The 127328-nt window shown below is 40.3% G+C and overlaps 2 protein-coding genes and 1 pseudogene across 8 annotated transcripts in view; 1 reads left to right on the top strand and 2 right to left on the bottom strand.

Moving 5' to 3' along the window:
- The window catches only part of TOR3A (torsin family 3 member A), a 13504-nt gene extending 7712 nt beyond the window's left edge, over positions 1–5792 (top strand). Inside the window, exons 5-6 of the mRNA XM_047841335.1 lie at positions 4395–4519; positions 4977–5792. Coding sequence (XP_047697291.1) covers positions 4395–4519; positions 4977–5227 — 376 coding nt within the window. The 3' untranslated portion in view covers positions 5228–5792. The remainder of the gene's footprint in view (positions 1–4394; positions 4520–4976) is intronic.
- Positions 5793–15707: 9915 nt separating this feature from the next.
- Positions 15708–120421, bottom strand: ABL2 (ABL proto-oncogene 2, non-receptor tyrosine kinase). 7 transcript variants are annotated; one of them, XM_047841320.1, is made up of 13 exons: positions 120021–120421; positions 38018–38080; positions 36628–36798; positions 31801–32096; positions 28896–29168; positions 27713–27797; positions 25112–25289; positions 24302–24486; positions 22863–23015; positions 21038–21127; positions 18087–18260; positions 17302–17535; positions 15708–16992 (listed from the first exon to the last, which is right to left on the bottom strand). In XM_047841320.1, exons 1-13 carry the CDS (start codon positions 120175–120177, stop codon positions 15812–15814), a joined length of 3240 nt encoding a protein of 1079 aa, XP_047697276.1. In that variant the 5' UTR covers positions 120178–120421; the 3' UTR covers positions 15708–15811. The 7 variants fall into 7 exon arrangements, with proteins under 7 accessions (XP_047697276.1, XP_047697277.1, XP_047697278.1 ...); XM_047841321.1 differs by lacking the exon at positions 120021–120421 and adding an exon at positions 43039–43155; XM_047841322.1 differs by lacking the exon at positions 38018–38080.
- LOC125155595 (40S ribosomal protein S2-like) lies at positions 79795–88215 on the bottom strand (annotated as a pseudogene).
- Positions 120422–127328: the final 6907 nt, after the last annotated feature.

Genomic DNA, 127328 nt, shown 5'->3' on the forward strand with positions numbered 1-127328 from the left:
AGCCAATACAAGGCACAAGGTACTTCTCACCCTCAGCAGGCCAGTACATGCTTGCTAGGGGATTTTCTTCAGTTTTGGGTGCACCCTGTGAAGGTGGAGAAATAGGGAGTCTGATTTTTCATCCTGCTTGGAGCATGTCAGGGAGCAAGGCGTGGAAGGCAGCTCTTGTTTCATTGTGGACCCGCAAGGCAAGATGGAACCAGTTGCAACTGCCGCCAGGTTGGGATTTCGGTGGTTGATGGCAAGTCCTTCCTTCCTGGTCTATAATTCAGGCTTATGGGACACTGCAGTGCCCTGGGAAGAAACGCAGCCGGGGGTGGGTGCTCCCAAGGTGATTTTAAAAGAAAAGCAGAGAGAAAAGCGGACGTTTTTCTGACCTGAGCCGCAGTGCCAGGGCATTGACTTTCCCACTCAGTTCTCTGCCTGGACAACCCTCCCCAGTGCTAGGATTTCCTCATACGACCCAAGTGACCTTGCAGTCTCTAGGCAAACATTTGTCTTCATAGTATTTTGGTCATTGACCTACCAGCGGTGCCCCAGTCCCCTCTAGCCCTGCCCTTTCCCTAGTGACCTGGCCTTTACGCACCATCTGAGGCCATGCGGTCACCAGTCAATGGATGTAATGCTGGGGTGGCAGCGGGGCCTGGGGAGAGAGCCACCGGGGGAAAAGCCCCATGTGGGCCCCCACTTGCTGGGGGACGGAGAGGCCATGCCGGCCATCAAGGAACCCTCTGGGGAGGAGGGCGCACACCTGGGACAAGGGTCTCCAGCTCTAGCGGTTCTGGTGCCGGCCTGTGTCCCGCCTGGGAGAGTCATTGGTCCTTGACAGGCCTGGGCGTTCACCACCCGGAGCCCTCAGGTCAGCCAGGCTGGCAGCGCAGCTCAGTGCCGTCCCCACTCCTGCCCCTGGGGGTCCAGAAAGCAGCCCTTCTACACCCTGAAGGCTTTCGGGCACAGATCTTCCTCAGCCTGCGATGGGACTATGTCCCAATAAGCTCGTGGTAAATTGAAAACACGTTTGACACACCTGACCCGCCGGACACGGTGGCTTAGCCCAGCCTACACCAATTGTGCTCGCAACACGCGCATTAGCCTACAGTGGGGAAAACCGTCGAAGGTGAAGCCCATGTGGCAATGAATCGTTGACCAGCTCGTGTCTTTGATGAATACTGTACTGACAGAAACAGCGTGGTTGTGTGGGTGCAGAATGGCAGTGAGGGTATCGGTCGTTGGCCCTCGTGATCACGTGGCTGGCTGGGAGCTGTGGCTGCTGCCCAGCATCCCAGCTAAGGATCGTACCGTGTGTCGCTAGCCCAGGGAAAGAGCAAAACTCAAAGTAAGATTTCTGAATGCTTACTGCATCTGCACCATTGTAAAGTCGAAAAGTTGGAAGTCAGGGACCCTCTGTGTTCCAGGGATGGGTCGGGACAGCATGGGAGTCTCTGGAGTTGCCTTCTATAGTGGCCTCACCGGTGTGCTGAGGGCTCTTGGGTTTGGCAGAAAGGCACAGCTGATTCAAACTGCTGGTGGGGACTAGTTACACTGTTTGAGGCCAGCAGCTGAATCCTGAAAAAACTCCTCAGCCTGCTGTTTGAAGCAAGGCGCCAGTGGCTTTGCAGGCTGCCCTATGGTGGCATCGGACGGCAGCAGGGAGGCGGCGGGAGCGGTGGCGGGGTGTCCTGGGTGGTAGGCTGGAGTCGGGCTGATGATTCTCCCTCGCTTCTACCAAGTGGAGCTCGCGCCTCGAGTGGGGTCATGGCGCTCTAATGGGAGCTCTTGGCCTCTTCTCGGTGATGCTGTGAGGTGAAAGGGGAGTGAACGTCTGTTCTGTTCTCTTTGGGCCGTTGTCAGGGAAAGAACAGAAAGGGCTTTTTGAAGAATTAAAAGAATGTGAATTTTTCACGGAATCAAGGGCCTTGTACCCCAGTGCAAAGATGCTTGTAGAAATGTGTATTTGTTGACTGTTGAATCTAGGGTGACCTAAGGAGGCAATCTTAAATTGGTCCAATTCTCTTATTTCACAAGTGTGGAAACTAAGGCTCTGAGAGATTAATAATTGTTTATATCTATTTTTTTAGTATAAAAATTTTTCTTTAATGTTTATTTTTGAGAGAGAGTGCAAGTAGGGGAAGGGCAGAGAGAGAGAAGGAGACACAAAATCTGAAGCAGGGTCCAGGCTTCGAGGTGTCCGCACAGAACCCGACGCAGGGCTTGAACCCATGAACCACAGGATCATGACCTGAGCTGAAGTCGGCCGCTCAACTGACTAAGCCACCCAGGTGCCCCTATCTCTCGTCTTTAAGAAAGACCTATTAGCAATTAGGTTTGGTGGAATGGTCTGGAGGGGCCTTAGAGCTGAGAGCTGGTACGAGGGCCTGTTGTCCTGCCCCTGAGCCAGCTGAGAGGACTGGCCCACTGGTGGCCTGGGAGGAGGTGGAAGAGACCTGGAGCGAGCCAGGAAGGCAGCATCTCTCTAATGGTGCAATCCTGGTGCCAGAGTGGGGCCTGAGGAGCTGAAGCCCAGAGGAGAACATGGTGCATAGGGAAGGGGCCCATGTCACATCTTGGTGGGTGACAGAAAAGCCTGTTACACAGAGGAAGACAACACTGGCTATGGGACAAAACAAGAGAAATTCAGAAGGTAGATGGGAACAGTGTAGACAGATGTGCACAGACGTCCATGTATTTAATACACCTTTATTGAGCACCTGGTATTTCCATGCTCCAGGGGCTCCATGAGTAAATCCCACTCCTGTCCCCAGTACCTGCCCTCCAGCCTGTGCACGTGTAAACCTGCCTTCGCCTCACATGGGGAGTGCAGGATGGGGCAATCCCTTGGCAGGGAACTTGCCTTGGCTGATGCAGTCGTGATCACTTGCCTGTGTAGACGACCTGCCTGGCAGGCCTTCCTCCAGCTGGAGGGTGTGGGGCGGCAGCTTCCCTACATGAAGGGGTCAGGGGAAGTCTGGCTGTGTCTGACCTTGAGCAAGGGGTGGGGACCACCCTTGTCCCTGCCGGACCCTCCACTGCTGGGAAAAGCTGGCTGTGGGGGCACGCTGAGCCCTCTGAGGAAGGAGGCACTGGGTCACTGGGCTGTCCTGGCCTACCCATGGGTGGAGGCAGGCAGGGAGAGAAGCACGCAGCTCCTCCTCTGTCGCAGAGCCTCACATGGAGCCTGGCACAGGAGCCACACTCAAATGCAAAACAAAGGGGTTAATATGGCTGCGAGCGAGAGGGGCAGAGCCACTCCCTCCCTCTGCTGGGCCTGAGCAATAAGCAGGGGCAGAGCTTGGGTTAAGGAGCTGTTGGAAGGCCTGGGAAGCTGCGGCCTAGCAAAGGGAGAGTGTGTGGGGAGGGAAGTAGGCACGGGGCTGGGGGGATCGGAGAAAGTGCTCCCAGCTCCCCTGGCAGTGGTGCTCATATCCTCTCCTCTTCCTCATCTCTCTAACCCAGTCTGCTTCAGACCCATAATTCAGTTGCCTGGTGATATCCCAACCCCTGGAGAGATCAAGGGTGAATATAAAACACTCGTGGGTGTAGAACCAGGCTTTTGTCGCCACCCTTCTCCCACGTTCACTCCACTTGTCAGCAGCTGGGGGGGTTGCAGATAGGAAGCAGCTCTTGGCAAATGCTCGTGTTCTTCGATGGCCTCCTTTCCCTCACATCCGTCAGTCACAGGGTCTTGACAGCTGGGTCTCCTAAACTAATTCTTAAACCCTTCTACCGCAAACTGCTCCCTGACCTTTCTGCGACCATCCCGTGTGTCTTCAATCTGACCTCCGTGGCCCTAGAATGATCTTATTAGGAAGGAAAGCAAATCAGGTCACCGCACCACCCTACACTCCCAAGCGCAAACCCCTTAGTGGTTCTCCTCCGCCGATGAGCGCGGTTCCGTGTGTGTGGCAGACGCCTCCTCACGCGAGCCTCCACCTACCCTCATGCCTCTGCTCCTCTGGAACCTGAAGCCCGCAAGCCGTCTGGTCCACACCTGGACACACACCTTCCCGTCTGGTCTGCTTGGGCTCAGAAGCCTCATGCTCCCTCTTAAGTGTTAGGTGCACCTCCCTCAGCACTTGCGCCGCAGTCCCGGCATCATACACGCCTCTCCTGCCTCACAGAGGTCAAGGGAAGGACCACATCACACAATCGCTTTGCTCCCTGCGCCTAGCACAGCCTCAGGGAGCGTGTGTCAAAGGGAGCAAGACAGGGAGGGTGGTTGGCAAAGCAGGACAAGGTCCTCTGTTTAGACTTGGGGTTGTGACAAGATCCCTTGGAGGGGGAGACACTCCTTGACCTCCAGTCACCAGTCCCGTAGGTTTCAGTGATCAAGTTCTCCATTTGGAAGATAAATATAAAAATATTAGTATTTGTTAACAAGTCCTTGTTTCTTCCAGTAACCTTGGAGGCAGTGTCATTAATGAGGCTGTCCTGAATCTGCTTATGGCCGGGTGGTCCCGGGAAGACATTAAGCTGGACCACTTGGTGCCCCAGCTCGAGGCCGAGATTGCCAAGTCCACAGGTAACGGGCCCCCAGCCTCACACAAGCTGTATGTGTGGGAATGTGGGCTTCTGAGGTTGACAAGGCACAGAGGACACACTGTAATCATCTCATTGTCAACTCCAAGTAGGCACGAGAGGGCCTAAGAAAGCCCAGCTCCTTTTCTGAAAATGCCGTGAGGGAGAGTAATTGCCCCCCAGCCCTGGGAATCCAGGCGGTGGTAGAAGCCTGTGGACCCTGAGCAAGAGTCTGTGAGCTCAGTGGTTCATGCTTCCAGCCACCTTCTGCTTTCTGCTGTCAGATGAAACTATAAACCTGCAGTCCTAGCCCCAGGGCCCCCTTCACCTGGGACACACTTTCCCTAAAAGAAGACGCAGCTGTGTAGATCTGGACACAGGCTTTAGGGTTGGGGACACCTTAAAACTCCAGTTGGGGTCACCCCCAGGTAGACACCATGTAACTCTGGTCTTGATTTCAGACAGTGGCTTTGGCCAGAGCCGTCTTGTCAAAGAAAACCTGATTGACTTCTTCGTCCCCTTCCTGCCGCTGGAGTATCGCCACGTGAGGCTGTGTGCACGCGACGCCTTCCTGAGCCAGGAGCTCCCGTACACAGAAGAGACACTGGACCAAATTGCCAAGATGATGGTGTACGTCCCCAAGGAGGAGCAACTCTTCTCTTCTCAGGGCTGCAAATCTATTTCCCAGAGAATTAACTATTTCCTGCCTTGACTGCAAGAGGAAGACTTCCTGAAGCCGCCTGCCCTCCTCTAACAGGGCCCATCGGGGCAGGCTGGCCTCCCGCGGTCACTCACCCACACAAGGTGTGGGAAGAAGGCGGGCCTCAAATCAGAAGCGGAGCCAGTTCTTTCAGTCACTTGGTGCCTTAAAAAGCCACATTCTGAAACGTGGGCCAGGTGGTCGGAGAAAGCCACATGGAAGATACATCTCAGCTCTTGCTTGCAGACGCCTGTGACTGTGGGACCCTTGGTGACAGGGAATGGAACAATGGAGCTGCTCAGGTTTATGGGACGGGTGGCTTAGTTTTCAAGTTGTTCCCCAAGGGAAGCTGGGTAGCTTCTGTGAGCAGATGAGCAAAAAGCCTCAGGCTAAAGGAAAAAGTACACAGAAGAATTATATACATATATATAGATATATATATATATATATATATGTATATATAAATCATGTCAGCATAGTTTATGACTAATTCTCTTGTAAATCTAAAAGAAAAGTTAGGGGCTTTGACATGCCTGTGTCATATATATAAAAATTAAAATTCTGTATTTTTCTAGAACCCTCAGCCTGCTTTCTTACTGAGACCTAGTAATCATGCTCACCCAGCAACATTCCCAAAGCCGGGTCCTACTGATAGAGACGTGCTGGTGCTCACGGAGCTGACAGGGCGACTGCCTGGTCAGCTGAACCGGGTTACCTCAGCCTCTTACTGAAGACGCTTTCACAGCGTCTTGCTCTTGTGTATGAAAACGTCACTCCCAGGCTCCCAGCTGTAAAAAGAAAAAGTCTTTTTTGAGGTTTGGCCACGTATAAACGCATACACTGTGCCTCTAGACACCCAGGGGCTGTGAGTTATGGGTCTCTTCCCTTCTCTTGGTTCCTTTGCTTTTCTGGAATTGCACACGGGTCTTTGCTCTTACATTTGTCATCACCTCAAGTAGCCCCTTATTTAAAGCCCTCCGCAACCGTCTTACCTTTAGCCCTGGAAAAACAGAAGGCTTCTGTCTCTCTCCCCTTTAACACTTTACTGCACTCATTTGCTCAAGGCTCGGGAGTACCCAGCCTGAGCCACATCACAATCTCAGTACTCAAATACGCGACTAAAGCCACTTTTTTTCACCACCTATGGGCCCGCAGTGATCTGGACCTCACTGCACAATAAAATGGGGCGGGGGGGGGGGGTCAGTTTTCGCTCCTGGCTCACTGGCTCAGTCTGGAACCGGGAGGAAGATGCAGGCGACCTGATGACTTGGCAGCTCAGCTCTACACTTTACAAGCCATACTCTCCAGGTTCTGGAGCCACAGAACGGATCACACTAGCCACACGTGGTGTCGTAGATACAGGCTCTGACCCTCTTCTACCTCCGGGACCACGACAGGTGGCAGAACGTGGTGGTTCTGAGCACTTCTCTGGAGCCACTGGCCGGGCCAGAGTGCGGCAGCTCAGCCACTCACCACCTTGAGACCACACAAAGCTGAGAACTGCAGTCAGACTTTGGCTTCTACTTGTGTAAAAACGAGCATAACCGGACTTACCTCACAGGGTTGCTGTCAGGATAAAACGAGTTAATCTTTATAAAGTGCTCAGGACACAGTGCTTTGCTGTTTAAGAATGATAAAGTAAAATCTAATAAACCACCATCAGCCGGCATCACACTCCAAGCCACGGCGGGGCCTTTCCCTGGTCCTAGTCCTAGTTTTAGGAAACTAACGTCTGAGAACAGCCCACGATGCCCTATGCTAAGCACTTCGGAGCCGTTCCCTCTCGTAATCTTTAATACCACGACTTAAGTGACCGCTGTCCTCGTTTACTAAACGGGGACCGCGGGCCCTGAGAGGGCACAGAGGTGCGCCGGAGGGGCTCGGCCCAGGCGGTCCCGCTCCAGCTCCTATGCTTTCGTGACTCATCCCTAAAGCGGCTTTCCTTGGCCAATGCCACATCTTCGGCTGTGCAAAATGTGACAACTTCCACAAGAGGGAAGAATCCCAATGGAAGGTTCTCCTTGGGATTCTCAAACAAGATTTCCCAACTTGACCAAAACCGGGCAGGAGAAAAGGACTGAAGACAGAGCGTGAGGGCGCGTAAGCGGAGGCTCAGCAGCTGCGGTACCCGGACCCCACATGTGCACCCCTTGAACCGAGCCTGCTCCTACCTGATCCAAACAAGGACTCGCGTTTTTAAAAACCTGAAGACCTGTGACATTCCACACGACCTGTGAAAGACGTTTTCGAATTTATTTGGAGTTGTCCTCAAAATGGACTTTGACAGAATGAGGGCTCAACTCACTTTATGGTCACCTCATGTTAGATACACGCCCGCACGGACACACGTTACCCACCTTAGGAACCTGCTGGGCTCCAGATGATGCCTCTGGCCATTTCCAAAGAGTGTAATCCATCAAAGAATGAGTATTCACTCCCAGAGAGGACATGCTGAAGAATGTGCCAGAGGGAGGTTACTAAAATCGGCTTCTTTACCTTACAGACATCTATTTTATCGTAGAGAAGGATAAACTCTGTGCAGATCCGCTCAGGTAAAATTGTGGGAGAAACACTCCAATCACAAGCCTACTTTGCCAATAAAATATTGCAACCTTTATTTAATAAAACACAAGTTGGCAAGCCTTGTGAGACAACAGGCAGACAGCATTCCCCTTTCAAGGGCCTCATTTATTTACATCAAGTTTAACACTGTTAGCAGTTCACAGTCAGACAACAGGGTGAGATAATTAAATTAGAAAAACAAAACACCTGAAAATATATTACAAGAACAAATACCTGACAACACTGGTAGTGTGACCCATGATTGATGTGTTTTCAATTAAATCCCATATTGTCTCACTGTGTCCCCTCAGCAACGCACACAGCGCTAGGCCCTCTGGACCTCTCTGTGCACCCACCACGCATACACCTGTAGGGCATGACCTTTGGTATAAATGTTAAACAAGTTTTAAAGACTCTGAATCATATTTTGTAGGACAAAGTTCTGTCAACCACCGTGAAAGGTTCAAACTTATCTTTGCCAAGCGAGCATAGCACTGGGTTCCTCCACTGATAGTCATTACAGAATCAGATTGCAAAAAGGAAGTGTGGGGTCCGCCCAGGAGATGGGGGCAGGGGGGAGTTCTGAGTATGCATGAACAGTTCGGTTGGCCTGTTCACGGCAAACACACCAAACCAGGGCACTGCTTCTAGTCACCACAGGGAAAGATCTGAGTAACTCCTCTTTCACCTACTCCCCTCCTTTGTCAGCACGGCAACGGGGTCTGTACATAATGTGGGCGTAACACATACCCTCTATATAGATCCGAGATACGAGGGTTTTCAAACATAGGCCCTAATGAACTCTGAGATGAGTACCTCATTGTCCTTTCTAGTGTCTGAATCCTAATTTCTCTGAAAGAGAATCACCCTAATCAAGGTGATTTCTCCAGACCTCAGAAAACTTCTCATAACGGAATCCCAAGAACAGTGGCCACAGTGAAAAACGGCTTGTCAAAGTGGAGGAAGGCTGGCTTACCTGGCCTTCATTCAACCACCAGAAACATCTCAGTCTCTTGGCATCCTTGCCACTCTCAACGCATGGAATGGTACTTGTGAACTGTGCAGAGCAGTATCTGGGACTCACCAGGGACGGCACTAAAGCACCGCAGGATCCTACAGTATCTTCTTAATCGAGAATAAACTTATCTGGCACACCTGTGTTACTGCTGTTACAGCTGATGAAAACCATCCTTATAGGTGAAAATTTTATCAGTCAGAAGTCCCGTTCTCCAACTGAAGTTCATGGTTGAACTTAATGGCTTAATTTCACGTTTAAAACTTGTATCCGGAGGCTCAGAAACAAAGCTAATCAAGCTCCAACGACACCATCCATTTCCTTTCTTAAAACCTGCTAGCTTTGGACAGTCACCTCCACCATGTCCTGAAGAGTTAACTGGAATGCTCCCAAGACCTCAAGGCCTGTGTGTACAGCTCAGTAGCCTGGAGTAACGGGCAGGACCCAGAAATTTGATCCTATGAGTAACATGATGAACAGAGAATTTCACAAAACAAACACAGAAGGATATATGGGGTGTGGTCTGAGGACAAAGTGGAGCCTGAACTTGTGACTTAAAGCAGACACCCTCTTTCCCTTAAATGGTCTGCAGGTTAGATCTGTTCGCACACCATCTGTGACCTTGGGCTGTTAACCAGGGCCTTGCTACTGTAGATTACTCGGCAATGGGAAAATTAAAGGATGTAATTTTTCTGAGAGAGGTAAACGATTTCAAATTTATAATTGTACACAGGAGCAAAGAAGTGCGCTTGGGGGCAGGAAGGGTCCAGTTACAGCAACCTTCCCCCAGCTCACCAAGCGGAACAGAGAAAGTGCAGTCCGCCACATCAGCGCCCGGTACAGAGAGAACATCTCAGGCAGGGACTCTGGCTGCTGGTGGGGCTTTCAGCCACCACCACCCACCTACCAGTTCTAGCTCACTAATCGTGCAACATCAACCCAGCTTATGAGTCTTTCCTCCGCAAAACACACAAAACCCATCTCTGAAAGCACAATCCTCAGAGTGACCTCTCCCACTCCAAGCCAGCCTAGAGTCAAGATGACCTGCCTGGGCCTCCTCACCCAGGGAGGAGCATGCAACCTTCCCACCCTGGTTATCCCAGGGTGGAGCCCTCCCTAACTTCCTCTCCTTTGGATCTAGGACACGGAGTCAGAAATGAAGGCAGTATCATCTTACGCGTGTCATCTCACCATGAAACACACACCTCAGGTATGGCATGAAAAACAGCAGCCCCAGAGCAGAAACTCCTCTTTTTGTACATTGCATAAACTTCACATAAACTGGAGCTAAGAGAGTCACCTGGGCAGATGCTCTGCACAGTGGCCGGGTCCACAGCCCTGAAATCCACCCACACCTCCCGGTACTACTCGGCAGGGAATGGCAGTGACCTTCTGGCTTCAACAGAGCAGGTGTAACAATAATGGTTACTCCAGGCACTCACCAAAAGCAAGCCTTGCATGTGTTTTTTTCAATTCTGGTAGTTGGAAAACTGGAACTCTAGCCAAAAGATTTAAATATCCTGACTGTTAAGAGCGGGACAGGTTTTAGAACCAGCCCACGGCCTCTCCCCTGTCTAGTGAGGCTATGGCAGGCAGCAATTTCCTGGGTGGTCATGCGGAAGGTACAGATGCCACCCCTGCCTGCCTTTGTCAGAAGGGTGTATCAGCTCCCTTGGAGGTGCCTTGCCCTATTTCTTTCCTGCTCCCACACATTCCAAACCGAAGCAGACATTTACAAAAGAACTGAGCTTCTGGCTTGACAGAAGCTGAGCCCGAGATACAGACAGCTGGGGTCTATTAATTCATAAGAAACTTACATCCAGAGACTCATCTACTTAAGAAAACAAATGCTTAGGACACAGAGATGGACCCCAAATCCAGGTAGAACAAGTTAAGCCAAACAAGATGATGAAACCCCAAAATCATTATGAATAAAAATGCAGACAACCCTGTCAACCCAATGTGAACTCTCGTGGGGGCTTATCCTGATAGTAACAATGATGTCAGTAGCAAAAATTGGAAGGGAACAGGAGAGGTCAGAATGCAGTGTGCCTATAACTCAAAAGTGGCCACCAATGGAGTTTCCTCTTGGGTATTTTATGATTTAACAGGAGAGTAGTGTTTACTCATTTTAGACAAAAAAAAAAAAAAAAAAGAAAAAAAAAGAAAAAAAAGAAAACGAAAAACCACACACAGATGAATATCAAGCTCATTTCTAACTGGCAGGAAATCCTAGAAAACTAATTCCCAAAGTGCACTGGTTCTACGGCCATCTGATCCCCACCCTTCCCCCACCCACCCGACCCCCACCCAGCCCCCCAAAACAACAAAACCACACTGGACGTGGGTTAAAAAAGACACTGTCAACATCAACAGGTAACGAGTCTGCTCCCACCACACTTAGGATGCTAAATGGCTGAACATGTAGTGGAGAAATGTTCAAAGATAAGAGGGCCTCAATTCTTCCTGAGTCAAGGTCCCCGGAAGAGCTGCTTTGTTCTGGAGTATACATTACTACTTTTTAATGAATATAATTAAACCAGAAAGTTGGTCCGTAGTTTTCTGAAATTATTCGGCACTGAGCTACAATTTTAGCAAAACACTCACTATACCTGCACATAATTCATTTAGCAGTTTCATATTTACAAATGCGATAAGTTATAGGGGTGATTATTTATATATTTGCATTTTCAGGTCCCCCACAGGTAAAAGCCTATTAAGTCAATCAGCATCTAACCGACTGTTTGATCGTCTAAACAGACAATACAACCTTACAGTTAAATTACATTTGATACTTTTCTCAAAGTGCTTTCATATACATTATCTCATAGTCATTAAAATGATATGGAATAAAGTTGTTTTGTTTTGAAGAAAAAGGAATGTAGGACTAGGTTTTTTGAAACTTAAGTTGGTATTTATTACAAAGTGCAGACTACTGCTGTGTTGCTGAGGTCTGTCCAAAAGAACGACCCCATATAATTTTTTAAATTACTGAGCTCTACTGAATGCCTGCTTTGCTAGTGTTGCCATTACTAAACATTCAAGCCCCTTAAGGTCAGAGAGTGCCAGGAGCGTGTGCTTTAGAACGTGTGCAGCACTGTGCAAGCTGATTGTCTATCTGAGCCACTTTTTCTGCAGTGTCTCACAAGGCAGCAGGAATGGTGGAAAGACCCCACAACCAGAAAGTCAAGAGACCTGAACCCTAGCCTAGGCTCTGTCACTAATTAATTGAGAAAATGGGCAAAGAACTTAACCATCCTCTCTTCCAATTTCTTAAGCTATGAAGAAAAGGGTTGGGGTACTGATCGTGTTCAGGCAATGCTGAGACACACGGAGGGATTCTTGGAAAGCACATTTGCTGAGACCTCGCCCCACTGGGAATTCTGATCTGGGGTGAGCCAATGCATCTTTTTTAAATCCCAGGGATTTTGCCACACATCCCTGGCTAAGACTCGACTGGACTAAATGTTTGTTAATAGTAGTAGCAGTTAGCATTTATGGAGTGCTCATTATGTGCCAGGCACTCAAGCTAAGTATCTTACACACATTATCTCATTTAATCCTTACAAACAACCCTGAGGTAGTTACTATTATTATCCCTGTTTTCCAATGTGGAAACTAAGGCTCAGGAAGGTTAAATGACTTGCCTTCTAGACTGGCTTAGAGTCTCAACTCTTAATCACTATCTATACTGTATCCTTTAAAACTCAAAAGCTCCATTACTTTAGTTAAATAAACACAGACTGTGCCTTAGCAGTCAGCATGTTTTATTAACTGGGCACTATTTACTAGCCAATTTTCAATTGAATTGTAAGAAAAAATCTAATTTAACCCCCATAATTAGAGCTGGGAAAGGGTCTTACTATAATGACGTCAACATATAGCAGTCATCTGGAAAAACACTGGATGAATTTCGTAGGGCCAATCTTTTTTAAGGCTAGATCTCTGAAATTCACAATGCAAGTCTGTAGGAAAATATACACACTTTAATATTACACAAAGCCTTTTAAGAAAATACTTCATGTAAAGCACAATCAAGATGTATTCTACACAAAACACTGCATTTTAACGTAAGAAATCTAAGCTGAAATCATATCATCTGTACATGAAAGGATCCAAGCTGTGACAGCCCAAAAGTATGCATATATATAACCACTTTAGAAAGTTTTCAACACCTTGAAGAAGGGCTCTCGCTCCCCTGCTTTGCTTTTAAACTTGATAATGTTTTTTAGTTTCTAGAAGCAGTTTTCTCTGCTGTGAACTGAAACTTTTAAATTTATGTAAGGTTATTTTTAAAACCTGGTCCTTTTCAATTAGAAAGAGGAACAAAATCTAAATTATACTTTCATAGTAAGTTGACAGTGCCTCTTTAACCTGAGCCCTGAGCCCACAACTCCTGAAGTCACACAGTTCAAGCACCGTGTGGATGGGGTGTGCTACAATAGTTAATGCTACTCCTGACAGTGTTGGGAAAAAGCAATCCATTTCATGAACTTGTCGAGCACCGACCGTAGGCAAGACAGAGCCAGGTGCTGCCCCTGAGTAAGACACAGTCCCCACCCTCAAGACTGTTCTGCGGTGAGGAAACCGGGGAGCTTACATACACTCAGTAGTGTTCCTCCAAGGCTTATCTTCAGAGCTCTCAAGGAAAGACACCCTGCTTTAAAAAAAATAAAATAAAATAAAAATCCCCTGAAAAAACAACTACATAATTAATCCCTCAACTTGCATCCCACAATGACGGATAAACTTAAAAAGCAGCATAATATTCTAAAGTTTTAGCTTTCCCTGCCCCACCCTTAAAAGGCTAATTGCTAAAACAATTTCAAGTTTGTGGAAATGACCGATGAAGGGGAGTGGCGACGAAAAAGGTGGGGGGACCGTGGGCCTCCATCCCGGCCACAGGGAACCCTGTCTTCACATCCAGCCACTACAAGAAGATGAGCCAGATCACCAGTTGCCTGCGCTGCACCTGCAGGTAACACACAGAAGGGGCTCACGCAAGCCAGCCAGGGAGGCCCAGGACTGTCTCCTCCCTCCTTACCCTTCTCGTGGCCTGGGCCTCCTTTGGAGCAGCCATAGTAAAAATCAAAGTTTTCTTTCTTTCTAATGAAAACTAAACTTCCTCCTCGGTCAAAGATGACAAACTCTGTCCAAAACATGGTTTTTCCTCCTTAGTATTCTAGCCCAGTTAGCATACTCTCAGCAGTTCTAAATTTCCATTATCTGCCACTGAGCAAAGAGAATCAAAGACCATTCACCGTAACGACCCTGCACTGAAGCGGCTCTCAGGGGATAGCTATATACTTATTTGCAAAACACCCTTGAGAAGATGTATCATTACCTTCACTTAGCAGATTAAGAGATGGGGCTGTGGCCTGACAGTGGACAGATCGCATAGCTAGGAAGAGAATTCACAGTTCATCAGTGTTCAATTCCTATCTTCCTAGGTTAATAACTCCTTTAGGAGGAAAAAAATTTATTCTCCGTGGGCGGGTGGGGGGGGGTGGTCATAAAGCTCTAAAACAAGAATGAAATGTTAATTAAAATTAGACCTGATATCAAGAATATTAACCTCTAATCAATTAGGTTCGGTACCATATGATCCTATTAGCTTCCATGATTATAACTGAATAGGGAAGGAACAGGCCTATTTTTCAAGGGCAAAACATATTGGAGGGTTAAGTCACTAGATTTTTAGGATTTGATCAGTGTTTCCTGGGAATGACCTGCCCCTTCAATTATGCATTCTTCAAATAGAGGTGAAATGACAAAATAAATATCAAAGAATAGTCCCAATATGATATTTATAAACAAGCACAACAATGAGGGGGAGGGGGCATGTGAAAGGAGAAAAGCACGTGAGAGCGATCTGGGGTAATTCACCAGAAATCCACAGAGAGTGAGAGACTGTTTCTTCCTGCTCTCTACCTAGCCTGGCTCTAAGGTGATAAGGAAGGAGAAAGGTACAGAGAAACGGCCACTGGGACCAAGCCAACCTCTCCGTTCAGTCACACACCTCTGGCCCTGGTGGTTGAATTCCAAGAAGAGACCTCTCTCCTGGCATTTTAGCCGGAGAAGGAATACACAGCTGCTCAATCCCGTGGCGGGGGTGTCGGTGTGCAGGGACACTGTATCAGAAAAGGGTTCCCAAGAGAACCTGGTGACCGCTGTTTTCAAAACCAACTCTGGTTAATGCCCTGAATGCTGCCAGAGATGAAGGAAGACGGCCCACCCAGCAGAGAGCAGAGAAGAAACCACTGAGGAGCCCCCTATGCCTGCTGTTGATAGACAGACGCCAACAAGCAGAAAGCCACTCGTGGTCCATGAGGAAGTGACATACTGGACTGGGAGAAGTGACTTCTCATTGGTGTGAAGCCACGAGGAGGAGGTCTCACTCTGACCACTTCCTAGCATCTGTTACTTCCTGCCCTGACTAATGCACCAATGGAAAACAGGACCGGAGCAGGCTCCAGCACCCGGGTCTGCAGCTCTTACTCCAGCAGTGACCTTGTGGAAAGAGTGGCTTCCAACAGCCTCGGCGAAACTTCTCTTGGTACATTCCCAACTTTCTCTTCTGTCCCACCCGATTCATTAGGTGAGCTGGAGCAGAATCGCCATTAGTACCTCCAGAGGCCCCAAGTCCATTCCCCTCTGTGTGGTGCAGAGCGAGAGCCAGAGCCAATCCACCGTGTTGGCGCCGTCCCGCGGCCTTGCCGGGAACAGCCCGTCACTCGCTTCTTCGTGGTGGGACCTGCACGCGTCCCCTGACGCACCAGCGCAGCTTCCACTCCCGTCTGCCGCTGCTCCGCCCCCGCCCGACTTCCCTGTCCTATGTGTCTGCTTTTTGTTATTTTTGAGATGAACCTGTAAACGTGAGAACTCAGAGATCTGAGGTACTTCACATAAACACACTCAAGTATCAGTCTTTCATTCTCTGAAAACAAGAACACAGGAAAACAAGCCCCTCTCCCTCTCCCCTCAGAAATGTGAGCACCTTCCCACTAGGCTAACAGTGGCTACCTCTGCACCACATCACTGATCTCCTGTACACATGACAATAAGTTATTAAGGACAGGGTTTGCCCCGGGCACGCCAGCAGCTGCTGAAGACACCTGCAGCTCCTGCAGGCTGAGTTCCAGTTTGCTCACAGCCTCTCGGAAGGCGAATTTGTTGCGAGTCTGGGGGATGCAGTCCACATAGCCTGAGCAGTAGTCGAGCAGCTGGTGTCCGGTGTCCACCAGCTGGCTGTTGGGCACGGGTTCCGTGATTGCACTGGACAGTAGGTCGGCACATTCCAGCAGGGCCTCCTTGCTGATTTTGTCTGCTGAGATTTTCTCAGCCGCCTGTTTGGTTTTTCTCAGAGCCACTTTAGTACCTGCTGTGCCATTAGCCATTTTGGCCGGCGAGATGGAAGAGGTGGGCAGAGGCACTTGAGGCGGAGGCATCGCTGGCCTCCCAGCTTTCCCACTGACGGGCACTGCCCCTGGAGCTGCCTTCTTCCCTCCTTCCGGTGTCTCTGACGTGGGCTGTCCTGCAGCGGGGGCGGTCGGCTCTTCCGTGGGGTCTGAGCACACGGACGGATGCTGCAGTAGTCTCATCACGGGTGGTGGGGGTGGGGCACACTTTGGTTTTACCCGTCGGGGTCGGTCCTTGTCTCCAGAGGATGTGACCTGATGCTCAGATAAGAGTTTGAATTTATTGCCCTGAGAGTCTGTGCCAATGAGCTGCACGTCAGCTGGAGTGTGCTTCAGAGTGGGTGATATGAGGACTGGCACTTTGTGGTTGTGAGTGGTCGGGAGGGCTGCTGCAGCCTTGGCCGGGGAAGACCAGCCTGTCTGCTCGCCATCCTCTGGGACTCCAGCCATGCCAAGTCGTGCTCCGCCATTCCTCTCCTTGCTCTTTGGGGCAGCTGCCACTCCAGCCACCCCCACCCCCGGAGAGTCCTTCTCTGTAATGGCTGGATCCCCAGAGGGGGTTCTGAGAGGAAGAGCTGTGGCTCCTCTAGGCAAAAGTTTGGCTTTTGGTCTCTCCCTGCTTGGAGCAGCACCTTCCTCTGATTTTTTTGGAAGCATGTCATTGGCCCTGTCCACATTCTCTTCTGGCTGAGAAGAGGTGGACACTGTCCTTTCCAGCTGGAGTTTGGACCTCTGGCAGTTCCTGGGAAGGGTCATTGCCATCCTATCCTGCTCTGGAAGCCCTGAGGACATGGAAGATGTAGAGTTTGACCTTGGAAAAGGCTTGGAAGTGTCATCACTGGCTGTGGGTTTACCCGCTCGTAAGCCCAGTGTCTTTTTGATTAAGCGTGGTGTAAAGAAGCCTGTGATGCCAGACCACCCACCCCCAGCAGTGCTGCTGCCCCCGCCCCCACCGCCATCGTCATTACACAGGTTCCTCTGTGCAAAGCTCCCCCCATAGCACTTGGGTGGCACCAGATTCGCCTCTTGCTGGGCAGGAGTGAAAGAGAACCCATCAGCATGCTGTAGAGAAGCAACAGATGAGAAGTTACCCGTGAGTTCATATTTCTTGTGGGGTTGATTCTCCATTTCTCGGAAGGAGCTGCTGCGTTTAGGGGGTGTGGGAGCATTTCTCTTTTTCATGAAGGAGCTGAAGAAGCCTCCCTTCCTATCCCTGGTGAAGCATGTCTCTTTGGCATCTTCCAAGAGGCTGCTGGGTGACTTGTCTCTTTGTTTTCGAGGCAGTGCTGGGGACCCACTGGGGGCCTGTGCACCTCTAACGAACCCTGAAGAGAAATGGCCAATCACTAACGTGAAAGACAAAAAGTGACTCCATTACACTTGAAATACTAAAGTTTAATTTAATTGCAAGAGTTCTGTCGGCATCTATTAGAAATCAGGTATTAGCAGGACTCAGAGGAAACTAATAAATACGTTACCGTTTCACATTGCTGAGTGTTCCCAATACAACATGGGAAATAAATAGGAAGCAATAACCTACTTTCTACCTCGGCATTCGTCTTTTCTCTAAATGCTATAGCACACCCTGGCCTCAACTATCAGGCTCAGGGAAGCAGTTTTTGCCAGAACTACACAGATGGTAATGGTCCGGAATTTGAGAGCTGAGAAAACGGAGGGGGAGGCAGAGCTGTATGGCGGACGGAAAGATGAGGACTAACAACGCTGGCACTGCAGAGCCCCAGACCAGGGCAGGAGCTAAAGCAGACGCCAGCCATTCTCTCCTCAGGGAACATGGACAGGAAAACGGAAATAAGGTATCACACCCCAAGGTTCTTGAAACAAGGCAGTTTAATTCTACCTGCCTAGGGATCCATACCTGGTGCTGAACTAGAGGCAGAATTTTCTGTGGCATCCTGTGTCCCTTCGATATTCTCCTTATTCTCCACCTGTTTCTTCAGCGTTCGGGTCTTAGAAGGAAGTATAGGCAGTCGGGGCAGGTATGGAACAACAGACGAGGAGGAGGCCGCCCTCCCAAGCTCCTCAGCTACCTCTGTGAGGAAGACAAGGGGACTGATCAAAAACAATTTCATGACACAGAAAAGGAGGTTTTTGTTTCAGAAAAGGTATACAACGGAGAAAGAAGCTGGAGAAAAGAGCACTAAAATATACAAATGGAATCACAGAGCATGTACTTTTACGTCTGCCTTCTTTTGCTCAACATTGTGACGGCCGATTCCTCCATGCTGTTGCATGTAGCAGAGGCTCCCTCTCCCAAGTGTGAGCATACCAAATTAACCCATCCTTCTTCTGGTGGATATCTAGGTTGTTTCCAGTCTGGGGCTGGAAACGAATATGCTGCTACCGACACCCTGCTACATGTCTTTTGCTTCAGAATTGTATGTACATCTGCTGGGTGTATACCTAAGAGCAGGACCGGTGGGTTACAGGGCGCACATCAATTCAGCTTTGCTGGGTCCTCTCAAACTCTCTCCCAAAATGGCTGTAGCAATCTATACTCCCACTAGCCTTGTATCAAAGTTCTGATTACTCTGCATGCTTGCCAAAGTTTGATATTATCAGGCTTTTTGTTTTTGATTTTAGCCATTCTGGTGTAGGTATGTAGTGGCATCTTACTGTTCTATTATGGACTTCCCTGATGATGAGTAATGATGGTAAGCATGGATTCATATGCTTTCATATTTTGGATATCCTTGTTTACTGAGTGCTTGTTCAGAGGCTTAATAAAGCACATTTCTGCACTTAGTTTTTACATTGCACCTTGCACCAAGAAGGAGGGTGGACACATTTCATGTCATGCTGCATTTCATTCATAAAACAAATGAGGCTCCTGAAAAAGCATTCACTGTATCAGTAAGCCTCGGCTCATTCAACGTGGCTATGCGTTTTTGGGGCTTCTGCTGGGGCAAAGACATACTTTACTATTCACCCCTTAACAAAAATGAAGCAAGAAGGACTGATTAAACTGTGAAATATTGTGATTTTTTTTTTTTATAACATTTTGGTGTAACTATTTAAAAAATCAACTCCCCCACAAGAAGGGGCACATGGCATATAACCCAAGTCATGCCAGTGAGACTTTTCTTACGCTGCTGCCTACAGCTGGGAGACAGACGTTAGCTGTGAAGATATGACCTCGAGGAGGCTAGCAACTGTGTCCCATACCTATTGGAAGATTCTGAGGATGAGATCAACCTAGAAGCAAAAGTAAAGTGATACTGGGTGGGAGAGGCTGTGAGAAGGAGGAAGTCCTGAAGCTACTTGATTCTGTGGCTTCTACTGACTCTGAGTGCTACCTCCTTTCCCATGGTTTGAGCCAATAAATCCTCCCTTTACTGCTTAAGAAAGTTTGAGTTAGGTTTCCTCCACTCACAACTAACTAATGAATACAACTTTTTAAGGTAGGAACTGTGTCTTAGCTCTGTGTCTTCAGTATATGCTAGCCACAGATTAAATGCTATGATTAATAAAATGTGGATTAAAAGAATCTTAAATTTCTGGTTTAGCAACTCTCAACTGCAGTTAGCTTCAAAAATTGATAATGGTTGATTTTCCATAAGGATATAACATTTTCAAAGGAAACAGAACTATTTAACTAAGGATGCAACAGAAATTAGAAGGCGACACAAAAGCACCAAAGAAATAGAGCCTATGACTTCTACCACTTCAACTCCACACGAAGGAAAGCACACAGAGGAAGAAGAGAGCTGGCCAAGGAGCTGCTCAGTGTGGCCCAAAGGGCTGTCTGTATGCTCTGTGATGTATGTGCACAAGCTTCAGCTTACAAAGGAGTAGGATGAAAATACTTTGCTTTCAACCTCAGTATTTACTTTTCCCTTTGATTTTATCTGAAATGATAACTCACTAATGGAAGAAGACAAAATTCAACTTGCCTGATTTCCTCTTCTAATATTTTGAAACCTGAACTTCAGTAGTGAGCTCTATGTTCAATTATGAAGGAAAGGAAAAATCTGAAAAACGTACGAAATTCTGGAGCTATACTGAAAAAGCTAGTAAGAACACATAACTAAGAATTCTATGTTTTTAGCTCTCTAGGAATAGCTTCACTATATAACAAGTGTTTACTGTTTGACTCTTGCATGTAATTTTAGAAGCACTGTAATACCAAAGCAGGAAACTGCCTGTATGTATGTATGTATGTACCCATACACTTGTTTTTCAGATAAGAAAAGGGCTCTGTTCATAGCTTAACATGCTCATTTTAAAGTATTCTCCATGTCAACATATTTAAAAATGTCATTTTAAACATTCAATTATAAGCATATAGTAATTAACAGCCCACTGGATTTTTAAATTGTTCTTAATTTTTCAATATTATAAACTATACATCCTTGTAGCTAAATCTTTATTAATACTCTTATTTATTTCCTTAAGATCTACTCCCAGAAAATAACTTTCTGGATATTGGCAGGGTTTTTTTGTTTGTTTATTTATTTTGAGAGAGACAGAGAGAGAGGGAGAGCACAAGCAGAGACAGAGAGAGGCAGAGAGAGAGAATGTAGAGCTTGAACTCAAGAGCCACAAGACCATAACCTACCTGAGACGAAATCAAGACTCGGACACTTAACCAAGTGAGCTACCCAGATGCCCCCAAATTTCAATATTAAAAATGAGCTAGAGACATAAAGACACATTTAAAGAAAGCAAAACAAGAATAACAGAGGCCACGAATTAATTCAGTATCCTGAAATGGAGTCCCAAACTACAGGAGTCTATAATTTTTAATGTTATTACCACCCCTACCACCACCCATGACTGGCCACCAACAGTGAATCACCAGATTCTCACCTTCAGAAATGCTGGAGTCATGGAACATGGTTTCAAAAGCCTGATGTGTTTCAGCAAAAGACGGCCTGTCGGCAGGGCTCCACTTCCAGCCTGTGTAACAAAAGAAGGCACTAGTGAAAGCTCTTTATAAATTAACCATCCAGTGGCACACCTGAGAGGGAGTGCTGTGCATCATGGAAACAGCAGAGGCATAGCATGTTCACAGGTGTAGTGAGCCGACATCCTAGGGCTGGTCCTTCCATGTAGCCTTAGCTTCTGTCCTTTCTACTACAGGGATAAAGAGGAGTGGGGAGATGGTTTCTAAAATGGTAAGTTTTCTTCTACTGGAAAAATGAAAAAAGTAAAACCTGTCTTCAAACTCATTCTAACCTTAAAATCAGCTATCCATATTCAGAAATATAACAGGCCATCAGAAAGGAGGAACTTAGAGTCCACTTTGACAAAAACAGGACAGTAAGGAAAATAACAAGACTTATGCTTAAACACAAATGCAATTTAATTCATTACTCACTTTCCAGCTCTCTCATCTGTAGGAAGTCAGAGGCTTCTGTTTACTCATCAGAGGTTACTTTCAGGTATTCTCCAGAGTCTTTAGGAATCGTTTTTATCTAGTTGAAAGCAGCCTTCCTCTATCTAATCTCCAAACCCAAGTGCTTATTATCCTATTAAATATGCAAGTGGGCCATGGAAAACTATTCTCAGGATTCCAATTAAGACACAATGATTGGTGGAAATGCAAACTGGTGCAGCCACTCTGGGAAAACAGTATGGAGCTCCTCAAAAAATTAAAAATAGAACTACCCTACGACTCAGCAATTGCACTACTAGGTGTTTATCCGAGGGATACAGGTGTGCTGTTTTGAAGGGGCACATGCACCCCAATGTTTATAGCAGCACTATCGACAATAGTCAAAGTATGGAAAGAGCCCAAAAGTCCAATGACGGATGAATGGATGTGGTATATATATACACAATGGAGTATTACTCGGCAATCAAAAAGAATGGAATCTTGCCATTTGCGACTATGCGGATGGAACTGGACGGTAGTATGCTAAGTGAAATTAGTCAGAGAAAGACAAAAATCATAGGACTTCACTCATATGAGGACTTTAAGAGACAAAACAGATGAACATAAGGGAAAGGAAACAAAAATAATGTAAAAACAGGGAGGGGACAAAAACCTAAGAGACTCTCAAATAGGGAGAACAAACAGGGTTACTGGAGGGGTTGTGGGAAGGGGGATGGGCTAAATGGGAAAGGGGCATTAAGGAATCTATTCCTGAAATCATTGTTGCACTATATACTAACTAACCTGGATGTTAATTTAAAAAATAAATTAAATAAAAATTAAAAAAAAAAAAGACACAATGGTTGGGCCTTCTGGGTGGCTGAGTTGGTTAAGCATCTGACTCTTGATTTCGGATCAGGTCACGATCTCAGGGTTGTGATATCGAGCCCCACATTGATTGGGCTCTGCACTGAGCACAGAGCCTGCTTGGTATTCTATCTCTCTTCTCTGCCCCTCCTCCCACACTCCCTCCCTCCCTCCCTCCCTCCAAGATAGATAGATAGATAGATAGATAGATAGATAGATAGATAGATAGATAAATTCTCTTAAAAAAAAAAAAACCTCAATGGTTTGTCATATATGTCAACTAGCTGATAAATGACCAACTCTTTATATGCCATGAGGTTGGTCACTTTAACAATACTGAGAGGAAAACTATTTCTTAGTATCACTAAGAATCACTGCCTTAACCTTTAAAATCACTGCCTTAACCTTTAAAAATTAAAAAAAAAAAAAAAAAAAAAGAAAACCACTCACATGCTCTCATAAGTTCATAAACCTTAGGGGGGCATCCTTCAGGTTGTTCCATTCGATATCCTTTTTCCAGTAGATCATAGACCTGAGACAGGTCAATACCTGGATATGGTGACATTCCATACGTAGCAATTTCCCACAGCAGTACCCCAAAAGCTGCATAAGGGATAAAAGAAATAAAAAGCTGCATGTTTCTTCTCTGATTTGTTATTTATTATGTACCATCAGGTAACTTCTCTTTCAAATTCTGCATGACATTTACACTGTTACATTAGTATACTCTTCTAATTCTTCTAGCATTCTGATTCTTACAGCTGAATTTGTCCTTCTAAGATATTTGCCACAAGAATGCTTCAGGTATAACCTCAAGACTTTTATTTAGATCTCCTTTACTGCAGTGACGGAGAATAAATTATGATCATAAAAAGCCTAGGTCATAACTGGATTAGTCTTAGAACAATTTATGATCTATTTAATGAGTTTCAGTTTTTAGATCAGCTAATATTAGGGCAGTAAAATAAAAATGGATTCATTTACAATCAGAAAAAAAATTACGCTAGAAAAAAAAAAACTGCTGGACTTGGTCACAGGTTATTTCTGAGTTTGAGATTCCTGATAAAAAGTCACTTCGTCTCGGTTGCAGATAAAAAGTGACAACTATTTCTGCTGGCCTACAACCCAAATTTCTAGACTTGTTCAGTCCACTGAGCATCCACTAAATCAGAATTCTTTTCAGTGGAACAGAAACAAGATGAGTTACAAGAGCAAATTCTAGACGCAATTCCATCACGCTTCCTTGAAAAGAGAAGGCGACTCTGCGGCACGATACTCTGGAAATAAGCAATAAAATCTAATAAGGAAAACAGGAAACTTTACAGAGAAAGGATCAGTAAAATCCAATGCAGTCCAAGATCTAGACTGTGAGCTCTTTGAAAGGACTTTTTTTTTCACTTTCTTCTTTACACTTTTTAAAAATGTATTTAATTTAAGTAGGCTCCACACCCAATGTGGGGCTCGAACCCCTTTCTCTACACTTCTTTCTATGCTAAGTACCTAGCACAATGCCTGGCAGACAGTAGAGATTTAATAAATGCTTGCTGAATGACTGATAAAGGATGGGGCTAAGGCAGAGTTTACTGGTCACATAAAAGAGAAATTCTGAAGAATTAAAGAACATTTATAAAAAAATAAAATGACAGGGGAGCCTGGTAGGCTCAGTCGTTTAAGCTTCTGGCTCTTGATTTCGGCTGAGGTCATACATGATCTCCCGGTTTGGGAGTTCAAGTCCTGTGTCAGCCTCTGTGCTGTCAGTGTGGAGTCTGCTTAGTATTCTGTCTCTCCCTCTCTTTCCGCCCCACCCCTGCATGCAACGTCTCTCAAAATAAACCTTAAAAAAAAAAAAAAAAAAAGAAGACACAGAAAAAGTCCCTTCCAAACCTTACCCCAAACGTCAGATTTAATTGAGAAGGTATTGTAGGCAAGACTCTCTGGTGCTGTCCATTTAATAGGAAATTTGGCTCCCGCATGAGCAGTATAGGTGTCTCCAGTCATCAGTCTACTCAAGCCAAAGTCAGCCACTTTTACCACATGGTTTTCTCCCACTAGGCAGTTACGGGCTGCAAGATCTCTGTGGGAAAGAGAACCCTAATGTGATTCCACTCAGACAGTGAGGAAAATGGTCACGAACACATGCTCTATTCGTAGTTCTTTGTGCTACAAGCAGAGTTGATAAGTCTGTGCTGACAGATATGGTAGTATTTTATGATAGCTGCTAACATGGTAGAAAGCCACTAATTATCCACCACTTGGAGAGTAGTCATCAAGAGGCAGTTATGTGATACTAGAAGAAAGCAGACTTCAGAAAATGGGTTCCTATTTGTAAGTACACTGGGCTAGGTTTCAGAGGTGAGCAAAGATGCTTTTCTACAAGGCTTTAAGTTCTTAACTGAGACGGAAAGCTTTTTTTAAAATTAAGCCATTAGATGGAGCAAAATGCTCTCGGATATAATCCTGGGCAAAATAAAGATCATTCTGTTTTAAAAACGGCAAAGGCTCCTCATTAATACTTTAGCCAGAATACAGTAGGTTTATAAGATGGAAATGATATTATAGTGGGTGGGTCCTGTGAAAGAGAAAATTGCTTTCTTGGGTCATCTGGAAATTCCAGGAAGGTCCTCACATTCTTCTCTTCATTTGCACATCAAGCAAGGTAGCTTCACGGTTAGAAATAGCAATGATTGGGCTTTACACACCTATGGATGAAATTCTTCTTCTCTAAATACTCCATTGCAGAAGAGATCTGAGTGGCCATATAGAGCAGTACGACTGCAGTCACTTCGTCTCGGTTGCACTCTCGGAGATAATCAAGCAAGTTGCCGTAGGGCATGTACTCCGTCACGATGTAAAATGGTGGCTCCAAAGTACACACACCTGATAGTTCAAGAACAGAGCCTGTTTTATTAGTATAGATTCAAAAATTCCACACCACTTCGTCAAGAACAGTTGACAAATTTTAAAGTCTAGTTCGGCAGTAATCTTTTCCCTTCTTGCCATCACATTCTCTGAAAGTAACACAGCAAAGGTAAGTTGCTGGTTGAGAAGGGAGTCTCACCTTCCATTACATCATTCTCTGGAAATCCACATGCATTTGAGCATTTGCCTGTTTGGGCAAAAGCAGAGTTACTTACACTAATTCCATAAGGGGTCTGGAAGACCAAAATTTCTGGAGTTCTGTATGTGCCCCAGATTCTGAGCCTCACCTGCACACTAACAATGTTTATCTGAAAGTAACAGCAATTGTGTATATGTTGAAAACTGTGTGAGCTCAGCCTGTATAAAGCTTTGTAAAAAGACTGCTTGGGGCGCCTGGGTGGCTCAGTCAGTTGGGCGGCTGACTTCGGCTCAGGTCATGATCTTGCGGTCCGTGAGTTCGAGCCCCGCGTTGGGCTCTGTGCTGACAGCTCAGAGCCTGGAGCCTGTTTCAGATTCTGTGTCTCCCTCTCTCTGACCCTCCCCCATTCATGCTCTGTCTCTCTCTCTATCTCAAAAATAAATAAACGTTAAAAAAAAAAAAAATTAAAAAAAAAAAAAAAAAAAGACTGCTTCCATAGTCAAGGATTTCACTGACCCAGGGTAGATTCCTTACAAAGAATCAACAAGAAGCTGAGGCACCTGCATGGCTCAGTTGGTTAAGCGTCTGACTGTCGGTTTTGGCTCAGGTCATGATCCCACGGTTTCATGAGTTCGAGTGTCACATCAGGCTCTGTGCTAACAGCACGGAGCCTGCCTGGGATTCTCTCTCTCTCCCCACTCTCCCTCTAAATAAATAAATAAATGAATGAATGAATGAATGAATGAATGAATGAATGAATGAATGAATGAATGAATAAATAAATAAATAAATAAATAAATAAATAATAAAATATATTAATAAATATAAATATAATAAAGTAAAATAAATAAAATACATATATTTTTTTTTTATTTAAAAAAAATTTTTTTTAACGTTTATTTTTGAGACAGAGAGAGAGCATGAACAGGGGAGGGGCAGAGAGAGTGGGAGACACAGAATCGGAAGCAGGCTCCAGGCTCTGAGCCATCAGCCCAGAGCCCGATGTGGGGCTCGAACTCACGGACCGCGAGATCGTGATCTGAGCTGAAATCGGACGCCCGACCGACTGAGCCACCCAGGCGCCCCCATATATATATATTTAAGAAAAAAAAAAAAGAATCAACAAGAAGCTATTTCCTTTGCGACGGTTTGTCTTAACGTGAACACCCAAAGAAACTGGCCCTCCTTCAAAATGGGCAAAGAGTTCAGGCAACAGTTTCTTTGTGACCTGAATGGCCATTCTATCACAGCATAGCACATTCTGCTTAGCAAGGTAAACTGATGAGTATGGTCACAATTTTTAATTTGCTTCTTTTCAACAGCTTTTCATTTAATGTCTCTACCTTGTAAAAATATTTTGTGACAATGTTTGGTTTGGCATCATTTTGAGTGGTTCTGAACTTGAATCTGGGGCAATTACCACAAGCTGGGCAGTTTTATATATTGTAATCAATCTAGGCCACTCTCTCCTGGGCAATTAAAAAAATTTTTAAAAAAAAAAAATCTTTTTTTAAAAAAAAATTTTTTTTCAACGTTTATTTATTTTTGGGACAGAGAGAGACAGAGCATGAACGGGGGAGGGGCAGAGAGAGAGGGAGACACAGAATCGGAAACAGGCTCCAGGCTCTGAGCCATCAGCCCAGAGCCTGACGCGGGGCTCGAACTCACGGACCGCGAGATCGTGACCTGGCTGAAGTCGGATGCTCAACCGACTGCGCCACCCAGGCGCCCCTAAAAAATTTTTTTTAATTAATGTATGTATGTATGTAATCTCTACACCAAACATGGACCTCAAACTCACAACCCCAAGATCAAGAGTCAGATGCTCTACTGAGTTGGCCAGCACCCTGTTCCAGGGAAAATTTTTGTTTTTTAATGTTTATTTTTGAGAGACAGAAGGACAGAGTGTGAGTGGGCAAGGGTCAGTGAGAGAGGGAGATACTGAATCCAAAGCAGGCTGCTCCAGGCTCTGAGCTGTCAGCACAGAGCCCGACATGGGGCTCAAACCCATGAACCGTGGGATCATGACCCAAGCCAAAGTTGTACGCTTAACCAACTGAGCCACCCAGGCACCCCGCTGGGCAATTTTTAAACACAGTCTGTTGAGTAAAATGACAACTATTTACTGAAGTAGATTTGCACTTGGAGCTTCTGCCATGGTGATTCAAAAGGAGTATGTGGAGACAATGGGGTTGGGAGACGAGCATCACTAAGGAAACCCATGGCTCAGAAGCTCCCTCACCTAATAGCTGTACCAGATTAGGGTGCTTGATCTCCTTCATCACTGCAGCTTCTTTCAGGAACTCTTCCACCTCCATGGTATCTTCCTGGAAAAGGGCGGGGGGGGGGGGGGGGGGGGGGAAGAAAACAAAACAAAAAAACAGAAGAGGGACAAACCCCCATTTTAATCATTTGAGTCAACTCACAATCCTAAACCTACAGCTTTAAAAAACTTCTTTCAAAAATACTTTTGAATATTTTAGCATATTAAAGAAATTTTATCAGAACCTAAGAATAGGCTCCAGACACATCCAATTAAGAAACAAAAATGCCCCTAAAATGTATCCAGTATTTGAAACAAAAGTGAAAATTAGCAGGGCAAGCAACGGAATATCATATCCCATATCCCATCACAAGGGAAACATGGCAGACCTGGATGGTAACTCAGTTCTCAGTTTACTTCCTTACACATCTCAGCCTTTGAAACAGGAGACAGAAGGGTTAGCTGTTTACACATTTGTCTTCCTGACACATTCCTTAAGGAGCAATGCACATGTGCAAAGCCATGCATATTGTCTCACACTCACAGTAGGCTTAATAAATGCTTGCTAACCAGAATGGATTACTACTCATAGCCAGAGCAGCCCTTATAAGTGATATGCCAGAGCTATGGAGGCAAACAGGAGAACCGTCAGAGAACGGAATGAGTGACGACTGTGCAACTGGTTACTAGGATGCTTAAAGAAGACAGCAGCATGAGGAAGATTTCTGGGACTATTAGGAACAAGAAAAAAGGATTTAATCTCATAGATGGGAGGAGCATGAGGCAGAAAGCTGAAGGACAGACGAGAGCCCATGATTCTTGTACACTGCACCAACAATTCCGTCCAGCAGGGGTCCTTCTCAGGAAGCAAAACAGCTTGTCTTGCCTTTATAACTTATAATTTGCTCCTAACCTTTCACTAAGACTTACATCAACAGCCTCCAGAGACAAACCTTCCCCACATGTGGGTTTCGCTGTGTTGCAGTGAATAATCTGCCCGTGCGTTGTCAGCAATGGCACTAAAGTTAATCATCAATTTGCTGATGTGCTTGGCATCAGTGGGTGGAAAGTGCTCCAAAGCTGAAGAAGGGCATGCTCATATTTCCAAGTGATTCAGCACAAATGTAAAAATGCCTGGAAACTGTAATTCTTAGCAACCCACCTTCAATGTTTTCACAGCAACCGTAAGGCTATATTTCTTCCAGACGCCGACATAAACTTCTCCATACTGCCCACCCCCAAGTTTGTGCTTCATAGTAATATCTGTTCGTTCCATTTCCCATTTGTCATGGATGGGGGACACGCCATAGACTGTTGGCTTATTGCACTTGGGCGCTGGGTAATGTAATGTTGTCACCAGCCCATCCGCCACTGTGGAGTGATGATGAACCAGCTCCGCCAGGGTGCTAAAGCGGCTCTCGGCAGTTACATACACCTGAGGAGAAAGGCAGGAGAAAAGCTCTATCAACTTGAAAAGGGTCAGAAAAATTGTTTTCAAAGCCCATTATTTCACTGGTCTGAAGATATAAAGACAGGAGGCTATCTTATTGAAATAAATTAAATGATGATGGTAAGGAGAAACAGAACTTCAATTTAATCCTCCTTAAACCATTCTTCCTAGGCTTCCTAAATAAGCTCTAGTTTTGGGGGAAAAGCTTCCAACGTATCTTTCTGAATCATCAAGATCATTGGTCTTCAAGTAGTTTTAAGCAACAAGACTGTGAAACCCAAATATGTTAGCAGCAGAGATGCTCTGATTAAAGGAGGCAAGAGGAAACTTGGCCTCCTGTAAAAGGTTATGAAATACCACATCAGAATCTTGCACAGCACCTAACTTGAGAACCACAGAGTTCAATTTTTTTGGTAGGGAGAGAGTATTTAAGTATCTTATAATTTTTACTTAATAAGGATACGTTTTTGAGTATCTAGGCCACTAAAAAAGGGCCACAATAGGGGCAACTGCGTGGCTCAGTTGGTTAAGTGACCAACTTCAGCTCAGGTCATGATCTCACAGTTCCTGAGTTCGAGCCCCACGCTGGGCTCTGTGCTGACAGCTCAGAGCCTGGAACCTGCTTCGGATTCTGTGTCTCCCTCTCTTTCTGCCCCTCCCCCACTTGCGCTCCGTGTCTGTCTCTCTCTCCCTCTCAAAAAAAAAAATAAAATAAAATAAAAAAAAAATAAGTTAAAAAAAAAAGGGCCACAATTTTATTTCAGAGTGGTTAACAAAACAGTAGTTAATTTGTAATAATAAAAGTATAAAAGATGAGTAGTCTTCAAGCCCTATCTTCCAAAGGAGCTTGTTTATAGTTTTTTTTTTAAATGAAACTTTTGGTGTATATAGAATAATACACAGTATACGCAGAATTGATGATTTTTACAAGGTGAACTCACCCATGTAAACCTCTCCCACACCAAGAATTGTAACACTACCAGCACCCTCCCAAATAAGCTATTCACCCCTTCGAAGATAACCATTCTGCTGACTTCTAGAACACCTTAGATTAGCTCTGTCTGCTTCTGAACTTACACAAACGGAATCATACAACAGGTATTATTGTGTCTGCTTTCTTTCACTCAACTTTTCTTTATTGTGATATAATTTGCATACCATAAAATCCACCGTTTTCAAGGATACAATTCAGTGGTTTTAATATATTCCCAAAGTTGTCCAACCATCACCACTATCTGACTCCATAACACTCCCACCCCCTCACGCCCATCCCTGACAGTCACTAATCCCTTTCACTCAGTTTTCTATGTGTGGCACTCAGCTACGACATAGGTCAACAAACTTTTCTGCAGAGGGCCAGAGAGTAAATATTTCAGGCTTATGGCCATAATGCCTCTGTCACAACTATTAAAAGCTGCCATAACAAGGAGAAAGCAGCCACAGACAACATATAAACAAATGGGTGTGTCTGTATTTCAATACAATTTTATTTACAAAAATAGGCAACTGGTGGGCCCACAGATTTTCTTGACAGTGTGCACAGCAGTACAATTTTTGTTGTATAAATTCTATTTTATGAATATGCCACAATTTACTAATTCATTCTGTTGTTAGACAATGAAGTGTTTCTAGCTTGGGGCTATTATAAATAATGCAACTGTGAACATTCTTGTACATGTCTATGTCTTCTGTGTCTCCTATGTCTACAACACATGCACTCATTTCTGTAAACCAGAAGCAAAGCTGCTAGGTCTCTCCCACATTACCACTCATCTGGTTCCATTTGGTTTCATCAAGAGACAGTAGGTCTGTGCGGTGATATAAAAGAGAATTAATCATTATTTCCTACTTTGTAACAGCCATTATGTTTTAAGGAAATTATTTCATTTAATCCTCACGATGACCCAATAAAGTGCAATGAGAAACAGGCTTACGTAAGGTCACAAAGTCAGTAAATAGACATGCTGGAGTTACGCACCAAACCAGGTCTGCCTGCTCCAAAGCCTGGGCTTTCCCCTACTCTGCATATCACACAGAGGGAAAGAGCAGAACAAATGACTCCATATAAATTTACTGTTCAGCAGAACTGATACAAAGGCAGGCCTCACAGTTTATGAAGTAAAACAGTTCCACTCCTAAGACAGCCACCCTGAAACGACTGGTCTTCCCAACGTGCACTCTGCTCAATGACTGACCTATTTCTATCAACACACATTCATACTCAGTCTCCGTCTCAGAAGCCCAGATTCTTACTTTGTGAACTTTGTGGCAGAGATTATTACAATTTTCAAAGACAGAAGGCTTAATCTAGCAATTCTGTACAACACACTGGACGTATATGTATATATCCGTACACTGGTGGTGATTAGAACAGCTAACTTAAATAGCAGTTTCTTCCATTCACCTTCAAATCTCTCATTAAACTATTAATACAATAGTGTTTTTCATTTCCATTACCATATTCTTATGTGTAAGCTCTAATGTGCCAAACAGCCCAAATTCACATCAGCGATTATTTTATTTCATATGAGTCATAAAAACTTATTTTTTAGTCATTCTGAGTGTTTTTTCTAAAGAACAGCCCATCCACGCCCAAGGTGGTACCGGCCAGTCTTACCTTGCCGTCTGTTGTGGTGTTGATCCTGTAGTGATACACACGGCCCTCGTACCTGAGCGAGATGGACAGCTGCCCAGGGCTGCTCTCACTCTCCCGCACCAGGAAGCTGCCATTGATCAGACTGCTGAGCAGGTACTCCGCAGCGCTGCGCGACACGGGCCCATGGTACCAGGAGTGTTTTTCCAAGCTGTTCACTGGGGTGATGTAGTTGCTTGGCACCCAACCTTGGCCATTCTTAGAGCGAACTTCACTCCACTCACCATTCTGGTTGTAACCAAGGACTCGTAGCTTTTCACCTGGCCATGACATCATCAGAGAAGAGAAGAGAAGAGAAGAGAAGAGAAGAGAAGAGAAGAGAAGAGAAGAGAAGAGAACTTAACTTCAAATATCAGCAGCCTATTATCAAACTCTGAACTCTGTGAAAAATCAATCAGGAAATTTTACGCCAACATTTAAAAAAAATAATGAAAACAAACTTGGCTGCTCATCATATCCTGATTGATCTCTTTAGCTTGTGGCTTAAAGACAAGCAGCACAGTTAGAAATAACCTTCTGGTATTTACTAAAGGTTTTTACACCAACTAAAAAAATGCCATTAGGAAACTCCACGTGTGGTATAGTATGGTGGCATACAAACACAGAAAGGTTCCCAATCCATAAACACAGAGAATACACCGCTGATTGCCAGAGGGGAGAGGGTGGGGCATTGTGCAAAATGGGTGAAGGGGAGTGGGAGGCACAGGCTTCTCTACAGAGAATAAACAAGTCACAGGGATAGATGGTACAGCACAGAGAATACAGTCAGTGGCATCGTAATAGAGTTGTGTGGTGACAGATGGTAGCTACACTTGTGGTGAGCACAGCACAACAAATAGAGCAAATCACAGTGTTGCACACCTGGAAGTAATGCAGTATCGTGTGTCAACTATACTTGAATTTAAAAAAGACAGGTTATTCTGGAAAATGACACAGTCTCACCCTTCAAAGAAAAGTTCATTTTTCTCAAAACAATTTGTCAAGGAATGTATCTTATATATGGTTCAATGTTAACAACAATCAAGGATTAGGGATGAGAAATGTGAAATACAAAGTCACTCTGAAATTTCAGTTGGCACCAAAGCAGCAAGACCATCTACGTAAGAAACAAAAAACAACAAAACAAAATAGAAGCACAAACCACAGAGCTTTCTGTTTTCAGAAAAAAAAACTGCTTGGGGGGCAGGCGGGCGGTTAGGACTCCCAAAGCACAATCTTTTCTAGGACTCAAGTTTTACCAGTTATAGTTTCCCAACTTCCCTCCCATTCCTTATGAAGATGAGTCAGTCCTACTCATTCCTCTAAAATTAGTGTGTGGGAAGGGAAGCCGCCACTGAAGCCAGAACCCAAGACAAGTTATTCAGAATGTCTTTGCTGTCAACGTCAATGTCCTTAATTTCTCTATTAAAGTTGTGAACCTCAGCTTTAAACTCCCTAATATACATTTTGCCCCTAAACTTACAGCTCAGACAAAACAGGAAAGGTGAAAGAGAGATCATGCACATGGCCCACTAGTTATCAGGCAAAGGCCACTGAGGAAACACTCAAAATCATTATTCTGGCAGTCACTGAACATTTTCAGCAGCCCACAGAAACGTCTACCATAGGATAACTTTATTAGCTCCTATGATCTCATCTTTGACCTGGATGTGACATTCAATGACAAAAACAGGAGTATGTACTCATAAAATATACATATGTACACATGAGTAGATAGGAGCATGTGGTGTGGTGGTGGCAATGCACAGATAAATACTCACCAACCATATCTGCAGGTAAAAAACCTCAGTGCTCCTAGAAAAGCTAAATAGAACTTGTTCCTCTATAGCTGTTCTCTATTGTACCACAAGACTAGAAACGTAAAGAATTAGTATATTACTGTTGCTTCCTTACAAATAACTGCTAACGGTGGGTCATCATTAGCAGGATACAGTCAAAAACCCTGTTTTTGTCTATTTTCCTCTCTTTTAGAAGTTAGGAGGGGAATTTTCTACTCTGGAAGTTTTGAGCACCAGGGAAATTGACGATAGGACTAGTGGGGATGTAAACATGAGCTCTACTGACAGAGGAATGCTGGGAGAACTGTTTTTTTATTTGAAGCAAAAAACAATATTCAAAGGAGGAACTATAATAAATTGTCATTTTTTTTAAATGTATTTTCTTCTCCTTTAAAATATAAAATAGCTTTAGCATGACATCATTTTATATTAATAAGAACCTGATAGAAAAATCTGGCTTCTCATGGGTTTCATGAGAAATCCCTGTTTGCCATGAGATAACAAGAATCCCACCCCCTGAGCTGCACTCTAGCGATTGCCATAACTGGTAACTGAGGAGTCAACAGACTTTCTTTATCGATGTTTCCTTGGTGACTGAACTATCTTAGAAAAACCTCACATGAAAAGTCTATCTAGAAAGAATGTTCTGAGTCACTGCTTCACCAACTTCTCCACTGAAGTATCCATAAAGGTAAAAAAAAAAAAAAGTGTGTTGTAGCCCGAAGAGACTACTGCACAGTATAAAATTCTTTGAAATCCTTTGTTTTATCCTAAAAGTTCATGTAAAAGTTTCCCCCCATGCATAAACCTCATACACACAGAAATATTATCACCATCCCTTCCCCAAAAACTACCTAAAGTCTTCAAGTAACTTGACACTAGATCACCCGCTTTACTTTTTCTATGCCTCTAAAGCCTCCTGGCACAGATAAATGTGCCCTCACACCCACTCAGGGACACATCTATACCCCAGGTTTGAGTTAAGGGTTTCTTTTGCTTTTGGTTAATCTGGCTGGATTTAAAAAACTGATGCATGTAAAAGTTTTATAAAAGGGTAACATTCCCTGAGTGGAGGTCTGCCTTAACCTGGTTTATTCACTCCCATTTAAAATTTTATTATCAACCTTACAAATAAAAACTGTATGTCTGGCAAATTATCGTTTAAATTAGTTTCATTTAAGTTAAAAATTATCCTTGGGGCATCTGGGTAGCTCAATTAAGTGTCTGACTTTGGCTCTGGTCATGATCTCGTGGTTCGTGGGTTTGAGCCTGTGCTGACATCTCAGAGCCTGGAGCCTGCTTCAGATTCTGTGTTTCCCTCTCTCTCTGCCCCTCCCTTGCTCATGCTCTCTCTCAATAATAAATACACATTAAAAAAAAATTATCCTGAAATATATTTTTTCCCAGTAGGAGGCTTTCATAAATTCAGAAGAACAAGCTTAGGTAGATTAGTAATCTAATTCATGTACACAATAAGAACGTCCCATGCTTCTTTTTTTTACTTTTTTGTTATTTTTTTGTATTTTTATTATTTTTTATTTTTTAAAGTAATCTCTACACCCAACGTGGGGCTCACTCACAACTCCAAAATTAAAAGTCACATGCTCTACCCACTGAGTCCCAGGCACCTCTCTTTCTCATAGAAGGTCCATATTTTCTGTCCTTATTCAAAAAACTAATAATGAATGATTTTACTTAGTCATGTTCTTAGCGCTCCCTTTTATAAACTTTCTACTAAAATAAATGACTATTCTCTTGAGAGTATTACTGTAATAGAAATCCTTCCTACTATTCCTTTCACTAGCCCATATAAACACAAATGAGAGATTTGTCTAGGCCAGTGCTACTCAAAGCAGGTCCACAATAAGATATGACACTTGTGCTGGAATGTGAATCACTGGACTACTTCCTTCTTGTTCAAAGTCTTGCTTTGCACCTAGGTGGCTCAGTAGGTTAAGCATCCGAATTCGGCTCAGGTCATGATCTCACAGTTCGTGGGTTCGATCTCAGGTCGGGCTCTGTGCTGACAGCTCGGAGCCTGGAGCCTGCTTCAGATTCTGTGTCTTCCTCTCTCTATGCCCCTCCCTTGCTTGCACTCTGTCTCTCTTTCAAAAATAAAATAAACATGGAAAGGAAAGGGGAAGGGGAAGGGGAAAGGAAGGAAAGTCTTGCTCCAAAACCAGAAAATGTCAGCTGAACTAAATACTACATATTATTTAGTTCACTAAATATTTTACTAAATATTACTAAATTACTAATTACTAAATATTTTAGTTCACTATGTCACTAGTGACATAGTTGGCTTACATATCGGGACCAAGTTCTTAATCTTAACAATGTGGACTGGTAATGAACTATTCTCAGGTAAGCAGTCAGCCCACGGACAACACCTTGAGTAGCACCAGGCTCTGGCAACATGACTCATCTTAGCCACAGTTCAAACAGAAGAGATGTATAGTAAACCTAGTGCCACCTAAGACGAATGCTGCATACTACATATAGAACTGAATTCTGAGAATGAGATAAGTTTATGTATATACCACATGGTGCTTTTTCTTTCTTTCTTTCTTTTTTAATGTTTATTTATTTTAGAGACAGAGAGACAGAGCACAAGTGGAGGAGGGGCAGAGAGAGCCAGAGACAAAATCTGAGGCAGGCTGCAGGCTCTGACCTGTCAGCACAGAGCCCGACGTGGGGCTCGAACCCACAAACCGTGAGATCATGACCTGAGCCGAAGTCGGATGCTTAACCGACTGAGCCACCCAGGCGCCCCTACATGGTGCTTTTTCTAAAGTACCTTATCTCCGCTTCTCCTTAATAAACCCTATAAAGTAGACAAAGTGACATTATCCCATATACAGGCTTAAACAAATAAACAAACAAGCCAGTGAACCAAAAATATCTGGGCCTAAATCACCTAATTTTAGTCAGAGGCAGAATCTAGAACAGACCCCTTTATTTCTTAAGCACTAATGAAAACTGAAGAGTGAGGAGATGTTACACAGAAGCTCACCTTTAGTGATGCTGAGTGTATTATCACCACTCGCCACAAAATCATAAAGTGCAACAAAGAGATTAGGGTCACTCTCAGTGGCTCCAAGTAAGTTCTCCTTGGAGCTCCACCTGATGGCTTCATTCAGTGCCTGGGGTTCAACATCACAACCATAGGGGCGGTGCAAGGCTTCTGAAAGACATAAAAAGAGAAAGGAATTGACACTAAGTTCAACCATTAAAAATTCATTTGAATTCAGTACATACATAGTATTTTAGCTGCTGGCATATATGTATACTGAAAGTTCCAAGGTGGAAAAGAACTGTATAATATGGAGTCATGAAGAATGAGCAAATGGCATGGTCTCCTAAGTATGAGAAAAGTCTATTTGTTGAAAATATAACAAGACAAAAGATCACAAAATGAGCATTTAGCTGTAATTTATACATATTCACCAAAATCAGAAATAAAAAGAAAAAGCGGTTTTCTCAAAATGGAAAAAGGAAATCTCAAAAAGAAACGGCAATTCATTTCATAAAACATATCAGATATTTGGTGGTGGTGGTGGTTTTAAGAAAGTACAGTTATGTTTTATAAGTCTTCCCAAACTACCCTTCTTCTTCCCTTGCTCTCTACACATAAAACAAATTCTGGAAAAGATAACAGAGACTTTAAGAAATATGTACATATGGCATAAACCCAGATCTCCATTTACATATAGAAAAATTATAGAAACAGTGCTTCCAGAAAGAAAAAAATACTAACAATATCTGTTAAACAATAGAAAAATGTTTTGGTTTAATACAAAATACTCTTGGCATTCCAAAATACCTTTGTATTACTACGCACTGTCTATAATATAATAGCAAACAATTGTTCGTTGTTTTAATGAAAAAGTTTTTATCTTATTTTCTTTTCTTAGATGGTACATTTCTGTAAGTATCTTAATCGAGAACTTAATTGAAGGCTCTAGAAAATATCACCAACAAAGGACATTTGAGTTTCTACCACGTGTAATGGTTGAAGCCTTGTAAGACCTGGTTTCTTCCTCAGGCTTTATGGTTCCTAAATTTAGTCACACTACACAAACAGGTGATCCCTACAAAGATCACCTGCTTCTCACAACCCAGGTCATTTACACAAAAAATACACTATGCCTTCAAAGGTGATTTTCTCGATCACAGAAATTATTTTTAGTGGCTGTCTGCCACTATCCAACTACCTATTGTGACATAACAACACTTTTCTATTATGTCTCTCTCTCCTTCTACTCATTTTTCATTTAAACTTGACTTTCTTATATTTGAAGAAGAAAAATCCTGAAATCTGTGGTTTTATTTCTTTTCAAATACATTCCCTCCTCTCCATCTCTACTGCCAATGCCTCAGATCAGATCCCCATCATCTCTCACCTGGACTACTGCCTCCAGTCTTGTCTCCCTCAAAGCCATCCTCCACACAGCTGGCAAAGTGATCTATTTAAAACAAAAATTTGACCATGTCACTCTTCTTAAGATTCTTTAATAGTTCACCATCAAGCTAAAATCTTCTCAATGGCCTCCGAGGTCTTTTATGATTAGGTCTCTACCTACTTCTCCAGCTTTACCTCTCCCCACTCCATACCTCAAATTCTAAACATGAACACACACACAGATGCTTCCTGCTTCTTTGTGCCTTTATTCACAGAGTCCTGGTTACCTGGACTGTGATCTCCTCCCACCCTTCCTTTGCCTGCCTGCCTTCTACTCATTTTATAGCATTCAGTTGCAGTGTATAACCTCCCCTAGGAAGCCTCACGTGCTCCCCCTCCCCGTACTCTCAAAAGCATTACACTTGCTATATTTGTACCCTTTATCTTTATGATATCCTCAATTGATTTTTATATCCCAAACTTTACAATGTATTCCTTGATATTAAAACTCTTTTTCTAGCAAGAGTTACATAGGATGTGTTCAATAACTGTTAACTGAATGAATGACCAAATTATACAAAATTATAAGTGACGGGAAATAGTGAGATGTATTTTAATCTTAGAATAGCATTAACCAATGTTTAAAAAATGGCTTCCTAACTGTCTACAGAAATTCCTGTAGTAGGTTGGATCTGTAATTTTCCTGATAGCTTTAGAGTTTACTTCACTTCTTCACATTCCTTCCTCCTAAGAGGAATGTATCCTTAAAATTTCAGAGCTAATTAAATTTTGTCCCACATTAAGATTATGACAAATCTGAAGTTATGTCCAGATGTCCTGAAAAGTTAACGTGAATCGGATGTATTATTGCTCCTTGTTTACATGCAGTTACAAGGAATGGAAACAGCTGTACTAAAGTAACCAATTAGGATTACCAAACAAATAAAACACCATATTCTATGAAACATCCTTCAAACTGATCACATGTACTAGGGTTTCCTTTATTCTAATAAGAAATCATCCACTCTAGCAGAATTTCCATTGGGCTACAAAATGCCAATCCTTTATTAAAATGAAAAGAACTGCCGAAAAGTATAGAGAATATTTGTAATATTTATTAGGTTCTATAGCGAGTACCACCATGATCCACACTGATAAACGTTTCTTGCCAGTAATGGTGGTAACAAGATTAGAATGCTTTGTGATTATTACTCTATTATTCTGTTTAATTATTATCAAACAGTTCAAGTTCATTTTCTTCTTGTTGTATAGAAGTCCCCTTGCTTGAGATAAAGGGTAGAGGAACAAAATCAAGGGTAACAAGAACTTGTGTACTCTCAATGACCAACTTAGAAATAATAATTAAGCAGATATTGAAGCCAACTCTTAAATCCTAGCGAGCCAAAACCAGCAAAAACCATACAATTATACCTTACTTTGTAAAACCCAATATATGAACACTTAAGGTTTACAAAATTAATCATTTCAGTGAACATCTACCATACACCATGCTGAGCTTCAGAATATCAAGATTATAAATCACTAATAACACCATTTGGACTTACTATAAAAGACTACTCTCCGTTCTTTCCCCCAAATCTGCCTCTCCCAAAGAATTCCCTGTCTCAGTCAACAGTAATTCCTTCTTTTCAGCTGCTCAGGCCAAAAGCCTTCAAGTTTGAGTACAAACTTCCAGCTATAACATGAATAAGTTCTGGGCATCTAACATATGATTATAGTTAATAATACTGTATTATATACTTGAAAGTTGCTAAGCCAGCAGACAGTAAATGTTCTCACCACAACATAAGAAATGATAATTACATGTGATGCAGGTACAGCTAATGCTATGGCGGTAATCACTATGCCATATGTAAGTGTATTAAATCAACACACTGTACACCTTAAACTTACACAATGTTAAATGTCAATTATATCAATAAAGCTGGGGGAAGAGAACCTTGGAATCCCCATGGACTCCTTTTTGCTCTCACATACTACAACCAAACCATAAGGAAATCCTATTGGCACTGCCTTCAAAAATATACCCAGAATCTATCCACTTCTCACCCCCTCCACTATTTCCTTGTTACCACCATCATCTCTCAGCTAGATTTCCCCACACTCCTGATTTCCATGCCTCTATCCTTATTCTCTCCTGTCTATTCTCAATACACCAGCCAGTGTTTAAAGCGTAAGTCAGATTACGTGACTCCTCTGCTCCAAACTCTGTGATAGCTCCCTACCTTCGAGTGAAATGTGAAAGTCCTTACATGAGCCTGCGAGGTCCCTTGCAACTTGTCTTGCCCAATTCATCTGCCTACACCCCTCCCTAGTTAACCTCGTTTTGCATACTGGCCTCCCTGCTATTACTCGAACAAGGCAGGCACACTCCTGCCTCCGGACGTTTGTCCTGGCTGTTTCTTCTGTCTAAAACATTCCTCCCCAGACATTCACATGACACTTAACTCAAATGTGACCCTCCTGGTACAGCATTCTCTGACTATTCTATTTTAAAATGCAGCTATTCCTGACAGCACTCCCACATACCCCCCTCCCCATGTCTCCTTCCCTATTTCTCTCCAGAGCTCCTCTTACTACAAACTATATACTTATTACATTCATATATATTACTTAACTGCCCCCAACTAGAGTATCAATTTTATGAGGACAAGGATTTTTGTATGCTTTGTCCACTGATAAATTCCAAGCACCCAGAACAGTGCAGGTATGTAAGAGTCTCTCAAAAAACATTTGTTGAATAAATGAATCACGGGTACTGTTATGCTCACATACTGTACCACTATGAGAGGACAGAACAGAAAACCAAACTCTGGATCAGAAAAGGTTTCAGAGAAGAGAAAGCACTTAAATTAGGTGAACAGGAACTGTGCACTCACAGTGCACAGGCTGTCAGTGTGCAAGGACAGGTCTATGACATGTGATTCATCTGAACTGAAGAGAAGCTCCATCAAGCTTGAAAGGTTTGTTAAAGGCATGAAGTTCAGTTTCTTCAAAACCACACTATTTGAAAAATGGCAAAGAGCACAATTTGATGCAAACTTAATAAGATGTATAGAGGCCAAACAATACTGTACCTTTCTCAAATATACAAAATAACAAACACAGGATAAAAGTTATTTTTGAGGCCAAAGTACTAAAAGAACCATGACTTGGAAAACAATCCTTTTCACTCCCCACTCCGGTTCTTCCCATCTCTACTTGTATGACTTTTTTGGTCAAGTCAAAGATCTTATTTCCTTCCCTTCTTCTTTCTTCCCCCTCACTCTTTTGTTCTCATAGAACTAATAAGGGTCAATTTCCTGTACAATCCGTCTGCACAGGATATCCATTTAAACGCCATCCTATCCGCTAAGCATCAAACAAAAGGAAAAATGTTTCAAAGACAGAAAACATCCTAACATTTTCCTGAGGCCAAGAATGAACACGTATTAAATCATAAAGAACTAAATGCAGGAGAACAAGCTAAGGAATAGTGGGGGGGGGGGGGGGGGCGGGGAAGCCTATAGGAAGAGCAAGTAAATAACAGTGTTATCCAGTGGGTGGTAGTCTATGTCACTTTCCTCATCAGCTTAAAAAAGACACATCTGGATGATTCAGATGTACTGAGCCTATACAAATGCAAGTGTGAAGGCTGGAAATATTTTTGAAAAATGTGAAATCACTACTATATATTAGGTATGCATTATATTACATAACGGGTTAATTTTTCGTTAATCACGGTTTTTGAGGTAGATTATGGAGCTAAGATGAGAGAACGATATAGGACCCAGGGAGCAGAAATAGGGTTGTTAAGTAAAGGTTGATTTTATTACTTTTTTCTACTGACAGACTTGCAGAAGACAATAAAAATAAGGCAAAACATAGAAATGGCAGTTTTTAAAAAGTAAATTATCAGGATTAAACTAGTTAAAATCTAGAATAAAACTCAGACTCAAATTCAGAGAAAATTCCTAAATTTAATGTTTAATTTTATTAAAAAACACTTTTCACCAATCAGTCGTTCAATAACTTTTATCAGTTTAATTAGAAATTGTCAGATAGTGGGGCACCTGGGTGGCTCAGCTGGTTAAGCGTCCAACTTCGGCTCAGGTCATGATCTCACGGTTCATGCGTTCAAGCCCCATGTCTGGCTCTGTGCTGACAGCTGGGAGCTTGGAGCCTGCTTTGGATTCTGTGTTTCCCTCTCTCTCTGCCCCTCCCCTGCTCACACTCTGTCTCTCTCTCACTCAAAAATAAATAAAACGGTAAAAAAAAATTTTAAGAAACTTGTCAGATAGTAACTGGAGAAATAAATATACAAAATTTTCAGTTGAGGCATTTCTAAGCATTTTACAAACCCTTATCTTGCCAGAATTCTACTTTACCTGACTGCATATTCTCTGAGAAGCTAATACTTTTTTTTTTTTTTTTTTTGAGAGAGCATGCGACTAGGGGAGAGGGACAGAGGGGGAGAGGGAGAGAGACAGAGAGAATGAGAATCTTAAGGGATCCTGAGCCGAAATCAAGAGTTAGATGATCAACAAACTGAGCCACCCAGGTGCCCCCAAAGCTAACACTTTTTAATACTGTTTATGTAAGGTGGTTGGAAAAATCATTCAACAGTTCTCAAGGTAACTTAAGTACTTCATCTCAAGCCATATGTATCTTAACACCACAAAATACTACATATCACTCATTTATTCTTTCCTTCAGTAAGTACTTACTGAGATCCTACCATGAAATACCAGAAAAAAAGCAAATCATTCCTAAATGGATGATGAAGTATAAACCTGCAGAGAAAAGTTTCCTTGGAGAAAACCTGTTTACAATAAACCACCACATACGCTTTTAAAAGAGGGAAACACCCTAAGGAGACTCATCTTTTGCATCACTTAAATTAACTTCACTGGTCGAAACTGACGACAGTAACAGGAGTAGAGAAAATTTTTTGAAATCTCCATTCATGTTTGATTATTGTGAGTATCAACCCTCCCCCAAACTATCACCTTGGAACCATACCTGTCACGTTGGGTAGAGCAGTTTCTGAGGCCTCACTACTGCACAGGCAGCAAAGCGATGAGTCCTGATCTCTGCCATAACTATTGGGTGGAAGCAGGACTGTTCCAAGGACCATTCCTCTGCCCAGAAGCACAGAAGTTAAACTGTTCTATGTAGAGGAAGTCTTAGAATTCCACTCCCTGACAAGCAATACCACATGCATGTGACATTTACTCATATACTCAGTGGCCGGAGGAAACCAATAGAAGGGTAAGCATTTACAAGTCCCAAAGTGGGCGGAGAGTAACCCAAAGGAAAGTGTCTAGTAATCAGCAAAGACTGAGTCAGATCAAAGTTACTTCAGAAGAACCTTTGGAAATGTTTTGAAAAAATAAGTAAAAACCAACATACACATGAGTAACAAATACAAAAATATGTAGGGATTAGTATATATAGACGGGATTTCTTTCCTAAATGGATGATGCAGTAAGCCTGTAGAGAAACGTTTCCTCGGAAGAAACCTGTTTACAATAAAACACCACATACACTTTTAAAAGAGGAAACGCCCTAAGGAGACTCATCTTTTGCATCACTTAAATTAGCTCAAGTAACCACAAATCCAAAGTGAAAGAAATAGTTACAATCTGATTCATGAACAAAGAAACCAGGAAATGACTGCCTTCACTGACATTTCGGCTCTACAGCTTAATACGGTTAAAAATACAGCATGAAAAAAATATATGGCATGATTGCAACACGGATGGACCTAGAGGGTATTGTGGTAAGTGAAAATAGACTGAGAAAGACAAATAAATACCATGATTTTATTTATATGTGGAATCTAAAAAACAAATGAGTACACAAAAAGCAGAAACAGACCCATAAATACAGAGAACCAATGGTTGTCAGGGAGAAGGGGGTGGACAGATGGGCATTTGGATGAAGGGGAGTAGGAGACACAGGCTTCCAGTGGTGGAAGAAATAAGTCATGGGGATGGAAGACACAGCATAAGGAGAGAACACTCAATGGTATTGTGACAGCACTGTGTCAGCTGGTGACTACATTTAATGGTGAGCACAGTCAAATCACTATGTCTGTACACCTGAAACTAATACAACATTGTGCTAAGTATACTTCAATTTAAAAATAACATTTTAGGGTACCTGGGGGGCTCAGTTTAAGCGTCTGACTTCGGCTCAGGTCATGATCTCACTGTTTGTGAGTTTGAGCCCCATACTGGTCTCTGTGCTGACAGCTCAGAGCCTGGAGCCTGCTTCAGATTCTGTGTGTCCCTCTCTCTCTGCCCCTCCCCAACTAGCGCTCTGTCTCTCAAAAAATAAAATAAAAACGTTAAAAATAAAAAAATAAAAATAACATTAAAAAAAAAAAACTGACACGATAATGTTGAAAACCTCTGAGTGTTAACACTTATAAGTTTTTTTTTCCTTAATTGTTTTAAATGTTTACTTTTGAGAGTGAGCAGGGAAGGGTCAGAGAGAGAGGGAGACACAGAATATGAAGCAGGCTCCAAGCTGTCAGCACAGAGCCTGATGCAGGGCTCGAACTCGCAAACGACCTGAGCTGAGGTCAGACGCTCAACCGACTGAGCCACCCAGGCCCCCCCAAACTTTTAAAAGTTGTAAAAGTAAAAAGCTAGTCTTTATTAATATAAGGAACAAAGTTAAGTAAAATGTAAAAATCTGAAAATAAGGGTAACTTGTTGAGAATTAAGCTAGGAAAATCTGCAAATAATACACTAAATTATTTAGTGGTGTCATCTACAAAAATAACACAAGAATTTTTGTAACTATACAGTTAAGAACACTCATTGATCAACATTTACTAAGTACCTACTATGTACCAGCCACTGTGCTAGGTTTCAGGTCAACAAAAGAAACAGGGTAAAACTGTAAGATACCAGGACTGAAATAGCCTTCCATGAAGTTGAAACAAATTATAATGTCACCTCAGAGAAAGAATGTCTCTGACATAGGTAATTATTAATAGCTTAAAAAAACAAAGCTTATACTTTCAATAAAATGACCCTTTATAAAACCAGTATTGTTAACATCACAGAAAAAGCAAGAGTTAAATGACTAATGGTTACCTCAATTAATGACTCAGTGTTTCAAACACCAGGTTGAATTTCTCCTTCCCTAGATTATAAAAAATATAAGAGAAAGGAGCTCCATAATCCATATTCTAAACATATCTATATTCCATACCACGTAATTGACTATTCAGTTAGTAAATCTGCTCTTCAATTTACCAATAATTAATAGTTACAACTTAGGAAACTAGAAAAATTAAGAAACTACAAAAGCATAATGTAAAGAAAACGAATATTTTTGTGCTGCTATGCTGCTTCCATCTAACCCACGTAATAGCTTTTAAACGTTTTAAAGAATAAAATGAAGACTGCATACAAAACTAATCACCAAAAAATGATACATGAAAGCCTAAGAAAATTAAACTCAACCAAAGTATTAGTAAGACACGTTTTTTTTTTAAATTTTAATGTGTTTTTATTTTTGAGGGAGAGAGGGAGGGAGGGAAGGGCAGAGAGAGAGAGAGAGAGAGAGAGAGAGAGAGAGAGAGAGAACACGAGCAGGGGAGGGGTAGAGAGAGAGGGGGACCCAAAATCTGAAGCAGGCTCCTGGCTCTGAGCTATCAGCACAGAGTCCGATATGGGGCTCAAACTCACAAACTGTGAGATCATGACCTGAGCCAAAGTCGGATGCTTAACCAACTGAGTCACCCAGGCACCCCAAGACATGTTCTCATTTTAAAAATTCTTTTTCAGTTTATAACAGTGATATATGCTCATTATAGGAGATTTGAGAACTATATATAAATAGAAAGACAACAGCACATCACCCACTTCTACATCCTCATTTGTTGAATTATTAAAGTAACATTGATACCTTTGCATTTGGCTCTTTTAATCTGCATAGTGTTTCATTCATTCAGCCAATATTTACTGAGTGCCTACTAAGTGCAAAGCACTTTACTAGACAGGAAATATCTATTAGATGCTAAGCAAGAAATAAAGTCCATGAGAGATGAAGATAACAGGCTGGGAGGGGAGGAATTTCACTACTTTAAAGAAGGTGACATTTAAGTAAATGCCAAAAGCAAAAGAAGAATCTAAGCAGAGGGAATATAGCAAGTGCAAAAACCTAAAAGTAGGAAAGAACCTATAGGAAATGAAAAGTGTGGCCTGTAACTGAGAAAGTCAGAAAAGAAGCATGAAAAGAAGTTAGTAAGGTAGACTGGCTGGATGACCAGATCAAGCCCATAAGGGTGTAGGATTCTTTTCCAAATGCAATGGTAATTCACTGAATAGTTTTATGCCAGGAGGTCGTATGTTCTTCCATTTTGTAAAAGACAAACACTCTGGCTACCGGGCGGGGAAAAAAATGGATTAGATAAGAAATAACATCAGAAATAGGTAAATATGCAACAGTTCGAGAATGGACTCACACTGGCTTGGAAAAGAACGGTGTCATGAAGACAAAAGTGGAAGAATTTAAAGATCCACTTTACAGATGGAACTGACAGGGCTCACAGATCACTTAGATATGAGGTAAGACGAGGGTGAAAATAAAGAAAAGCTGCCAAGTTGCAGGCTTGAATAAGTGGGCAGATGGCTGTGTAATTTACTCGAAACGAAGAGCGCTGTAAATCAAAAGTTCCACTGTAGACAAGTAAATGTGAGGGATATAACTAAGCACCTTGATCTACAAATCCGAGGCTCAGAGAAGATCTTGGGTGTCAGACATCAGCATATAGATGGTGTCTAAAACCATGAATCTGGTTGAGATCACTTAGGGAATCAAGAGTTAGGTGAAAGTACAGGATCATGCTTAGAGGGGGAACGATGACTTCAATACTGCAGATTTCTGATTTGAAACACGGAGGCTACAAAGAAGGGAAAAAACATGATCTTAAGTGCTTAGAGAAAAAACTGTCAACCCAAAATTCTCTGTCCACAGAAAACATCCTTCAGAAATGAAAGTGAAATAAAGACATCCTCAGCTAAAGGGAATAACTTGTTGTCAGTAGATACACTCTCAAAAAATTCAATTCAGACATAATGGAAATAATACCAAAAGGAAATTTTTGAATGTTAGGAATAAAAAAAGAGAAACAAAAATGGTAAATAGAACACTCTTCTGCTCTTGAATTCTTAATATTTGACAGTTGGAAGCAAACAGTGTAATGCAATCTGTAGGGACTTGTCAATGCATGTGGATATATGACAACTACAACACAGGGAAAAGAGAACTCTTATGATGGTAAGGTTTCATATTTCACGTGAGGTGGCCAAATACTGAATCTAAGGAGAATGTGAAAAGTTTGGTATGTATATTGAAATCCATAAAGCAACCACTGGAAAACCTATACAAAGAGATACAACCCAAAACAACAGATAAGCGAAACATGTTAATAATCCAAGAGAAAGCAGGAAAGGGGAAACAGAAGAACAGAAAAAAATTAAATGGTAGACCTAAATAAATCCAAACAAATCAGTGATTAACATTTAATAAAAATGGTCTAAATACAATTAGAAGGCAGTTTGTCAAAATAGATAATGTCTGACCCAACTACAGGCTATCTAAAAGAAACCCACTTCAACTATAACCACAGAAGTAGGTTAAAAATGAAAGGATGAAAACATATGTTTACACAAAAACCTGTAAATGACCATTTATAGCAATATTCATAATAGCCAAAACTGAAAACTTTAACTGAAATGTCCATCAATTAATGTATAAATAAAAATTGTGCAGCAATAAGAAAGAAGCACTAATACACAAATGAACCTTAAAAACATCCCAAGAGAAGGAAGTCAGTCAAAATGAATACATGTTATGTGATTCCATTTAGATGAAACATCTAGAATTGGTAAATCCATAGAGAAAGAAAGCAGATTAGTGGTAGCCTAGGGTCAGGATGTGGGGAGGAATATGGAATGACTGCTACTGGCTATGGGGTTTCTTTTTGAGGTGATGAAAATATTCTAAGATTAGGTTGTACTGATGATTGAAAAACTCTGAATATACTCAAACCACTGAATCATATACTTCAAATGGGTGAATTTTATATGTGGATTTATATCTCTATAAAAGCATTAAAAACATTATGCTATGTGAAAAAGGCCAGATTTAAAGTCTACATATTGCATGATTCCATTCATATGAAATACCCAAAAGAGCACATACACAGAGACAGAAAGCAATTTAGTGGTTACCTGGGACTCGCGTAGGAATGCTGACTGACTATAAAACAGCACAAGGAACCCTTTGGGTGATGAAAATGCTCTAAAACTGGATTGTGGTGAATGTTACACAACGATGTACATTTTTAAAAATCACTAAATTGTACATCTTTTAAAACTCAAATAAAAGCTCAATAAAGCTGTTTTTCTTAAAGCACAAAGGGTAATAAAACAAAAAGCAAAATCAGACTTTTGTCTGAAAGATACTGTTAAGGGAATCAAAAGATAAGTCATAAACAGGAGAAAACATCTACAAATTACATTTTTTTTAAGTTTATTTATTTTGAGAGAAAGTACACGCATGCACCTACATGTGTACAAGTAGGGGAGAGGCGGAGAGAGAGAAGGAGAAAGAGAATCCCAAGCAGGCACCATGCTGTTGGGGCAGAGCCTAATGTGGGGGTTGAACTCACAAACTGAGATCATGACCTGAACCACAATCAAGAGTCAGACACTTAACCGACTGAGCCACCGAGGTGCCCCTGCAAATTATATTTCTAACAAAGGATACACAGCCAGAATACATCAAGAACTTTCAAACTTACAAGTACGAAAACAAATCACTCAATTAAAAAAATGGATAAAAATTCTCTTCACCAAAGATAATACAGGAATAACAAATAAGATGTTCAACATCAGCAACCATTAAAGAAATGCAAATTAAAACCACAATAAGATACCACTAAACATGTACTAGGAGTGAGTAACCTAAAAATACTAAGAATATCAAATACTAACTATGGATGCAAACCAGCTGGAACTCTCATAAATTGCTGAGTAGAATGCAAAATGGTACAGCCATTCTAGAAAGCAATTTGGCAAAGTCTTGTAAAACATCACTTATCATATGATCCAGCAATACCACTCCTAAGGATTTGTCCTGGAGAAACGAAAACTTATATTCATATCAACACCTGTTATGTGAATGCTTATGGCAGCTCTATTCCTAACTTCCCCAAACTGGAAATTAATCTAAACGTCCTTCAATGGATGGGTGGATAAACAAACTCCAGCACATCCATACAAGGGAATACTACTCAGCAAATAAAAAAGGAATGAACTACTGCAAAGGGAGAGGAAGCGTCTCAAGCAGACTTCACGCCCAGTGCAGAGCCTGACGAGATGCAGGGCTCAATCTCACAACCATGAGATCACGACCTGAGCTGAAATCAAGGGCTGGGCACTTCACCAACTGAGCCACTGACGCACTCCCGGAGCTGTCATTTTTATAACGGCATGTATTTCTCAGAGTGGAGAGCCATACCTATCCCCAAACAGACCACTATCCCTTTTTCCTATCAGCATGAAACAGCATCACAGAGTCCTACACACACAAGTATTTGAAAGGGGTCTTTCAATGACTATTTCAGGATCTAACGGTAGACCCTTAAACATGTTCAATTCCATTATTATTGAGCTGAAGAAACAAAGCTAGTGTCAGAACCAGATGATCTCTAGGATGGCAGCTGCCCCAGCCCTGCCTGTTATTATTAACCCTTGCCCCTCAACCTCCCAACACAGCAGCAGACTAGAATTCTAAGACAGGAGAACACCACTCCCACACTGTGCTACTTTACTCCTACATTCACCTCTTGACCTTTCCTTTTGTGAACTCAAGGCTTTAGGAACAAAAAGGTGGCCTCTCATTACAAAAATCAATCCCTAATATTGAGGTTTTTTTAGTGTTTTTTTTAATCCAAGAGCTCAGGCTCTATATTAAGTAGCGCTGGGCTCTGCCATTCAAAAAGTGAGGGGTCACTGGTTATTTAAATATTTGAGAGTACAATTTCCATTTGTACAACAGGGGGAAAATGGTAATAAGTACTTTTATGGAGTTCTTAAACGAGATTAAATTCATGTAGAGTGCTTGGGGGAGAATCTGACACCATAACTGAACACTTTAGTTCTTTCTGTCGTCTAAAAGGGGCACCTTCCTGCTTGGAAAATAAATCTATTAAAAGGTAAGAAAAATTTGTTGGGCTCGAGTTAAAAGATCTGTAGGGCTAACAAGATGTTAAAGGTACAGAAATAAAAGTAAGCAACTGAAGGGTCTCTAAACTTTTCCAAGAGTAACTCTCTTTAGGTCAGTTAGTAATAATAGGTATAGATTATCTTCTTGGCTCCCATATAGCTCACATTTGAATACATCACAAAAAGTCACAAAAATCAAAATGGTGTTTTAATCAGGACTATGCTCAAGCTCTTCCTTTGTCTATTCAAATCCTGTTTTATCTTTCAAATTGTAGTTCAAGTTCCTAGATTCTCCCTGGACCCAACCTCTGACCATTTCTAATTAAGTAATCTCTTCCTTTGCCTAAAACAGCAACTGTCATACTATCATGGGACATCTTCTATAGTGTACTTACTATAATTTATTCATTCCTTTTTTGTGTGTCTTTTTTCCTCCAATAAGATTAAGTTTTTACAGGTACAGAACCATTATGTTTCTCTCTCCAATGAAACCCAGCAAATAAATAATGATTGGTAAAAAGGATTAACACTAAAGCCTTGCGTTCACAAAAGGAAAGGTAAAGGGGTGAATACCAAGAGTAAAGTAGTACAACGTGGAAGTGGAGTTCTGCTGTCTTAGATTTCTAGTCAGCTGCTATGTTGGGAGGCTGAGGGGAAAGGGTTAATAACAGGGTGATTAATAACAAGGGTTAATAACTCAAAATTCAATGTGAGACTTGTCACAAAAATAAAATCTATTATAACAGCATCTTTTCCCTTTCTCTACACCAGTGTTTCTCAAATTTTTTTTTCATTATCACCACTCCAAGGATTAAAATTAAATTTAACTTAAATTAACTAGTTTAATTTAATTTAATTCAATTTCTCCCTAACAAGAGAAATTAAAAACTGAAAGGATAAGATTTTGTAGGGTAGCATTGAGCTTTGGAGGATTACAAACCAATGTAAATACCTAAGTTATTATCACCCCTGCTGAGAACGCATGCTCTATACCTAGACAAATCTTCCAAACACTTGGAAGGTCCCAAGAGGATTCATTTGTTCCTGTTAGAGTAGGGGCTCGTTCTAATTACAAAATCATAGATGTCAACAGACTTGGATTCAAAATTTTCTACTACAGAGAAAGGAAGAGCACATTTTCTAAGCAGCGGGAAACACACACACACTAAACAAAGTCAGAGAAGAAAAAGGATTGAATACTGTGTTTTACAAGACCAATTAAGACATGGGGGAACCTGGGTAGGCTAATAACTAATACATCTTCAAAAAAACACTCCTTAAATATGTGTTCAACATTTATTCAGCAAGAAGCCTGAAGTTAGCCCTGAGGGAGAAGGGAAAGCAGAAAGGAAGAAGTGGTCCTGAATAATTCAAGTCCTGACTCCGCAAAAGGCCCTGCAGCGAATCAGAATTACCCACCTCAGCAGGCACTTTCCCATGCCCTTTGGTGGTCTCAGGCTCTAGCCCAGACATCTTATAAAAATATTCCCCAACACCACAGATAATACTCTTTATAAGAGGCTTTTTAGAAAACAATTTCTTCACCCTGTTACATTTCCAGTGAACCTTTAGAAAGTGACACTGGAGAGGAGCCTGGCTGGCCCATTCCTTAATCCAGTTCAGTGATTTTGCTGCATGAGAAATTTGGCCTGATTACAAGAGAAGAGAAGCCTGGAAATGTATGTGTGTCATAGTCGGGTAACGTGAGATATCTGTGGGTCCAACGACAGACAACCTTGACATCCAGACAAAAGAATTCAGACTGTATTGGGATACAATAGGTAATCATTCTACATTTGTGAGAAGTAGTAACACATTGATTGTGGTATTTAAAGAAGACTGGTCTCCAATGCTCCTGATGGACCCCCCTGAAGTTAAAGAGAATAACTAAAAGTCTGATAAGCAGGGATGATAAGGGCATGGTCATGGAATGGACAATGACCATTCAAGAGATCCTTTTTTTAAAGATTTTATTTTTAAGTAACCTGTACACCCGACATGGGGCTTGAACGCATAACCCCTGAGATCATAAGTTGCATGCTCTACCAACTGGAGCCAGCCAGGTTGCCCAAGAAATCTTTTTAAATTTTTTTTAATGTTTATTTTGAGAGAGAGAAAGAGACAGCGAGCGAGTGAGCACAGGGGAGGGGCAGAGATAGGGAGAAAGAGAGAATCCCAAGCAGGCTCTGCACATTCAGCACAGAGCCCAACACAGGGTTTGAGCTCACAAACCATGAGATCATGACCTGAGCCAAAATCAAGAGTCAGACACTTAACCGACTGAGCCACCCAGGCATCCCAAGAAATCTTTTAAAGAAAAAAGTTGAGGGGCGCCTGGGTGGCGCAGTTGGTTAAGCGTCCAACTTCAGCCAGGTCACGATCTCGCGGTCCGGGAGTTCGAGCCCCGCGTCAGGCTCTGGGCTGATGGCTCAGAGCCTGGAGCCTGTTTCCAATTCTGTGTCTCCCTCTCTCTCTGCCCCTCCCCCGTTCATGCTCTGTCTCTCTCTGTCCCAAAAATAAATAAACATTGAAAAAAAAAATTAAAAGAAAAAAGTTGATAATTATCTAGGAACCAAGTAGATATAGGAAAGGAAACTAATAAGTCTCTCTTTAGTTTGGGGTAAAATGAATATAAAGTAGTAACATCCAGATTTCAAAGACAGAATTATAAGACTAGAATATCAATGAGGTATACTCACTAAAGACATTACTTTAGGAGTTATCAACCTGGTTCAATCTTTTATACAAAGAACAAAGTTCTGAGTACTCCATCAAGACATTTTTTTATCAACTGAAAAAAGTGGCAATAATTACAGGGTTTTGTATTCAGTTTCCTAAATACTCTCTAATTCAAAATCACTTCTTTCTGGATGGTACCAGATAACAGAAACTTCTATCCTCATTCCTCTTTCCTTCTTCCATGCATCCTCCCTAGGTGAAATCATTCACATCTACCACTTTTAATTATAAACTCTAGGCTACTGGCGCCTGTATTAGTTTCCTGTGGTTGCTATTAACAAACTGTGACAAATTGGATGACTTAAGACACCAGATATGCACCCTGGAGGCCAGAAGTCAGAAATTGGTATCACCGGGACAAAATCAAGGTGGTGACAAGGCCTCGGCTCTCTTCAGAGCTCTAAGGGAGGATCCATCCCTCGCCTCTTCTAGTCTCTGGTTGCTACCAGCGCTCTGGGCTTGTGGACACATCACTACAGTCTTCGAGACCAGCCTCTTCAGCTCTCTCTTCACATCATCTTCTCCTGTGTGTGTGAAACCTCCCCATCTCCCTTTTATAAGGAAACATGTGATTCTACTTAGGGCTTACTGAGATACTCCAAAATAATCTCCCCATCCATCTATAAAGATATCTCCCTTGCCTGCTTTTCTGCCATGAAACATTTACACTTTCCAGGGATTAGGGCATCGGTATCTTTTGAAGGGGCACTTTTCAGCCTACCACAAGCTCCCAAATCCCACCAACCCCTAACCACTCTCCTGATCAGTTGATATATAGCCTATAGCCTATGATAAATACATGAGACAGCCTATAGCCTATCGTATATACACTTCGACACCCTGAGAGAACTGAAAACCCGCTGTTTCGACTTCTGCTTTCATTTATTTTTCAGTTTAGTGTGCACATGCATGCACGTGTGTACTCTTATAGCTGTTTATGGCATACCCATTCACCCAGGCATCCAACCCAGAAACCTCATCAGCACTCTAGAAACCTCTTCCTTCCCTGATTCCCTCTATCACTATTCTACAGATTCCACCTCCCAAATCTCTCTCAAATCCATGTATTCCACTCCCTTACCACTGTCTTACTTTACACCCTCTTTATCTCCTTTCCTAAGCTGCTACAATATTCATCTATCTGATCTTCCCGACTTGAGTTTCTCTCTGCTCCAGTCTAATACTCACACTGCCTCTAAATTGGTATTTTGAAGGGGCAAGACCACCTCAAGTTATGTTCCTACTCAAAACTTCTAAGGGTCTGGGCTCTCTACTGCACAGTTAAATTCCAAATTCCTCAGCATGGTATGAGAAAGATCTGCCATGGTATGGCACTTGTCAGCCTCTCTAGCCTCTCTTCTCCCATCTTCCTTGTATCTTATGCTTCATCTATACCTCTCCCAGTAGTTCTCTGAACATTTCACTTTGTTCGATCTTTGTACATGCTAACTCTCTCCTACAATATTCTTCCCTTCGAGGTACCTAGTGAACTCATTTAACACAATTCATACCTCTTCTGTTCAATGTTCTCAAAAGTACTCTCTCTTACCTAAAATAAAGTTTATAACTCTACACTAAGTCATAATCACACAGATTTTTGTTATTAGTAGTTATTTGTGAGGGAGAAATACTGCATAACACAGAAACATACAAAGTACTATTATTTATAATGTGTGACTCCAGCCTCACCCCACTTAAGGGCAGGGATTATGTCTTATTCATATCTATTTGCCTAAAACATGTATTCAATAAATATTTGTTGACACATCATTTTTTCTTAATTATAGAAACAATACTTGCTCATTTTCTAGAAACTAAAAGACACAGTACTGAAGACAATTAAAAGCAGTTATGATCCCATCATTCAGAAATAATTACTGACATATTTTTCAAATATTTTTATCCAGTCTTTTTCTTATCTTGTTCTTAAAGATGTTCTCTAATACTGGAGTGCCTAAGTGGCTCAGTTGGTTAAGCATCTGGCTCTTGATTTTGGCTCAGGTCATGATCTCACAGTTTGTGAGTTGGAGCCCCACATCAGGCTCCTCACTGACAGCATGGGATTCTACCAGCAACAACCCCTGCCCACTGCCCCTGATCTGCTCCTCCCTCACATGTGCTCTATCTCCCTCAAAATAAATAAACTTTTTTTAAAAATCTAAAAAAAAAAAAAAAAAGATATTCTCTCATACATACTTTTACAGCAATTTTTAGCCTTGAGGCTAATATTAAAATATAACCTACCAATTCCTATAATTTAAGATTTGGAATTTGGCAACAGAAGGAATTTAGTCCTTGGATTTGTTTGGGAAATGTGCAAATTTGATTTATTTCATTTAGATTTCTGTTCTAGATATTCAGATCTCTAAGATCCAAGATCAGCAGAAGTGATACGTTTTTAAGAAATTTCAAAGCAAACTTCATCCCTAGGTAATTAGTTTTTATACATTTATAAAACAATTTTAATTTTCAAGGATGAACAAAATTTAAAACACACATTGTGATCCATTCCTCAAGTATTTTACCCGCTTTATGGCCAAAATACCCAAGTGCCCAAAAATATAAACCGTCCCCACAGGTTGCCAAAATTAAATTGCAGAGTTTTCTAAGTGTTTCAGAAATTTATTCTAATGAGCTTATAATTTTATTTTTAAATGGCATGCTAAATCATGTGCTGGTCTTTATAAAACAGAAATTGAAGTCTCCCCACTCCCTCTCAGAGCTTCATTTCCTCACAAAGTTGGATCAGAAGTTCGGCTTTCAACTCCACCCTCAAGGAAATGGAAGGCATGTTATAATTTATTATATTCAGAGACATGAGTGAGACACATTTTTCCCGTGTCTTTTGCATTTTCCTCCTGTTTCTTATTAGAAGGTATGGTCTTTTCACGCAACTAGAGGTAAGATCTATAATTTGGTCCTAGATAATTGTATTTCTTCAATGGGGTCTGAAGCCCAAACTCTTGCTAACAGAAAGTGTTATCCTGCCTTGCTTAGTTCCATGTGCAGGTGTCATTCTTGAAAGAGGATCTTGTATGAAGGGAGTGAGATGAACGGGGGACTCAGGAATTCTTGTGTTCTAAGAGCACCTCATTAATATCATCTCTCTAAAAGCACCCTCTTCTCAGGGCGCCTGGGTGGCTCAGTCGGTTGGGCATCCGACTTCAGCTCAGGTCATGATCTCACAGTCTGTGAGTTCGAGCCCCGCATCGGGCTCTGTGCTGACAGCTGGAGCCTGCTTCAGATTCTGTGTCTCCCTCTCTGCCCCTCTGTCTCATGCTCTGTCTCAAAAATAAATAAAAACATTAAAAAAAATTTTTTAAAAAGCACCCACTTCTCATTTACTACATGATAATAATAATAACCCTCTTTTTGAAGGTATAAGTTGTCCTTTCTTTAAAATTTATTTATTTACTTTGAGAGAGAAAAAAAGAGAGCACAAGCTAGGGAGGGGTAGAGAGAGAATCCCAAGAAGGCTCCACGCTGTCAGTAGAGAGCCCAGTGTGGGGCTCAATCCTATATACCGTGAGATCATGACCCAAGCTGAAACCAGGAGTCCGATGCTTAACTGACAAAGCCACCCAGGCATCCCTGAATGTATAGCTGTCTTGAGATAACATTAAGATACATGCATTTGGGAAAGAGTCATCTGGCCATTGTCAGATCAGACTCTTTAAACAGATAGCTGTTTGCATTCAACAATATGATCACTAATTTTGTCTGTATTAATCCCTGTATCTTGTACATAGTAGGCACTCAATTATTTTTAAATTAATGTGCACAAATCTCTACCAACATGCAGTTTCCAGGCAAACTAAAAATGACTCAAAGCTGGGGTGCCTGGGTGGCTCAGTCAGTTAAGTGTCTGATTTCAGCTTAGGTCATGATCTCACGGCTAGTGAGTTCAAGCCCCGCATTAGACTCTGTGCTGACAGCTCGGAGCCTGGAGCCTGCTTTGGATTCTGTGTCTCCCTCTCTCTCTGCCCCTCCCCTGCTTGCTCTCTCTTTCTCTCTCTCTCTCAAAAATAAATAAAACATTAAAAAAAAAAAAAGTGTAAATAAATAAATAAATAATGACTCAAAACAATTCTAGCCCTCTCTACAGGACTGTAATGAAGTTACCATTTATGGAGCACATATGTACTAGGCACTTTACAGACTTTGATGTATTATAATTTGTAATATCATTTCCTACAGCTCTGGAAGACAGGCATTACTGTCACCAACAAATGCTCAGAAATGTCAGGTAACTTACCCAAGTTCCAGAGCTGATGAAGCCAGTTATACAAACCTCTAGCTCTCATCTAACTTCAAAGCCCATGCTCCTTTCACAATTTCAGGATGCCTCACTCATTCTATAAAAAGTGATACAAAAACTGGTCCTTCTAACCTTCTGGAAGAGAATTTCAAAACAGATGCCCCAAGTGCAATGACTTTGATTCTTCTGTCCATATATAAAATGACATTTAAGGGTCAAACCTGAGAGACTAATTAGAATGCAATATACATGTGCTTACCAACCTAGTCCATTCCATCACAGAAAACTTGAAATTTCTGCCATTTATTCCCAGCAGAATAATCACAGATTTTTCCAGAATGCACAATAACTCAGGGAGGAGTTCTAAATATTTGTATAGATCATGCCAGAATCTAGAATGCATGCAAAAATACAACCTCTGCTCTGACTGGACAATTTTCATCTCTTTTTTTGAACAATTTTATTGAGACCAAAATGGAATGGATGGGGTCTTTTCTTTTGATATGTCCTCAAAGAAAGGAAGAGCTGAACAAAAAGTCTTCCCTTAATATATGGCTCATCTCACAAACATCACACACAAAAAGTAACGTACATATGGGTATTCATTAGGAAATGATTCTTACAGATCTTAAAGTTCTCTAACCTGACCCTTTAGAACACCTGTCACTGCGCTGTAGATAATTCAGCGATAATCCTTTCATGTAATGATAAAAAAAAAAAAATCAAAAGAGCTGTTTTTCCTGTTTCATATCCATGGAGTTAGTCTTCTAATATCTATGAGGAGGATATTTATGTGCAGACACAACATACACTCCCTATTCTTGGGTCCTGGCTGTAAGCTATTTCCTCCTGAACTCAGGTATTTCTAATTGCCTTAAATGAGGGAAATAAAACTTTATTCATTATCCTTATTTTGGCAGCTATTAGCTGTCCAAAGCAATAGAATCCTCCCTACGGGATGAGTGTTAAGAGGTAAAAAGATAAAGTCATAGTTCAAATTACAAAATTATTTTGGCTTAGTGCTCATATTAATATATATTTTTTGTTCAAATAATCTATAAAATACATGCTCAGGATTTAACCTCTGTGATTTCACTGCAAAACTCTATATCCCCAGCTTAAAACAAGACTATCACCAAAATTACAAAAGTACTGAAAAATTTTAACCAAATATCTTTGTTGATAAAGATCTCTATTAAAGTGGTTTTTGGACATCTGTCAGTATCAAACTGTGAATCCCTAGTACTATATGAACACATGCTATTCACATTATTATGTATATTATATATTTACATGACTGTGTACTATGATTCATAGTAAAGTTCACTATTATCACTGGCTTAATTTATGATGTGGGATAAAAACCATTAACACGACCACAACTACCAATAATGTTTTTCTAGACCACTAGTCCAAGTATCAGGTGAGACCGATAGAGGATTTTTAAAAAGAAAGAAAAAGAATACTTCAGAGGTATCTAACGATAAAAATACAGAATCTTTTTTAAGTTTATTTATTTTGAGACAGAGAGAGAGATTGATCATGAGTTGGGGAGGGGCAGAGAGAGAGAGGAAGAGAGAATCCCAAGCAGGCTCTGCGCTGACAGATGTGGGGTGGGGATCAATCTCACAAACCGTGAGATCATGACCTGAGCCAAAATCAAGAGCTGGATGCTTAACTGACTGAGCCACCCAGGTGCCCCCCAAAATACAAAATCCTTAAGAACAGGAGCCAGCAAAGTTTCTTTATCAAGATAGCTGGGTCTAGGTCAAGAAATGAGTGGCTTTGTGTATTTAAACTATCCCAAAAGTATGACTAATTTCAATTTTGTTTTCAGTTTTGCTAGATTTTCACTTATTCTATCGTTATGGCAGAAGGGCAAAATGTGTCCAGTAACAACATTTAGAGGACAGACTAAGAAAGAACATAAATCAGACATCAAAACTCTTCACGAATGGTGAATGAGATTGTGAGGTAAAGGAGTAAAGGACAGAAATGAATAAATAAGAGGCAGGTGGGGAATGTTATACTAACCCCATAGGAGCAAGACTAAAGTCTGGACTTTTGATTGAGCACCATACCATCTAGTAGAGAATAGAAGTCAGAGACAGAAAATTAACATCTAACAATTGTTGAATACCTGCTTCTCTATATGCCACGGAATTTACATAAATTATCACTAATTCTCATCTTAACACTGATAGAAACTATTTTTGGGGTGTTGGGTGGCCCAGTTAAGTGTCCAACTTTGGCTCAGGTCATGATCTCCTGGTTCATGGGTTCAAGCCCCACGTTGGGCTCTGTGCTGACAGCTCAGAGCTTGGAGGCTGCTTCAGATTTTGTGTCTCCCCCTCTCTCTGCCCTTTCCCCACTCATGCTCTCATGCTCTGTCTCTGTCTCTCTCTCAAATGTAAATAACTATTATCCCATTTCTCACATGAATAGCCATGTGCTATAATGCAGACAAACAATTTTGGAGTAAGATTTGAGATTCTGTCTCTGGTACCTTTAAGCCTTGAAATTGTGGGTAATTAATAACCCCCAAAACAAAGGCATCCTATTACCAGCAAGGGACAATGGAACCATAATAGTCTTGCAAAAGCAGATGTACCTTATTAAATACCCTCCTATGCTAGGGATCACTTGCCTTAGACCATCACAGCCACAATGTTTTAAGGGCCCCCATAACTGCCTGATGATTTGGCTTTCTGCACTTATGTCATGAAATTGACCTCTGACCTAAGGCTAGAAATGGGTGAGTAAAGTAAGGCCTCTTCTATGATGAGGGCACAGAGAGAGGGTGGAGAATGACTTTAAGAAATAAAGCCAGACAAAGATATCACAAGAAAAGAAAAATACAGACCAGTATCTCTTATAAACATTGATGCAAAAATCCCCAATACATTATTAGCAAACCAAATCCAGGAGTATATTCAAAGGACTATTCAGAGCACCTGGGTGGCTCAGTTGGGTTATTAAGCCCCTGACTTCAGCTCAGGTCACGATCTCAAGGTTTCTGAGTTTGAGCCCTGTGTCGGGCTCTGTGCTGAACTGCTTGGGAGCCTGGAGCTTCTGTGTTTCTGTGTCTCCTTCTCTCTCTACTCCTCCCCAACTGGCGCGCTCTCTCTCTCTCTCAAAAATAAAAAAAATAAATAAAAAGACTATTCACCATACCATGTATGATATATCCCAGGAATGCAAGGTTGGTTCAAAACACGAAAATCAATGTAATATACCAAGTTAATAAAATGAAGGGGAAAAAAGCGTATGATCCTCTCAATATAACTCCTTATTATGTGGAAAAAAATTTTTAAGCATGCATTTCTGATTTAGATATGTAATTTTTTAAAAGAGATGTTTAAAAGTGATGCTTTGCAATACTCTTCCTAGTTGTGTTTAACAGAAGAATATATTAATATCATCTCTTAATTATTGAGTACCTAACACATGTGAAGTGTTCGGTACATGAAATCTGATTTAGTTATAACCACCCTGCCAGGTAGCTGTTACAAGAGTATAAACTGGAAGGACATAGTAGGTAAGAGCACAGACTCTGGAGCCAGATTCCCTGGGTTTGAATCCTAGTTCTACCACTTACTAACTGTGTGACCTTGATCAACTTAACCTATCTGCACTTTAATTTCTTAATCCAAAAAGAGTAGAACAGTACCTACTCCTCTAGAAATGATGTAAGAATTGAATGTTGATTGTATGTAAAGACCTTAAAACAGTGTCTGATATAAAGAGCTATATAAAATATTGGTTATTTAGCTGATGAAGACAAAAAGGCTGAACAGAAGGAATGTACACCAAGCCCTACTTTCAAACCTTAACAATGAAGTTTCTGCCTTTTCTAACTAACATATCGCGTGGGATGCTTGGATGAAACCTTGTTCCAATTTAATGCAGATAATATGCACACTCTTAACAACCTGATGTCCAAGATCAATTGATTTTTCAATTCATAGAGAGGGTCTATACTAATCCTTTCCTGAATGGTAAAATAGTCACAGAGCACATGAAGATTATCACATCTTGCTGGTGAAGGAGTGCTTAGTCCTAGAAAGACAGCGGCTCAAATATACTGACAGATGTTTCATAAATTATTAGCAACAACTGTTTATAATAGAATTTCTGGTTCAGGTGATTATCTTGATTTTCTGACCATGAATTTAAGAGACTAATCTGTTTAAATTTTTTTTTTAATGTTTATTTATTTTTGAGACAGAGACAGAGCATGAACAGGGGAGGGGCAGAGAGAGAAGGAGACACAGAATCGGAAGCAGGCTCCAGGCTCTGAGCCATCAGCCCAGAGCCCGATGCAGGGCTCGAACTCACGGACCGTGAGATCGTGACCTGAGCTGAAGTCGGACGCTTAACCAACTGAGCCACCCAGGCGCCCCAAGAGACTAATCTGTTGTAGAAAGTGCTAGAAAATACAGCAGGAACGATGTCTATCCCTTCAAAATTTGCTGTTATTGGTTGTTTCTGTATCATTACCTTGCAGCCTTCCTGGAAATCTGATTAAAAGCCACAGGTAGTTACACTTTTTAATACTTAGCTAACATAGAGTAACACAGAATTATATTAATCTCTCAAATTATCTAAATTGAATTGATGGAATATGTTTAAATGCAGGCTTCTTTGAAGTTGCTTGTATTGATACAAAATCACTTCTTATACAAGTACTCTACCTTCTGCACCACTCCTATATAAACATTACTTAAATATGAAAATAAATTAAATTTAATTAAATTTAAAAATCAATTATGAGGCTTTGAGACATGTATCAGTATATATCTAATTATCATATTAATGTGTATCTAATTGATATATATCTAATTGTCAAATTCTCATAATAATCCTATCAGGTAAAGAGCCAAGATTACACAGATTTGCTCCAATTTCCTCCATCTTCCCTACATGCTATATTTCATTATAAACATTCATCTTTGAAAGATAATAGTGAGATACAGGTCTTTAAAAATACTTAAATGTATTCTTAATAAAAAGTACTAGAGGGCGCCTGGGTGGCTCAGTAGGTTGAGCATCCGACTTCGGCTCAGGTCATGATCTCACAGCTCCTGAGTTCGAGCCCTCCATCAGGCTCTATGCTGACAGCTCAGAGCCTGAAGCCTGCTTCAGATTCTGTGTCTTCCTCTCTCTCTATCCCACCCCACTCGCATTCTGTCTCTGTCTCTCTCAAAAATAAACAAACAATAAAATTAAAAAAAAAAAAAAAAAGTACTAGGTACCTTATATGACAATTCACAATTTTTTAAATGTAATCACTTAATCCAGCGTTTCTCAACCATGACGCTACTGACATCTGGGTCAGCTAATTCTTTGTTTTGGAAAGCTGTCCTGTGCATTGTAGAATGTTTAGCAGCATCCCTGGCCTCTACTCACTGAACATCAGTTCTACTCTATCCTCAGTTGTGACAACCAAAAATGTCTCCAAAGGTTATCAAAAAGTCTCATGGAGGGCAAGTTGAGAACCACTGATTTTACCTTTACACAAAACTTTGTATGATACACAAACCTTTGACAAAAGTAGTAACTGAGTCGTATACAAACCCAAGTTTTCAGACTCTGAAGCCAATGTACCCTTCTCTATACCACATCTGCTTCCCCTTCCACACTAAAGAAAATCCACCCACCCATAACCAACAGTAAAGAAAGTAAGTGATAGTGTGACCCTGCATACAAACATGTACAAGTGACAGAGTCATAAAACATTTTTACTACAGGTGATGCATTTTTATGTTTGGTCTCCCTTCCCTGTCTACCTTCTCAACTGCTGGTGGCTTCCCAGTGAATTGATTTCACAACCTACAATTGGAAAACTACTATCCAAGGCAATAAATGAGCCAATCTGTTGTATTAGTGTTCTACTGTGTTTTATAAAGTTTTTCAACATTAAGAGATAGTACAATAAGGCACTCTAGTTAATCCAAGTCCCATCTAGATGATCTATCTGAATCTTTTCTCAGATTTTGTTGCTCTGCCAACAAAAACCCAAACTGAATGATTCCCTAGAGTGGGTTCTACAATGGAAGCATACACAAAAATCACCTGAAGGACAAGCTGGAAAACACAGATTATAGGGCATAACTCTTGAGTTTCTGATTCAGCTGGCCAAGGGTGGGTACCTGAGAATATGCATTTCCGATATCACCCAGAAGTAATATTGATACTAATGGTCTATGAATCAAACTTTCAAACCATTTCCCAGAACTTTCTCAGAACCGGGATAAGGAGAGGCACCTGGATGGCTCAGTCAGTTGAGCATCCAACTTCAGCTCAGGTCATGATCTCACAATTCACAGGTTTGAGCCCACATTGGGCTCCGTGCTGACAGCTCAGAGCCTGAAGCCTACTTCAGATTCTGTGTGTGTATGTCTCTCTCTCTCTCTCTGTCTGCCCCTCCCCTGCTTGTGCTCTGTCTCTGTCTCTGTCTCTCTCTCTCTCTCTAAAATAAATAAAAACATTAAAAAAAAAAAAAAAGGAAACGGGGATAAGGAGATAGGTGAAATTGGTGAAGGCAAATAAGAGTACACCTTCATGGTGAGCACTGAATGTACAGAATTGTTGAATCACTGTTGTACACCTGAAACTAATTTAACACTGTGTATTAATTATGCTGGAATTAAAAAAAAGAAATGGGTATAAGGAGTCATAAACAGAATATTTTAAAAAGAGGATATGATAATCTACATAACCCAACCTAAGATTAATATATTTTTAAATACTTATTTCAAGACTTAAAACTAAATGAATTATGTGTAGGTATATGTGTGTGTGTGTGTGTGTGTGTGTGTGTGTGTGTGTGTGTAGTTGATAAATAATGAATATTTAATATGTGCCACACTCTTTGGGATAACATGCTAAGTCAGTATTTCCTGAACCATGCTCCATCAGAGTAGGTTAAGTAGATGTCATAGGACAAGTATTTCTATAGTTAAATAAGATTGGAAAATACTAAATAAAACTAGTTCTACAAGAAATGTCTAACTTATTAGAGCAAGTAATATACTCACGTTCATAGTAGCCCTCCAAAAAGCAGCGACATCACGTAGCAGATCTCAGATTTTTCACTGAGCATCTCAAAGACTAGTATTCCAGGGAATGCACGCAGAGATGTGAATTGAGGGGGGAAAGAAAGGCATGGACATAGCTACATGTTGAGCACTTCATGCACATCAACTGAATCTTCTAATTTTCATAATAATCCTGTCAGGTAAATAACGTGTCCAAGATCACAAGGAGACCTGCAGAGTAACCCACATTTAAAACCCAGGTGCTGGTCTGTCTCCAAAGTCCTGTGACACAGTCTTTTAATGAGAAAATAAGAAAAATGATGGGAAAACAAGAAACATTACTTATGAGGTTATAAAAAGGCCCAACAAAAATGGGAGGAGATGTGAAGAAAGCAACACACTTAAAACAAAACAAAAAAAAGGAAAAAAAAAAAGGAAAACTTGAATACTTCAAAGAGGTTATATGAATGGCAAACAGGCACGTGAAAAGATGCTCAACAATAGCAAACATTAAGGAAATACAAATTACAACCACGAGATACCACTACATGCTTATCAGAATGGCTAATATAAAAAAACACTCACAAGGATGTTGACCAACTGGAACTCCCATACTTTGCTAGGCAGAACACAAAGTGATACAGTCACTCTGGTCAACGGTTCGGCAGTTTCTTATAAAATAAAACACACAATTACCATATGACCCAGCAATCCCACTAGTGGGTATCTACTCTGGAGAAATGAAAACTTATAGTCACAAAGACCTGTACAGAAATGTTTACGGCAGGTCTATTTATAACTGTCCCAAACTGCAAACAACCTAAATGTCCTTCAATAGACGAGCGGATAAACAAACTATGGTACATCCACACAATGGAACACAAGTAGCAGTAAAAAAAGAATGAACTATTAATATACACAACAACTTGCATAAGTCTCAAACATATTATATTCTTAGTTACCAAGAGAAGCCAGTCTCAAGAAGTTACATGCTGCAGGGGCACCTGGGTGGTTCAGTTGGTTGAATGAGCCGATTTCAGCTCAGGTCATGATCCCAGGGTCATGGGATCGAGCCCCGTGTCAGGCTCTGTGCTGAGAGTGGAGCCTGCCTGGGATTCTCTCTCTTCCTCTCTGCCCCTCTCCTGCTTGCACACGCGTGTGTGCATGCACATGCTTTCTCTCTCTCAAAATAAGTAATTTTTAAAAAGGTGGGGAGAAGATGAGAATACAGAGGGAACGCACAATAAAGTTTGTTGGGATAATGTAATTGCTCTGCTGATTGTGAGCTTACACAAAACTACAGAAGTTAAAATGCATACAACTGTACAAACAAAAAAAACCAATTTTACTGTATGGTAATTTTAAAAGTAAAGAGAAAAAGGCAAAACATAGGTTGATACACATTTCACACCAGTTAAATGAAAACAATCATAACCATGCCATATATACATTCCCACATGTACAGAACACTAAAATTTAGCAATACCTACAGATAAGAATTTGCAGCTTAAGAACTTAAAATTTCCACACTTATTTTTAGATAAAAATACCCTTTTGTTCAGAATCGTGACACAAGTTGAGAGGAAAGGGCCTTCCTAAACACATAAAATTTGTGGAATTTAGAATTCCAAGATCTTTGCATCTTAGCAGAAACACATCATTGCCTATGTTGTTAAGGCAAAAGATAATGAAATATCTCAGGGATGAAAGGAATGTGCCAATCCTCTTTCCCTCGTGGAATTCTCAAAGTCCATGTAGCTGGCACCTGGTACAATGACTTCAGTGCAAGCTCAGAGCTGACATTCCTAGGAAGGGACTCACAAATAAACCTACATCATTCCTAAAGATCTACAATACAATCCTCTGTAATCCAAGCAGTCAGCTGTTCGAGACTAGAAGTATGCAACAACTGCTCACGCACGCATGCACACAAACACACACACACTTTTCTGTGCACGGAATGTTTATGAATGTGTCTGTGTACCCATAAAGGAACAAAATAACGCAATCCACAAGAAATTCTGAAATGCCTAACTCCGAATAATTAATAGATTGATGAATTACTATTGAAATCTTTACTGAACATCCACTTTGTACCAAGTACTAGTAACAAGAACCAGGAATAGATCAGTAAAGTGGAAAGATGAAATCTGGCTCAGATTTATACACCTCAGAAATCTGGTGCTCACGATCACCTCCAGTTTAAAGACAAGTCATTTTTATATCAACCATCTGAAGCAGGTGAAGTGAATGAGATGAAGACATTCCAAGTAAAGTGTGATTAATGATAATAAGATGCATAGTACATTCTACAAACTGAAAAAAAAGGATTATGGCCCAAGGTTTGTTTTTTTGAATGGAGGGGACATGTGCATAAAATGAAGTGCTAAGAAAATTAAAGTAGGAGAGGTAAGCAAGGACCAGATCTTAAAGAAGTTTGAATGCCACGACAAAAAATTCAGATTTATCTTGCTGGCAATTAGAAACCATTGAAGAGTAACAATTTCCAGAGTTTTTCTTTCAGACAAATAGGTGTTTTGAGTTTTCCAGATTATGGGGGAGGGGGAAAATAGTTAAACCAAGGAAATTAAAAAAAACACTACACACACTAGGTCAGAGATAATAAATAGTGCTTCTCTAGCCTCAATAAAACAATATTATCAGAGCACCTAAGGGCTCAAGTCAGTTAAGGGTCCAACTCTTGGTTTCAGCTCAGGTCATGATCTCATGGTTCGTGGGTTCAAGCCCCATGTGGTGCTCCACGCTGTCCATGCAGAGCCTGCTTGGGATATTCTCTCTCTTTCTCTATCCCTCTACCCTTCCCCCCCCCCCCTTTAAAAAACCCAAAATACTGTTCTTATTCAAAGAACATCCTGCATAATATTAATAATTGGGATTTGTAACTTTACTGTTTACAAATCATTTTAAATTTTATTATTTTTTTGAGAGAGCGTGGGAGGGGCAGAGGAAAAAGGAGAGAGAGAATCTTAAGCAGGCTCCATGCCCAGGCTAAGCCCAACACCCAATGTGGAAGGAACAGGAAGACCAATATGGGACTCGATCTCACAACTGTGATGAGATCATTACCTGAGCAGAAATCACGAATCGGACGCTTAACTGAGCCACCAGGTGCCCCTACACATTATTTTAAACAAAAATTGCTAACATTCACTGTTTCATAAACTAAAAAATGATGACATATGTTAACTGAAACATTGCCCTTGTTCTAACATCAAAATTATATATAGATGAGAGAATGTGACCAATGTACTCACTGGCTGAAAATACTGCAAATTAGTTCTTCTATGGGTTACCATCTCTTTCCAGCCCTAACTCCACTCCTTTTGTTTAGGCCATCTTCATTTTTCATGTAGGTCTTTGCAATGGTTTCCTCACTGGTCTCTCCACCTCTGGACTTCTCTAACATCATTATAATATGCATAAACAACCAACATGATTTTTTTTTTCTTGAGCACAAGAAAATCTGATCACAACATACTCTGTTTAAAACATTCCAATGATTTCTCCATTGCTCAAGTTAAAGCCTAATTTCCCTCACATGGCATAAAAGGCTCTTTCACAGTGACTGAGGCCTTACCTCTCCTGCCCATTCTCTTTTTTGATAAACACCTGGCCTCTCACACTATGCTTTGGACAGACTCAACTCTAGTTTCACAGATTGTCTCTTATTTTAGCAAATACTATTCCCTTGGCCCCAAATATTTTCTGCCCATGGTCCCCACTCCCACTTTGCCTGGCTAACTCCAACTGCTTCAGATCTCAATCCAGTGTCTCGTTCCAGTAAATAACATCCACAGACACAAGAAAAAACATCTCATTAAAAAATGCACAAAAGAAGTTGATTATTGTTCCAAAATTTTCAGTTCCTCACTATTATAGAATTACAATGCATATCCTTGGCTAAAGACTTTGCGGTTACCTACCACTGGAATAGGCAAAGTAGACTTCCCTTCCCCACTGATGCTGGGCTTGGTCATGTAACCATCTCTGCCCAACAGTGTGGGCAGTACGCCAATTTGGAGCTAGGACTTTAATAGCCTTCATGTGTGTTTGTTTCTCACCCTTCTTGTGTTCCTGCTGTCTGCACTAGATGACTGTGGGACATGCAGAGCAGACCTGTGGGCACAGAGCCAAATCTCACTGAACCTAGGCAAGCTCAGCTGGGATCAACAAAATCCCAGCTGACCCAGACACTGATGAGAAGGAAAAAAAGGAAATGCCGTTTTTAAGCTACTGAGATCCAGATTATTTATTATATAGCATTTTTGCAGCAATGACTGATATAATGTATTTCCAACCAAATTTTACTTTTAATTATCAAAATATATACTCACTTGTTTTGTGGTTATGTGCCAGTAGGTTAAAATCCTAAATCAATCATAAAAAGTTTTAAACAGAGAAACTAAAAAGAAAATAATTTCAATTTATGTATCTGTCGTAGGTGAAGAGAACTAGGACATGGTATTTAGGTGGTCAAAATACATTAGGATAAACTTCCATGAGGAAAGTGGAATAGAAACACAAATTCAAAGAAAAACAGGAATAATTTCCAACTTTCAGCTGTTAAAAAAGAGCCTGTTTATATACTTCATAAAATAATGCTAATAATGGATAATGGTAATGATGAATCACTACAGTATTTAGATTCCTAGATACATTTTTTAAAATGATGTTTTGCTTTAGGGGCACCTAGGTGGCTCAGTTGGTTGATAACCTGACTCTTGATTTTGGCTCAGATCGTGATCCCAAGGTTGTGGGATCGAGCCCCCCATCAGACTCAGCACTGAGCATGGAGCCTGTTTGGGATTCTCTCACTCCCTCCCTTTACCCCTCTCCCATGCACATGCTCACTCGCATGCTCGCTCTCTCTCTCTCTCTCTCTGAAACATAACTAATAAGTAATAATGATATTTTTAAATGTCACTATTTATAAAATACAAAAAATTATATAATTTGCAATTATTTAAACTTATGATGAAACTGGTTTCTGATATGACCCAAAACACGTGCAAGAGAGCAGCTACTTTCTTTCTTTTGGTGTATAGTTCTATGAATCTTAATACATGTACAAATTCATGTAATCAACACCTGTTTCTATAAGATACAGAACACACACACAAGATACAGAACAATCATCCCCCTCATGCTATCCCTTCATGGCCACATCCTCTTCTCACCTAGATCTTTCATAAGTCCTTTGAGGAAATATGTGAACACCAAAGTTTGAAGAAAACCACTATGACACTAACTAGCATGACTTACTACCCCAGTTATGGAGGCTTCAAATTTTTAGCCAAATTCAAGTTCATTTAGTAATACTAATAATGCCCAAAATATCCAATAAACAATAGTAAAATCTACTCTGTGGGCCAAATAATATATTCAAGTCGATCAATCTTGAGCTGGTTAATAAACTCCTTGACTCATAGTTTACTGCAATCAAGACTTAAGTTTCTCCACAACACTCATAGAGGATGATATAGACTAAGTTCATTTCACACTGTTAGGAAGTACAGCACGTACTTAATTATGCTACACCTTACCTACAATGAAAGAGAAATAAAATTCGGGAAGGAACTCTGTGAAACTTCAAAGAATGAGTTTTTATGTTCATGTTTTCATGTGCCCAGACCAGTCCTGCATAATTTATTCTCTCATTTCTAAAAAAGGAACAATAAAATCATCAGCCTAAGTACCACTGGTCACAAATGCCCCTTATTGATTGCTATGTTATTTCCCCAAGAAAAAAAATCCCAACAGAGACCACAAATACTTTTCTCCTCACTAAAACTGATCACAGAGTTAAAACTCAAAAGATTTCATGGCGAAGTGAAAAACAAATTAATTCAACTTAAAAATAATAATAGGTAATCTGCATTTTCAAATAGATGAAAATTAAAAGCTGGTATATGCTACACTTCAAGACAAGGTTAACTCCTTAACCAGGTCTTATCCTAGAGAAGATGGTGAAGCAGTCCTTGACAGGCAGGTACCCTCCTTTCCTGACCTGTCTTCCCAGCTGCCAAGGACTTTAACCCCTCACGATGTAACTACTCTGTGTGCACATATACATGAATGCACATACAGACTGTCCCAAATCAGTCTTTTTCTATCTAAAGAGCTGAAGTTATTTTATCTTTGATTGGAAGGTAGTAATAGGAGGAAGAGACTAGATTCCACTTATTTTAATAAATAAAGAGCTAAAGGTGTTTACTCCTCTAAGCAAGGTCTGCCAAACAATTGTGCTCTAGAGCCTTAGAATTTAAAGATAATCTATAAAATTTAAAGATAACCTGATAAATAACATTTACAAAGAATAATGGCACTGAATCCCACCCTGCCCAAAAGCTACATACTAATATTTATGTTTTAACAGGTTACACAGTTAAAAATAAAAGAAATTTCCCCAAAGAATTTTAAGCGTTAACAAGGAGGCAGAAAAACACTGCTGGTTTTCTTCCAATCATGTCATAAAGCATATTCTTTTCCAATTAGACAGACATACAGGCTAGCTGTTTTATTTTCTTTTTATGTTTCTTTATTTTTGAGAAAGAGAGAGAGCACAAGTGGGGGAGTGGCAGAGACAGAGAGGGAGACACAAAATTCGAAGGAGGCTCCCGGTTCTGAGCTGTCAGGACAGAGTCTGAAACAGGGCTCAAACTCATGAACAACTGAGATCATGACCTGGGTTGAAGTCGGAGGCTTAACCGATTGAGCCACCCAGGTGCCCTGCTAAAACTCTGTTTTAACTCTAGCCATATAGCAAACAAATCTCCATTGAAGATACTAAATTAACAGGGTAGACAAATGTCTACCCAGAATATCATGAGGATATTTGTAGTGTAAAATATGCATATAGCAAGCCCCATTTGGACATTTAGAAACTATTAAAAATCATAAATTATAAAGAAAAGTTTAAGAAAAATTTCCAGGTGCATCCTTCCAAAACCATTAGGAAATACTTTGAAAGCATGTTCTAGGAAACAGCTGATATAATTAGAGTAACAAATTTTTTTTTTAAATTTTTTTTTAACGTTTATTTATTTTTGAGACAGAGAGAGACAGAGCATGAACGGGGGAGGGTCAGAGAGAGGGAGACACAGAATCCGAAACAGGCTCCAGGCTCCGAGCTGTCAGCACAGAGCCCGACGCGGGGCTTGAACTCACGGACCGTGAGATCATGACCTGAGCCGAAGTCGGCCGCTCAACCGACTGAGCCACCCAGGCGCCCCTAGAGTAACAAATTTTAAAGCTACAAAAGGCTTTAATGGCTTTTTAGAAATAAGGACACTTTCCTTTGCGCAAAACAAAGAATGAAGGTAAAGAACTTACAGATCAGAGATCTGAGATACGTATTAGTTCTATTAGTTTATCATTAAATAATTATATCGATTATTAAATATATCATTGTAACAAATAGGTCTTACCTGGATATCAATCCAAATTAACTGACAAAGAATGACATTTGAACACTAAGTGAATGTGACTACATAAAAGCAAAACAAATAAATGTTTTTTTTTTTTTTAAGTATAAACTACCATGACACTCTCAAAAAAAACCCTGAAGCATACTGTTACCTGTGAGAAAAAAAAAACATACTGGCAAACAAGCATTTTTATTACAGTTTCCCCTTACTGTGTGTATGTATGTGCATCTCAAATTTTATGTGAAGAAAAAAAAATTCACATTCTGTACAGACTGACCTATGTATATGCCGTAAAAACAGTCGCAGAGCCTCCCTTCACCCCTAACGGTTTCTCTTCCTTTCTTTCCCTCTGACTTTCCCTCTCCCTCCCTGCATGCCCTGGCAACATAGGATTCCCTCCCCTTCTCCTACCTCCTCACCTTGGATCAGGAAAAAGTTTACCCTATCACTATACTTACAGACACATGAGATGCAAAGCCTTTCCAATACTATAGTTCCTCTTTGATATTGCCCCCGGAAATTTCCACATCCGTATGTACACTTGAAAACTGGTCTGAAATACTTTCATATATGAATATCATTTCATTCAGTCCACAGTGCAGTCTTAAAACCTTCTCTAACTTCATACCCTTCAACTTGTCTACCAGTTCTAAGCAAAAAGGAGAAAGAAGGCTTAGAACCTTCTTAGATTATCCCTGTCATTTTAGTGCCTGAACATTTTGTTACTCCCTGTGAAATTTCTAGAGCATTTTTTATCTCAGGAAGATGAAAAAAGATAGGAGATGGATTTGTATTGGTTTGTTTTGGGCACAGACTGGCAAAGTTGAAAGCCTACGTGGCCACAGCAGCAAGAAAATGAAGGATGTCAAAGCCAGAGAGAGAAAATAAAGAGGGACAGGATGTGAGTCCAGGCTGCAAGGTGTTCACCTAGCTTCTTGACCCTATTCCCTGGACCCCCCTGAATTGGCCTCCTGTGTCCTGTCCTACTCAGAAGAAGAAAAGCCATCAGCAGTCACTTGAAGCTGGTAGAAACCAGACTTCCACTGCTAAGACTGTTTCACAATAGCAGAAACTTAATAAATATTTGGTGGCGTATTTAGAATATTAACACAGACGAGTGTGAAGCTACCTAAAAGAAATGAATTAGCTATTTGAGGAGTGGGCTAGAATGGCAGGAACTATTCTCCTTAAATGGATGTCCTAAAGGAATAAACAACTAGCTCTTAATTTTAGTCTCCTAGCAGACAGATATGCTAGGAAGTTTTACTACTGTCTGGCATGCCACGGTCTTGTAAGTCCAGTAAGTGGGAATGTGAGCTCATGCCCCAGGCAGTAACAAATACACGCTGACGAAAGGGAATGATGAAGTAAATTAATAAAGGAGATCCCAGGCTACACAAACTCCTACCACAGTCTCTACAATCAAAAGAAGTTATAACAAATTAATCAAGATCAATAATCACTCCTTTTTAATTATATGCATAAGAGTTTTTTAAAATCCTGAGAGTATTCCACTTGGGAGATGAGGGCAAGTATCTGGGAGAGTGAAGCGCTATTCAAAAAAACACAAGTAATAAGGCTGTTATTAACAGCAGCCAATTTTAATTTTTACTGTTGTTACATGTTCCTGTCCTAAGAAAAATACAAGCAGGTGAGCATTTTTTAGAAGTAAAACTCTGATTTTGATAAGCCAAGCTTAGGAGTCAGCATGCCAATAGAAAAAATAAGCTTTAATTTCACACCCTAGCCTAGCCCAGGGGAAGAGAGAGACTAGTAAGGAGATTTCTGTTCCTGACAAGAAAAGGATTAAAAACACTGTAAGAGATTAAAAATCAATCAATCAATCATACAAACAAACAAACAAAAACACTGTAAGAGGAATGAACTCTGGTTGCAAGCCGAGCTGCCACCCTAAGCATCTTGATTATTCCAAAGATGCCCTGAGATCCAACCCAACCCTTCTGGCTTCTGCCAGAGAAGCACAGTTAACAGCCAAATCAAGTTCCAAGAATAGTCATGACATACCATCCCCTTCCAACTACAGTTAACCTCAGGGAGAATGAAGTTCTGGGGCGCCTGGCTGGCTCAGTCAGAAGAGCATGCTGACTTCATCTTGGGGTCGTGAGTTCAAACCCCTTGTTGAGTGCAGAGATTACTTAAGTAAATAAAACTTTAAATTAAAAAAAAAAAAAGGAACAAAGGTCTGATACATGCTATATAACACAGTGAACCTTGAAAACACTGTGCTAGTGGAATAAACTAAACACACTTATGTGAAATATCTAGAATAGGCAAATTCTTAAAGAAGTAAAGTAGATTAGAGGTAACCAGAGACTGAGGAGAGAGGAATGGGGACACATTTTCTGTTTGAGTTGTTTAAAAAGGTTCGCAAGTAGATAGTGGTGATAGCTGCATTACACTGTAAATGTACTTGATGCCACTGAATTGTACACTTAAAAATGATAAAAATGACAGATGTTACATAAATGTTCCAACAATACAAAAATGTTTTAAAAGAGTGATCCCATAAAAACTTATCTGCTGCAGGCAGGTAGGTCTGCCATGGAAAAGTCGGCCTACAACAGGAAAAAAAATTATTGTTAGAAAGGCCTTAGGGTGCCTGGGTGGCTAAGCTGGTTAAGTGTCTCACTTCAGCTCAGGTCATGATCTCACAGTTTGTAAGTTCGAGCCCCATGTCGGGCTCTGTACTGACAGCTCAGAGCCTGGAGCCTACTTTGGATTCTATGTCTCCATCTCTCTCTGCCCCTCCCCTGCTCGCTCGTTCTCTCTCTCTCTCAAATAAATGTTAAAAAAATTTTTTTTAATTTAATACAACCAAATAAAATGGGTGACTCAGTTGGTTTTAATTTAATACAACTAAATAAAATGGGTGACTCAGTTGGTTAAGCGTCCAACTCCTGATCTCAGCTCAGGTCTTGATTTCAGGGTTGTGAGTTCAAGCCCCACGCTGGGCTCCACACAGGGTGTGGGGCCTACTTAAAAAAAAATTTTTTTTTAATTAATTAATTTGGGGTGTCACAGTGTTTATATAATATTTTTTTAAGTTTATTTATTTATTTTGAGAGAGACAGAGAGAAAGAAAGAGAATCCCAAGCAGGCTCCATGCTGTCAGCACAGAACCCAACATGGGACTCGATCTCACAAACTGTAAGAGAACATGACCTGAACCAAAATCAAGACTTGGATGCTTAACTGACTGAGCCACCCAGTTGCCCCTATATGATAAATCTTTATTGTACTTAGGTTCATGCCCCCAAAAAATCCAACCCATGTTTATTTAGTATGCTTACAGTCTCTTTATCTACTGTTTCACCCAAATGAGAGAGAGTAAACCTTCTGGTAAAATGATTAAGATTCTGGACTCTAAAAAGGAAGAACATTTAAAATAAAGCCTTCTCCTATAAACAAATAATGTGTCACCAACTAAGTCATTAATTCTAAGGAATGACACAACTGTTGACATTAAGATTGAGAAAGAAAAGCAACACTGATAAAAGAGTGGAAATTAGGAAACACAAATGCACTAACAATAGTTACATCTTAAGTAACAACAATTTAATAAGTCACCAATTTAAAACGTGCAAACTCAAATGTACTGATCTAGAAGGATAAGGCTTATATAATCTTAACTATTTAAAGCGCTCAGATAATTCCTCTGCAGGAAATGAAGTGTGCAATTCTAATTTTCCTACCCAACATCCCAATCCTATAATAAGCATTATGCTAATTATGATGTATGATATACACTTGTTAAAACACTGATTAAAAAAATAAATAAAATACTGATTATTTCACAAGTTAAGCGTCCATGTAATTTTCACTGGGGAAGGCTAAGAAATGAAATTAAAAGGTCAGGAATATTGAATACATAACATTATATAATGTAAACATCAGAAAACAAAAGCAACAGCTAACTTAAAGGCTTTTAGTAACAAAAAATGAAGAATATGAATATGAAACTCTATGAAGAATAGAAGAGTTACAGGGTACTAAGGTAAATAACATATGGTCCCTGGCCCTCAAGCATCTCACATGCTAACGAGAGAAACCAAGAAGTCAATCAGCTATCATATACAGTGATGTGGCCTGAATGTTTTGACATCACAGAGCAGGAGTGCTTACTAGTATAGACAAAAGCAGAGGCCTACTGATAGAGGATTCTTGGCCTGAGTCTTAAAGAGGTAGCTGTGGAATAAAAGTTAGCATGTAAAAGAGTACAACTTATATACACCGACACACACACACACACACACACACACACACACACACGCTCACTCGTGCGTGCTCTCTCTCTCCAGAAATATTTCTGGACTATCTACTATGTGCCAGGCACAAACCGTATTTAGGGAACTGCATGTGTTTTATTTAGTATGTCTGGAACCTAGAGAACATGTATGAGATTAGGCAGGCACCAGACCATGAAAGCCTTGAATGATGCTCTGCTAATGACTTTAGACCTCACCCTGAAGATGGTTAAGAAATGAATGAAAGCTCTTAAGGAAGTCACAAGATCAGAGCTGTTACCACTCAAGCCGAAGGCTTTCCTACACATTCTCCCTGAGGAGCTGGCATGAACGCTCTAGAGCGAAAGGAAGAAAGGAACAGATACGACCCACATTTCACAGATACTGTAGGAGGGAGCATCAGCTGCGAAGGTCTACCACTTCTCCACCTCCTGTTCTGTCATGAGACTCCATTCTACTGGGGTAAAAGGTTTCAGTAGAGTAGGAGATAGAAGAGTGGTAACAGATAGGAAAGGAAAGTTCTGCTGGCCGAAGGGTGTAAGGGTCATCCGCAGGAAACTACTCCTACTTTATTTTTTTTAATTTATTTTAATTAATTTATTTTTTTTTTAGTTACTAAATCAGGTTTCTTTTTTTTATTTTAATTTTTTATAATTTAACTTTTTTTTTAAATTTACATCCAAATTATTTAGTATACGGTGAAGCAATGATTTCAGGAGTAGATTCCTTATTCCCCCTTAGCCACTTAGCCCATCCCCCCTCCCACAACCCCTCCAGCAACCCTCAGTTTGTTCTCCATATTCATGAGTCTCTTTTGTTTTGTCCGCCTCCGTTTTTATATTATTTTTGTTTCCCTTCCCTTATGTTCATCTGTTTTGTCTCTTAAAGTCCTCATATGAGTAAGGTCATAGGATTTTTGTCTCTAATTTCACTTAGCATAATATCCTCCAGTTCCATCCACGTAGTTGCAAAAAACTACTCCTACTTTAAACAGAATATTATATGAACAAAATATACCTGAGTATATTAAAGCATTATCTGAGAAGACGAGGAGTTTGATGTTGTGTATATTTTGCCACAATTGAAAACAACTTTACAAAAAAAAAAAGAAAGAAAAATTAGGAACACAAAGCATGAAAACAACATTAATCTGGGAATGCAAACTGGTGTAGCCACTCTGGAAAACAGTATGGAGGTTCCTCAAAAAATTAAAAATAGAACTACCCTACAACCCAGCAATTGCACTACTAGGTGTTTACCCAAGGGATACAGGTGTGCTGTTTTGAAGGGGCACATGCGCCCCAATGATGTGGTATATATATATACAATGGAATGTTACTCGGCAATTAAAAAAAAAAAAAAGATATCTTGCCATTTGCAACTACGTGGATGGAACTAGAGGGTATTATGCTAAGTGAAATTAGTCAGAAAAAGACAAATATCGTATGACTTTATTCATATGAGAAATTTAACACACCAAACAGATGAACATAATGGAAGCGAAGCAAAAATAATATAAAAACAGGGAGGAGGAGAAAACATAAGAGACTCTTAAATATAGAGAACAGAGTTGATGGAGGGGTTGTGGGTGGGGGGATGGGCTAAATTGGGAAGGGGTATTAAGGAAGACACTTGTTGGGATGAGCACTGGGCGTTATACATAGGGGATGAATCACTGGAATCTACTCCTGAAATCATTGTTGCACTATATGCTAACTTGGATGTAAATTAAAAAATAAATAAATAATCTGAAATTTAGACATCCTATTTTTGTACGCTGGCAAACATTCAAAATAGTAAATATAAGTTCATATTATATTTAATTATAATTCCTTCATTCTTCCTTCACATTTGAAGAACTCTTCAAAGTCTACCACAAACATAAAGCCAAATGTATAAGGACACAAAGAAAAAGCATAATTACTATCTTACTGGGGGAGAGGAGACAATCCTATCCCAAATGGACATTATCCAATAGCCAACTATGCTTTCCTAGAGACTTGCAATGGTGCAAATTGCCACCATAAAGAATGTACATGGATTTGAGCAGACACATTTGACAGCACAGCTGTCTGTCCAGGCATGCTGCTGAAAGAATAGTACATTCCTATTTGTCCTGTCCCCCACCCACCTTCAGTCTCCTTATATATGGGATTTTAAACAAAACTGTCATATTTAAGCCTCTGGTGTGTGTGTTTGTATGTGTGTTTAATAAGGTCAGTTAGATAATAACAGAAGCAATGAACTCCTCAACATCACCCCTATCCCAAAGTCTCCAAAGATTTCTGAAGAGCAAAACAGTTTTGTTCTTGTGCATTTCTTAAAAGTCTTGATTTGGGGTTGCTCTTTAGTTTCAAAGAGAGGGTAACAGGTCACTAACTTTCAGAAAATTGATATAGTATGGTATAGGAGTGAATATTGAGAATTAGAGTAATAGCGTCTGAGTCCTAGCTTTGTGATCTTGGGGCAACTGTCCAACCTCTCTGAGTTTCAGTTTTTTTCATCCATAAAACATGAATAATGATGCTTACACTATTTACATCACACAGTTGCTGTATGATCAAAGAACTAAATGAACTTCGTGAAGATCAAAGAAATAAATGTAACCCTACCCCAGCCACACACTACAATGCCCCTTTCTCAATAATCTCAATTTTATGCAACCACTTTTGAATATATGTTCTATCCTACTAGCAGCTCCTTCCTTTTCATACATGAACTTCTGCCATCACAGTTGATCCCACCAGAACCTTAAATCTACTAACCTAACAATCTTTTCACTCTCCCTCACCCCTGGAAGTCCTCTCTTCTCTCCTTACCCAGTTTAAGTTCCATGATCCATCATTATGATCACTCGCTCCTCTCTCACTTGTAGATACTCACTTTGCAAAACCACAATCCTGCTTAAATTCAATTCTCTGTCCATTCCCCTACTACTAAAGGAGAGGGCACACAACCAAGCTGACTGCCCCCACTTTTAACTCATGACCTTTAACCTCAAATGAGTCCTGAATTCGGCCTGGTATTCTATTTCCCAAGCCCATTCACTCTCCCACTTCTCTTAACAATGACACGTTCTCCTCTCTCTTCTCAAACTTCTAACGCCTTCTTCCATGCCCCTTCTCACTCTCAGCTGACGACTTGCTAGAAAATTAAAGCCATCAGAAGAGGATTTCGAGGAATTATCACATCCACCAACAGTATCAGAATCTATCTGCACCTATGTGCTCTGCCTTCCTTCCTGTTATAATAAATGAACTATCTGTTCTTTTCACCATCTAATCCCTTCCCTCGTGCACGAGCTCCAATCCCTACCACCAACTCAGTGATATGAGCTCCAGAAATTCTCCTCTTCTCTACCGTATCATCAGCTTCTTTCCTTCCCTTCTCCCCGTCTCCACTACATCACTTCCTGAGCATATGAAATACATATGAAAATACTAGAACTCCTATCACAAAAACTGTACTAGCAGAAATACTGCCAGGTTGAACTAAAAAGACAGATACAATGCAAAATGAAAACTGCCCTTTGGATCCCCACATCTCTGAGCAGGAAACGGGCTTAAAAAAAAAATGATTCCACTGCAAACATAAGCTTCCTGTATGGAAGACTCAAGAAGATGGCACAAAGGAAGCTAAGAAGGGCTACATAACTTTTACAAGGTCATACAATTAAGTAAGTGGCAAAACTGGGATATTAACTCAGAAAGTCTACGTTCTTGTTTTGTTTCATTTCTTTCCAGGCTTTAATTCACTGATTTTTCTTATATAAAACTATGTGGTGGCCACAGCTGGAGCCTGGGTCATCTGCACGGAGATGCTGGTGTGGGTCCTTACAAGACAATAAATCCCTAATAGGGAGACTTGGTGAACACAGTTTCTTTCCAGAGGTCTGGGGTGAGACAGCTGCAGGTCTTGGAAATGGCATCACAAGTGGCCTTGGCCAAAAAAGAAAAAAAAAAAAAAGCGGGCCTTGGCAAAGTTGCCTAGGGTGGCAGTGCAACCCCTGCCCAAGGTGCAGCAGTCATCCACACCGGCCATCAGCAGCAGCTTCTTGGGCAAAGAGGCTAAGACAATGCCCTTGCCTCTAGGGGCAGGAACGAGGCGCACAAGCACAGAGCTACAGCAGCTAGTCACCCCACATGGGACAGTGTGGGCCTTGCCGATCTTGCTCTCCTGGGAGCCTCACTGCACTGGTATGATGGAATGCTTAGCCAGGATCACGGCCCCATGGATGGCAGTGGCTACCCCCTTGGAGCACGTTAACATCTGGGCCAACACATTCATCGTAATCTCCGATGACAACAAATGCCTTGAAGCTGGCTCACTGGCCAGCAGGGATCTGCTTTTGCACAGGCATAATCTTCAAAACCTCATCCCGAGGATGTCCCCAGGAAAAAGTCAATGATCTCAGATTCCCTGATGGGCAGGGAGAAGAGATCTCCTCCAGGGACTTTATCTTCATGTCCTTGACTCCTTGTCATTGGCCTTGACTGCAGGAGCCCCATGTGCCGGCCTCTACCCCAGATACCCTGTCCCGACCTTCCAATGCAGAGACCTGGGCTTTAGGGCCCTCCTGCAGCACGAGTGTCATCCACCACTTGGTGTTTTCTTGAAGAGAAAATCTACATTCTTAACCAGTATCTACCATGTGCCAAGCACTTTACACATGGTATCTTATTTAATCTTTACAACGCTGTGACTTAAGTGCTAGTATTATTCCCAATTTACAAAAGGGGAAACTGATAGATTCAGTGATTTAAAACACATCCACACACACAAAAAATGTTTTTTCTTTCTTTTGAGAGAGGGGGTGGCAGAGAGAGAGGGAGAGAATCCCAAGCAGGCTCCTCATTGTCAGCACAGAGCCCAACTCAGAGCTCGATCTCACAAACTGTGAGATCATGACCGGAGTCAAAATCAAGAGTGGGACACTTAACCGATTGAGCCTGCCAGGTGCCCCCCAAAATGTATTTTTAAATAACTACACTAAGTTCAGAATTGAGGTAAAACTTACAAAACAAAAAGATACACAGGATATATATTACATTTATAGTTTTGGGGGGTTTGTTTTTGAGAGAGAGTGCACACACACCAGCGGGGGGAAAAGGGCAGAGAGAATCTTAAGCAGGCTCTATGAGCAGCATGGAGCCCCACTTGGGGCTCGATTTCACAACCCTCAGATCATGACCTGGCTGAAATCAAGAGTCCTGCGCTCAACCAACTGAGCCACCCAGGGGCCACTACAGTCATCTTTTTCTTAAGTATGCTTTTACAAGAAAATTTACTGCATCAAAATTTAGCCATTTTTAACAGCCTCATAACCTCAAAACTTTGGAAACTAAGTAGCTTGTTATGAATTAATAAAATTTGTGTCTACACATCTGTAAAAATTTCACTTGCTAAATAATAATGTCAACAAGATTTTAGGGATAAAGTTATATAAAATTTAAAAGTTAGTTGTAAAGCCATTTTCTCTATTTAAACTCTTAAGCAAATTAAAATGGTACTAAAAACATCCTTAGCTATATGTTAAAACCACGTGTCCCAAAGATTTTTATCAGCAAAACCATGATCATCTACTTCCAGTTATTTGTACCTCAAAAAAATATCAATGGAAGTCGTAAAATATTCCATAAATCAGACAGCCTATATAACCAAACTGGAACTTCTTACAAAAATAAGCTTTATTATTTTTTTAATGTTTGTTTTTACTTATTTTGAGAGAGAGAGAAAGAGAGAGAGAGAGAAAACACGCACACGCATGCAGGGTTGGGGCAGAGAGAAAGGGAGAGAATCTCAAGCAAACTCCTTGCTGTCAGCGCACAGCCCAATATCGGTCTTACCTACCTTGAGATCATGACCTGAGGTGAAATCAAGAGCCTGGGAGCTTAACTGTGCCACCCAGGCGACCAGGTTCTATAAGCTTTTAACAGATAAATTTCCACTTACACTTTGCATACTTCACTTCTAAATAAATTTAACTATGCAAAATATGAATTCAAAACAAAATAAATAAGGAAGCAATAAACACAACCATAAGGCTGGCAATTAAGTTTGAAAAGTTTAGATAACCGGGAAATACAAATCAAAACCACACTCAGATATCACCTCAAGCCAGTCAGAGTGGCTAAAATGAACAAAACAGAAGACTATAGATGCTGGAGAGGAGGTGGAGAAACAGGAAACCTCTTGCACGGTTGGTGGGAATGCAAACTGGTGCAGCCTCTCTGGAAAACAGTGTGGAGGTTCCTCCAAAAATTAAAAATAGACCTACCCTATAACCCAGCAATAGCACTGCTAGGAATTTACCCAAGGGATACGGGAGTACTGATGCATAGGGGCACTTGTACCCCAATGCTTATAGCAGCACTCTCAACAATAGCCAAAGTATGGAAAGAGCCTAAATGTCCATCAACTGATGAATGGATAAAGAAATTGTGGTTTAAATACACAATGGAGTACTACATGGCAATGAGAAAGAATGAAATCTGGCCCTTTGTAGCAACGTGGGTGGAACTGGAGAATGTGATGCTAAGTAAAATAAGCCATACAGAGAAGGACAGATTCCATATGTTTTCACTCCTATGTGGATCCTGAAAAACTTAACAGAAGACCATGGGGGAGGGGAAGAAAAAAAAATGGTTAGAGAGGGAGGGAGCCAAAACATAAGAGACTCCTAAAAACTGAGAACAAACTGAGGGTTTATGGGGGGTAGGAGGGAGGGGTGGGTGGGTGATGAGTATTGAGGAGGGCACCTGTTGGGATGAGCACTGGATATTGTATGGAAACCAATTTGACAATAAATTTCATAACACACACACACACACACACACACACACACACACACACACACACACACAAACTCTGTGGACCTGAATTTGAACTAAAATAATCAACAGGAACGAATAAACATATTATTTTACCTTAAAAAAAAAAAAAAGAAAAGGTCAGATAACAGGTCGACTTTCACTTAGATGCAGATAATCACAAGGCTGTTACCTTCTCAATATAAGGAGAAAGCATCTTTATATGAATGTGTAAAGCACTCACTCAAGTTGATTCATCACAAAACAGGAATTCAACAACAAAAAAACTGCTGTCTTTATAATACATAATTTAAATAATCAAAAAACAACAAAAAACAAACCTAAGGCAAAAACACTGTGGAATAGTACTGAACTGGAAGTCAGAAGACCTAAGTTCTAATCTTTCCTCCATCATAACTGGATAGGAGAATTTACTACTGTGCTCCCACTTCTCCAACCTGTAAAATTAAGGGGCCAGGGAAGAGATGACTCTAAAGTTATTTTCAGCTCAAAAGTCTTATGATTCCATGAATCATAACTAAAGCATATCATATTTTGTTTTCATATTTTAGGAACCCTAGACAAGCAGATCAAATTAATAGAAATTAAGAGTAAATTATTGATGCCCTTCTAGTATACAACTACACAATGTGTAAAATTGCTTTAGAACTAATTTTCAGAGTTCTTTTCGAGTACCTTAGTCATTTTAATGCACTCCCTAAACTTGACTGGATCCAGCAATTCCTTATTTAAAAGTTTTCCTAAACTCTCAGTGTGCTAGGCTTTCCTTTTATCTTTCATTTTCTATTCCTCTTCTCCTTCCAACACTATTTATATTTTAGTATGCTTTCACAGTGATCATTTTGCCTATTTCCTACACCTTTACTACGTCTGGTTTTTATGCCTTCCCTATCCATGATTTCATTTTTGATTCGAAGTGCCTCTAATCCAAAAAAAAAAAAAAATGTGCCTCTATTCACCTAATTAGATATTAAGAGTTCTGAGGTCCTCAAATTTCAGATTTATTTCCTATGATGCAACTCATTTCCACACTATCAGAGACACAGGACATTTGCTAGCAAATTCACACATATTATTCAGTCATTCAAAACTTAAATTTTACATGTTGACATTTTTTATATTCCATGTGTTTTCACCACTAGCAACCTGCTTGCTTAAAGTCTAAGAATTTTGACTTTTAAATACTTTTTAGAATATTGATACATGCTGGAGAAACCAAACCAGTTTCAAATTCAAAATGTCACCTAGTAAAAGTGGAGAGGAAAAAATAGCACCCAATATTTAATTTGTCAAAACTCTGCCACTCAGTCTTTTTTGGTAGGCCTAAGAAAAAAATTCATTGCATACTATAACTATAAAAGGTATTGAAGTTTCTTTTGGGATCTTACCACATTTCTTTAAGATGCAAGTGATACTTAGGGGATCTATACAAACAAATTTAAATGATTACAGAATTTAACTCTAAGTCCTCAAGTTACCATTTTTTTCTTTTCTTTTCTTTTTTTTAGTTTATTTATTTTGAGAGAGCAAGGGTGCACTCAGGGGAGGGGCAGATGGGGGAGGGAGGGGAGGAGGGAGGGAGGGGAGGAGGGAGAGAGGGGGAGAGAGGGAGGGAGGGAGAGAGGGAGAATAAATATTAATCTCAAGCAGGTTTCTGTGCTGTCAGCACAGAGCCTGATGCAGGGCTTGAACCCACAAACCATGAGATCATGACCTGAACCCAAGTCAAGAGTGGGACAATTAACCAAATGAGCCACCCAAGTGTCCCCCTAAAGTTATCATTTAAAAATATAAATACTTGAAGTGACTGGCTAAGTAGGAAGAACATGTGACTCAATATCGGGGTCATGAGTTTGAGCCCCAGGTTGGGTATAGAGATTAATTAAAAAAATAAAATCTTAAAAAATTGTAAATGTAAGTACTCATTATCAATTCACTTTTTTACTCCTTTCTTCAGTGGTAGAAGTCAAATCCCAGAGAGAAATGATTCTTAACTAGATTTGATAAAAACTCACTGTATCTAGTACAGTGCTACATAGTCTATGGCTATTTTAGACTCATAACTTGTCTCTCTGCTTTCATCCTTGTCCCCAAGAGTTTATTCTCCACAAAGTCAGACTGAACCTTTTAAATATAACCCCCACAGTCCAATATTCCCATCCTGCTCAGAATAAAGTCCTAATTCCTTATGATGGTATGCAAGCCTTCCATAAACTGGCCCTCAACAGTCTCCCTCATCCCCCATGCTACTTTTACCTTCTTTTACCTTCTATATATTATCTCCCAACATTCTCCCACCAGGTCAGTCCTCTCTAGCCAGTCTAACCTCTGCCACTCCAGGAGGATACTTCTGCCTTGAAAATATTCTCCGAAACTTTGTCCTTGATGATCCTGTTCCTAGAATGCTGCTCTGAAAGCCCTAAGTCTCATTTCTTCAGATCATTCAATTCTCTGCTGAAATGTTACCCTACCAGAGGATTTCTCTGACCATTCTATCTAAAAAAGCACCTCCCCTATTGGTCTGTCCTAGAAGTCATCACCATTTACAACTACATGGATGGAACTAGAGGATATTATGCTAAGTGAAATTAGTCAGAGAAAAACAAATACCATATGATTTCACTCATATGAGGAATTTAAGATACAAAGCAGATGAACATAAGGGAAAGGAAGCAAAAATAATATAAAACCAGGGTGGGAGACAAAACATAAGAGACTCTTAAACACAGAGAGCAGAGGGTTGTTGGAGGCGTTGTAGGAGGGGGGATGGGCTAAATGGGTGAGGGGCATTAAAGAAGACAGTTTGTTGGGATGAGGATTGGGTATATAGGGGATCAATCACTGGAATCTACTCCTGAAATCGTTGTTGCCCTATATGCTAACTTGGATGTAAATTTAAAAATAAACTTATTGGGGCGCCTGGGTGGCGCAGTCGGTTAAGCGTCCGACTTCAGCCAGGTCACGATCTCACGGTCCGTGAGTTCGAGCCCCGCGTCAGGCTCTGGGCTGATGGCTCAGAGCCTGGAGCCTGTTTCCGATTCTGTGTCTCCCTCTCTCTCTGCCCCTCCCCCGTTCATGCTCTGTCTCTCTCTGTCCCAAAAATAAATAAACGTTAAAAATAAACTTATTAATTAAAAAAATAAGTCCTCCCCACATGATGTAGTAAATAAATAAACACTGAGTGCCTGTCTCTACCCACTACAATGTAATCTCCAGGAAGGCAGGGAGTTTCATTTGTTCACTAACACATTCCCAGTGCCAACAAAGTGTCTGGTTGGTGCTCATTAACTGCTAAGTAAATGAAAATTCGAAATGTATGACTCTAGAAGCCATGCTGTCAACTTTAATTATTCATAAATACTAAAGAAATCCTTTAAATAATATATGTTAAAAGTGTCATTTAAACCGGGAATATCGTTTGACTCTAAGGAGGAGAAGTGGGTGGCTGAAGGGAGAGAGGTGTAGGGCAATTTAATACATACCTCTTTTAAATCTTGAGCTATATTAATGCGTTAACACTATATTAATGTGCTAATAACTTCATTAACTGTATTAACGTGCTAACTTAAATCCTGAACTGTACTAATGTGCTTTTTCTTAATTTTAATAAAATTTTAAAATTTAATAGTAATATCACTGCTGGAATTACAAAAATGTTCCAGTCCAATCCTGCATTTTCAAGATATAGAACACTAGTAGCAAAAATATGATATTCTTTATGTTGTTCTGGGATGTTTTAATAAGATTCTTCAGGAATTTCTCAGGGCAGAAGAAGTTATATGTTCCTTCTTTAATGTTCCCATAGTCTTCTATTAAATAGCAATCACCTTGTCACTAGGAAGTTGTTAACTACATTCACTAGTTAGTTCATTCACATAAGATAAAAGAGCCAAACAGTAAGTATGATAATGCCTTTAACTAATTACAGAGTTGTGTGCCAAGCACAAGGTTATCAGAAACTTTGTTACTAACAAATATTCCAGGAGAGGCTCCAGTACATCCAGAACTTAAGGTCCCAGCTCTGGTAATGGGAATGGGTGGGAAGAGCACTGGAAAAGGAAAAGTGGAAGTAGCTTTTCAGTCACTTTCCATTATCCCTTATCATCACAGCCAATCCCCTATTTAGCCAGGAAGTCACTCCCAGTTCTCTGGAAAACAGTGCTCCTCTCAACAGGGCATGAAGGACACATGAAGAAGGTCACTTTCAAAAGTGGAAACCCAGGGGCGCCTGGCTAGCTCAGTCCATATAGCATGTGACTCCTATAGATGTCAGGGTCATGAGTTCATGCCCTACGTTGGACATAGAGCTTACTTAAAAAAAGCAGGGAGGGGGGAGCCAGCATGATAATAATGAACTCCTTCATGAACCAATACTAGACTTAAAGCCCTTCCTATTTTATACTTGTATTGTACCACAAAGGATGAGAATTATAAAACCAACTTGAAAAACTAAGCACTGATTTCTGCCAGCTGTAAGGTAACAGACTACTGTACTTCTTAATTTTCAAGTTCAGATAATGCTGCATACTTTTCCAACTCCTATAGATTAAAAATATGAGACAAGCTGAATCTGCTGTATGAAATCTTTTTTTTTTTAATTTTTTTTTTCAACGTTCATTTATTTTGGGGACAGAGAGAGACAGAGCATGAACGGGGGAGGGGCAGAGAGAGAGGGAGACACAGAATCGGAAACAGGCTCCAGGCTCTGAGCCATCAGCCCAGAGCCTGACGCGGGGCTCGAACTCACGGATCGTGACCTGGCTGAAGTCGGACGCTCAACCGACTGCGCCACCCAGGCGCCCCTGTATGAAATCATTTTAACCATATACATATATCCCCCCATCATTTAAATAATCTCTACTAGTATTAAGATAAAAAAAACACCACAGGGGTGCCTGGCTGGCTCAGTCAGTAGAGCATGCAACTCTTGATCTCAGGGTCATGAGTTCGAGCCCCACACTGGGCATGGAGCCAGTGAACGAACACACGAACACACACACACACACGAACACACACACACACACACGTACACACACACACACACACACACACACACACACACACGACTTCTCCCCTGAAATTACAATTAATTACTCCCTAAACTGAAATTAGAAAAAAAAAAATTGACAGTCAATTGGAATCCATCATATAAAAATTAAGCTCAACTATACTTTAAGTAAGTAAATAAAATTCAGTTTGGACCTACACAAAAGCACCATAAATGGTCTTCTTTCTTTAAAAGAAAAAAATAATTTATCGCAAACAAAAAAGGTATAAAAACAAAACAGCAACTGTGATAACTCTATGGACCAGAAATTCTGCCTTTCCTCTATAGTCAAAATATAATAAAACACAAACCAGTCATCGTTCATTTATTGATTTAGTCATTGTATTGTATACAGAAGGGAACTTAACCAGACTCAGTAGTCATAGAACTAGTTATGAAAAATGGCTGAGAGGACTATTCTGGTTCTCACTACACCACAGGTATGTACAGCTAGCAGCCTAGTCATGCCAGTCCATCAATCCAGATGCACAACCAAAAAGCTAATTATCACAACACACTCTCTACTCTTTCCCCATTTTGCTAGGGAGACCGAGATAAAACAAACAAATGTATTATTAGAATGTCAAATGGAATCTTTCCACCCAACACGGTAATCTCTATAATATCCTGTAAAGTTATCACCTAAGCGCTAATTAAAACAAATTCTGAGTAACTCTTATGCCACGTTTATTTTCAATGGACAATAAAATACTTATTCTTATCCCAGACTGCCTGACTTTCCATTTTCCAAATTATGTTGTCGCAATGGTACAGGATTTCAGCCATTTGTTGTATGTATAAATAGCAGAAATCAGGTGAATTGAGGAGTTAAATCTGATAAGCCAATCTGTAAGTACCTATGTGCACAGAGATATTAAATATATGCTATGCAGAAAATTCATACATTCATATAGTAGACAAAAACTTTTTAATGAGGAATTTATCTAGAATAAAGAATACATTTTTGATCAACCGAAGTATTTTCTGAAACATTAAGTCTGATAACCTTTTCCTAATACAAAAGACTAAATTTTTTCCTAAGACTAAATTTCTTGAAACTTGGCTATTTTAAAAATAGAACTCGGGATGCCTGGGTGGCTCAGTTGGTTGAATGTCCGACTTTGGCTCAGGTCATGATCTCACGGTGAGTTTGAGCCCCGCGTTGGGCTCTGTGCTGACAGCTCGGAGCCTGGAGCTACTTCACATTCTGTGTCTTCCTCTCTGCCCCTCCCCTGCTCGCAGTGTGTCTCTCTCTCAAAAATAAATAAACATTAAAAAAAAATTTAAAAACAGAAGTCAATTTTTTAATATATTTTTCTTTAAAGCATTATTTAATGGCACTTTGTCTACTTAAATTACCAGGAAGAAATCAAGATAATATTAAACTCTTGACTACCTTTAGTAGCAGCATGAATGATCCTGTTATGTGTACCTAAGATCATGGTTCATATTTCTAAGTTAAAGGTCTAAAATAACACACATGATACAATGGAGAAAATTTTAACAAACTCAAACCATATATCAGCCTCTCTGACTTTCCAAGGAAAAACACAACTGAGAAAATAAATGGGAATCCTTACTTTCCCATACTAAGAAACAAAAATAACCAGTTTTTCTAACACGCTCACATAAATAAGCTTAAGGCATTACCGTCAGAAAAACTGGCCAAAAAAATCACACTGTGAATTTCCACACTTTAAAAATGCAGCAAATCCCATGACCTCCTTTATTTGTGGAGTCTAAAATAGTCAAACTCAGAGAGAGTGTAGAATGATGGTTGTGCTGGGGAGGGAGAGGAAATGAAGAGATGCTGGTCAAACAGTACAAAGTTTTACTCAGGCAAGATGAATTCTGGAGATCTAATGAACAGCATGGTGACTACAGTTAATAATAGTGTTGTGTACCTGAAATCTGCTGAGAGTAGATCTTAAGAGTTTTTCCCATACCAAAAAAAGAAAATGTTGATTAGCCTGATTGTATTCACTTCACAACATATACATATATCAAAACATTATGTTGCATATGTATATCAAAACATCAGGTATCTGTCAGCATACATCAAAATATAAACATACAACCTGATGTTCTAATCAACTGTATACAATTCCAATTTGTCAACTATACCTTTAAAAAGCTGAAAAAAATGCTGCAAGTTCTTCCACACGTGACTATTATTGTCAAATTAATAGATCAAACCAGACCTAAAAGTCTTTTTTTCATGTAAGCAAGTGGGAGTAATAATTTTATTTAAGTGGGAGATAATTTTAAAACTACATATAGTGGCAAGTGGATTTTCTAAGTACTGGAGTATCCCCTAGTGGACTGGTAAGGAACAGGTTTTTGTGCTTATTATGTTGAACTTTGTTAAGTCTCGGATCTTAACAGATTCACTAACAATACTAACCCAAAAAGTATGTATTTTCCAATCTTCTTTAATAATATCCTGATGATATAATTTAAAATAAGGGAAGTCATTATGGAAATTACTCAAACTACCTCACTGATCTAAATGTCAACAATGAAATTATGAATATTAAGTAGAGTGCTTCCTAAAGAGCCAGGAGCTGCCAAAAATGAATTTGAGAAACTATGAAAAGGGCCTGAAAATTATTCTTTTACATATCATGTAATTTCTTTTCTTTTCTTTTTTTGTTTATTTTGAAAGAGAGCACATGCACACACAAGCAGAAGAGAGGCAGACGGAGAGGGAGGGAGAATCCCAAGCAGGTCCCACAATGTCAGCACAGCCCGAACCCACGAACTGTGCGATCATGACCTGAGCCAAAACCAGGAGTTGAACACTTAACTGAGCCACCCAGGTGCCCCAAAAATACCATATAATTTCTGACAACATGTGGAATATGAAGAATGACTAAAAAACAATTTTTAAGGCATCAACACCCTATACACAAATGAAAACAAAATGATGGCTATTTCATATTTTGCAATCAAGCAAAATCTACTGAAGAATACAAAGTATACAAAATCTTCTCAATCATACTTGAACACATTGAAAACAATGCTACCCTGTTTCTTCCATCCACACCATCTGAACAGAACACCTTCTGTTCCCCCTATCTAAAACACTCTTCGCACTCCTATCCACTGACCCATTTAATTCCTCCCCATCCTTCAAATCTCAACTAAACCAACACTAACTTCCCCAACTAGGTACAATTCTACTATTCTGCTTCTAATGGCATTATGTACCTCAATTTTTACTGATTTATGTAAGAAATGTCTGCTCATTTTATTACCGGGTTATTTACAGAGTTCTATGATCTTACCGGGTTGTTGTGACAAATAAGTGATACCTGTATAAACCACCTTTTAATAATACCAGCCACCATGTAAATGCTATTAGTGGCCCCATTAAACTGGTCCAAGATAGTGCTTCTGCCATCTAAGATTATTCTTCAGTTTTGTTTCATTGTTAAAAATCCCTTTATTATCAGCATTAACACAGTACTAGAGTAGTTCTACTTTATTGTCAAATTCTTTGATATCCCTCCCTTCAAGCGGTAGAGCTTAATTCCCTACCCTGTGAGTAGAATTAGCGACTTGCTCCTCACAAAAAGAATAAGGTGGAAGAAAACTTGTGTGACTTAGGGATTAGGTCCTAAAAGGTACTGTGGCATTCTGTTCACTCTCTCTCTAGAATTATTTGCTCTGGGGGAAGCCAGCTGCCATATTGTGAGGGTACTCAAACAGTGCTATCAGAGGGATCCATGTGACAAGGAACTGAGACCTCCCACTGGCAACCATCCTGAAAACAGATCTTCCATCCCCAGACAAGCCTTCAGATGACTGCAGCTCCAGTTGGCAGGTTCAGTGGAACCTCCCAAGCCACCCTGAGCCACAATCACTGAGATAAGAAACTTCCGGATTTCATTTTTTTTCATGTTTATTTATTTTTGAGAGAGAGAGAGAGCACGCGCGCACAAACATGGAGGAGGGGCAGAGAGAGAAAGAGCGAGAGAATCTCAAGCAGACTCCGTACTGCCAGTGCAGAGCCCGAGATGGAGCTCAAACTCATGGACCATGAGATCATGACCTAGCTGAAATCAGTCAAAGGCTTAACCGACTGACCCACCCAGGCACCCTGAAACTTCCAGATTTCTTACACTGAGAAATCATGTGAGATTATGAATACCGGTTATTTTAAGCTGTTAAACTTCAGGGTAACTAGTTACTCACCAATAAATATATTGTATTTAATATGTTTAAAGAAAAAAGAGAGGGGCACCTGGGTGGCTCAGTGGGTTAGCACCTGACTCTTGATTTTGGCTCAGGTCGTGGTCTTACAGTCTGTGGCATCAAGCCCCTCTCACAGTACAGAGCCTGTCTGGGATTCCCTCTCTCTGCCCCTCCCCGTCATGCTCATTCTCATTCTCTCTCAAAATAAACTCTAAAAAAAAAAGAAAAAAAAGGGAATGATAGTAAATGAAACAGATACTACTACAAAAGACCAACAACAACAAAATAAATCCAATTCAAAAATGGGCAAGGGATTTGAATAGACATTTCTCCAAACTGGATGTACAAATGGCCAACAAGCATAAGAGATGCTCAACATCACTAGTCATCAGGGAAATGGAAATCAATCCCACAATCAGATACCACCTCCCACCCACCAAGCTACCATCAAAAAAACAAAAAATAAGTGTTAATGAGGATGTGGTAAAATTGGAATCCTTGTGCACTAATGGTAGGAATGTAAAATGGTGCAGCCACTATAGAAAAAAGTATGGCAGTTCCTCAAAAGATTTAAAAGAGAATTGCCATATGACCCAATAATTCCACTTCTGGATATATACCCCAAAGAAATTAAAGCAGGGCTCAAAGAGATACCTGTGTAACGTAAGTTCATAGCAACATTATTCACAATAGTCAAAATGTGGAAGTAACCCAAACGGTCCATTGACAGATGAGTAAATAAAATGTGGTACACACATACAATGAAATATCATTCAGCCTTAAAAAGGAAGGAAATTCTGTCATAAGCTACAACATAGATGAACCTTGAGGTCATCATGTTAAATGGAATAAGCCAATCATAAATAGACAAATACTCTAGAATTCCACTTATATGAGGTACTTAGTGTCGTCAAATTCGTAGAGACAGAAAGTAGAATGATGGTTGCCAGGGGAAGGGGAAATGGGGAACTAGTTTGTTTAATAGGTACAGGGTTTCAGTTTTACAAGACAAAAAGTTCTGGGGATGGATGGTGGTGATGGATATACAATGTGAATACACTAATGCCACTCAAGTATATATTTTTATTTATTTTTAATGCTTATTTTTGAGAGAGAGAGAGAGAGAAAGAGCATAGAAGTGGGGTAGGGGTAGAGAGAAAGAGAAACACACAGAATCCAAAGCAGGCTCCATTCTCCAAGCTGTCATCACAGAGCCTGATGCAGGGCTCAAACTCACAAACCAAGAGATCATGACCTGAGCCAAAGTCAGACACTTAACTGAGTCACCCAGGCACCCCTCAACTGTATATTTTTAAATGGTTAAAATGTTAAATTTTATATTCTGTGTATTTCACAATTTTTTTTAAAAAGACCAGACATTTTAAAGAGAATCAAATGGAACATGCAGAAATGAAAAATATAGCAACTGAAATTAGAAGTTAAATTGATAGATTAAACAGCAGATTAGACCAGCTAAAGACCACACTAAAGAAACACACAAAATGTAGCACAGTCATACAGCAAATGAAAACACGGGACAGCAGTTAAGCAACATGAGGACAGAACAAAAGGTCCAACATATGTCTAAACAATGTTCAAGAAAAGAGCAGAGAAAATGGGAAAGAGGCAATATTTGAAGATGTAATTGTTGAGACTTTTCCAGAACTGAAGTTTCAGGAAGCACAAATAATCACTACTGGATAAACAGGAAGAAATCTACACCTAGATACTTTGTAGTGAAAATGCAGCGTACTAAAGACAAAAAGATTGGTAAAACCGGTACATAGAAATGACAGACCGTGTGCAAGAAGGATAATTACACTGACAACTAAGTTCTCAATAGCAATAATGAAACCCAGAGGATAATAAAATAATGTACTGAAAAGGCTGAACACTAAATCAGATAGACCTCACAGCTGTGCAATTGAGCCTACTATGACTCTAAGGGCCCCTATGCGCTCACGAAAAGAGAATAAACTCTCCTCATGTTATAATGAACTACACCTCTTCTCAACTGCAATGGGGTTACGTCCCAATAAACCCACTGTTAAGTAGAAATATTGTAAAATGAAAATGCACTTAATACACTTAACCTACTGAACATCGTAGCCTAGCCTAGCCTACCTTAAAGGTGCTCAGAACACTTACTTTACTTTAGCTACAGTTAGAAAAAATCATCAAACACAAATCCTATTTTATAATAAAGTACTGAATAACTCATGTAACTCATTGAATAACATACTGAAAGTGAAAAACAGACTGGTTGTATGGGTACAGATGGCTGTGTATCAACTGCTTACCCTTGTGCCATATCGCTGATAGAACCCTGTGGCTCACTGCCACTGCCCAGCATCACAAGAGTATCATATTGCGTATCGAATTCAAAATTCACAGTATGGTTTCTATTGAATGGTATCGCTTTTGCACCATGGTGAAGTTGAAAAATTCTAAGTCAAACCATCATAAGTCAGAGACCATCTGTAATTCTTCACCTGATGCGCATATCGAAATCCCAAGGGAGGATGTTTTTTTCTTCAGAATATACCTATTTGGTTCAGTAGCAACATTTTTTTTTTTTAATGTTCTAGAGATGATTTTGATGCACACTCTGGTTAAGGAGAGAAGGAGAGGTGGAGGGAGAAAAGGAGAGGAAGGAAATATGATAAAACAAATGAGGCAAAATATTACCAATGGGGGAATCTGGGCAAAGAGCAAATGAGATTCTTTTTTTTTTTTTTTTTAATTTTTTTTTTTTTTAACGTTTACTTATTTTGGGGACAGAGAGAGACAGAGCATGAACAGGGGAGGGGCAGAGAGAGAGGGAGACACAGAATCGGAAGCAGGCTCCAGGCTCTGAGCCATCAGCCCAGAGCCTGACGCGGGGCTCGAACTCACGGACCGCGAGATCGTGACCTGAGCTGAAGTCGGATGCTTAACCGACTGAGCCACCCAGGCGCCCCAAGATTCTTAATGTTTTTCTTGCAACCGTTCTATAATCTTGAAACTTTCAAAATAAAAGACATTTTATTTTTAATTATTTTTTTTAGAGTTTATTTTGAGAGAGACAGAGACAGTGTGAGTAGGGGAGGGGCAGAGAGGGAGAGAGAGAGAATCCCAAGCTGGCTCTGTCCTGTCAGCACAGAGCCCGATGCAGGGTTCGAACTCACGAAATCATGAAAAAGACCTGAGCCAAAACCAAGAGTCAGACGCTTAACCGACTGAGCCACACAGGTGCCATTTTAAAATTATTTTTAAAGTAAACTCTACACCCACTAACATGGGGCTTGAGCTCACAACCCTGATATCAATAGTCACATGCTCTACTGAGCCAGCAAGGCACCTCTAAAAATTATTTTTAAACACACACACACACACACACACACACACACACACACACACACACACAATTACACAATTCTGTTTTAAAATGCCATTATACTGGGCATGCGTGGGTGGCTCAGTCAGTTAGGTGCCCAACTCCTGATTTCGACTCAGATCATGATCTCAAAGTTCATGGGATTGAGCCCTGTGTTGGGTTCTGCACTGACAGTACAGAGCCTGCTTAGGAATCTCTCCTTCCCTCTTTCTCTCTGTCCTTCCTCTGCTCTTACGTGTGTGTATGCGTGTGTGTGTGTGTGTGTGTGCGCGTGTGTGTGTGTGTGTGTGTGTGTGTGTGTGAGACAGAGAGAGACGTGCTCTCTCAAAATAAGTAAACATTAAAAATAAAAATAAAATCCACTATCTTTCTAAACACTGATTCTAAAAATTCTAATTAGATAAAATGCCCATAAATTAATTCAAGTCCATTACCTGGAAGTATTCATGATAAAAGAATAGATGTTAGATGTGGTCAGTTACTAAAACACAAAACTGTCAGCTAATTCATGACAACCTCACCAGAAGGTATGGAAAACATTCATAAAGGTTCTATGCCCCGCACCTCCTTCTTCATTTTGTTCTTTCAATATTCTTAGGGCTTTTTTTAAAGTTTTTATTTTAATTTCACTTAGTTAACATACAGTATTATATTAGTTTCATGTTTATAATACGGTAATTTCATAGTTTAATACATTACCTGGTGCTCATCACCCAGTATTCTTAGTTAAAATATTCATAGCTCTTAAAATAAATCAGCAAAAGTTCCGCTGGGCAATTTTAGAGATAAATTTAAAATTCCATTTTCCAAAACTTAATGCTCTAACCTTTAAACTTCTAAACGTCTGAAACTTCCTCTTCTTTCCTAACCTTCCTACACAATCTCACGTCAAACCAATAAAAAGAGAAACACAAACTTCACCTTCTTTTTCCCCTTTAAACTTCTCCAATCTCTTTATATCTTGAAGAGCAGAAAAAGAAATACTAATAATTTTTTAGTCATCAAGAGTAAGACATAATGGCAGAAACTTTATATATATTATCTTATTTAATTCTCAAATTACCCTATACAGCAGGTATTATCCTCATTTTATAATGAGGAAATAAAATAAGCTCAATCACAGTTAAACCGGAATTCTTTTTTTCTTAATGTTTATTATTTATTTTTGAGAGAGACAGAGAGACAAGAGTGCAAGTGGGGGAGGAGCAGAGAGAGGGAGACACAGAATCTGAAGCAGGCTCCAGGCTCTGAGCTGTCAGCACAGAGCCTGACTCAGGGCTTGAATTCATATACTGTGAGATCATGACCTGAGCTGAAGTTGGACACTTAACCGACTAAGCCACCCAGGTGCCCCAAAACCAGAATTCTAACCCAAATCTGCCTAAGTTCCAAAACCGTGTCCTTCTCCATCACAGTGCATTCTGGAGTCCCATCTGTACCATTTTCAGTTCTCCGCTCAGCATAACGTAGTTCCATACAGTACAGAACCTTATTAGCACACTGCCCGACACCAAGATCCAGTTTCACAAAAACAGAACCTTAGAGAGAAGTTTCTCAGTCACAAATTCAGAGTTTTTGTCCCTTTCCTACAGACCCCAAACTCACTTTTAGTTTCACTTGTTCAATCTACTATCCAATTTAGACACGACTTAAACTAAAAAATGTCATCTACCTATTGGGTACTTCTGCGTCTACCGGCTTTATAGGAGCATGGTGACTCCAGTTATAAATTTATCCAATCCACTGTTGTGTTGAGGAGGGGTGGTCCCATTCCACCCCCAGCTTCGATGATTCACTAGGCAGATTCGGAGGACTCTCTACATTGTCATACTCATTATTAAGGCAAAAGGATACAAAGCAAAAGCAGCAAAAAGAAAAGGCAGATGGGGCAAAGTCTAGAGGAAATCAGACATACGCTTCCAAAAAGTCTTTTCCCAGGGTAGTCACACAGGACACACTTAATTCCTCTATCAATGAATTAAAACAACATGCGTAAAATGTTGTGTACAAGTAAGCTCATTAGAGATTTGGCAAGGTTTTTCTCAGGAGCTGGTTAGGCCGGTACCCTCTGCCTACCATGTACCAAAATTCCAGATTGCTAGATGGAAAGCAGGTGTTTCACATAAACCACATTGTACAAACAGTTTAGGCACAGTGAGCCACTGTTGTGGGAATGGTGGGAACCCTCCTAAAACCCAAGTTCCTAAATATCAGCCAAGAGCCAACCCCATTAAGCAGGCCATTCTAAGGTAACAGTCTCAAGCCCACTAGGTAACTCTTTTCTGCACAACTGAGATGCTCCCTTTAGAAATAACATTTTGTTTTTAGCAATCTGTATTTGCTATACAAAATGGGTCCCCATTTCTCATCATTTTAATCAAGATTTCCTTTTCTGAGATTTTACGTTTTTTCTAACTTATCAGCTACTTATGCCCAAGTTTTAAAAGCCACATGCTATGGTATGCTTAAATTCTATCCTTTGGGAGAATACCTGTGGGGGGGGGGGGGGGGGAAATCCTTTTAATATTTAAAGACAACAAAAAATAATCTTAGCACAATGGCATATACATCATTTGATGCAATTTAATACATATTATTGATCATCTATACTGTAACAGAATCAGTAACTGTTAATATCTTTTAAAAAAGTTTTAAGTAGGCCTCAGTCCCCTAAGATTTCTACGTATTACCAGTTAATACGCACATTTACAAATTAGCTGTTAACATTGTGGGAACGATAGTCTTTTTTAAATCACCACCTAAAAACTAGCAGTAAACCCACTCTTCCTTCTTCTTAAAAGAAATTAAACAACTCATGACATTTAAAAGGAACGGAATATAACCTTGCTGTCCTCCTCCACATTTCATTTTCAAAAGAGTTAATGCTTCAGACTAAGTAAGTTCTGTTCAAAGGGTCATGTAAAAAACTGTAATCACAGGAATATTTTACTCCGGCTTAAAAAAAAAAGGAAAGGATTTTAAATATATGTAGACAAATTTGTACTTATTTGGTTATGTCAGCAAATTGAACAATGCTGGACTCTAAGTGAATTAGTGATTGATCTTTACCCCGCAATAATTGCTGAAATGTCTTCTACTTTTTTCCCTACAATCTCTTCTATTAATGTACGTCCTGTCCTTAAATAAAAATATGAGCTCAGCAGAATGAAGAATACAGAAGCCTCCAAGGAACTTAACTGAGGAAACAGGAAAAAACAATAAAAATTGTACGACAAAAGTGTGGATGTTAAATAGAGAAGTAAATACAAAAGTCCTAAAAAGAGGGCCCAAAAAACCCTTTCTCCTTTAAGATTTATAAGGTTCAAAATATATACAGTTGACCCTTGAACCACATGGGATTGAACTGCATAGATGCACTTATATGTGGATTCTTTCCAATAAATACAGAACAGTACTATAAATATATTTTCCTTAATTTTTTGAGTATAGTTGGAGCACAGTGTTAGTCTCAGGTGCACAACACAGTGATCTTACAAGTCTACACATTATGCTGCGCTCACAAGTGCAGCTACCACTTGTCACCATGTAATGCTATTACACTATCACTGACTATATTCTCTATGCTGTGCCTTCTATTCCAGCAATTATTCATTCCATAGCTGAGAGCAGTACCTCCCACTCCCCCTCACCCATTCTGACAATCCTCCCATCTCCCCTCCGCTCTGGCAACCATGAGATTGTTCTCTGTATTTATAGGTCTGATTCTGCTTCTTGTCTGTTCATTTCTTTTGGTTTTTAGATTCCACATTGAGTCAAATAATATGATATTTATCTTTCTCAGTCTGACTTATTTCACTTAGCACAACACCCTCTAGGTCCATCAGTGTTATCTCAAATCAGTAAGGCTTCCGGTCAACAGTAGGCTATTAAAAGTTAAGTTTTGGGGAAGTCAAAAGTTATACATGGATTTTCAACTGTAGGGCGATTGGTACCCCTAACCCCCACATTGTTCAAGGGTCAAACGTAAAGTGAAGAAAGTAACAAAAAATTGCATGTAAGCTTTGTATACGTTTTGGTTAAGAATATAAACTATATGCATAAAAGAGGGTTTAAAAGGATATACACCAAAACTTTAATGATTCTCCAAAGAGGAAGGTGGCTTTTGGGGTTTGTTTGTTTTTTTACTTTTTTAATGTTCTTTTTTTACCTGTAATGAAATATATGCTTTGTAATAACAAAAAATTATTTTTCCTTTCCTTTTGAAGAAATAAAGGAAGGAGTACTAAATATACAGCTTTTTTTCCTTTTTTCTAGTTTAAAAGATGAAGGAAGGGATTTATTTTTAATAAACATGCTATACTTGGACAAATAATAATATAAAATACAAACATATTACACTTGGTCAGTCTCCTGTGGCTTTGTAAGCTGTCCCTTAAAAGTCAGTCAAAAATAAATAAAGCTAAATATTCCAGGAAAGATCTTCAAGTGAGAAACCAGTTTTGTCACACTATTATCCTATTAGTAGAGATCACACAGCTTCTCACTGAGGTCCTTAAGGTAACTTTTAGGTCATTCTTCATTTCTGTTATTTTCCCAAAGATCATCCTCTTCAAAGTAAAGTTTGTTTTTTTTTAATGTTCATTGCAAATAACAAAAAACTACACTTACACTGTTTTTAGAAAGCTATACACAGAAACCCCTGCATTAAAAGAAGCATCTTGGTATACTAGAAAGCACAGTCTTAAGTTACATTCCAGGTCGGGCCATACCACTTAATATACATGATTTAATTATTATCAATTTGAAATAAGAGAATCCTTTTACAGTAGGTTGTGTTAACATCTCTCTACAAAATACATGCTCACTGTAAAAAAGAAATTCAAATAATATAGACAGTGTGTAGTGTTAAAAGCACAAGTTCCCTTTACATTTCCACTCATACCACCCACCAAGGAGCCTGAGAAAATATTAATAGGATGCTTTTAATAGGCCAGCTAATTGACCTGTTTCACTCACAGCTGTCTGGACCAAGATGAATCTCTTCTGAATTGAACAGACTCTGAACATCACTCAGAGATTCTAGAATTTGAACTCAACACAGTTACTAGAAAGAAATTTGGGCTAAGGGTGGGCACAGGGGATGGGGGGGGGGGATTAGTGTGTTACACAGAACACAGAATTAATATATAGCAAAACAGTAGAGCCAACCATTGTAGTCATTACTGCTCTCCATCAAATATTCCTAGCTGCCTTTCTAGGCGCATGGCAAAACTGCACCTTTCCCATCCCCTTGTCATGATTTGAGGCCATGCAACTTTCTTTGGCCAATAAAAAATAAGCAGAAGTGATGTATGTCTCTTCCAACTTTTAAAGTTTCCACTAGTACTTGATTTCTCATTCCCTTTCCCCCTGCAATGGCATCTGCCAACATTATATAGTCGAAGACTATCAGTTTTGGGTTCCTGATGACAAAAGATGGGCACAGCCCCTCTCGCACCTCCTGCCAAGCCCCTCCAACATACACACAAATGATCCACTCTGAACATGTAGTGTGAGTGACAAACCTTTAATGTGTTATTCCACTGAGATGGGGAGGGGGCTATTGTTACCAACCCATAACCTACTCTACCCTAACCAGACAGACCAACTGACCGTAAAGTTAATGTAAAAAAATAGGCAAGCAAGAATAGCCAGGAATATTCTGAAAATAAAGAATAATGAAGAACTAGCCCTACTGGATAGCAGCAACAATAAACTCATACAACAACTATAACATTAATTAAACATTAAACACTGTTCTAAACACTTTATATAAATAAACTCACTTAATCTTAACAACTTTATTTGATAGGTGTTATCATCATCTCCAATTTACAAATGAGGACACTAAATTACAGACATTTTAAGCAACTTGGCAAAGGTCATACGGCTGAGAAAGTGGTACAGAAAAGATTTCAAAGCAAGGCAGTTTAGCACAAGTCCATATTCTTAACCACCATGCTATCCTGCACATTATAAAAAGTACCAAAATTAAAACAGCATGATACCAGCGCATACTTAGGCAAATCAGCAGAAAAACTCAAATAGAATTAAACATACACAAGATTTTAGTATACAAAAAGGTGAATAAAAGATATTTATTCAACAAATAGTTATTTGAAATCCCTATATCCTTTCTTGTCATCAAGTCCAATTTAGGGCATTTATCCTATACTACATATATGTTTGAATACGAATGAAACGTTTGAAATGAAACATAAGGTTTTTCACTGTTTGAAAACAACCTAATTATAGAATTCATCCCTACAATGAAATGCTATGCATTTAAAAAAAAAAAAAATGGGGCGCCTGGGTCGCTCAGTCGGTTAAGCAAATGACTTCGGCTCAGGTCATGATCTCACAGTCTGAGAGTTTAAGCCCCGAGTCGGGCTCTGTGCTGACAGATCAGAGCCTGGAGCCTGCTTCGGATTCTGTATCTCCCTCTCTCTCTCTGCTTCTGCCCTGCTCATGCTCTGTCCCTCTCTGTCTCAAAAATAAATAAAATAAATAAAATAAAATAAAAAATAAATAAAATTTTTAAAAAGGCAAGTTCTTTATTTACTAACATGAGGAATTTCCAAGCTAAATTAAGTGAAAAAGGCAAGGTGAAAAAACAGTGCATATAATATGCTTCTATGGGTCTTAAAAAAAAAAAAAAAAAAGAAACAGGACTGGGGAGATATACAGCGCATGCGCATGCACACACACTCTATGTATCTCTTAAGTAGACACAAGAACCTGGTGAATGGATTGCCAAAATCTGAGTGGCCAGGGGAAAGGAAATGGCAGAAACACTTCTGTACCATATGAATTTTAAACTATGTAAAGTTACTGACCATTCAATAAATAGACAAATGATTTAAATTTTAAGAGAGAAAGACTGAGCCATTTAGCAACAAGGATATATACCAAAAGAATATACTGACTTTTCATGATAAAGAGGAGCTGAACAGCCATTATGTTCCATATACAAGCTAAAACTGAGAAAGCCAGCTGGAAGAAAGGAAAACCGAACAGATGTACACAGCAAAAAAAGATGCCAAAACCTTGCAGCCTCTGAAAGAGAAAGACGGAGCATGCAGTCTTAATTTCTAATTGCTTACCAGCTCCAGTTTCCCTAAGGCCCAGCTGTACGATGATTCCTATCTATGGAGTGTCATGATCACCAGCATACACACATACAACGCTCCTTTCCACCACCTTATGGAGTTAGCTCCATCGGTTCGCCATTTCTTTTTTTCTTACAGCACCTTCAGCTAGCTTTTCTATCTACATAGTAGATCAACAGGAAAGTAGTTTGATTTCCAAGTGCCTTTGTGAAAGAGGAAAGATTATGATTTACCTAAGTGTTAGAAATATCCAATCAGAAAAAAAAAAAGTCCAGTCAGAATGTAAGTAATAATTGTATCAAAACAGAATAAAACCACACATTATGCTTATCTATATATCCAGAAGCAATGAAATCTGGTAATTGAAGCTAGGCACAGAACAAGCATAAATATATTTAAATACTAAATATATTTAGAACTTTCAAAACTTAAATATATTAACCAAGAAAAATGTTCTCTATTTTTTTTAAGTTGCTTTTCTATCACTTTTTTCTATCGCTCTGTTACTTATCAATCACTTTTTGAACACTTTTATCATCCACTATACACTCTCTGGGAATTTTACATGTAATAATTAATTTTCACAACTCTTTAAGGTATGTACCGTTAGCATGACTATCTCACAGATGAAGAAACACACAGAAAAGAAGTAACTTGCCCAGAAATACTTAATTCCTAAGGTCTCTTACAGTTCTAAATTTTTCATACCTATGCCAAGATACTAAAATCACAAATTTAATCTAGGCTCTAAACCCACATAGTTCAACACCAGAATCCTATGCTCTTAACTGCATACTTATAAATGGTTGCAGCTCTGACGGATGTTTAAAATTGAAAACACTCAACTAGAAAACCCAAATGCTTCAAGAATTCCAAGTATAAAAAAACTGTTTACATCAAGATGAGAGAGCAAACACAATCTCATTCTTGGTAGATCAATATCTCATATAACTTTAACATATTTATTTTAAGTAATCTCTACACCCAACGTGGGGCTCAAACTCATAACTCTGAGACCAAGAGTCACATGCTCTTCCAACTGAGCCAGCCAGGTACCCTTCTTAAATATAAACTTTTTAAAGAAATATTTTCCTGCTAATAGTAATTATCTAGCTTTCTTGTTATTTCTTTCAAATTCAATTCCAAAAAATACCTGAGAAATAAAAACAGTACATAAAGGTTAGTCACAAAATGAGCAAAATAATATTTATTAATATTTATTAAAGTGAATTATACTTATTCTATTTTCTTTTTCTTTTTATTACATTATCATGAGGGCTTTAGGAATACAGTGGAGCATGAGTATAGGATATCTCCTGCTAGGTGCAACAGAGAATTGGGAAAACCATAAAACTTAACCCAAGCTCTGCTTCCTACTAGCTCTGTGGTCTTAAAGGAGACTTAACGTCTCTAACTCAACTAAATATCATCTTCATCATAGCTAAAACTATTAAGTATGTATAGCTCTCAGGGTTTTTTTTTCCATGCATTGCATACTTATTTTTTATTGTTTTTCAATTCCAGTATACATAATTCCAGCTAACATACAGTGTTAGTTATATTACTTTCAGATGTACAATATAGTGATTCCACAACTCTACACATTACTCAGGGTCCATCATGATAAGTGTACTCTTTAATCCCGATCACTCAATTCACCATCCCCCCTACCAATGCCCCTCTGGTAACCATCAGTTTGTTCTCTATAGTTAAGAGTCTGTTTCTTGATTTGTCTTTTTTTTTCCCCCCTCTGTTCATTTGTTAATCTTAAAGTCCACTTATGTGTGACATCATATGCTATTTGTCTTTGACTGACTTATTTCACTTAGCATAATACTCTCTAGCTCCATCTCTCTGGTTGCAAATGGCAAGACTTCGTTTCTTTTTTATGGCTGAATAATATTCCATTCTGTGTGTGTGTGCAAACACAACCCACACCTTTTTTATCCATTCATCTATTGATGGACACTTGGGCTGCTTCCACAATTTGGCTATTGTAAATAATGCTTCAATAAGCATAGGGGTGTATATTCCTTTGAATTAGTGCTTTTGTATTCTTTGGGTAAATACCTGGTAATGCAATTACTGGATCATTGGGTAGTTCTAGTTTTACCTTTCTGAGGAACTTCCATGCAGTTTTCCACAGTAGCTGCACCAGTTTGTATTCCCACAATTAGTGCATGAGAATTTTTTTTTCTCCACATCTTCACCAACACTTGTTTCTTGTGTTTTTGATTTTAGCCACTCTGACAGTGTGAGGTGATATCTAATTGTGGTCTTGATTTGTATCTCCCTGATGAGTGATGTTGAGCATCTTTTCACATGTCTGTTGGCCATCTGGATGTCTTTGGAGAAATGTCTGTTCATGTCTTCTGCCCATTTTTAATTGGATTATTTTTTTTTTCCTCAGGGTTGTTTGAGGATTAAGTGAGACAGAATACAGTGTCTGGCACACAAGCACCTGATTCTCTCCCAATGCTACTATGCTAGTATTAAGGCAAAACGGTTAAGAGCATAACTTTTCGGGTTAGACATGCCTTATTTTGAGACCTGTTTTCATGATTTACTGGATTAAGATTAAATGAGATACTTACAGCAGAGTTTGGCATACAAATGCTAAATATTATATAAGTAATAATACCAAAAGCAAAAACTAAGTGCCAACAAAAGATAACTAGAAATTAAACCTAGAAAAATAAGTTAGACCTGAATCTTTCTGTGCTCTACTGCTCAGCTATGTGTCCACAATCAACTTGTTTCATCTCTCGAAGCATAGTTTACCCACCTGTAAACCAAGTGTATTAGAATACAGGATTTCTAAGGTCTCTCCCAGTTCTAAATTTTTTTTTTAAAGTTTATTTATTTTTGACAGAGAGAGAGAGAGAGAGAGAGACAGAGCTTGAGTGGGGGAGGGGCAGAGAGAGAGGGAGACACAGAATCCAAAGCAGGCTCCAGGCTCTGAGCTGTCAGCACAGAGCCCGACGCGGGGCCCGAACTCATGGACCATGACATCATGACCTGAGCCGAAGCCAGATGCTCAACCTACTGAGCCACCCAGGTGCCCAGGTCTCTCCCAGTTCTAAATTTTCATACCTATGTCTGTCTGGCTACCAAAATCATAAATTTTATCTTGTAACAACCAACACCCTCATACATATACACACTCTCACGGAAAAGAAAAACATATCAGCAGGAGATTGAGAAATTGAGATTCAGAGAAATGGTCAAAAATGGCAAGTTCTACAACTCCAGTTGAAGATTTACTTTTTTATTATTTTGCGAGAGAGAAAGGGAAAGAAAGCGAGAGAGAGATCATGAGCGGGGTAGGGGCAGAAAGAGAGGGGGAGAGAGAGAATCCCAAACAGGCTCTGCATTGTCAGCACAGAGACTGCCTCAAGGCTCAAACTCACAAACTCACAGGATCGTGACCTGAGCCGAAGCCAAAAGTCAGAGAGACACTTAACCAACTGAGCCACCCAGGTGTCCCCCAAATGAAGATTTTAACAAGAAACATGTTCATGCCAAATACTTTAAAAATATTTTTAAAAGGAATGCCTAACAATAATGGAAAATAGCACTTAATTTAAAATTACTACCAAAAAAACCATAAAAATATTTATCAGGAGTCTTGAGTACCTATCTAGCTCACAATGCCTCTCCTAAAAAGTCCTTCTCACACAATGGTATGCCCCGAACAGCCAAACACATTCTAGGTCACTGGTTCTCAACCAGGGGTAATTCTACCCCCAAGAAGAAACTGGCACTATCTACGGACATTTTTTGGTTGTCACAACTAGTTAGTTTTTTGGTTGTCACCATTTAGTTAGTAGGAGCAAGAAATGCCCCTAAACATCCTACAAGGCACATACCAGCCCCACAACAAAAAAAAATCCAGCCTAAAATGTCAATATTATGGAGCCTGAGAAACCCTGTTATAGGTGATCTGAGCATCAATCACAATGACTGTCCTGAGAATTTGGAACTAAGAAATGAAAGTTTACTATAAACCATTCTCTTGATCAGAAAAGACATTAAAAAATGGGAAGTATGGGGCGCCTGGGTGGCGCAGTCGGTTAAGCATCCGACTTCAGCCAGGTCACGATCTCGCGGTCCGTGAGTTCGAGCCCCGCGTCGGGCTCTGGGCTGATGGCTCAGAGCCTGGAGCCTGTTTCCGATTCTGTGTCTCCCTCTCTCTCTGCCCCTCCCCCGTTCATGCTCTCTCTCTGTCCCAAAAATAAATAAACGTTCAAAAAAATATATATAAAAAAAAATGGGAAGTATGATATGAATTGAATGTCTAAGAGAGAAGAATCACGTGAGCAAACAGCCAAAACAAAAGACAAAAAATATTTCCTGAGTTTCTAGCAACCTTCCCTGTCTTTTGTCTAGGCCAGCCTAGCTGCATTCCTGTCCTTGAGCCTCCACTATCCCCATAAGTATTTTCTATAGATTACATAATCTGGAGTCTCTAATTACTTTTAACCAAGAGTCCTACTCATACATATCACTAAAACTGCTAATGTAAAAGATTCAACTACAGTAATGTAATAGTTCAACACTATTAAATCTGAAATAAATTAGTAAATAAATCAGAAATTCAGTGAAATTTTATAATAAAAATGGTGAGGTATAGAAAAAAGATCAATGAATGCTAATACGTAAATATAAGGACATCAGAGGAAATACAGAAGACAAATAATGGGAAAGCCAGGAAAATAGTCAAAACTTCCTAAACTAGCAAGAAAACCAAAATCCAAAGATATAAGTGGTACATTATGAAAAAATTCAGAAATAATCCTTTAAGACAGACTTCTTAAAGACCTATCAAGTTCTTTAGCTTTAAGAAGAATTTTATACAAACCAATAGTACAAAAAATTCTATTAAAAAATGGGCAGGGAGCACATGCGTGGCTGGGATGGTTAAGCATCCAACTCCTGATTTCAGCTTGGGTCATGATCTCGTGGTTAGGGAGTTTGAGCCCCACGTTGGGCTCTGCTTTGACAGCACAAAGCCTGCTTGGGATTCTGTCTCTCCCTCTCTCTGTACCCCCCCCATCAAAATTAAAAAAACTTTACGGGGCGCCCAGGTGGCTCAGTTGGTTAAGTGTCCGACCCTCGGTTTCGGCTGAGGTCATGATTTCACGGTTTTGGGAGATTGAGCCCTGCTTCCGGCTCTGTGCTGACGGTGCAGAGGCTGCTTGGGATTCTTTCTCTTTCTTTCCCTCTCTCGCTCGCTCTCTCTCTCTCTCTCCCTCCCCCCCACCTCTACCCTTCCCCTGCTCACGCTCTCTCTCAAAATAAATAAATAAACCTAAAAAAATTTTTAAATAAGCTTAAAAAAAAAATTTTAAGAGAATAAAAATGTTGGTAGAAAGATACTAATGTAAAAATTATAACTGCCTACCTAGAAGAGAATTAAAGGAAAAATTACTGGGGCGCCTGAGTGGCTAAGTCAGTTGAGCATCCGACTCTTGATTTTGGCTGAGGTCATAATCCCAGGGTCGTGAGAACAAGCCTCACCTTGGGCTCCACAATGGAAAATTAAATTGGTTCCAACCATCAGTGAATGAATGAATGAATATTTCACATAGGTTCAATTTGGTAATAGAAAGGGAAAAAATACCAAAAGAAAAAAGGAAATCTTTGATAATCTTGTAAACAAATATTCCTCAATAATAAAAATGGTTAATATCCAAATGAAATGCTTAATAGATATATCTGAAGCATGAAACACAATAGAGCTGTTGAAAAGAATAAGAAAGGGGTGCCTAGGTGGTTCAGTCGATTAAGTGCCCGACTCTTGATTTCAGCTCAGGCCACGATCTCACAGTTCGGGAGTTCGAGCCTCACCATCAGGTTCTGCACCGACAGCAAACACAGAGTCTGCTTGGGACTCTCTATCCCTCTTCTCTGTCTGCCTCTCCTCTGCTCACTCTCTCTCTCTGTCTCAAAATAAATAAATAAATAAATAAATAAATAAACAAACAAACTTAAAAAAATTTTAAAAAGCATTTAAAAAAAACAGAAAAGAATGAGAAATCTATACATTTGTATAGAAGGGTCTTCCAGATACACTAAGTACAAAAAACAAATTTGGGAGAAAAAAATTCACATAGTACAATGTTATTTATAATAACAAGAGAACTATTAATACATATACTCATATATATGTAAATATATACAAAGTTCTGGGAAAATACACATCAAACCATAAACATTAGTTACCTCCAACAAGGGAATATAAGATCATGGGCAGGAATATCAAAGGGGACTTTCACATCTTGTCTATATGCTTCTGTACTTTTTTTTTTTTTTACATTGAGATATCTCTTCATAAATTTTTATACAATTAAAAAATACAAATTTCAAAATTAATAAAAGAAAGCTTGTGTGTTTTGTTATACACATACAAAAGCCTTCATGTATCCTTTCTTTCCTTTAAGAAACAGATGGGTGATACTAACTGTGCCTGTTAGTACTGCTAGTTTTAGGAAAATGTTGTCTCAGTAACTACCTAGAACCACAAAATGCTAAGTAGCAATCTTTAGTCCTGGCTCAATATTGTTATTTTAATTTGCTGGAATTAGCGTAGAGAGAGGAACATGTTAACAAATTGTATGTGTACATACTGCATAATATATTAAGCCACAGATCATTTTCTTTGACCTTGACCACATCAAGTGAAAGGTTTCTAAACCCTCCCTCTCCTTGGAAAGCAAACCAGGAAATATAAATCGCCTGGGCCTGCTGAGCTTTGTGTTCTGCTGGATCAAAAACCAATACTGGCAGAGTTCACTGTGGAGAAGCCAGCAGTCCCACCACCAGAGACTCAGCACATTCACAACATGAAGCAAAGGGGCGGGGGAGAGCTTAATATAGGTTCCTAGGTTTTTAGCAACCAATATTAAACTTGGCATAGTATTATATTTAATGTGTATCAACCTATGAATTTGAGTGGAAGTTCAAGCAAAACAATATGGAGAAACTGTTCTAATTAGTGTTATAACCATAAATTTATATACTGAAATCATGCACCCAATCCCAAAAGGCAGCGATTAGTAGCCAAGAGTTATTGTGCAAAATATCACACTTCCGTACATGCAGACACACAAAACTAGTTTCATAGTTTTTTTTCATTAGGATGTTCATCAACATCTATTTAAGCAACATCATTCTTTTGGGCAGCAGTTCTAAATAATACCTAACAATTGAGTCATTAACATAGGCAATTACCATAGAATAATTGAGTAAAGAAACAGAAAGTACTCTGGAGGATTAAATTTTTTTTGTAATTCTGCCATATTACCTACAAAGGAAAAAAAAAGTCTCCTTATAAATTGCATATTCCAACTATAAACGAAATATATGACTTTAGGGGTGCCTAGGTGGCTCAGTCTGTTGAGCATCCGACTTTGGCTCAGGTCATGATCTCACAGTACGTAACTTCAAGCCCTGCATTGGGCTCTGCGCTAACAAACTCGGAGTCTGGAGTTGCTTCAGATTCTGTGTGTCCCTCTCTCTCTCTGCCCCTTCCCTGCTCACACTCTGTATCTCTCTCAAAAACAAATAATAAACATTAAAAAAAAATTTTAAATATATGACTTTAAGTGGCTATATATATTCCAATACCACAACACTGGAGTACTTCATTTTTAACATTAACATTTTGTAAGATAATACACCTCTAAAATTATTTGTTTACACTCTAACACCCTAGCGTATTAGCTCTTACATACGGATATTCTATATATCTAGGGGTATATCTGGATACAGAGAAAAAAATAGTTACCTACATAGTTTTATCAGTAAAATTATTACTAATTAGACATACTGTCATTTGAAATGTTTTTCATTGACAATGACTGTTATAAAAATATATAAAAGAATGTAGAATAAGAAAAATTATTCCACAATTACTCAAGGATATCTACTATGTGGCAGAAGAATTAATTCTTACAACCTAGTATCTTAGAACCTAAGAGTCATCTACACAAATATTTATGCAATTGGTATACAATATTGTCAGTTGGTAGTTTTTTTAAAGAACTTCTACCAGTATGGTTTAATTAAATCCACTATAAATATCAGAGTATATGTGACTAATATTTTATACTCTTTTCCACATTCATAGAGAAACAGGGCTTAATGCATTCATCCTTTAATAGGCTACCACTGATACCTGTTAAATCTTCTTCATTTCTAAGAAGCCAAGAGAAGAGAGGTGTAATCTATCAGAGGGTGAAAGTATAAAATTATACAAATATATAAGACATCTATTTATTAATATACTTATATGTTAAATTATATAAGATATAAATTTTAAGGACGAAATATTAATAACACTAAGTCTAGAAGTTAGGACAGTAGTTCAACATTGCCATGAGATTCCAAATAGCATGAGTGCCTACTGCTCCCTTTGTTAGACAATATCCAAGTCTCAATCCAAAGCCACAGAGTATACAGATCAACTCTTGCCTACCATTCTGAAAACCACATCACTGGTCTCAAGAGAGATTTAAAAGCCTAAAAATCTCTGTATGTGCGCGCGCGCGCGCACACACACACACACAATTTCTTTGGTCTCTAATATTTTTCAATTGGGCAAGTAGGGTTTTATGGGTTTAAATGAAAAAACAGATATTAAGTGCCTAGAACATGCCTGGCACACCTCACTCAATAGATGGCAACTATTTCTTCACCACTGCTTCCAGTAACTGAGGCCTGCCCTATATCTGTCAGCAAAACCCTAGCCCTACCTCTCTTTTCCCTCACACACTAGGTTCTTTCAAAAGTGCATCTCTTAACAGACCTCTAAACTATGAACTCTCAGAGATTAAAAAAAGTTAAGGCCAAAGCAAAAAGACTTCTCTTCCTGCCACCAAAAGATGGTAAAAGACAGTGGACACCTGCATGTGGACACTCGACTTGGAACAAATGGTCTTTTGAACCAGTTTTAAGTAAAACAGAGTCAATACATTATGTTTTCTGACTCAACTGACAATCTTTGAATAACGCTGATCCATTACTCTTCTTAATCTCACATTACCCAAAGTGTCCTCACAGTTCTTAAAGTGTGGCCCTCAACCAGCAGCGTCAGCAACAACTGGAAATTTGTCAGAAATGCAAATTCTTAAACCCCACCTCAGACCTGAATCAGAACCAGTGGGGATGGGACCCAGCAACTTGTGTTTTAACAAACTCTGCAAACTAAAGTTTGTGAACATCTGTTCTATATAATTTGGTGAAGAATCTACAGTGAAACTCCAAATTTACCTATTCCAGAAGAAACCTATTAATATTAATGAGGTTAACATTCTTAAGTATTTTGAAATTTCATGTATATGACAAAAAGCCCCTATGACTCACAAAATCAATATAAAAGTCCTACTAAAACATGCTTTTAATAAGAAACTTTATAACCAGAGGTAAAAATAATACAGAGAGGCACAAAAAAGTCTCAAAGGATATCAGATGAAGGAGGCTGCATTATGATAAGTCATTAAATATTAACCAGCAAACAACTGTGCCAGCTTAGGAGAGGTCTACCTAAACGTTACATTTGCATTGGCCTGTGTTTCTGGTTCAATTTCTCTGAAGAAAAAACGTCAACCCTATGAAAAGAGTGAGTGAAAAAGAACCATGGACTGTGGGTCCTCTGAGAACCAGCCTCTAAGACAAATCATTCTAAGAGGGTAACATTTAAAACACTAATTCAAAAATATATATGCACCCCTATGTTTACTGCAGCATTATTTACAATAGCCAAGAAATAGAAGCAATATAAGTGTCCATCAATAAATTAATGGATAAATATGTGGGGTGTATACAGATGTACACATATATACATTACACACACATACACAAACAACAGAATATTATTCGGCCATAAAAAAAAAAAGAGGAGATCTTGTCATTTGCGACAACAAGGACAGACCTAGCAGGTATTATGCTAAGTGAAAGAAGTCAAACAAATACCATATGATTTCACTTATATGTGGAATCTAAAAAACAAAAAAATGAACAAAAAGTAGAATCACACCTATAAACAGAGAACTGATATTGCCAGAACAGAGGGAAGTAGGAGGAGGGATGAGCAAAATGAGTGAGGGACAGTGGGAGAGCCAGACTTCCAGTTTGCAGTGAGTAAGTCACAGGAATAAAAAACACAGCATAGGGAATATATTCACTGGTATCACAATAGTACTGCATGGTGACAGATGGTAGCTAGACTTGTGGTGAGCAGAGCATAATGTTTAAAATTGTTGAATCACTATGTTGTACACCTGAAACTAATTCAAAGTTGTGTGTGAACTACATTCAAATGGGGGGGGCGGTGTGGAGGGGAAGAGGATAACATTTATTTTCAGAAAAAGGAAGGCCTAATGTGACTTCAGGTCCCCAAAATTTCCCTTTTTGATGCTTTCTGAAAGTTCTTTAATAATCAAAAAACATTGGGGGGGGTGGGGAAGGAACTTACAGAGAGAACACAGAGACTTAAGATATAAATGGTAAGACAATTCTATACTTTAGCATACCCTCAAGATGACAAGAGCAAAAAAAAAAAAAAAAAAAAAAAAGACAAGAGCAGTGTTTTACATGGGTTACAAAACAAACATTTTCACACACAACTCATATAATCTCTACAACCATCTCCAGGTAAATAACCCCACTGCTACTTAGTGAGTACTTAGTATATAATTTTATAGGTTGGGAGCTGTAAACACTTTACTAATGTCAGACATAAAACTAATCCAATTCTAATTCTAAAACACATGTTCTCTAAATCTCTACACTAGAACAAAGATTTGGAGGCAAAAGCTTGAGTTTCAATCCCATAACTTCACTGCTACTTGACCTTAGGAAGTCATTTAATTCTTTTAACTCTTCATCATCTGTAAAATGGGAAGATCAATACCTGCTCCCACCTATTTCAGAGTAGCTGTAAAGTTCAAATGAGAGAAAGGACATAAAATGTCTTCATAAACTCTAAAACTATGCAAAGATAATTATCATCATTCCCGATTAGAGAATGAACATGAGGAAAAAAAAAAAACAAAACACTGAAAGGAGGTTAGAGGGGGCAAGAAGCTGGTTTTTCTGTTGTTTGGCTTTTGTCTTCTTTTTAAGCATGCTGAAGACGTTTAAGAAGGAACTTCAGACTGGGGAGCCTGGTGGCTCACTCGGTTAGGCGTCTGACTTCAGCTCAGGTCATGATCCCGCAGTTTGTGAGTTTGAGCCCCAGGTCGGGATCTGTACTGACAACTCAGAGCCTGGAGCCTGCTTCAGGTTCTGTCTCTGTCTCTCTCTACCAGCCCTGCTTGTATCCTTTTTCTTTCAAAAAATAAACTTAAAAAATAAATAAATAAAATAAGGAACTTCAGACTTCATAATTTACCTGGGACCTTACTGTCAATTGGGCTGTGAGAAGAGAATCTGTACCACAACTTATTTTGTCATTTTGCTATAAGAGTCACAGTTATGCATCTGTAACTTCTGCAGATTTGGAGATTAACAAAAATGTAACAGTTTATTTCTTTTGAAAAGTTTAGTTCCCTTAAGAATCAGTGGCCACAACAGTGGGCACCTGGCTGGCTCAGTCAGAAGAGCATGCAACTCTTTTTTCAAAATGTTTATTTCTTTTGAGAGAGAGAGGGCAAGTCAGGGTGAGGCAGAAAAAGAGTCAGATGCTTGCTTAACCAACTGAGCCACCCAGGCACCTGAAGCATGCAACTCTTAATCTGAGGGTCATGACTTTGAGCCTCAGGAAGAGTATAGCACCCCCCCCCCCCACCACCACACACATACACAAGCAATCAGTGACTAGGCCACTATAATTAAAATTCCCTTTTAACAGCCCTCCTATTCTTTCTACAGTATCATTTTCAACCCGGGGTGCCTAATCTTTCATTCTGCAAACATTAAAACATGAAGTACAGATCCAAAATAAATAAGCAAATCAGCTCACTTAAACTGATGAGTTTAAAGGAAAATTTTTATTATTCAAAATGTCACAATTTAAGGTTAATTTTTGACATGCTCCGTTTCCGACCTGGGCCGGTTCACCCCTCCTTAGGCAACCTGGTGGTCCCCTGCTCCCGGGAGGTCACCATATTGATGCCGAACTTAGTGCGGACACCCGATCGGCATAGCGCACTATAGCCCAGAACTCCTGGGCTCAAGCGATCCTCCTGCCTCAGCCTCCTGAGTAGCTGGGACTACAGGCGCGCGCCACCGCGCCCGGCTTAAGGTTAATTTTTAATAGTATTTTCAGCAAATGAGAAAAGTAAAGCTGAAGTGAAATCCTCAACTATTGCAAGGTCTGTCAGATATTAAAAAGACAATAAGTGGCACAAAAACAGACACTCAGATCAATGGAACAGAATAGAGAACCCAGAAATGGACCCACAAACATATGGCCAACTAATCTATGACAAAGCAGGAAAGAAAGAATATCCAATGGAGAAAAGACAGTCTCTTCAGCAAGTGGTGCTGGGAAAACTGGACAGCGACATGCAGAAAAATGAACTTGGACCACTTTCTTACACCATACACAAAAATAAACTCAAAATGGATGAAAGACCTAAATGTAATAAGATAGGAAGCCATCAAAATCCTCAAGGAGAAAAGCAGGCAAAAACCTTTGACCTTGGCCGCGGCAACTTCTTACTCAACATGTCTCCGGAGGCAAGGGAAACCAAAGCAAAAATGAACTATTGGGACCTCATCAAAATAAAAAGCTTCCGCACAGCAAAAGAAACAAGTGTTGCCTTGTAGCAACACTACAAGGCAACCGACAGAATGGGAGAAGATATTTGCAAACAACCTATCAGATAAAGGGTTAGTAACCAAAATCTATAAAGAACTTTTCAAACTCAACATCCAAAAAACAAATAATCCAGCGAAGAAATGGGCAAAAGACATGAATAGACACTTCTTCAAAGAAGACATCCAGATGGCCAACCAACGTATGAAAAATTGCTCCACATCACTCATCATCAGGGAAATACAAATCAAAACCACAGTGAGCTACCACCTCACCCCCGTCAGAATGGCTAACACTAACAACTCAGGCAACAACAGATATTGGTGAGGATGCAGAGAAAGAGGATCTCTTTTGCACTGTTGGTGGGAATGCGAGCTGGTGCGGCCACTCTGGAAAACAGTATGGAGGTTCCTCAAAAAATTAAAAACAGAACTACCCTATGACCCAGCAATTGCACTACTAGGTATTTATCCAAGGGTACAGGGATGCTGTTTCGAAGGGACACATGCACCCAATGTTTATAGCAGCACTATCAACAATAGCCGAAATGTGGAAAGAGCCCAAATGTCCATCAACAGATGAATGGATAAAGAAGATGTGGTATATATATACAACGGAGTATTACTCGGCAATCAAAAACAATGAGATCTTGCCATTTTCAACTACATGGGTGGAATTATGCTAAGTGAAATTAGTCAGAGAAAGACAAATATGACTTCACTCATATGAGGACTTTAGGAGACAAAACAGATGAACATAAGGGAAGGGAAACAAAAATAATATAAAAACAGGGAGGGGAACAAAACATAAGAGACTCTTAAATATGGAGAACAAAGAGAGGATTACTGGAGGGGTTGTGGGCTAAATGGGTAAGGGGCATTAAGGAATCTACTCCTGAAATCATCGTTGCACTATATGCTACCTTGGATGTAAATTTAAAAAATAAATGGAGAATATACCAAAAAAAAAAAAAAAAAAAGGACAAGTATCCAACCCCATATCGCTAGTCACAAAACATCAGCTCACCAAAAAGGTCCGATAGCAGAGTTCAGGAAAGTCATATATCACTCACCCCTTTCACACCAAAAACAGCCCTATTATTTTTATTCCTTCTAAATTATTTTCATAAAAATCACTTTTGACAAGTTATAACAACTTACCAATACATTAATAAAAAAAGAAAAAACAATAAAAATACCATTCTCATTTTAAACGAGAAAATATTTCTTCCTACAGAAGAAAAATCATGGACTCCGATTAAGCCATTTCTATAACGTCTGTACATTTTTACTGATTAACTACAAAACAACATTTGATCTACCTTTAAACCTACATGTAAACTCAATAGCCTGCCAGACTTCAACTCCATATATGAAGTGATGTGCTAATATCTCATGAAACTATTTGTATACTCGTTCCAGGATCCAAATTTTTTGTGTAAATGTCAAATGATAGATTGAGGAGCTTTTGAATCTGATTCATTCATTCATTCAATTCAGAATGTGTCATGTATTTCTAAGCAGTTCTTAACTAGGAGCAATTTTACCCCCTGCCCCAGGGGCCATTTAGTAATGTCTGTAAACCTTTCTGGTTGTCCCAACTGGAGGCCAGGGTTGCTACTGGCATCTAGTGAGTAGAGGCCAGTGTGCTGCCAAATGTCTTCAAAGCACATGACAGCCCCCTACAACAAAGAACCATCCACCCCAAAATGTCGACAGTGCCAAGGCTGAGAAACTCTGATCTACAGAAAAGTTTAATAAACACTGATCTGTCTAGAAACAGTACTCACTTCACCTTTGTTTCCTGTATTATTTGCTAATGACATTCTTTTCATACTAGACTTTGGCAACAAACTTACCCTATTCCCATCCTTTCAATTAGCTTCTCACTTCCAAACTTGTCAATAATCATCATCTCAGCCAATTTCAAAACCTTACAGTCTTTGACTCACCCCTATTTTTATAATAGTAGTAATGGCAGCAGCTGACACAAATTTAGCTCTTATCATGCACTACATATATTAACTAATTTAATCTACATACTATTATTATTAGGTGCTCTTATCATTTTTACAAAAGGAGAATCCAAGGCACAAAAACGTTAAATAACTTGCCCAGGGGTCACACATATAATAAGCATCTGAGCCAGGTTTCAAATCCAGGTAGAATGGCCCCAGAGTTAATGCCCTCTATAAATATTCCAAAGTGATCTCTTGTTCATCCTCCATATTGAATCATGAAGTCCTCTAAGTTTTACAAGGGCAGAGACTCTTGTTATGCTCACAGCAAGATCCCCAGAGCCCAGTTAAATAATAGGTACTCAAAAAAATTTTTGTTTATTCAATGAATGAAATATCCCTCAAACTTACCCACCCTCACCGCCCCCCCCCCCCCCATTTCCCTCCACTTAAGGCCAACTGTTCAGCATTTCACACTTGGGCTTGATGATATATTCTATGAATTAGCCAATCAGGTAAACTGATATCAACTCCTCTGCCACATTTTCCATTACCCAGGCCCAATCAAATATATTCAAAGCTTTCTTCCCACTGCTTCCATTAGAATCATAAAATCTTAGAGTCAGAAGGTACCTTAGCAATCATCCAATCCAACATCTTGCAGATAGAGAACCCCAAAGATGATAAGTGACTAAATCACACAGCCAGGTGGAGCCAGGGCCAGAATTTGATTCTTGCCATTTTTGCTCTAAGATTTACTCCTGGAGGACTTGCTTCACTCCAAACAGGTGTCTCCTCACTATCCCATCAGCAAATTATGTTAATTCCCATTGTTCATGCTCAAGTCTTTTCTCCTGCCCAGCCTGTCCTCTTTTTCTTGATCCATAGATCCAAGTCCTATCCATCCTTCAAAATCTTTTCCCATTCCATTCTTCATGACATTCCTCCTTCTCTGAAAAGTTTCTGTCCTCAGTAAGATGCTAGAGGAAGAGAATCACTGCTGCTCTACTGGGCCAAGTTTAATGCCTACTAACACTTCCCACAAAGTGAGGCTACTTGAATGATCTTCCTTGAAAACTATTCATCCATCATTCTTTCCTCCTGTGTTTTAGAAAGTGATTTCAATAAAAACTAACTCATATATAGCACTTTCATAAAAATGTTCATATACCTGGAAGAGAAGCCGACTCACATCTTTAATAGTAGACATGTAACACTTGAATGGCCCAAAATAATTAATATCTCCTCCACTGAGAAACAACTCGGCATGCTCACAAAGTCCAAACCCAGAGCTCTGTGATACAACTCAGCTAGCAGCCACAGCTCCCCAGGTTCATCTCTTTTCTTTGCATAATGCTATGCATACAATCATTATTTCCTCCAAAACTCCATTTCTAACAGTCATACTTCCTTTCCTTCCTTCTCCTCCCTATATTGTTCAATTTAGACACCCTGTATCTTTTATCCTTTATTATTTTCTATACGCCTCCTTAGTGAAATTCCAACCTCTCATCCAACCTCAACTATGCAGTCCTCGTCACATCTATCCATGTGACATCTATCTCTTCAGCCTAAGGTCTTGTGATATCTCATGATAACTCATGAAGCTCAATTGTTTTTCCCCCTTCGCCACTCTTCCTTCCTCTAGAAAAGTGGTCTCAAAAGTGGTGTGGGTGTAGCTCAGAGGAAGTGCAAATGGATCCAGTGGGCTGCAGGGTAGAAAAATATCAGAATTCTCATTATACTTGTTTTTTCATCTCATCCTTTCTTAAATTCTATTTCTGTGTGCATTTACAAGTTACATAACATATCGGTACAGCAGAACAAGTACATATATAATTAACAGATACATAAGTTCCTGGAGTATATGCTCTTTTACTGATAAGAGGGTATGATCAAAAGAGTTGGGAGACAACCATTCTAAAAATACCTGGATAATGAGGCCAAAGCAATAGGTTCCAGACTAGCGCAGGATACATGTTACACATGTGCATATGAACAAGGAAGAAAACTCTTGTTCACATCCAAAGTCCTAACCATGACCACCAACCTCTAACCCCTACCAGCTTCTCAGAAGTGTATCCGACTCAAAAAAACAGCAGAACATAGGACGGTCTAGCAAAGCCCTTCATGTGCAGTTTGGGGCGGGGGTGGGGAGGGTGGGGACGTCAAAAGTACGGAGACACTACCCTTATCTTTGCCACGGAATAGTATTTCAGGTCACAGCTCACTATTCTGACACTGCTCTTAGTCTGACTTATACGTACATATACACTTTATACGCCACTATCTCCTGAGATTCAGTTCCTATTTCCAAACCCCTTGAGGCACAACCCGTTCCCTTCGCTAACGACCGATTTACACTAACACCTACTGGATCGAGCCCACACCTCCCAGCATCCTTCCCTCCCCTGGGGATACTATCCACCGTCTTCACCGAGCCACACAGTGTCCCAAGATACAGCACAGTCCATACACGGTCCCTAAGACCACTTCTCTTTCCTTCTCCGCCCCCAGGAGCTGCCAGCCAGGCTGGAGACGGGAGGGGGGGAGGGGTGTGACTCGCCTCCCGTGACTGGCCCAGATGGCAGCGGATTCCGCCCCCAGTCTCAGGCACCCCGCCACCCCTCGACCCCCTAGAGCTGCCTGTCTGCCTCCCACCCCGCCCCAACCCCACCCCCAGCCTCCCCCACGCCCTCACGCCGGCTCCCGGATACTCACCATGCTGGGTGAAGATATTGAAGCCGGCCTCTGTGGTGCGCCCCGCCAGGTCCCGCCTGCGGCCGGAGGGCCTGGCTGCACTGCTGCCCCGGATCCCGCGAGGCTGCGGCTGCTGAAGCCCCGGAGCCTCCCCGACGCGGCCCACCTGCTGCCCCATCCCTGCGCTCGCGTACTCCCGCGCCCCCGCCGACCCCAGGTCACATTCCCCTCGGCTCCGGCCTCAGGCTCCCGGCGCTGCTCCGGCCTCTCCTTCCCAGACCAGGCCCCGGCCCCGAGCGGTCGGGCCGCCGGCGGCTCCGCACGCGGACTCCTCACAGCAGCCGCTGCGCTGCCTCTGGGCGACTCACAGATTCTCCTCCCTCCTCCTCCCGCGGCTCCGCGCCCCCAACGCCGCCGTCGCCGCCGCCGCCATCTTTAAACCACCGAGCACTGGGCGAGCGTGGGACAGAGCGTCTCCCGCCCCCAGCCCGACCAGTCACCTCCGCTACTCGGAGGGAGGGCTTCCCGGCGGCCCCGCCCCGCCCGCCCCGCCCCCGCCTCCTCAAGGGGTGGGTCCCCCCAGAGCCCACCTCGTTGGCACGCCTACAGCTCCTTCGGGTCTTTTGGGGGGCCTCCGCGCCACCTGGGCCTCCCAGGTCTGAATCCGCCTTAGCGATCCCTCCCACGTTCGTCTCTACATGCTACCTCCTTCGGAGGATGGACGGTCTAAAGCCATCCCTGTCCCACCTCCACCTGTCAAATCAATCAGTTGCGGTGAGCGCCCCAGGTGCATGGCTCTCTCGCAGGCACAGTTGGGACAGAAACGCACGAGGCTTTTGCTGCTTGCCATCCAGGTGAGGCTCCCTAAAACGCCCAGGAGATTCCCTTTCAACACCATTGTCCGCAGCAGGCCTAGAGTCTAAGATTATACAAAATTTACGTGAAGATACTAAAAAAGGTACATTATTATTTTATTGTAGTGTTTTGAAATTATTTCATGATGTTAAGTTGCACTCGCCTCGGTTGTCTGCACTTTGAAGTCTCACTGGAGAAGCAGTTGTGGCCCCACTCCTCATATTACCATGAATTCCTCTTGAGCTCCTTTACCGTCTAACCACATGTGTGTTCCTGTTACCCTTACAATGCTTGACAGTAAAGCTAATCTTCCCACCGGTATGCTTTATATACCGTGCACGTGGTCAGGTCTCCTTTTGATGACAAAGGGAGGAAAAAATGTTTCTCTTTGACCCTGTTTCTGAGTCAGAACTTACTCATCATTAGCTTATATTGTCTAAAGAGGGTGACGCAAGACAGCAGTGTTTTTTATCCATGCACACACATACATATGTATAAATATCCACTAATCATTCTGCCCCTGCACATTCTTGCGTCTTAATATTGATCCAGTTTTTTAAATTCTCAAAGAACTTGATAACTATCCTCTTACCATTCCCTTCACCTCCTTATTTCCTTGATAAAAAGTATCAGTGATAGCAGGTACCACCCTGAAATTTTTCTTAAAATTAAAACAGACAGGATGGGAGGCATTGCAAAGAAGCAACAGAACAACCACTGGGAAGATAGGTTTGGAGAGAAAGGTGGATGCAGCTTTCCTTATTGCATCTTTCGGAGAACCAGGATGACCTCAGATGAACCATCCCCTGATACTGATACCACTATAAAAGCAGTATGGAATTATCCCATTGCCATCCAGGGTGTAACCAGAAATAACTGAAATTGCTCCCCTAAATGGGAACAGAAGCACTATGCTTTAGCACTGGATAGAATGTGAATTTTCCATTTGTATCAAAGTTTTCCTGTGTTTAAAATACTTTTTTTTTCTTTTAATTCCCAAAGTGTTTGCAACTACAGGGGGAAAAATCATTGACACAGGATAAAGGTTATCATAGAGTAGAATTTGGTTTGTTTGGATTTTGCTTTCTGAGAGAATTTTAATTTGAGGATAATGGTATGGCCTCTCTGCTAATTCATGCATGTTCCATAATAGATGAGTACAGTATAGTACAGTGGTTAAGGGCAGGGACTCTGAAGCCAGACGGAGTTCAAAACTGGACTCTGATACTTATTAATTAATCTTGGGCAAATACTTCACCTTTTGTGCACTAGTTCCTCATCAGTAGAGTGATGATAACAATAATACCTATCTTACAGGGATGTGGTTGACATAAAACACTTAAAACAGTATTTGACATTTATTGTCATATAAGCGTTTACTATTTGTACAAAAAAAATGAATATTTTTTTACATAAAACACTTAAAACAGTATTTGACATTTATTGTCATATAAGCGTTTACTATTTGTACAAAAAAAAAATGAATATTTTCAGAAGTCCATAAGATTTTCCCAAACCTAATTTTTTCAAGTTGTATAACTTAGGTTATGAAACAAATTCTACAGTATTTGTTCAGATGAGACCCCCACACCCCCACTTGCCACCAGCCACAAAAACACACACAAACCCCTCCCCAAAAAGCATGTAGAATCATATCACTGTATTAGTCATTCCTACGTGGTTTTGCACATGTGCACTGTTATGTAATACCTTTGTTTTGCATATGAAGATTCCTCTACCATTGATTCTTAAGATCCTATCTAAAGTATCCTGTAAGTAGAGACTTAGGATATGTGCATTTATTTTGTGGATAGTTGCCTTTCTTTAATTTTCAAAGTGAAATGGGAATTTTAAGAATGCAGGATGGTGATAAGACTAGGGAGAACCCTAAGTTCATCAGGTGTGGGAAATTATTTCATCTCAATATAACAAAAGCCAAGTGACTTGACTGACAATTACGTTTAAACATTTAAAACATTTGTGGACTGCCTGGGTAGCTCAGTCGGTTGAGCCATGACTTCCACTCGGGTCATGATCTCACTGTTTGTGGGTTTGAGCCCTGCGTCAGGCTCTGTGCTGACCGCTCAGAGCCTGGAGCCTGCTTTGGAGTCTGGCTCTCCCTCTGTCTCTACGCCTCTCCTGCTCACTCTCTGTTTCTCTCAAAAATAAATAAACATTAAAAACAATCCCAAGTAGTACTGTAATACCGTCTCAAACCGAACTGAGGGCAGCTGGGAGCTCCAGGTGGGGGCAATAACCAGGTGAAAAAAAGCAGCAGGGCTGGTACATAGTAGCACAGGGCCAGCCTCAACCAGCCGATAGCCAGGGGCTGGCACGAAAGATCAGACAGACATATCACCAAGGCACACCGAAGACAGATGCTTATCATCTTTACCTTCCCTGTAATAGGAGCAATACCACTATTTCCAGAAGCAAGGGACTCGGGAGCAACACTTCACTGATCCCGGTCTTTACCAGTCTGCATTTCCAGGCCATTGCCACATTCTCACATTGTCTTTCATATCTACTTCTTTCTCTACATCTGTATGAACCCGGTGTTCCTTTCGACTCAGGTCATGTCTGCTGGATTCTCCTGCTACTAGCCTTTCTTGCCTAGCTTCCTCACGTTCAGCACCAAGCAACTCACTAAAACAAAAACGTTTCTTCCTCTCATCACTTTGCCAACTGTGCTTCGCGCTCCCCTTCATTGTGTACAATGTTAACGTTTTTCACCTAATGTTTCAAAATTATTTTTCCAGGACACCCTGGATTATAATTGCTTAATGGGCATCATCTCTTGTTCCTCAAACCCCCACCGCTCCTATCATAGGCATGTATGTTTTATCCAATTAGCCTAATTCGCGGTGTATTCTTTCTTAGCTATGACTTTTGCAATAATCATATTCTCCCCAATATGGCTCCCAAGTGACGCCTCTTACAGTACTCAGGACTACTCAGATCCTGCCTCCTTCATAAGAAAATCTCACACTCATCCACAGAGATTTAGCAGTTTCCCTGGACCCTTCGCAGTCCCTACCTAAAACAACCACAGCTGGTAACAATTCTTTGCCTATAACATTCAATTGCCTTCCTCTAAGGTAATCAGAAGGGCCTGGGGGCGGGTGTTGCAATGCTCCACTGATCCCTGTGTTTACCAGTGTGCATTTCCAGGCTGATAAATGTGTTTAATTTTGACATGTGGCTCAGCATCACAGGGTTTGGGAAAGAACCTTAGAAGTCACCTAGGTTAATCTGGCATTCCCTCTACAATAACTCCAGTGAGGGAACTCATTTATTTTGAGGAGTTCTAATTGTTGAAAAGTTCATCCGAAAGTTCAACTGACACATGCCTCCTTGAACTTCTACCTGTTTCACCCCGGTCCTAATTCTACGCAGTAACTGAACAGAATAAATCTTCTTCTACATAACCGCCCTTCAAATATTTGAGAGCTGTCATGTTTCCCCCAATTTTTCTTTTACCACTTGTATACATGTATATGCTTGTATAGTTATGTTTATCTCTATTGGTTTTATCTACCTGGGCGGAAAATGTTTATGTAGGTAAAGTGGAAGAAAAAAAATGTCATTTTATATGTAGCATTTTTTTCCTTTTTTCCCCAGCTTTATTGAGATGTAATTGACATACAACATACTTTAAGTTGTACAAGATGTTGATTTGAGACACGTATGTTGCAGAATGATGACCAACATAGATTTAGTTAACACTTCCATCAAGTCACACGATAACCATTTCTTTTTTGTGTTGAGAACATTTAAGATCTACTCTTTCAGCAACTTTGAAGTATATAGTACAGTATTATTAGGTATAATCACCATGCTATGTATTAGATCCCAGAGCTTATCCCCAAACTAGATATGTACCTTTGGTCAAACATCTCCCCATTTTCCCCACCCCTGCCCCTGCTGGCCACCATTGTAGACTATTTCTTTTTTTTCTTTTTAAGTTTATTTATTTATTTTGAGAGAGACAGAGAGCAAGCAGGGAAGGGGCAGAGAGAGGGGGGAGAGAGAGAGAGAGAGAGAGAGAGAGAGAGAGAGAGAGAGAGAGAATCCCAAGCAGGCTCTGCGCTGTCAGCACAGAGCCTGATGTGGGACTTGAGCTCACAAACCATGAGATCATGATCTGAGCCGAAACCAAGTGTAGGACACTTAACCGACTGAGCCACCCAGGTGCACCTCTCATCTCTGTTTCTGTGAGTTTGGCTTTTTTAGATTTCACATTTAAGTGACATACAGTATTTGTCTTTCTCTGTCTGACTTATTTCACTTTAACAATGCCCTCAAGAAAAAAATAATAATAATAATTCCCTCAGGTCAATTTATGTTGTTGCAAATGGCAGGATTTTATTCTTTCTCATGGCTGAATAATATTCGTGTGTGTGTGTGTGTATGTGTGTGTCATATCTTTACCCATTATTTTTAAGCTGTATGTGCACACAGTACTTTGGATTTGTTTATGTGTGGTTTGTCTCTGCCTCATTCTTGTATTAAATTTTTAAAGGGCTATAGAGTGCCAAATACAGTTCCATTTATAGATCCACACTTTAAGAGTTTTTTTGGATGATGATGAAGAGGAGGAGTATTCTTATCTAGATGGGATAAAGTCATTCTCTTTGAAGATAAGGAGTTGGATTAAATGACCTCTTGGGTTTTTTTAGCCCCAAGGGTCTATGATTCAATGTTTCTTTGATTAAAAAACTTTATAAATTATTAAGAAACTATTTCAAACAATTAGCAAAGTGCTATATAAATGTTATGAGAAGCAATAATAACATCCATTCGTTGTAAATTAATATATTAGTATTTACTCCTTTTCTGTGGTAATAATGAAATCACTGACTAAGCAATCCACTTAACATGTAGCCTATCAGTAACTATAGTGTAGAGAAATTGAGCCTGGTTTAGAATTCACGTGTACTGGGGTTGTTTCCATTGCATAATATACCATCCCCAAACCTACTCCTTAAAACAATAGTCATTTACTACTTCTTGCAATTCTATGGCTTGCTGGACGGTTCTGCTCATGATGGCACCTAGGCTCACTCATGTGACAGAGGGAGGGGCAGCTGAGCTGGAAGGTTCACAATGGCCTCATTCACATATCTGGCAGTTGGTGCTGTCGTCCGTTAGTGTCTCTGTTCTCCTCCGTGCAGCCTCTTGTGGGCTGAACTATGTCCTCCCCCAACTTCATATGTTGAAGCTCATGGCTGTATTCAAAGGTATGATCTTTAAAGAGGTGATTAGGTTAAAATGAGGTTATTAGCATCAACCCTATTCTGACACGACCTTATAAGGTGTCCTTATAAGAAGAGAAAGTTTGGACAAAAACCACACAGAGGAAGATCATGTGAAGACATAGGGAGAAGACAGCCATCTACAAACCAAGGACCCAACCTTGCTGATACCTTGATCTCATATTTCCAGCCTTCCATACCTTAGGGAAATTAACATCTGTTGTTTACTCACCCAGTCTTCTGTACTTTGTTATGGCAACACTAGCAAACTAATACAATCTAATCTATTGGAGAATAAGAGATGTATTCAACATGCCACAGCCAGGTGACTTACACAACAGAAATTCATTTGCTCACAGTTCTTGAGGCTAGAACTCCAAGGTCACAGTGTCAGCAGGGTTGAATCTTTCTGAAGGCTGTGAGGAAGAATCTGTTCTCTGCCTCTCTCCTAGCTTCTGGCGGTTTGCTGGTAATCTTTGGTGTTTCAACATCCCAGTTCTGCCTGCAACTTCGCGAGGTGTTCTTTCTGTGTGTGTCTACATCTACATTTCCCCCCTTTTTAAGGATGTGAGTCATATTGGGCTAGGGCCTACCCTAATGACCTAATTTTAACCTGATTACCTCCCTAAAAACCCTGTTTCCAAATAAGTTCATATTCTGAGGTACTGGGAATTAAGACTTCAACATAAGGACCGTGGGAAACATTCAACCCATAATGTTGAACTTCCTCATGGCACGGTGGTCTCAAGATTTTAAGACAGCAAGAGTAGAAGGGGCAAGATCTCTTGAGGCTGAGGCTCCAAGACTCACAGCATCATTTCCACCGCATTTCATATGAGTAATAATAACATCTGTGGGGCCCCTGGGTGGCTCAGTCGGTTAAGTGTCCAACTTCGGCTCAGGTCATGATCTCACGGTCCGTGAGTTCAAGCCCCGCGTCGGGCTCTGTGCTGACAGCTCAGAGCCTGGAGCCTGTTTCAGATTCTGTGTCTCCCTCTCTCTCTGACCCTCCCCCATTCATGCTGTCTCTCCCTGTCTCAAAAATAAATAAACGTTAAAAAAAATTTTTAAAAAAATAATATCTACTCTCAAGGGTTGTATGAGGAGTTAGTTAATACATGTGAAGCTCTTAGAACAGCCATAAGAGATTGGTCTAGGGGTGGCCAGATGACCCAAGTTTGACAAATTACAGTCCTTCCCTCCCTAAACATTTTGGCAT

The sequence above is a fragment of the Prionailurus viverrinus genome, chromosome F1 (assembly GCF_022837055.1).
Source record: "Prionailurus viverrinus isolate Anna chromosome F1, UM_Priviv_1.0, whole genome shotgun sequence".
NCBI lineage: Eukaryota > Metazoa > Chordata > Mammalia > Carnivora > Felidae > Prionailurus > Prionailurus viverrinus.

Coding starts and splice junctions, on each gene's coding strand:
- ABL2 (XM_047841317.1), bottom strand. CDS start 120,177: ATGGGGCAGCAGGTGGGCCGCGTCGGGGAGGCTCCGGGGCTTCAGCAG. Junction 24,487..25,111: donor AAGAAGAATTTCATCCATAG/GTGTGTAAAGCC, acceptor TCTTTCCCACAG/AGATCTTGCAGCCCGTAACT. Junction 23,016..24,301: donor AATTAAATCTGACGTTTGGG/GTAAGGTTTGGA, acceptor TCCCTTATGCAG/CTTTTGGGGTACTGCTGTGG.